The sequence below is a fragment of the Coturnix japonica genome, chromosome 11, assembly GCF_001577835.2.
Source record: "Coturnix japonica isolate 7356 chromosome 11, Coturnix japonica 2.1, whole genome shotgun sequence".
Taxonomy (NCBI): domain Eukaryota; kingdom Metazoa; phylum Chordata; class Aves; order Galliformes; family Phasianidae; genus Coturnix; species Coturnix japonica.
The window spans coordinates 8,034,418-8,154,417 of record NC_029526.1 but is presented as its reverse complement, the minus strand read 5'-3'; the positions used below and the strand labels follow the sequence as shown (position 1 = coordinate 8,154,417).

General features: G+C 37.0%; 3 long non-coding RNA genes across 3 annotated transcripts in view; all 3 read left to right on the top strand.

Annotated features, from left to right (window-relative positions):
* The first annotated feature begins 42,335 nt into the window (after nucleotides 1–42,335).
* Nucleotides 42,336–52,923, top strand: LOC107319267. Its single transcript, XR_001557713.2, has 6 exons — nucleotides 42,336–43,615; nucleotides 44,744–44,855; nucleotides 46,025–46,146; nucleotides 47,325–47,447; nucleotides 47,557–47,741; nucleotides 52,819–52,923. It is a non-coding gene; the product is annotated as an uncharacterized LOC107319267 (long non-coding RNA).
* An 11,893-nt stretch (nucleotides 52,924–64,816) lies between these two features.
* On the top strand, nucleotides 64,817–113,391 carry LOC107319269. The gene is made up of 5 exons (XR_001557715.2): nucleotides 64,817–64,956; nucleotides 66,674–66,779; nucleotides 100,038–100,212; nucleotides 106,657–106,731; nucleotides 113,216–113,391. It is a non-coding gene; the product is annotated as an uncharacterized LOC107319269 (long non-coding RNA).
* Nucleotides 113,392–115,439: 2,048 nt separating this feature from the next.
* LOC107319271 overlaps nucleotides 115,440–120,000 on the top strand; it is a 7,284-nt gene continuing 2,723 nt past the window's right edge. The window contains exons 1-2 of the long non-coding RNA XR_004308623.1: nucleotides 115,440–115,507; nucleotides 116,552–116,691. This is a non-coding gene — a long non-coding RNA (uncharacterized LOC107319271). The remainder of the gene's footprint in view (nucleotides 115,508–116,551; nucleotides 116,692–120,000) is intronic.

The following is a 120,000-nucleotide window of genomic DNA, read 5'->3' as shown; positions in this document are numbered from 1 at the left end:
GGTACTAGAGATCTGTGCAAAAATAACCTTTAATTAGATTTAAATATGACATGTATTCACTTTGCTGACTTTGGCTTTTATTGATTCTTTATAATGTGTTAAAAGTATAGGGCGATATCTCACATCACCTTAGGTAGGACTTTATGACTGCCTCAGGTCTCATTGTTAATACCCTTACAGCTATTTACCTCTGTCAGTAATGAACAGGCTAATGGGTCAGCAGACCTGACTGTGCACTGATCTCTCTGGATGATTTTCATTCAGTCTTCATCTGCAGCTGGCTTTTCTGCGTGGCCTAAGTGATCTGAATGTCCTTGCACGTAGAATAGTTATCAGATATATATAACGAGGTAATCAGAAAATTGAAGTCGTGTGTGGAACAAAAACCATCCAGTTTTTACATGAGTACACGTACTATGTGCAATACAGCATCCCTCGTAGAATAACTTTGTAAAGGAAAAAAAAGGTAGCAATAAAATCTTGGTGGTTATTGGACAGATTTTCAGCATGGTCCATCATCCACAGCTGGAACTCCGTTCTAACATGGCACAATTTCTACCTGTGCTTAGATACTGTCTGTCAAAACACATCCAGGTTCCCTGAGGATTTCAGCACTTTGGGTGCTAAGCGTGTGTAGAGATACAGTCGTCAGTGTCACAGTAAGAGATGGACATTAAGCATTCCAGAAAATTCTGATTTTACTGTGGTGAACAGAACTCTCTGTTGTTTTTTAACCTAATTATATGTACTAAATACCTGAATATTTGACCTGAATATTTGAGAGCTCTTGAAAATCCTGCTTTAAAATATTTCCAGTTCAGCAGTGATCAGCCAAAACAGATTTCAATTTAATTTTTAATTAAGATTTATTTGTTATGTACGGTATTAACTTGCAACACTTTTTTTAATTAAAAAATAAAAATAAAAATGGTATCTTTATAGAATTGACTTATTTGGAAACTTAACATAAGCTTCCAAGCCCACAGAAAATATGTTGATGCGTTTCTGTTTAAAATATATTTTAAAAAGTAATTCCCTGTAAAATGTCTTAGCAGCACTACATTAGAAATAATTTTGGTTTTTTTAGATAAGAACTCTTTTAATCCTTGACCCTGAAATCTGGCTATAGAAATGCTGTTGGGAATACTGCTTTAGTGCTGCTCAGTATTTCAGCCTTACAGTTCCCACCATTGCCTGGTTTCTGCTCTGAAAACATCTGGATGGAATTGTGGCCAGACAAACATCTTGGTGCTGTGTATGAGGTAGCTTTGGTTCTGTGCATCAGAGTGCCCACTGACTACAACCAATGTTCTGGATGTGGTGAGGACTTCGAACATAAGAATTTTATCTGTGAGTGAGCTTTGGGGTCGTTTTGCTCATCATAATCCATCAAAAATTTAGTTTTTAAGTATCATCTTTCAGGACAATCTTTATTGAGATAATACTGGGTTTCTTTCAGTGCAGAACTGTACGTTGTGCTTTACATAGATTGCTCTCCTTTAATCCACAGAAGGACTGCGCTTTGATGAGCTGATCTTACACAGAGTGGTATTAAAAGTTGTTTATCAGGTACTGGGAGGTGGTGTGACCAGAAGTCCTGTGGTTCTACAGGAATAGGATGTGAACATGTTGTTTTTTTTCCCAGCAGTTTTGGATTAAATACACATAATCTGTGTGTTTCACGTACCTCAGGTGCTGGGTGAGATTTCCAGACATTCAGCTGAAGATTTTCAAGCAGGAAAGAAAATTAAGAAAGAAAGAAACAAAGAAGAATAAAACAACAGCAACGACCCAAATCGCGTTGTATTGGAGGTTTCAGGCAAGTAGTGTGAAAACTTTAGAGGGTCTCTTCCAGTGAATGTCTGCACTCAAACCCTCTGCTGTTCTGACAGCTGGTAGTGCAGCACATGGAGCTGTGGGGTACTGTTGTCTGATGTTTACTGCCAGAGGGGTGGTCGGCTGTGCCTGTTGTTGATCAACTAGTTTGCAGCAGCAAAAATGAAAAGCAGAAGTGAAAGAGAATGGAGGAGAGAGAACTGTGTGTGCAGAGCTGGAGTGAAATCAAGGGTAAAAAGAGGAAGGTGGGAAGGAAACTGGAGAGGGAAATGTTTGGAGAAGAGAAAAACATGAGAATGTGAACATTAAGCTTATAGGAGGCAATAGATGAATGGCATGTATTCCTCCAAAAGGAGAAATTAGCATCAGTTGTGTACCCAGTGTGACCCTAGTTCAGCAAAAGGTGTGTGGAAATAAGCACCGAAGAAATCTGTGCAGATCCACAAGACTAGAAGTGCGAGGGCAAAAATGCAAAGAAAGGATTTTGTCTGCAGTTCCATAATTATTGAGTGAGATAAGTTCCCAAAGGAAAAAAGAGCTTCCTTTTCACCTAAAGAGGAAAAGGAAATATTCTCCTTTAGTTAAAATGATTACACCTGAGTGTTGAAGAAAAACACCAAACGTTTTGAGACGCAATAAAATCATACAAATCAGCAACACCAGGAGGAGTGTCTGAAAGATTATTTCAATTTCAAGGATGTAAATGTACTTCATTGCTGTGGTTTAGTCACCCTTGGTCATTCAGGATGCAAGTAGGAACTGATCTCATTTAGGAAATCATTGAGAGGAGATGAGTCTGAGGACCCGATTCTATCTTATCTCGACAAACCATGGTTAATAAAGGAATGCAATTATTATGTTTTCTGGAATGTGCCCTCGTCTGAGGCATTGTTAAAAATCATTAAAGGGCTAGTTCTTCCAAGATGTTTAAGCACCTTTCTCCCATTGATTTCAATAAAGTGAGGCATCTTAAGTGCTTACAGAAATGTGACCTTAAGTGTCATCAGGAAAAAGTGAAGCAAAAGATAAGCAGGTTCTAAAAGAATAACGGTACTTGCAAGCACATGATTCTGGTGTGTGCCTGGTTATTACATTTTATATGTGTGGGATTTCTGCGCATTAAAAGCCAAATAAAGCTATGAACAAATTATCCTCACCTAGGCTGCATAAAGCATCAAATCGCTGTCCCCTCCCCGCAATGTGTCTCAGAGACAAAATGTACTGCATGGAGTGAGATGGGAAAAAAACAACAAGAAAACAACAAACCCAACTCTATCCTCTTTGCTCTCCTCAGCCTTCTGCCACGGCCCCTTCCCCAGTGCCAGACTTGCCTCTCCATTCCCCAGTGTGCTCGGTGAGCTGGAGTAGCTTTTTCACCTGACTCTGCTTGACACACAAGCAGTTGGTCACAGTCCTAATTACAGATGCTTTTGTTACTCACACGCATTCCTTCTGTTAGAGGAAGATGCCGTGCTCTCAAGATTAGCCTTATCAAGAAGGTGCAGTATGCATGACACAGTCCCAGTGTGATAAATAGATAGATAGATGGACAGTAGCATACAGATGTTAATGTTTTTTTTCCTTTCTCAGAAAAATCCTGTACTAGAAAATATCATGTTGGTTTGTCACTATCTTGTCAGGTTTGTTGCATTTTAATACAAAACCGAAAGGGAGAGAAACTCGCCTCGCTGTTTATGTTTCTTTCATGGTTAAGCCAACCACATGGCTTACATATTTCTTGATAAATAGCACTCAGCTACTTCTCTCTGGTATAAAGCAAGTGAAAACAACCCCCTCACAGATAACAGTAATTCCCAAAGAAGAGATTTTGAAATTTAAAGGCTGAACTAAAATTTAAAACGATTTTCCTAGATTTCCGACCTAGATTCCCTGTCTTGCTCTCAGTGCATTTGTCCTTTTAAAGGAACCAATATGTTTGTATAACTGATGCGAAACAAGCTTGACTCCAAAAAGATTTAACTTAATATCTGGCTAAGCATTCAGAGGGTAGTCCATCTGTAGAATGTACATTAAGGACCCTGGCTGGAGCGCAGCTAGTCATGTATGATATCAGGCACACAAATGTGACGTGATGCCCATATACTCTTGAGCATAATTCAAAGTGCCATGAAGCTCTATGGGTAGAGAAGCTATAAACACAGTTGTCACAAACGAGAAAGAGTGCAGAGTTACATTCAGAGTAAAAAGTGAAGAAGCATTAGAACCAGCCATCGTGTCTTAATGAAATTGTTAATTAGGATATTATGGAATGCATAGCTAAAAGATACTATCTGTTCAGTAACCTTGCAGCATGCTTTTGCTTAACTGTTTCTTCACCAGAATCTATGGTAGACTCAAGCAAGATGAAGAAAGCCCTTTGTAAATATACAAAGATAATCAAAATGACATTACTTTTTTTCCACAGTGGATTTTAAAATTTTTTTTTCCCCTTTCTAAACAGACCGGCACAGAACATGTGATTGTCTACTGCTTATAGGAATAAGAACACATTTAATCTACATAATCATCAGTCTTTCTTTATGTAAAAATGATTAGTAAATAGGGTTTTTAAGCAACTGTTTAGATTAGACATCGGCATCGTAGATTAACTTATTTCTAAAACACTTGATTTTATCACTCTGCCTAATGATTTGTCCCATGATTTATTGGCTAATATGATGAATCATGTTAGATTTATTGTTTATCCTATAAATAGTGCAACAAATCATTAAACAGTGATAAAAGCCAGCGGTTTCACAAGAAAGTCTACCTATGTTATCTTTGTGTACAGCGTGTGGTTTACACTAATTTGATTGTTCTGTTTTCACTTTTATCAGGTGAACAGGCATCTTTGTTTAAATGACTTTGTAAAATGAGGGTGAAGTCATGATCACTTACTCTGGCTGTGTTTATTTTATACAGAAAAATGAAGCCTAGTATTTGATGGATGGTAAATCTGTTAATTTATTCATGATAATAAATGTGACATTCTTTGTGAGAGATTTTAAACATTCTGGCTTTTTTTTTCTTTGTATTTTGGTATGTCAGTTATACTTCTTTTGCTATTGTTTCATGATGTAGTGGACAAAAATGTTGCTTTTATCCTTTGTAGAGGTCTGAGCCCTTTTCGTTTAGGAGCTTAGCTTAAAGCATACAGTGCAGGAGACTAGGGAACTGAATATATGACATTTGGGATTCAGATAATGGGAGTGGTCATTTTTGTTCTTGAGATGTAATGGCTTCTCCTGCTGCAGATATAGCTAGGACTGTCTCTATACATTAGGGATGAAAGGATGGAAAATAGAAATAATGTTCTTGAAAATGTCCTGAGGTCATTGGTGGGTTGGAATAGGCGCAGTAATGATGAGGAAAAATTATACGGTAGCAGATTTGCAGTGTTGTAAATTGAATTATTTGGACTGCAATGGTCAACTTTTTTTGCTAACTGGACCATTTACTTTCTTCAGGTCTCAGGGCAGAGCCACACCCCAGTGTAGAAAAGCTAGTTGTACATTCATGAGATCTGTCCTTACATGCACAGTACTCCATCAGTACTGGGTCATGTAGAGCATGCTCAGGGCAGCTGCTTAGCAAGTTCCGAATCCAGTATGTTCGGCAATGCCAATCTTTTGTTGTTTCTTAGAACTGGTGAAATACAGCTGTGCTGTACTCACAGGTTTGGTTATTGATATCTCATTACCTTTGTCACAGGTTCTGCATGTGCATCCCAGGCTCTCAGCCCTGCCTTTTTCTGCCAGCTGTTGTGTGGCTGCTCACTCCACTCCTTACAAGCCTGCATTCAGATCAGCAGAATCTGTGGAGCCAGACTCAGAATGAGCATCATCTCCAGTGATGCAGAAGGCTTCACAGCAAGCAGGAGAAGTCTTGCTCCTTGTCACTGTGATTAGAGGTATAGGAAGCAGGTATCCACATGTGGCATGGCTGAACACAGTGAATGTGCCCTCTTTGTTAACTAAATGAGCAGCTCTCTTCAGTGCCCAGCTAATAATTCCTCCTGTCTTATTTTCAGAGGGAAAGCACCAAAGCACTCAAGGTGCACTGTATGGAATGAGGCACGTTTAAAAAATATGTGGAAATACTATGAGTCCTTTCTGTATTAGACTGATCATCTGGCCTCTTTGTGATTTATGATAATTCACCTCATGGAAGAAGAACGGACAACAAATAGGAGATTTTGAAGGCTAGAAAAAAGCAAAGCTTAAGGGAAAACCTAGCAACATTTGTGGATCAGGCTGGAAAAAATGAAGTTAATTGAAACGTAGGCAGTAAATGAGATGGCTATTTAGGATTGTGGCTGTGATGTATCTGATTATTAAATCCAGGGAGACAGTCCTAATGACAGAAATCAGCAAAGAAAATGTGTTTCTGTGTGCATGCGTTACTGTGTGTGTTTGGGTATTTCAATCCTGTCCTGCGGTGCAGTGCTTTCCCTTGGACTAATGGACCTTAGTTTGTATGAGCAAAAGAAGCAAAGCTGTCAGTTATCTGTTAAGTCTCCAGTGTAATCCCAGGCAGCGCTACCACTGATTTCCCTCCAGACAAGTCTTTATAGTCCTCAATGTATTTCCAGAGAATTAGTTTTGTTTTCCACAGGGGGATCTCTTGGGAAAGTTTCATGGAAGTTTATCTGGATCTGTAGGTAGAACATGTGTGGGGAAGGAGAGAAACAGACAGAAAATGCAGGATTAAAGGAAGGTGGATATAAAGAAATACATGTTAACACTTAATGCAGAAAGAGGGTGTGGTTTATTACATTAGGCCAAACGGCTAGACAGACCCTGTTTTATAGATGCTGACATAGGCTTATCTCACACTATTTTAAAGGTTATAGCACTAATGACTTAAAATCTAGGAAACTGATATTCCTACAGTGAACATGTCAATCTTTCACACTGTTAATCTATGTAAACAAATCTCTTCAGAAAAATAAGATTTTATGGCTTTGAGTCATTTGCCAGAACCTCTTTTCATTGGATTTTGATTTACAGCTGTACACTTGCATTAGGACTTTTAGAAAAAGTCTTAAGTAATTATCCACTCCCTCTGGGTGACACAAAGTTTTTGAATTTGCAAGGATCTGTTTCTCTTCTACGAAATATAGCTGGCAAATATTTTTATATTGTAATTATATTCTGCCTTAATGTTTCATATCATTTGCTCATCTTTCATTCTGTACTTTCTGACTGCATTGTCACTGATTGATGCAATAAGTGCAGCTAATTTTACTTCTGAATTTTAGGAATGGATTTGTCAATCAATACTATTCACTGGAGTCTCTCAGTAACTGTTTCTAATTTCTTAGCTTTTCTTTCTGTTTTACTTAATAATTTAGAAGTGAAAGTTCTCTAACAGCTACCTGTCATTGTGAATTTTGGTGTTCATAAATGGAAGGATGAGTGCCTGTTTGCATCCCACGCTGAACACAGCCCTAGTTTGACAACAGTGATGCTTGGTAGGCTGCTACGATTAGGACCTTGCTCTTACCTCATTCACTAGGCAAAATGACGAAAAATAGAACAAGCTGCATCTTCAAGCACACAGGGAGCATGGATGACCAGAAATGCATGCTCCAAATTGGAGAGATCAGTTTCATTCTGTGAGAGGTTTGGATTGCATAAACACTTTGCAAATTGCAAATTCCCCATCAGCTTTTAACATCAATCAACAAATTCATTCTTTTTCAGATGAATAATGAACCCCTGATGACTGTCAGAGTAAGTACCTAGAACAGGTAAATTAAAGTGATAATACAATTAACCTATTTTTTCCATGTGTATAGCTCTACTGCTCCTGCCCTAGGGCAGGAGATCAAGCTGTCTGATATCTGGTTACTGTGTAAGGAGACCCTTCCAGACCCTGGTCTTCCTTATCTGTGTGTGTGACAGCTCTCTGTGTTATGCTTGTAATACAGAAAGATGATCCCTTTTTTCCATACAGCCAATATTATGGGCTTGACATCAAAACAAAGATAATAAGAACTGACTGTCCTAAATTGGACTTGGATTCTTAGTGCTTTTTTGGCAACATCATTCCTGTCCCACAGAAACAGACTGCATTCCACTTCTGGTTACTCAGTGTTGGTATTGGGAAGGATGTGTCCCAAGTGCAGTGGCCTCCTTGATGTCTACAGTGATGCAGTGATGAACACAACTGTCAGGACACTGTCTTTCCCCAGTAGTTCCTGTGCCCTGGTCCTCCAGTAGGTGGCTGGATTCATCCCTGTTTTTTCCAGGAGATGGAAGCTTTAGTGTGTTCATAAACCCAGCTCCCTCTGCAGCTTGGCAGTGGCATTCCATGAAAGTAAAACAAGCCTGTTTTCCTCCATCAGGCTGGAAAGGGCCATTACAACATGGCTGCCATGGAGGTTCTTCAGCATCTTTATCCAGTAGCTTTGCTAGAAGTCCTTGTTTGAATTACAGGAACTTCTGTTGGCTGCTGGTATGTCAGCCATACTTAGACTTCTCCAAAGATTCCCAGTCTCAGATTTTTCCCTGCCTCAGGCTCTATCAGAGTTTATTTGGTTGTTTGTTAATGTAAGCCTCTAAGATTGCTCTCTGAACCTTTGTTTAGGGCCATAAAACAACATAAAACAACAACTCTCTGGTTGATCACCAGAGGACAAGAAGCCAGCATGCAACCTGCCCACTCCCTCTGCTCTTTCATGTGGTATGCAGGTTGGTAGTTTTATTCTGTTCACATGTAGTTTGAGCTTTTTTACTTTTCCCCTTTGTGAAAGTAGGGATAGTTTTTTTAATAAATATCTGAGCATGTTCTAGCTTTGAGGATGATATGCATTTAATGCGGCTTATGCTATATTATTCTTGCTTAACTTGGAGCTTTTGATTTAGCATTCTAGTTCAGCTGTGGTATTCCACAGGGGATATTGTTGGTTTCCAAATCTTTTGTCAGAGTAATTGAGCATAACATCTTTGCAGGTTTGTGTTTCAAAAGATGCATTATCTTTTCTTGTCCATTTGTTCTATCTGAGCTATTCAAAACTTCTGGCTTTACAGATCCTATGAAAGAATTTGAGTTTTAAGGCTGATAATTTATGTTTCTGCTGATTTTGCAACTCTGCGTGTGATGATTAATACACCTTTCCATAAATAAGTAAGAAAAGATGGTATCAGTAAATTGGTAACAAAACAGAAGAATTTCATTAAATTCAGTATTTTGCAAAAGGCTTCCATCCTTTTAGTTCTTTATAAATTAAACTTCATCCATGTCTGGCTGGCTGAAAAATGAATGTCACATATAAGATATCTCCTTTAAATATCTTCTTGAAAGTAATCTATATGATTTACAACATATTGCAATTAACACTGACCTTTTGTCTGCTTCAAAAGAATGTGAGAAACAGTTCCTCTGACATCAAAGAGATTTTCTAAATTTCCAAAAATATTCCTGATGAAAGTTGTTCTGGCTAGGAAAAATATGTCACCTTTATTTGAAAGACACAGTGCACTTGATGGATTGTCTGCCTCTTCCCTAACCTTAGCTCCTGCACAAAACTGGATTTAGAAAGAGATCTGTAACTATATAATCTCTTAGAAGATGGTGATCTTCATAGGTAAAATTAAGAATCCTACATTTGTGTTTTAAGATCACACAGCTATTTATTCAAATCTGGGTGCTGCTATTCGCTCCTTTCTTCCAGCTTCTTCAGTACCAACCTACAGCTGCAGTTGAGTTTTCAGCAAATCCAATTCAAAATGAAAGAAAAAAAAAAAAAGAAGGTTTAGTTTTCACAAATCTCTATATTTGAAATTGTGTATAAATTGCTTACATTGATGTACTTTAGACCAATTGTCAGTTTTCCAAATATTTGCTACAAATATAGATTCCGGTATTCATAATTCACTCTGACTGACTGGCCAGCAGAATTACATTTTATCACCTCTGTTGGCTCCCTGGATGACTCTGTCAGGTTTTCAAGATGACTGCATAAAATCTTACCCCAAAAGTTTTATTTTTAAAATTCCTTTTTCTCTATTTGTGCTTTTCCTAACAGTTACCTTTGTGGAAAGCAGATAAAAGGACTGTGAAAAAAATCAAATCATTTGACGTAGCTGAAAGTAGAATCCAGCTTCTCTTTATTTGCTTTCTCCTTGCGCTTCACTACTTTGGTCCCTTTCCAAGGGCTGGAATTCCTTTCCTGGCCAGTGTCCTGCTGGTATGAGCCAAGCTGACATGGTGTTGCTCTGGGCACTTGGTTGGCGCAAGCTCTCCTTGTGGCAGCCCTGGCTCAGCGGTGTGGTGTTAACTGTGAGGTTGGGAGAGGGAAGGAGGGATCAGAGCACAAGTTAGGCCAGCTGCCAGCCACACTAAAATTACTTCTGTAACCACTCCAATATGTGTACCAGAATTTAGGGACTCCGATATATTCAGACAGAACAGTTTTACACAAAGGGTAGTTGAAATACAGTCTGGAACAAACTGCCGAAGTCAGCATTAGAAGCAAATAGTGTAAATCAGTTCAAGGAGGAGTTTTGGAAGAAGGCAGCGGGAAGAGTACAGAGCTACTAGCTTGAAGTTCAAGTTTCAGATGATGAAATACAGATTGATTTGAATTTCCTGAGGTTATGAGGGCAGGTCTTTGTGGACCGTATCATCCTCTTTGGGCTGTTAAATATTTGTATGCACATTTGTGCTGTGTTTCATTCTCTTTCAGTTAAATGATACTTCCCCCACCCCCCACCTCCCTTTCTCCTATGGACTTGCTAGATTTGCTGAATGTAATGCATACCATAGAAACTCTGATTTCCAGCATCTGGGCGAACTTCACTGAAGACAGTGCAGTCATTTACTTACAGTGATGTAAGGAAGCATGCATTTCAGCTTAAGGGTTGCAAATTCATATGCATTGTGCTGTGTTATCTCTTAAGACAGACGTCCAGACCATGATGTAATGTTTAAATCTGCATTGTTTTGGTAAAGAAATCTGAACAACGAAATCAAGTGTGGAAGTGCTGTAGGATTTTCAGGGTACCACTGATCCCAGCATTGCCATGTTGCTGTGATGACAGCTGTGCATTACGGGGGGGAAAACTGAAAGCTGAGGTGGAGAACGCAAAATTCATATGACAGTTTCCATGGATTTTGTTGCTGTGGCCAGTTCCATGTGATATTCCTGAGCTACCTCCCCCAGCCCTATAGGACTCCTTGTAAAAGACTTGTGAGAGCAGCAGTGGGCCTGATTTGCAATATGCTGTGCTCCATAAACTTTATGACACGTCAGCTAAGCTGAATTCGTTCCATGTCTGGCTGGATCAGGCCTTATAATGCGTTTTTATCTTTTTCCTGAAAACTAGACAAACACCAAATTTGTTTAGTAATAACACAGATCACCATTAGTACTATTATACAAAAAAGTGGGTTTTATTTTATTACAATTTTTAGTTTCTAAGTGATCAGTTGTGTTAAGTAACTTGTTTATATTTTGAGTAGAAACGTTACAAACCTGCAAGTTCCTTCTTCTTTCTTACTTGCCTTTTGCTGCAACTCTGATAAGCAAAACAGAACTGTCTTTTGTTTGTTTTGATGGAAGAATCCCATGTACAGTTTCCTATTCAGGTTTTCTGTGGATTGGGTTTCTTGCTTAAAGTAAAATTATTTTTCACTGAAATTTCTGTATTTCTAATAACTTCTGCCTCAGCATAATGTAAAAATCCTCTCTATGTGCTCAGAACAGTATGTATTTGTGTAGTAAAAGAGCTTAAAATACCTCTTTATGCTTCCTACTTTCCCTAAACTCACAGTCCTGTTGGAAATTAGAAGTGAAGTTCCATAGCAAAGAAACAGGATAAGAAAATTAATGGAATGTTTGCAAATGGCCAGAAAGGCTTGGTTTTTGCTTTGCAAAAATTCATAACCTGGTCCAGCACAATCTCTGTTCCCTGCTTTTCAGCTGTAGATGTGCATGTATCGTGTTTAAAGCCCAACAGAGCAGTAGCAACAAGACGGAGCTGGCCTTACAGTGCTGTAGCAGCCGGATGATTGGATCCCATTTCCCACAGGTTTTGAAGTCTGCAACTGAAAATGTCTTGTAACTCTATTAGGAAAGACCTACAGTGATCAATAGAACCAACAAGGCCACACGAGTATGTCTCAGAGCACAATGAAAATTGCACATCCCATGCTGCTCAGGGGACTTAATATTTTTCAATGATTTTCTCACCCCATCTCTTGGTTGTGGTGCAGCTTTGCTATGAAATATAGGACCTGGTTCATTGTTGAAGTTACCCCAAAAAATCAACTCAGTATGTTTCTCAAGGTTTCTAGTAATTCAGATCAAAAAAAAGAAAAAAAAGAAAAAAGAAAAAGAAAGAATATATATATGTATATATATTTAAAATGATAAAAATAATGTATCTTCAGTTATTTGAAGATTGGTTTATAATTTGAAATGGCATTCTGCAGTTTTAAAGACCAGGATGTCTGCAGTGGTGAGAAAAGAGGGCTGTAGTCATTACCCATACCCTTACCCATTCCTCTTGTTTGAGGGGAGGGGTAGGGTTGGTTTTGCTGGAGATGGCTGTTGCTTGATCTATAGATTCAATGTCACTGTGGGGTCCATGTGCTGCCATATCGCTCCCCATGTGCTCTGAGTTGGGTAAACCTGAAACAACAATGGTATTGAGATTGGGATTTAGCTGCAAATATCTGACTGGAACAGCATTTCTATAATTTCATATATTGGCAATTAATATATTAACATGGTCGCTGACAGCAGAGAGAGAAATTGATCTTTTTTTTTTTTTTTTTAATTTATTTTTTTTTAATGTATATAGTTCTAGACCGTCTGTGTATATTCTGCAATGGACCTGATCCTGCAGATTTAAGCTGTGAAGTACTCTTGTAGAAATTAGCTTTGCCTGGATGGACTGTTTTGAAAACTTTAAGAACTGAATCCAGTTTTAGTGACAACTTAGAGACTGCTTGTTCTATTTCATAATTATTTTTAGTTTGCTTTTATATACTCCCTATAATGGTATATTTTTTCCTTCTTTTCTTTTATTTTTAATGTGAGAAAAACAATACTTGTTTTGAGGTGCACTGGGACTCTTTTATAGACAGTGTATTTAGCTCAGAGCACATGAAAAAAATGACTATTTGACTAGGTTAGCTTTGGGTACCCTCGGGCTCTTTGAGATTAGTTTTAGATTCATATGCTGTGGTCACTCATTGACCAAGCTGTTTTAACACTTATACATATCCAGCAAAGGATCATTTCCCTCAGGCGTGGTTTTCTTTCAATCATATTTAGTAAAACCATTAAACACACTTGGGGCTTGCACTGAAGAGAGAAACAACTTTACATACACATGATTCAAAATCAGTTTCTTCTTCAGGAAAAAGAAACAACTCTGTTAAGTGTTGAAGTCTCAGTCTGTCAAAACTTAAGGTTGATACATCCTTAAATGGTTCTGAATAATTTCCCTGCAATTAAATGACTTTCTAGCCTTTTTTTTTTTTTTTTCCCCCCAATATTTTTTAAATGGATACAAATTCACTTTGTTCCAAAATAAGCAGAAAAAGAAAAGAGGTCTCATTTTTGTGTGCAAGAGTGATTAATAGATGATACAGTAGAAGAATGGGAAGCAAATGTTACATTAATAGCCTTTCCCTAAGTAACCAAATTTTATCTCAAAAAAAATTATCCTCAAACCTTAAGTTTTTCAGCTTTGATATTATTTTAAAGAGAGCTTCTAAACCACCTTCCCCATGTTTTAGGGTAGATGAGCATCCAGAGTGGTGGATGAAGAGTTTACGCAGAAAGGGGGCAATATGGAGTGGCTTTGGCCGCCTCTCACTATGGCTTTTAGCTGTGACATGTTTCTGAGCTCACGTGTGGCTTCCTTCATATGCAAAGTCATATTGGCTCCAGTTCATAGAAATTCAACACAGGAAGAGTAAGTGTTCACAGAAAGACTATTTGTAGGACTTGTTACCACTGGACCCTAAATTTGGAATTGGGAAGTGTTCCCAGATGGCCTATAAAGTGAGTATTTTTGGTTCTTTGCTGAGGAAGAGTCATATTAAATTCAAAAAGTTCTCTTTATTAAACATGTTGTGGTCCTTCTTAAGCATATCTTGGCTCATAGTTTATAGAACACTTGAACAGTGTACCTTTGAATAGAACAGAAAAGTGTGTGAGAAGGTGTTATTCTTCCTTTTGTTATGTGCTGTCTGTGGTTGTATTTCCCTGTGGACAGAGTTGCTATTTGTGGGAGAAAGTGACTGGATTCCTTCTCCTTGAATGGCTTTCTGTTTTGGGTAGGCATCTGAGTAAGGACTACCTCACAAATTATCTGGGAAGTAAGTGATGCTCTTTCTTCTGATCTATCTTAATTCAAATACCATGTCTGACAGGTTTCACTTAGGAGTTCAGAGTCACTGCTGCACTTTGACTACTCAAACCAGAAATCTCCAGTGACACTCCCTCTGCTTACTCTGGCTGGCTTTCACTTGAACTCTCTTGGATCTTTGTACATATGGAGGCATGCATATGAGTTCATCAGTCCCTCCCTTCTTCCTGTGTATGGAGATCACCTGAACTGCTTAAATCTTCTGATGTAATTTTCACTTCTTTTCTGATAGGATACATGTGAAATTCCTAAGATTTCTATTAAAGATAATGGAATGTCTATCAGCTCCTTTTCAGTTAGATTTAGAATTTTTACAGATGTCTTTTTTCAGATAGTATCAGTGACGTTCCTGTACTATTGTTATTCTGTAACTGAGCATTTGCAGTTAGTGCAGGTATTTACAGTTGTGCTTGTTGAACTGTAGCTGTGAGGTTAAGAAAGACTTATTTTAGGTGGGACCAAAATTGATTGATTTGCAGTGACTTTGTTCTGTTTTTTGGTGTTTTTTTTCTTCTATCTCAGTTACTGTCTTGATCATTGTAACTGCTGAAATTCAGAATAGATGGTAAATTGAAGACCTGATTTTTGCTTGGTATTTAAAATAGTCTTAACCTGTGGTACTCAACAAACTAGGAGTTTTAATTTGGTCTTTTCGGACATCCTGACAATGCTGAATGGAGGAGTCTTGTATGAGGAGGTCAATTCTAGGGATAATGCTAGTTTCTAAATCTCCTGTTTGTGATGATAGTTCTTCTCTAATCAAAGTACCATTCTTTTGTTGTTTTCTTTTCAACATCTTTTCTTGTTGCATTCTGTTCTAGAGACTGAAGCAAATTTTGGGAAGTGCTCATTAACTTTTGGATGTTTCACTTCCTCACCCTATCAGAGTAACCAAGCTCTTCCTCTGTCAATGCTTGTTTTGAGCAATTGTCTAAGATCACACTCTATCTGTTAATATAACTCACTACAATGCAGTTTTAAGGCCTCTAATTTTAGTCTTCTATTATGCAGCTTTTCAACTGTACATCTGTCATCTTTGGCTATTAGAAATTCTAAATTTCAGCATTCAAAGTGCTAATCTCTGCTAGTAGTATTTCATTAATGCTTTGTGGTGTAATATTTCATTGTACGCAAAAGTCAAGAGACATTGCAGAATGAAAAGTGCTGTATAAGTTTTATTGTGTTGTCTGCTTCTTGCCTGCTATGTAGCAGCAGTGCTTGCTTCCTGTTGATTTTCCAGCAGTGAAAATTAGAGATATTTTTCTTACAGGTAAAATAATTAGTGGTTTAGGTGAAAATGAATACGATTTATCTGTGTTCAGTGATGCAGAGTATCAGCCTGTTTTTTTTTAACCATATTGTCAGTTTCTGGTGGTTACAAAAACAGATTATTCAGAATTTCATCCTTTTCACAATAAATTAGCACATTAGGATTTATGATCTGGAATCTCCATTGCACACATGGTAGGCTAGAGTAAGCATATTATCTCAGAAAGCCCTGACATCTTCTGAAAATATTAAATGTTTCAGAGACTGTAAGAAGCGAATTCAAACTGAAGGTAAGCACTTAAATCAGCAGTATTTTATGTGTGGGTTTCATATCGTCAGTGATGCCCTCTCAATATGTTCACCTGAAATAAGTAACATAACAAGTCTTTACATCTGAATTTCTTTAAATTCTTCCCTGCGTACCATATTACATCTCCCGAAGGCAGAATCCCAATGTTCTTTTCTTTTTCAGTTTCTTATTATTTAAATGAGGGGCTTTAATTCTCTTACAAAAGCATCCTGATGGCTCTTGTGCTTTCAGTTTTTAACTGGAGAAATTTTTACTCTAACTCTACAAAGCATTATATATGTATTTTAATGTTGGTATAAAAAAGAAGTTCCCCACCTCCACCAGCAACACCTGCATTCTATAGAGAACGGAGCTCCTGCAGTGAGCACCTAAATACACATGGTTCTGCATTCTTAATCTAGAATAAGGTCCCTTTCTCTGATTATTCTAGTCTAGAAAAAAAAAACAACTAAATGTGGTAACTAATCATAGAATTGCTCAGGTTGGAAAGGACCTTCAAGATCATTAAGTCCAACTGCAGTACCAAACTCTACAAGTGCTCAGTTCGTATTTGACTTCAAAAACTGTTGAGTGAACTTCCCTAGGAAAAAAACAAACAAACTGAGCTAAATGTTCTTTAAGACTTAGCATGGAAATATTGTAGCAAATCTGAATAAAATACAGTTCAGGCCCAATTTTTGCATAGTATGTTTGTGTGAAACAGAGTTCAGACACATCTACATCCCATCAAATCGGGCTTCTAGAAATCAACGCAAGGAATAATCCCATGTCACAGAATGCATTTTAATTTTCCCTGCAATTAAAGCAGTTCTGCTTTATATCAGAGCAAAAACTAAGCTTTGGCAATGTGGTGAAACATTAGAGAACACTCCTCAAATTAGTTACAGAAACTGAATGCCAGGGCAAATTAGAAAGAGGCAGGAGGGGGGTGAAATATTTTATTTTAAAAATACTCTATAGAGACAGGCAGTAAATTAGCAAGTGAGCTTTCACAGTTATTCATGGAAACACGTTTGAAAAATACGTGGGGTTGGTTTGCTTATAATTTGGCAGAATTTTCCAGTGTTTTGTCAGTTTTCTACAGGCCTCTGTGCAGTGGACTCATTGGGAGGATCACCAGAAATCTTTGAGGAAGACTCCAGAAAGTATGAACCAAATATGGAGGAATGCAGCTGAAATGGCAGTGGAAGGCAACAGACTCAAAGCCAGGCATTTCTTCTGAAAATCCTTCCATTTTAAAAGCATGTATTTGAGTAGTAGGTATGTGAAGTGGGTCTAAGTAAAGGGATCCAATGATCTACCTGCATCTAGTCCTGGATATTTCAAAAGCTGCAGCTAAAAGTGCAACCCAAACTTCCCATGCGTTTACAGCAGGTGGTATTAATTTGTGTCATTTAGATTAATAGCAGTTGTTGTTTAACAATAGCTGTTGATAAACTAGCTTTGCTATAACAATATGCAAATACTGCATTGAAACTGAGGGGGGATGGGATAGGACATGACAGCCAAATGCCTCCACCCTGTATTTATATATATATATATATATATATATATTATTCCTCTGTCCACGCACAGAAATGATAACTTCAGTATGTTTATTAGGAGTAGTGAAAAACAGCCACTTGCAAATTAAGGGAAACAACAACAGATTGGAGCTGTATATATATATTTTTTTTACTTCCAACCACAGTGCAACTGTTAGAAAGGAGAGGGAAGCTTTATTGGAAAATATATTGGTTTTTATTTCAGTAAATGCTTCTGGCTCAAAGGTGCCCATAGATTAACCTGGTAATTGGTGAGAAGTAGAAGGGCATGTGCTGGCAGAAGAGAAAGAGAGCTGTGAAAGGCTCTGTCCTTAGGACCTGTCTATCTTTCTGTTTGTAATAAAAGTAAGAGAAAAAAGAAGCGGTGTTATCAGTACACTTCTGCAAGTGAATTAGCTAGCACAGATTTGATAAAGCTTATAAACCCTCTAGAGCAATCGTGACAGTTTGCTGGCTTGGGCTTTGTCTGCTGCCAGTTACTCCTTGCTAGTGGCACTCTTTATTTATGCTTCAGTACCACGTTATCCTCTGGGCTTCAAACAGAAGGGACCTGTCTGTAAGTGTTTTGGTTGTGGTGTTAAAAAATAAGAGTGCAGCAAAACACATGCAACAGTGCCCAAGATCCGTTTCAGCCAGTTTCCCTTCTCGTGGTATTGTTTCCCTGCGACTGTTGGGTACTCATTGATTGTGGCTGAGGTGGTGTATGTCTGGCTTCCACTAGAGAGTGTCACAGAGTTATGTGAAAGAGTGAAAAAATCCAAATGGATGCATCATCTGCTCTGTTGTAGGCAAAATGCAAACTGGCGTGACCTCAAAACAGTAGACAGGTATGTCTCTGCGTATGTTTTCCATTTCCTATCACTGCCCATTTGTCCTTCACTGTACAGCTAAAAAATGAACATAATTCAGGAGGCAGATGCATTTTTATACATGCTAGTTTTTATCCACTTGACAGTGTGTGCGCATTAACGTTATGATAACATGTCATCTGATATTTTTTCTTCTCTTGTGTTCTCAAAGTAAATATATACTTCAAAATGTTAGCATAATTTTTTATTATCAAATGCATTGTGTTCTTAGCACAAAGTGTTGGTAAACAGTAGTCTAGATTTTGAACCAGCATATGTAAAATTCTGCATGTGGGAATCCTGGAAGGAAGAGGTTTCAGTTGCAGTCCATTAGCAAACTCTCATCTCTGGACTGAAGATGTATATGCATAAGTAGGGAAATTGAAAAGTGTTGTTAGGTAGTCAGAAAGCTTCCAAAGGGATCTCTGGACAAGGAGCTACAGTAATACCATTAGATGGGTATGAAAAGAAAAAGAATGATTTAAAAGTGAGGACAATAGGAACACCCAGAATGCATCAAGTAATTTTTTTATTCCCTCTGATTTCACATTGTAGTGCAAACACTGTAAGTCCGATTTTTCAGACATGGCATGTTCCTGGATAACTCCCATTACTTTGTTCAACTGAAGGATTACTCATGAAGGTAATTTATTTAAAAAAATGTTAAATGTGAGTGCTGCACTGACCACTGTGGTGCCAAAAGCCAAGATTTAGTTCTTAAAGTTGGTGAGCTCCCTGAATTTCCAGGTTTGTGGTCCATGGGCAATGTCCGATATACATCATTGTCCTTCTGCTTTAATTAATATATTATGTCTGTGGACAGCAGTGAGGTTGAGAGAACCTGTCAGTTGTTCCCATCTTGTCCTCACATCCAAGCTTCTTCAGAAAGCCCTAGATTACTGGGGATGAGTTGTAAAAGCTCTGGAAAACTCAAGGACAGAAGAAGCAGGTCCGGTTGGGCTGAAAATCTTTACTTCTTTATCTTTTCCTTGAGAATTCAAAGAGATAAAGAGCTGCATAAAGGGGACTAAGTATTTATCAGTGGTACCAGCAGTTGTTAATAGACCACAGACAAAAGGTGTCTCAAGGACCTGAGGGATAAAAAGACATTTTTCATGAAGTTCGGACAAAGTAGGTAGCTCAGCGAGAGCAATTATGTCAGATCCTCCTATGGTGAGGTGAGCAGTAAGGTAGGCTTGTAATGTCATTAAGAAACCATTAGGAACTGAAAGTTAAAGATCCTGTGATACATCTTTATAAGGTTATGTGTACTTTTCTGTGACAGCCTCAGAGTCAGTTCTTAAAAACTTTTGGTTTGTTTTATCTATTTAATCTCTGTAGTCAGCTCTCCTCTATATTTCCACTCTTCCTACTGGAAAGGAAAAGAAGAAAAAGTGATGCCATCAAATCTATCTGTTTTAGTTAAAATCACTCATATTGGAAGGTGCTGCAGATCCTTCGAGTGTGCAAAAATGTGTTTGGGACGTCTTGAAATTTTTGCTGTTAATTCTGTTTGCAACATGCGTATGTTGGAGCAAGAGAGGTTTTTTGTTGTTGTCCGGCGCTCCTTGTCACATTAAGGGAGATGTATGCCTTGTGGTCAAGTTAAAAGCTATCTGAAATAAATTTAAGACCTTTAAAAATTTCTGTTGAGTGGGTCTCAAACAGTGGTATTTATTAATTTCTTCATTCAGTGAGAAGTGTGAAATTACCTCTCCCCAGTGTCAGGAAAAATCACAACTGGAAAAACTGGAGGACCAAGTAAAGGACTTGTTTTCTCTTCCCAGCCTCTCTGCTTCTCTTAATGATTATTTTGTAAGTGCATTAGTATGGATAATAGTAAAAAATGCAAATAATCTCTTGGTTCAGACTTCCAATGGCAGTTGGAGATGCTACTCTCCAGTCCAGCTCTTGCTTCTCAATCTGTCCATCTTCTATGGTAACTGAGAAGATGAAGGAAATCCCAAATGTTTTTTTTTGTTGTTGTTGTTGTTGGTTTTTTTCTTTTCCTAAAAATGAATGGGGAAAGTAAACAGATGAGCTTTTCAAAGATGAATGCTATTCTTTTACTTTATGAAACACTTTTGTTTCTACTATTTTCCAGAATATATTATGTCATTTGCACTATCATTGTTACAGGAGGATGGAGGAGGTTTCTGCAGTCTGTCAATCTCTCACTGCTAAGGTGTGACCTCTTTATCTCAGTTTACCCTTTATAGTTGGAATTGAAATGCATCTTGTATGAACTTCTATGAGAATGTTTAATTAATGTTTGAGAGCCATGAGACCCCTTAATGAGTGGGTCTTTGTGAAAGTGAAGGTATATTTGTTAATAACTGGGTGGCTGTTCTGCATCTGTGGCATCTTCTCATAAATAGTACCCTAAAGAAAAAAAGAAAAATATGAGTAGAAATATTGTAAGGAGCTTTTGGATAAGAATTGCTACCTCATTACTGAACAGAAGTAACTTTGAAAGATGGCTTATGCAGCCATACTATGTGCTCTTTTATAGGATGAGGGATTTCTAACAGTGAACAGAATTCCTTCCTGACGACCTGGAGAGAGTGTGATCTAACTCTTTCAAGTTAATCATGAACCACAGAGCAAGCACTGAGTAAACTGATAGCATAAATTGAAAGGTCACAGCCTGCATTGAGAGAAAGGCTGCGGTACTTCCCACTTGAAAGAGACATGACAAATCATTTTGCTCTCTGTCATAGAAGTATAGGTGACCGAGGGCAAGAGCATGCTCAATTAGAGCTGAGCAGAAAGGACAGGGTGCCTCAACATGCAGCTCTCACATCCTCATCAGTCCTCTGCCTTTGGCAGGTAGTGAGTGCAGTCTCAGCTCGTATCAAGGCTGTTCTCACTCCCTCCCTTTGGCTGTGCTGCTTGAAGATGTCGAGGATGCAGCAGCTGTGGTACACTGTGGGATCTGTGGTGGTATGACTTGCCTGTGCACCAGTGTGTACTGGAAGAACCTCTGTGAGGAATAGGTTTCAGAAATGTCTTTATTCTCCCGGAGAGTTCTCATTGGATCTAAGGATTCCCAAGGCCTTGCATTCAGTGTAGCATGGATAGACACGTGTGTCTGCTTGGCACATGCTGGGACCACAGAAAATGGAGATCAGACATATTAAAATCCAAAGTACATTAGAATTTAGTCACGCTAGCAGAATTTGTAAGTTAAAGAGAGTGTGCCTGTATAGGGATGAGAAATAATGGAATTCATGATTCAGTGCAAGAAAGCAGCAAAGGCTTAAAGCCAGGAAGCATGTTTGTCTGTTCCCTTTTCATTATTTTGCCTGAAAGATCTCTTTGTGCCAGGTATTGTTTGTCCTCCAGTCATTAGAGCTACTCGTTTGAACAGGAATAGATATGTAGAAGCATATTCATGCTGTACATTTTAGGGCAGGTGAACACTAAATTTACCTCAAAGTACTTTAAATGTCAGATAAGATTAACCATCCACTAATCTATCTAACAGTTCACCAGAAGTTCTGCTCCCTGGCAAGGCTTTTGCACAACAGACAAGGCAACTCCTGGGCTGCCTGGTACTTGGTTAGCGGAGGGCACTGTTGGGGGATGGAACCACTTACACACAGTGGGCTGTTCCACACAACATTTTTCATGATGAACAGCAAACTCTGCCCAACAAGGGTTAACATGACTGGAGGAGAATGAATTGGATTTTGGAGACGAAAAGTGACTCCCTGTTTAGAACAAGCCTTAACACCTTGACAGAGAAGTCAAATCAATTAGATTTTCATGAGACACAGCAAAGCATATGTTTACTCAGAGTTGTCTCCAAATCCCAGGAGAAATCTGAATTGGAACCCATATTAAAAAAGCCATCTGGGAGTATCTCGCACCAGACACCTTTGTGTGAGGAAATCTTTGTGTTGGCCTAAGAAAGATCTCTCATCACAATTGACCTTGGGAGCTAATTAATATCCTGGAAAAAAAAAGTTATATCTGCCTGTTAAAGTATAAGCAGGTGCTGGTATTATTTTCTTAGCAGAGACTTTTGTTTAGATATATTTGGATATATTAGCTATAGATATATTTTAGATATATTTTGGAGAAGCATAAAAGCTTGAATTTGGGAAGAAAATATTATCAGATATCAAAAAGAGCTGTGGGCTACTTTAAAAATTGCAGTAAGGTGAATCCCACTGCAAAATGCAGTGGCACAAAAATTCACAGATATGGAAGTTTGTGCTGCTCCAGATCAGTGAGGGAAACAAGCCCTAAACTGTATTGGTTTGCCAGAGATCGTTGGGTTCAGTGCAGCGTGGGCAGGGAAGGGAGTCAGCCTGCAGCCTTTGTCTGCTGCTGCTTGGGGAGGACCTGGGGTCCTGTCATCTGCTGTCCAAGGGCTGTGCTATCCAGCCACGTCCTCCAGCTCCAGCACAGATTTCCCACCCTGCATCCAAATAAAACGAAGTCAGCTTTGACTCTGCAAAATGTCGATGAATTCTTCAGAGTAAATCAGCCCTGTCAGCCTGATGTGGAACTGTCACCTACTTGTGACATAATATAATATGAAATGATATTGAACAACATGCGTTTGGCACTAAATTGTTAGCGGGTTTTAGCTTTGACAGCAGCAAGTTTATTGCTTTAATCCCAAGGTCTTTTAACCCTCTTTGACATAAATTGAGGTTGGCTTTTGTGAGAAAACTCCACTTCACTCTCTCTTCCTTTACCTAAAACTGCTTTTAACAATTTATGCTCATACATCAGACACTCATTTTGAGTGACAAAAAGAAAAAAGATCTATTAGAACAGAAGGAAAAAAGGGTCAATTTAGGTTAAGCAGTGTATGTCTCTTTTGGTAGGCATGTCACAGCTTTCTTCAGGTGAATATGAATTTTAAGTTGTAATGCAGTGTATTGCGGTAGGAAAAAAAAACAAATCTTTAACAAGAAGGGTGAGCAAGGGCTGCAGGTGAAAGGCTGATAGTCTGCAACAAGACTATTCATCCCATTCTTGATGGACTTTAATATATTCCTCAGTCCATCTGAAACTTTTCTTAGAAGATCAAAGGATTTTCTCCTTTTCCCAGACACTGCAGAGTCTGGTTTGCTGAGGGTTGTATGTGGAAATACAGATTTATAGAAATGATAGTATATATGCACACAGTTTTGCTGAAGCGTAGCTGGCTGATAGCACAAAATTTAATATTTCACTTCTTTTTGAGACATCTTGTTTAGTTTTATAAGTACAGATTGTCATCTGTGCTCTGATAATCTAGTCACAGAAATGCATCATATATGAACTCTATCAGCAATAACATGGGACACTTATCACCCATGTTTTTCTATCCTCAATTACTATACAGTGCTTGTAGTGCTGTTTGAAATCAGTTTTTAATTACATTTAAAGCTCAGTTGAATCTGCCCTTGAACTGTTAATAATGGAGAGCGAGCATGCTCTGCATCTTTGCAAAAAAAATTTAAAAATCTTTTCTTTGTTCTTGCATAGGAAACAGTGCATTATTGATCTGCTTTCATTTTAACGAGAAGAGTATGGAAATATAAGGGTAAGAAAACTTGTGCTTCTTTCCAAATGTGAGTATTTTTGAAGCTTTTATAAATTGCTTTTTTTTCTCTGCCAGGGATCAGATGCTTAATGATTTTTCTGTTTCTCTTATTTTGTGTAATCTTTGTTATTCATGTTATTGTACTGTTATTATCTATCGCTTGCTTATAGCAATTTTACTACCAGCCAGTGTTTAATATGTAAACCAATTGTTCCACGAGCAACAAAACTGATGCAATCTGTGATTTATGGATTTTATTCTTGTTCTCCTTATACCTCCACCTATCACAGTAACATTTCCTCTGTGGTTTTCTGTGTCCCTTTTACTCCAACACTTTCAAATTCCTCTTCAACCCTTGCTCCCCTCTTCCAGCTTTTCTACCATAATAACATCAGCTGACTACCAAATTTCCATTGTCCCTCTCAGTCTTCCCTCATCATCTTCTGTTCCCTCTCTGCTCTACTCCTGCAGGAGCTTGGCTGGGGTGTCTCTCACCATCTATGAGGTCACTGGATGAGGGCTGATGAAGATTGTGCTCTTTCTTCTTTGTCCTTCCTCTTAGATGTCCTTTGGTTTTCACGCAGGAAATACACAGCTTCTAAAATGCAAATGCTTGTTTCTCTATAACAAAAGGCAGTAATTTCCTAGTCAGGCTTTGGTGCTTCAGAGTGATTACACCAGAGAATAGCACCGTGCCTCTGGCAGAAGTTCTCCAAAAGATTCTGTACCACCACAGTGCTCCTCTGCAGAGAGCACAGGAGCTGGGTTCCACCTGCATTCCTCTGACTCTTCAAGCATTTGGTACTGGCAGCCCTTGTAGTTTCCCTCCTTTGGTTACAGTTCTAAGTATAAATTTCATGTCATCTCCAAATCCTGACAGAATGAAACTTGGGGAATTGGGAAAATGGGGTCAGCGTATGAATTGTGCTCTTGTCCATGGCAATAAAAAGCACTATCACTGGGCATTCAGCAGCTGAACTACCCTCATGTTGTTTGTATTTTTATGGATGCTGTTATAACTATAGTCAAGTATGATTTAACTTTAAAAGGGATGCTGTAACATTGTTCAAGTCCAGAACTGCCATAATCTTTTGTGGTAAATCTTTCGGATTTTATCCAGCTTTTACTTAATAAAAAAAGAAAAGAAAGGTAATGTGATGAAATAGTAATAGAATCTAGAGAAGCTGCATTTTCAAATACTTGCCTATCTGTCTTTTTTATTTAGATTTGCAGATGTGCAAACATTTTTGAGTGTGCTGGTATGATATCTTGTTGCATCAAATGAGCACCTCATATAAAATGCAGAGATCATTTGGTAATTTAATTCCTTCAAATGCTACTCTTATGCATTTTGAGGTTTTTGTTGCTTACGCATTTCGGTAGCATGATTACCTTCTAACTATCACGAATGTGCAAGTTGCATTTGCTTTTAAAATCTGATTCACAATAATTAAAGCTATGTTTGTTTTAACCATTAAATATATTCAAAATCAATATCTTATTTTGATTCTAGATGCTCTTGTGGTCCAGAGCAGAAGATGAAGGCTGGTTTGTGCTTTGTCACTAATGTGGTATGAGGCCTTAGCTGACTTGTGTAGTTTTTCTCAATCTTTTTACTTATCTGTAATTTCCTGTCTCTTGTTTGTTTTATTTCATTTGTAGAAAAGCTTTAGATACTTGTGTGGAAATTGCTGTGTAAGCATTATTTGCTATTTGGTCTCAAAGTGGACATTTGCTGTCGCTGTCATAGGAGTAACTCTTTTAATGTGTTTTATAAATAAATAACCCACATTGCTGGATAACTGGGGATGGCTATGCAATTAAATAATTTGGCTCAGCATGGATATGATCTTTTAGATAAAATGTTTAATCAGGATCTCAAAAGTTTTATAATGCAGTACAGGAGAGTGTAATCATGACTATAAACATACCCTGGCTCCTCATTTCTCAGCGTTTCTGTCTTGGAAAAAAACTGCAAGCAAGAGTAAAAGATCCTTCATTCCTTCAAGGCATTCCCTGAGGGCTTGCCTGCCCTAAATAATTATACAGCTTTAAAACAGTTGTCAGCCACTGCTGGCAGGACTGCTACCTCTCACGACAGCATCCGGAATGTTGTGATAGCGGCTGCTCATCTCTGAGCTGTGGCTTTGGGGGGTGACCCTGTGAGAGGGTCTGAGATGTCTTCTTGCATGAATGGGAGTTTCAGGCTCCTTGTGTTTGATAACAACATCTTGAAAATGTAAACTGTAAAGAATCCAACTTCCAGGAGGGTACATCCTCCCTCTCCACGCAGACACAATATTTATTACTTCTAGAAATCCCTAGCATTTTTAAAGACAAACCTCTCAATTTAGCTGTGGATAATTATGGCTTGTTTGAGTCACTGTTGACTGTTTGGGACCAGATTTTTGCTGCACCTGGCCACAGTGCTAGAGGAAAGTGTCATAAGAGCCCTTTTTTATCTTTCTTCTACTTGCTCTGTTGGTGTTGGTATGGCAGCAAGAATGGCTGCTGCCCATTGCTACTCACTGTCCTGTGCTGTTGTCTGCAGCCACCACAAACAAACTGACACTGGAGGGGGTTGAGGTGATGTGACTTTGCCCTGCTCCTGTAGGGGCTCTTATTCTTTTCTTCAGTGATGTCTGTATTATTAAAAGTGTGACTTTAAGTAGGATCTGTTTTAAATCTGTAGCAGCCGATCTGGGAAACCACACCTCCATTTACTTATATATCCTACATACAGGTAGGGCTGGTTAATGTGGACGTAAAACTGATAAGAACTGTCAAGACTTGATGCTGAATTATCCAAATTAAAGTATATTTGTGAATGGTTTAGTTAAACGGAGTTTGGAAGAATTTTAAAAGGGGGGGGGGGGGAACAACACAAAAGAATGCAAACCATTTGGCCTTGTCTTTTGGTACCGTCCAGGCCATCTCTGATTCCTTCTATTCCAGCTGCTCCAACATTAATGCTTAACTCAGGAGGAGAAAAACAAAAGGGCCCATGAAACCAAAATGGCAAACTGTACTTGTTTTATCTTACTGGGAAGCCTTTTGGTAGTGCATCTTTTACTTTGAGGTTGTGTAGGGAGAATATATGCTTGAAATTTAAGTTCAGCCTCTCATTTGTATTTCCTATCTCTTCCTTATCTACTTAGCTGATCAGGAATATTTTCCTGCTGCTACTGATAGCAGGGTTATGGAGAGCTACTTCAATATTTGGTTCAAGGAAATAATCTTACCTCATTTTTGTCCTGGGCTTTTATTCCATATAATATTTAGCCTGGAAACTAAGGCATGTTTTTAGGTAAGTTCAAGTAGGTAGATTACTTTGTGTAAATAAATTAGGTTTCAGAGCATCTCTGGTGGGAGGCGGCTGTGGAGAGTGATTGTTGCTTTTATTCCTAGTTCAGGAATTTGTCTTCACAGAATATTTCAGGATGAAAAATTAATTGACTCATTTAATTCCAAGCTAAAGATGAACATTTTCTTTTATGTCATCTCTCTCCCTTTCTTTGATGGCCCTGTCATCAATAATCCCACCTCTGACTGGACCACAGGACCTTCGGTAGGCTAGAGATATTTAAGTTGAAGAGGCTTCAGGATGTAGTCCTTAATGGGAAGAAGGATATATTGCATCTTCCCATACTCTGCTGAACCAGAGCTTCTGGCACTGCTGGGATTGATTATGTTTGCACAGCGTTACTGTGGTGCGGTGTGGATATACGACACTGTGTGTAGGACCAGAATGGCCATGCTCCTAAAGAGCCTGTTAAATAACTACATAATTAATCATTCCTTGGATTAGAAACGAGACAGAACAAAGAGAGTTTTTTCTCTTTAGCTTTTTACATTGGCTCATGGCTTATCTGGTCAGAACCTGGGCGCAGCCAAATAGGTGGAATCTGATCCTAAGTCTAAGTGTCTCTGTTCTGAAAATGGGAGCAAATGACTTCTTATACAACCTTGCTTTCACTGGGAAGTGCCAGGGAGTAGCTAGTGTCATATCCCTGGTCAGCTTATCAGAGAAGTTGTTCTGCATACAGTGCAAATGTACTGTAAGGTTTTTCAAAATTCTTAAGGCTTTGTTATTTCCTAACTATTATTTTTAATTTTTATATCATTTTTATATAACTAAATTATTTTATATACTAATTTAAATCTATATATTAAAAGCACATTTATGAATGCTCTATTTTTTTAATGTAAGAGAACAGAATTGTTAGTACTGTAACACAATCAAAAAAATAGTACCAGGGCTGATAAACAACAAAGAATGTAGGATGAAAAAACGTGACAAGAAAGGAGGAGATAGAAGTATTAAAAAGTATTGTAGATAGAGAACTGTTGACTGCTACTCTTGTAAATATTTCAAAATATAGATCCAATGTTTTATGGGTCACTAAAACTACTGTAAATACACCAGCTGAATCCCAAATACATCATTCTCAATTCCCGACAAAGACAATACAGTGCAGCTGTAATACACCCTTCGTCATCCCTTTCAGACTTGGGTTTAGCCTCAGAGCAAGATGACTGCAGATAGAGTATTTAACCATGGGAAATAAAAAGGAAGAAAGCATAAGAAACCCATGCCTGTTCACAAGCTTTCTACATAGTATATAGTATAGTAAAGCATTAGATCCCTGCGATCTTGAACTTTTTCTTGCACATTGTAAAAACTTCTCCTAGTAGTTTGAAAGCTAATTTTCTGCCTTAAGCTTTGTGCAAATTCAGAAGAAATTATTCCTAGTGTTCATAGTGTATGGACTTATTATTGAGTCCGTATAGTACTTTGAGGTACTTACAGATCTTTTCATATTCATTCTTGGAGGGAAAGTGTGCAAACACCAATGGATCCCACCTCTTAGTGGGTTCATTGCATGAGGTTTGCTGTAGTGCAGTGACAAAATACAAGTCATTAATCTGTTCTGTTTATTTTTGTTGAGCCAAAAATATGCTGGTGTTAGAGATTAATTTCCCAGACTGCAGTTATGATACAGATTCTTATAGTGCATGGGTTTTTTAGATTGAGTCTAAAGAAGTTTTTCCTATATTCAAAGTAACTCTCCAATGTCTTTTCTCAGCTCCTACAGAGAACAATGATGTTGGTTCACAAAAGGCAATTTGATCAAGCAGAACAAATAATGTTTGAAAAAGTACAACTGCTCATTTCCTCAGTCTCTCCTGACTCCCCACATCTCCACTCCACAAATCCTAGTCTATGACCAGTGTTAGCAGAGGAACTGTAAGAACTTTTGTCTCAATGTGACACTCATTAGTATGCCCACTTAGACTAGCTCTGCCCATTCCCAAAAGTGATTGGCTCCAACTCTCTGATATTTATACATTTTTGTCTTAAATCTCAGCAAGGAAAAAGTTTACTTACTTACCTGTGCAGGTTTTCCATGTTTCCTGACTAAGCACGGGCTTTTCTATGGTTTCAGCCTTCATGTTCAACAAACCGGCTCTGCCATCAGTCAGTTCCTGTAGGGGAATAGAGGGGGAGGAGGCAAGCAGGGGCTTGGGAGAGTAAGCAGAGAGGCTGTTGTCTTCTGTTTTCCTGCAGGGTTTGTCTAACAGCTAACAGGATTAATGAAACACCTGGCATAGATGGCAATTAAGTATTTTGCTGCTGAGGCTGAAAACTACATAATGAAAAAGTTAAACACAAAAACAAAGAGCCACAACTTCTGTGGCACAGTTTTGTCAACAAAGAATCCTATTGTCTAATTATGGTCATGATATTTTATAACAAGTAATGTTCAAGATTTTTTCATCTATATCAGAATATTCAATTATGCTATTTACAGAACTGTTTTTAATTTTCTGGTACAAGAATATATATAATTTATAATTATAAAGGATTTTCACTGTGGCAGATGGGCACTTTTAATGTGTAGAGAGATTCAGAGAGATAATGTGAGGGGCTGGTGATTAACATCACTTGTGCCATGCTATTCTGTGACTTGATCATGACCATCTTCCCCTAGTTGTAAAAACATGGAGTGGGTTACTGACTGTACTATTGCTTTGAAGGCCACTACCAAGATAACAACAGTACTGAAAGGGATATTTGAGTGCATTTGAGTTTTATTTTTTTCCACAAAAACTTTTTTATTTATTAAGGGTAAACTCAGATTCAAACAATTAATCTGTGCTAAAAGCTTGGAAACAAACTACTGTTGCACAATTGTTAGCAATCAGAGACAGGAAAGCAGTGGAAAGCTATGAATGATAGATTAACTTCAGGATAGAAATGGGAAATACTGTTCTAAAAGCAACATTTCATCAGAGGTTAACAAACATCCTTTCTGTTTTGTGGGTGTGTTTCTGTAAATGGACATAATTATGTGTTTTGTTTTTTTTTTTTAGCAAATTACTATCAAAATGACTGTAGAATGGCAGCATATTGAAAGTGATGCAGTCTATAGGAAAAAGGTGTTTGTATCTGCATAGGGTCTATTTCCATAGAGTCAGATCAAGGTAAATGGAACAATACCTTAGTTGAAAGGTTTTTGTTTTTTTTTTATAAACTGCATTGAACCAGAATAGAGGGGCATATCAGCCCTATATGCAGCTGATAACTAAAGGTTGCAAGAGCGAAACATGTACCCCAGTGCTTCTGGGTTTGGTCCTCAGAGATTTATTCTTTGCGGGGAAGTTACTTTAGAGGCTTCCTGAGGTGCTTCATAGCCCCTTGTGTGTCCCACCTGTCAGTGGGACAGATATACAGATCTACCCCAGCACTAAAAGGGAGGAAAGCCTCCTGGACTTTAATTGTGCTGTCCCACAGCATAGACACAACTGTCTTTGCTCCCAAGGGCCCAACACGTCTGTGTAAATGGGGCACAGGGTCTGTCATTTGATAATCAATAAAGCTGAGCGGAACAGAATTCATGTGACAATTTTAAAAACATGCTTAATTGATAATTCTATTCTGTAGTATTTTTAGTCTGGCTCAACACAGAATATTTTGTCTTTTCAAAAGTGCAAAGTGAAGAATTGTTATTAAATCTAAGTATTACTTATAGATTTAATAATAATTCTATGACAACTATCATTCTGTGAGAATTCTCTGTGTTAACTTGCAGTTAATATTATGGTTTTTCTGGCAAAATGTAAAACAAAGGCTATTCTTGTGTTTAAAAATGCAATATATTTGGACAACATGCTGTCCTGGCACTGTGCACTGTTATTGTATGTCATCATGTCTACTGGGAAACCTGACATTAAAACATATCCTTGGTTCTCACTTAAGCCAATTTTATAGGGCAGGAAAAGAAAAGACAACATTTTGCAATGAAAGCACCTTCTCCCATCTGGCAAAATGGCTTTCTGGACTCTATTGTGGCTCATTGTCTAAAAATAGGATGAAGACAAATTGTTATCATTTGCGAAAGCCCATGACAATAATGATAAATGAACAAATTTTTTTGCCCTCTGAAGTCATTGCTTAAGGCTTTCTCTGGGATCAACAATGTTAAACTGGTAAACTTGCCTCATCTGCATCAGCAGAAGGTTTACAAATGGCTTTGTAAACAATTTTAGCCAGAGCGTTAATCTCTTCTACAGAAGTAGGGCTTGCATGATCTATGATTGATTTGCAATTTAAAATGACACTGAAACCCCTGAAACAGATATGAAAGAAACTTTCAGTGAATAATGCTTTAGTTGACAAGAAAAGATAAGGCACATCTTTCATCTGATAGTGGGCTGTTTTTGATAAATATTGTTCATAATGGAGAATTTTGGAATCACTAATGTGTGGATAGAACGTTACTACTTTTTGACTGGAACCTCAGAAACAGTTTCCTTCAGCAGCAGTCTTGTTACGGGAGAAAACTTAGTGTGATAGCGTGTCTTGTTTAAAAATTATCCAATAGATTTCCCTATGGTTTAGGTCACAAGTTCAAGTTTTAAAAAGTGAAGACCCAACAAAAAATAGCATTTGATCGGCATTTTTGAGTCTGTGTGAAATAGGTACATGAAGATATACTTCTTTTTCTTCTGTTTCATTATGGAAAAAAAAAAAAAAAAAAAAAAAGTCAACATGTATTGTATATTTAAAATGATTAATTAAACAAAAACAGAGTTATCAGTCAGAAATTTAAAATAGCTGTCAATTCCTCCAGGAGACCTCTTAGCTTCAAAAAGTAAATATCCCCAGGATGTTGTGCATGTGTATGCTCCAAAAGAGATAGCAATTAGCTTGTATTATAAGGTGATGTTCTCTGCAGTTGTGAGCTCTGCTTCCTAAACGCCATATAAGTGATGACCATACATCACCACATAGGCTGATTGTATCCATCTCAGGTTGTCCGATGGATTTCATGGCTGCTCTTTGGCTCGCAGGGGAATTGGGCAGGTTGTCTGTGTAAAGCATTTCTGTGGTTGAAATTCTGCACAGAAAGAGTGAAATAATAAAAATCCAGTGTGTGTTCATGGAATGGGTACTTATTCTTTAGGAAGTAAGATGACATTATGAAGTTGTTTCACAAGAGTCACCAAACATCATATGACTGCCTTCAGCAATGTGAAGTGTATGTGTGGATTGAATTTTTATTTGATGCTGCCCAGTGTGCACTTTTGTTGTTGTTTTTAAAGATAATTATTTGGTGGCCTCATTTCATTTAAAAAAAAAAAAAAAGAGCAATGTTCATTATGGAAAAATACAAACAACCACCACCTGAACTATCACAGTTCCTACTGATTGATGGTCACTTGAGAATCAGAGAAAAAGAAAGCAAAGGCTCTTTGGGAAGAGAGGAAGAATTTCTTGATCAGGAGATAGTGCCAATAAGCAAGAGTCAAAGCAGGCTGCAGGACTGCTTCTGGGGAGCTGCTCTTGCTTGGGCTAAATGTGTGCTTTGCATACAAAGATCTCCAGAACTTTGGGTCTGCTTGCCTCGGTCAGCTTGTTCTCTCCTTAATGCCTATGTGCCACTGTGAGTGGATAAGCAGCTGCTGCTTTGAGGTGAAAGGTGCAAGACAGAACACAACAAAACTCCTTTCATAGGAAATCTCTTTTCAGCCTCTTGTGGACCAGACTTGCACAAGGAGGATGTAAGGCTTCTGTGGCTTGATTGATTTAAGGTAGAAGAGGTCAGTCAGATGCAGGAGGTGCAGCACTGGATCTTTTCAGATAAACAGAGCCTGTAATTACAAGCCAGTTTCCTAAGTTTTAGATTTCTCACAGATCTAAAACTGACAAGAATTTAGCTTTATTTTAAAAAAGCTAAAACATTTGAGTATCTTCTCTCAGCTATGTAAACACCACTAAAGATGATTGGGAAGGACAGAGTACAAAGGTGGCTTTCTAAGTACCCTTTCCATTACTGGGAGAAAAAAAACCCTCAAAAAAACTCTCAGAACTTTTGTACAGACAAGTCTGCTTTAATAGGCATAATGTATAAATTGCTTTGATAATCATATTCCTTCACCACCTTTATATTTTGAAGTATTCAATCTAGCTTTAATTTTATTAATGTATTTCTTTTATCTTTCATCTGAATAGTGTTCTGTATGTAAAGTGACCAAATGTGATTAATGATGAATAGATTAAGATGGGACAGGGTGTTTGAAAAATGACTTAAGTAGTGCATGTAAGTCACTGGCTATAGTCCCAAAATGCAAATTCTGGTTAAGTTAATGACTGGAAAATCATGATGGCATTACTGTATGAGTTCTACATTATTTAAAATTGCTTTATAAACAATAAATAATTAGCATTTTACATTGAGACTAGTTAATATTATCACACTTAATTATTTCTATAGGCATTATTATTTTAGAGTTGGAAGTATAAATATAATGGATTTGTAGAATTCTGATGATCATTTTTTTGCTGTACAGAGTTTGTAAAGGTTGAGCCTTGCATGTGGTAAGTCCGTGTCCCGTTAAAGGTTGGTACTTTATTGAAATATGTGGAAGAAGCCTGTTTGCAATGGGCATTCACTGTCTTTATACAAAGATCTGAGAACATCCTTTAGGATGAAATTTCAGGAAGAGGAAATTTGTTAATATGTTCATTCCTTCCTGACAAATGAGCGTTATCATCAATGTGGGTGCACACTTCCACTTATCCTTTCTGTAGCTGAAGAGCTTTATGAAAAAGAAATTAATAATGCACACTAAATTATGTCTGCAAGAGACATTTATGTGTATATTGCTAACTTCAAGACTGAATAGATGTACATTTCTTTAAAAATGTTTTGGGTTTTATTTTGTTGTTTTTTGTTGGTTTTTTTTCCTCACACATCCATAATGCCTTTATAGAACGCATGATAGAAAAATGTAGTCTTGATTTCAACTGAATACCTGGAAGGAGTGTTCCCCCCCCCATTAATATGTAGACGTGTTCACCTAGTATTTGTGTTATTTTTCCTGAAAAGAGCCAACTCTCTTGAATGACCCTAGCACAAACGTGTGCCTTAGGATGTGAAATTCAGCAAAGTAGGTGTCCTATTACCATAATTTGAAAGAGGTCCACTTAATAATAGCCTGTATTAAACGAGAATCTGCCAAAGTCTGCAAAGTCTGTTTTTCAGCAGAGAGCATAAACCATATGTTTTTAAATGCAGCTAAAAATGGTCACGACTCTCTGTTTCCTTCTACCTCAGCCTGCAGTGTGTTACTTAGATTTGCAAGGCATAGCCACCACTAGTACTTAACACTGCTGAAAGTGCCACCCTTCAAGGTTTTTTTAACCACAAAGAAAAGAGAAATATAGTAGCATCGATTGTTAAATCCTGGTGCTTGTTACTCACTGCCCGCACATGGAACATCATGCCTTTGTAGCAGTGAGGAGAGTTGGTATTTATCAGGGTTCAGAGCTAGTTCAGCCACACACTTGACAAATTATTTGTGGAATTGTTGTATTCACAGTCACTTAAATAAGAATCTGTCAACACAAGGCTGTGCTTTGTTGCAGCAGGTCTCACAGTTTTTCCTGCGCACTCAAAGAATGATGGATTGGAGGTAATGCAAATTCACTACCATTTTATATGCTGGTGCCTTCTTCATAGACAGGAAACATAGCTCAGTATCATCTTGTAAAATGCCTTAACTGTAAAGGCCTAGTTCAGTGCTGAAAGTGCTTTTTAAAAATGGTATGTTGGAACAGGGAAATGTAATTCAAATATTTTCCTCACGTCTCATTTTAAAGACTGTTTCTTGGAGCAGGTGTGCATTCAGATTTTCCCAGGCTGAGGAGGACATATGCTTATCTGTGCTTGGTAATTAACACAAATTGATAAATACAATTATTAGATTTTATTGCAACTTAAAAGTTAATACTGCTTAACAAGATATTAAATTTGAAGAGCTCACGGAGCAGAAAAAAACGTGTCTGTTAAGTAAGTTAGTTGGTGTTGTTTATTGGATTTTTTTTTTGTAAATGCATTTGTCCAGCAAGCAACATCTGTCTTCAAGCTCTATAACCAATACCAACAATGATAATCAAAGGTAAAAAGAGGTGACCCTTTGGCAGAATGAAGCTTTCAGTTATAAATATGAAGCACATCTCTGCTAGTTGATGCTTTTAGGGAACTGAATAAAACTGGAGTATTTTGCCCAGAAACAAAGCCTTCAACTTCTGGGCTCCTTTCCCCACCTCACTGCCAGTCTCTGCCAGGCTAGGGGCAGTACGAGCAGCCCTGGGGGATGAGAGCAGTCAGACCTTGGGTTGTCGGAATGAAGGAGGAGAAGTAATAACATACGCTGAAGATGGCTCTTCTGGAAAGTTCTCAATGCGGTTGAATAAATGGAGTTAGAGCCTATTTAAGCTATACCTCTGTCATTATCTTTTTTTTTTTTTTTTTCCCAGTAAAATTGATCTTTCTGCACTAGGAAGAAACTTGTCTGTGCGGGAGAGGGCTTCATTAGAGGGTGGTTTCAAGGGTAAGGAAGGAAACTGCCATGCAGAAGGGACAATCACTAATCTGACCTTGTACTTCCCAAAGTTCAGGAGGTGTTTTTTTCGGTCTAGGATAATAATGGGAGGATTTCATGATGAGCATACAAAAACTTTTTTGAGAGAACAAATGTATGACAAATATTTTCCTTAGATTACTGACCCAATAGGAGTTCCTGATCAATGCAGTATTGAAACCTTTGTGAATTATAATAGATACTGGTGAAGTCGTTGAGTGTGTCTTCAGTTGGGCTGGATTTTAACCCCAGATACTCTGGACCTTAAGCTTTCAATTTGATCTGTACATGCAATAGGAAATACCCCCAGAAGTGTAACCACATGGTGTAAGTGTGCAGCTGGTGTGTGTGCTGCTGCTGATACTGCTGTTGAGCACTGATGCTCTATCTGCACTAAGAGCACTACTGAATGATAGTCTACTTTTTTTGTTGGCCAAATGAAACAAGATAGTTTGACATTGAATAAGAGCATTATCTTTTGTGAATATATACTGTCTGGCCCCTCTTTGTTCTCTTTAGGAGTAGCATGCAATGGCCTGTTATGGAGAGCCCTTAAACAACAATAATTTGCATGCTATGTGTGTGCTGGATGTGGATGGGCACTCTGTGGCCAGTAGCCCCTCACTCAGTACCATGACCAGCCTGGCAGCCATGCATTGCTACAAACAGCTATCTGCAAACATTTCATTGCCTTTATTTTATCAAAGAATGGCTGTAATACAACACTGCATATAAACTAACCTGCTCTTCCTCAGTTCACACAATCCTCACTTCAGTTGTGACTTGGCATTGCAGCAGCTTGTGCTGGCACTGTAACAAAAACTGCAGGGACTAATGCCTGCACAGAAGTGGTTATCTGGGGTAATATGACTGCAGATACCACTGTCCTCTGCTGGAGAGCTCAATCATGATGCCTTTGCTATGTTGGCTCTCTCCAGTCTTGTAGGGATGCATCTGTCTGGCCAAGCTCCTGCATGGCCTGTGCTCTTCCTGGGCACTGAGACTTTTATAGTATTTTCCCTTGCAATGTTTCAAAGCGTTTGGAAGCTCAACATGATTTCAAAGATTGCAGATTGACTTACAGTATGGGATATAGTATTTTCACTTGCATCTAAAAGGGCTGTTTTGCAGCCAAAAATTATATCGCCAAGAAATCACACATGGTTCACAACACAGCTCTTTGATAACATTGAAAGTATATGTAATATTTTGAAATCACTAGCCAATTATTTCTAATAGTTTCATGATAATTTATGTAGGGAATCTATCTGTTGGATTTGTTCCTGCTTTGGTCTAATGTATTTTTGAACACTCTGTCAAACATCCCCATTTGGCACCTATTTTATTTCAATGAATTTCCTTAGTATGTCCAGATCTCTTGCCAGTGTGTTTGTGGAACATATTTTGACAGCTTTGTCACCAAATTTGTTACTTCTTGCATTTGGAATGGGTACTAAGTCACAGATATTAACGTGTGTTTCCTTTTGGTATAGACTCAATTGGACAATGCGTTTATCCTCTTTGATGGTGGAAATAATAAACTGAATATAATAAGGTGAGTGAAGTTTTGTTCTTTTTCATTTCAAATGTTATTAATGTCTGTTATGGATGTTTTGGTTATTATATTTACAGCTGATAATGCTGGTTAGCAGAATGTCATTGTATTTTAGTTGTGCTCTACACGCTTTGCTTACCCAAGCCTTATGATAACAAGAGTAGCTCATATGTGATGCTTGTAGGTCCCCCCTCACTACATGCTTGCTCCCTCTCACACAGATACATATAATTTTATTTCAATATGCTTGGGTTAACTAGACTATTGAATTTCAATTTGTTGTGCTCATTTATAAAATAGTCTTCCTATTGAGTTTGTTAGAGCTGAATGAAAATAGTGTATTTAAGGCTGCTCATGGTCTTTTCCATCATGTTTTCCTTAATGTGGAATTCTGAGATTAAAAGAAATGACAAAGTAATGCTTCTGGAAATATAGAAGTCAGTTTTGTGGCTATGTGGCAGTGGTCACAGTGGGGGCTGCAGGGCTGGCCTGCCTTGGTAACATCCTCAGAGCTCATGCTGGTCTGTAATGTCTCCACCCAAAAGCCCCTGCTATTCCTTGTTTTCAGTGCATTGCACAGCCCTGCACCACCTTGTTTTCTATGCCAGGCACAGCATGGGGTGAGCGCACTGCCCTCACAGCACTGATTTCTCTGGGGACCTGCACTGCCTATAACCTTGACTTTGGGGCCTGGAGCTGATTGTCTGCTGCCCAGCTGTTGGCAGCTGGCTTTTCAGCCATTAAACTCTCTAGGTATGGTTAGACCTAAGGTAGACATTCTGCATCTGAAGGAGTGAGTAGAACTTGCAAGCCATTTTTAAAATATTGTCCAGCAAATAGTCTGGGAAGTTTTAACAAATGACCTACCTCTGACAGCAGAGGCTAAATGCAGCGCAGAGAATATGTATTTTAGATTTCAGTTTCAATAAGGCTTGGTGGTTGCCATAGCTCCTGGTTACTTTTGCCCTGTTGCAGATAGCATAATAGTTGGATATAGTTTTGGTGACCCATAATGGTAAGCTATTCTTTGGAGTGCTGTGCAGTGCCTGGTTATAGCTCTTTATCTGAAACAGCACAACCCACCAGGAGTACCAGCAAAACTGTTCTTACCTCTCCTTTTGTGGAGAAGTAAAGGACTCCTTTTGTGGCCACTTTCAAGAATCCTTTAAGAGATGACATTCAGTTGGCACGAAGCTTTTTGATTCTTACTGCTGGCAGATAAGTTGTTTACTGTGCTGAACAATATGTACCAAGTAGGAAATGAATCTTGAAACAGCTGGTTTTGTTGGTTAAGTTCTCCTCTTATTTTCTGTAATGTAAGGATTATTTTAAAAATGTCAGCAGCCTTCCTGAATTGATATGCATTGCCTTGTGAAATGAATTAATACGTATATCAGGCATGTTGCATAAAAATTGAATTCTCAATATAAAATATCTGAACAATAAATAAAATTGTTTTCTGAATGGGTTTGCTGTGCTACAAATTTTAAATAATCTCAATTTTAGTTCCTTGTGCAGGACTGTGTATTTACTTTTTTACCTTTTAGAAGTCAACTGCCCCAAATGGTTCTGTACTTTGAAGCAAAAGGTAGTTTTTTGAAGATTTTAGTTCCTATGGAATAATACCCGATTCTTTGAGCAATTTTTTTCAGCTTATCTGGATAATTTGAGGAACAGGCTGCAATCAGGGTACCGCTATCAAGGTATCAGAATGTTTTTCTCAAAAGACATTATATTAAGATGACAAAAGTAGGACGGATATTTTGGACAAAGTGTAGCATATACACTATGCTTTCATGGAATTTTTTGTTTCTCAAGCCTGAAGCCCAGCTTAAGTGATGGCAGCAATTTTGTGCCAGCTGGCAGCATTCTTCAGAGAAATAGGAGCAACAGGCCATAGCAATGGTCAGGTCACAGCATACTTTTCATCCCATTAGAGAAGAAAGTAATGAAATAGCAGCTCTGCTTGTTTTATAACATCAAGGAATTTCCTACAAAATATTGGAGGCTGGGGCAAGATGAGGAGTGAGTTTCAATTACAAAGATAGACTGTCCTGCCATTGATTTGGTTTTCCTTCTGGTTGGAAATTTTGCATTATAGAATATCTATTTTGTACTTGTCAAATTTCTTGTTCCACTGACTTTCTTTGTAATATCAAATTACCAAATTTCTGCAATTTCCTTGTTTTTCTTTTCTTTCTTTCTCTCTCTCTCTCTTTTTTTTTTTTTTTTTTTTTTCTGCCTGGAAAAGGGATTACACCATATAAATCAAACAAGGTAATCCTGACAAAGAAGCAAATCGGTCAGCAGACATCATCTGTTGTTGGACATCATTTGAGTGTTGGTAGAAGACAGCTCTTCCACACAACTTCTAACAGATTGCTAAATACACAACTGATTTACTCAGTGGAGGTGATGCTTATCAAAAAACTGAGCGGAATTTGCACTTTGAAATACATTCGTGGTCATGTGAAAAAGGAAGTGACTGAGTGGAGATGGACCTTGGGTTTCTAAGGAGAACAGATAAATCCAAGGAAGGTTCCGTGACATTATTCTGTATATATAAGAAGTAATAATGTCATCTGCTTTTTTTTTTTTTTTTTTTTTTTTTTTTTCTGTTTCCTGTTGATTGACTTTTATAGCTTGCAAACATTATGCTGGATTGTAAATTGCAATAAATTTAATCAAGAATTATTTTATTCAGCCTACTAATGAGGAATAATAGCGTATGTATCAATTAGACATGTCAATTTGTGTGAAGAAATAGATTTACAAAGGGATAGTAGGTAAAAAAAATATCATTGGTATCAATTCACTTCATTATTTTTAATTTGCTGTGAATATTGAGTGCTTCCAACATAAAATCATTCCTCAATTAAAATAAAACAGCTGTACTCCTACCAGCTTTTCCTTGCTTGTTGTTGCTTACAGATAGCAGTTGTCATTGGCTTCAGTCTCATGTCACTTCACTAATTTGCAACAATCAATGGGTAAAAAATAAAATAATACTAAAAATCTTTGGCTTATCAATACATTAGGTAATGTACATTTGTGATTTTTACAGATTGCACTGAAGAAGCAGAAATAATATAGCGGCAACCTTTGGGGATATCAGAACTGTGACAAAACCCTGGCCTCTTCTGTTTCCAGCATCAGCAAAGCAGCAGTAGTTGTGAGTACTTTATTCATTTTGGCACTTTCTTATTACTCTAGATTCCCTTTCTTTTCCCCTAGGCAATTTCTAGTAAACTAGGTCCCACAAATGTGTTATAATGTGAATGAGAAGGATGAATTCTGAATTGGTTTGTAGTGTGCTTCCACCATAGAATCCAAGGAGTCCCTCTTCTTCCTTTATTAGTGTGTGTGTGTCTGTGCCCTTATTTAGTTTTTTATAATGTTATGGGGCATGTTTCTGTTTTTTGAGTGACATATGTAGCTCCATGGTTGTCCTCATTCATCTTCAAATAGGTCCAAATACTGACAATGAGAGCACATTTGTAGGGGAAACATGTAAGTTACTAAAGCTGTTTCTACAAATCCAGATGTTAAAATATGGTGCATAATTCCTTCTGTTAATTCTGTTTCTCTAGCAATAAGTTCTTCATAGCCTTGCAAGATTTTATGTTGGTCTACCTCACCTTCTTATGATCTGGCTGTTAATTTCATGGAATATTTTCATAAAATATTCTCAAAACAAAGAAAGAAAAACAGAAAAATTATTTCAAAGTTGTAATGTTTAGGATGTTAGAAGAGTGCCAGAAAACTCAATAATTACATCTGCTACTATCTATGAATAGAAAGAAATCGTCTCTCTCAGATGAAGAGTGAGTTTCTTTCTCTTCTTTGAGAAAAGAAACATCAAGAAATACTTCTCAGTATTTATTTTGCAGCCAGTGTTGCAGGTTTTAGTACTTTTTACATCCAACTTGTTGAATGCATTTTGCAATGGTGTATTTTTGTTTTTTGTTACCAGTGACAGCTGTTTGATAGAAATCCCTAGAAGAGAAATTTGGTATCTATCTGTAGGAAGGCTGAATGCATGGAATCTGAACCCTAGGTAGGAGTGGATTGTTAGTAATGAGAAGTAAAAGCTTATGAATGTTGTCTTCAGTGTTGGAAGTAGAAGCTAAGTCTTGCTTGTATCGGAGAATTTTAACTAAAGGTGATTTCAGTACTCATCTGCAAATTTGCTTCTCTGTAAATGGAATCAGCATGCTAAATATGTATGAGGTTCTAGAATTCGAATGAAAATTTCAAATAGCTGAAGTTCTCTGAGTTTCACTAGTGTTGTGATAATGAAAAAATATTTATATATTTTTATATAATATTACTATATTCAATATTTTAAAAATATTAGTTTTAAATTTAAAAAATTTAAAAAATATTGAATATAGTAGTGAATAACAATAATAATAATAAATTAATGCAGTATTTTAAATGATGAAAATAATGATTACGTGAACAATGTTTCTAAGAAAAAATCATTGCATAAGCTGAATATACCTTTAATTTTTTTTCAGGATTGTTACTTAATATTGATAATTTGTTATAAAAATGGCTATGTGAGTTTAATGCCAGACTGTCTGATAGGTATGCAGGTTTTTCAAAACTGAATAAGACATGTTGCTGAAAACCACAGACATGCTGAACATCCTAACATCCAGATATCCAATCTATAACATATAATACCATCTACACTGGGAGTCGAGCTGACTAATTTATCCCAGGTACTATATCTCTGCAGACTTACACACTACATTTGGTGCCAAACTTCTTGGGTGATTTTTGGAGGAAGAATTCTTTCCTTTCTACATGACTGATAGTAGAAAGCTTTCAAATATCTGGGAGAGGATGACAAACAGGAAATGCGTGTCACAAGACTGATAGCTGAGTTTACTAAATTGTAATTAATTTTGAGTTGGGACACTGTTACTTAGAAATAAACAATGTTTTTTATCAGTGAGTATCAGCAATGCCCATCAGTTTGTATTTCCTGTTCATATCTTCCAGTATTTTTCTATGTTGCAAGCTGAAGCTTGTCCACAGCATCCTGTTAGTGTCATAATGTTCTAACAAACCCATCACCCTGTTTTTCTGTGCAGTCGGCAGTATTCCTCCAATCAGAAGCAGTTCGTTTCAATCGTGAGATTGAAGTTAACTTTACCAACTGTGTGCCTTCGAAAGAATCTACCCAGCCTCGGCTCTGTTTGTTTACTTGAGACTGTAACTTCGCATTTACGAGTTCAGCAAGACCTGAAGTGACTTGCTCCACACAGCTGTTCAGTGTTGCCCTACACACCAATAACCCTTTAGTATAATAAAATAGATGTCTTTGCTTCTTTACTAGAAGTTACAGAGAAGCCTTCTGATCACCCAGCTATGAAAAGCACCGTGACTGGTTCTGCCCAGAAGCTGCATGAATACATGTGGAGCAGAAAAGTTGCTCTTTATAGCCAGCTGTAAAATCTTTCAAGCCCTGTGAACGTTCAGCATGAGAAGGCTTTTCTCACTGGCATTTTCTAAGATATAGATTAACTTCAGCATACCACCCTTCAGCAGTATGCGTGAGTCAAGATTACCCTCCAAGCTTATGCTATATCGATGAAACTCAAAGTCAGCCGATCCGTTTCAAGAACAAAAGCAGTGTTTGGTTCCAGTCAGCTGCCAGAGAACATGCTCCAGATTTGACAAACGTTGCAGTTAGTTGCTTTTGTGAGTTCAGTGCACAGTGCAAATGCTGTAAAATGTTTTTCACATGATGCAATATTGCCAGCAGATAATCATTGGAGCATTAAACCAAGAGAATTTCTGTATATCCTACAAGCTGCAGGAGGATAAGAAAAAGTAAACAGAAACTACGAGCTGAATTTTTCAGATGATGCCATTCCTCCTCTTGCACTTAACTGATTTGTTTTTAAATGTTACTTTTTGGCTGTTTCTCTAGGATCTGATTAAAAAATCCTAAATCAGTGTGGAAATGCTTTTTTGTTTCTGTCCTAGTTTTGACTGTGTGAATTTTTCAGAACATTTTCAGTTTAATTATGCAGCACTAAAAATTGCAATTAAACTGAATTTGCAATGGAAACTGCTCATTTTAGTTAACTGTCAAATTTGCTGTTGCATTGTGAAATCGAGGCCTTTATTATTGTGAGGTGTTTTGGAAAAAATTACTTTTTAAACAGGGGGAAAATGTCAAATCTCTCAGTTCTATCACAATGAGCTACTGATTTGAAGAGAAACCCAAACAATGAAGCTAGTAACTCTCTAAACACAATGGAATCTTTTCCAGGTGGTGTCTTGAATTAGTTGGATACCGCAAGCATGGAGAGTATTGAGTGAAATCCTTTTCTGCATCTTTAATCTGTTTTATGAAGTGCATCTTCAAAAGGTAGGTGAGAGGTAATGTTGCTTTAAAGCGATGCCCTTAAACCTTGTGTTGCCCTCCTTGTTTTAGGGATATCTGACGTGGCCTGTTTTTGCAGGATGCTATGACACGATTTGATGGATATTGTGTATTATATGAGACTGTACAAATCTTAATATCCTCTGCTTTAGCTTGTGATGTACAGCTCTGTGTATGTAGAGCATCTCAGACTAGTGTCTGAGAGACTACCCTTTTCCTCTAAGCCCTAGGCATTTTTATCACTGTGCCAATAAAAGGAAAGGGATTTATGGGGTACTGCTTTTTAATTCATTCAATTCTCTGTTCATTGTGAGGTTAATGTTGTTGATCTATTTTTCTCTTGAAACAAATAAAAACAATATGTGCTGACACTGACTTTGACTTTTGACATGGGAGATAGAGGTCAACATTTAATTCTATATTTATGGACTACATGAACAATATTATCTGTATTAAAAACTGTTCACTCAGTCCTTGTCATTTTACAACTTAGTTCAGTAGCTTATATCATGCTGAGTGTTTTCTCCAACTATGATCAAGATGCCATCATTCACAGCACTACACTTAAGGGATTGTCAGCCATTCAATTAAAAACATCTCTTTTGCAGGGGGTCCTAACATGTGACTAGCAAATAATAATAATGATGATGATGATATGCCAAGAATGAACTGGAGTCTTACTTTAAAAACAAATGTACATTAAAAATACCTCCAAAATCACAATCCCCCCAAAACCCCAAAGAACCCAAATAAAGACAGGAACTGATCAGTTTGGCACATGTTCAGTGGATGTTTTTACTTATGTTAATGTATCAAGCAGATATAACACTACCTAAATATTCATCCATTTCTTTGTTTTCTATATATTCTTGGCTGATTTTATTTATGAGAGGTGGTTCTCCACTACTAGATGTCTCATGCCCAGACATTTCAGACAATGCATACTGGTGACATCACTTAGTAATGTGGTTATTATTACTGTGGATGGTTCAGCTGTACCCATAGAAGTCCCAGCAGAAGTGAGTTTATGCTGTTGTAGGCCACTTCCTTTCTCAAATGGTAATAAGCTCTTAGAATGAATTTTTACTTATTGCTACTTCTACTTTTTACTAGGGAAGTACAAAGGAAGACAACTCTGTTTTATACGTATTGGATACAGAGGCACTATGGTTTCTTGTGAGCATTTCTCATGGTGTAGAGCAGATCTTTCAGATCCTTGGGACAGGTAAATCTGAGGTTATTTCACTATGAAAAATCTTTAGATGTGTTATTCTCACTTCCCTGGGTATAACGGCCTTTGCTAATTTTCATGAGCTAAACTGTGGCTCTTTTGTGTGTTATTTATTTAAACAAACTGCTTTGTGAGAACTATTAAAAAAAAGTTTTTTCTTCCCAAATTGTATCAGTTGAAAAATGCTATGGGCTATTCTGTTATTTTCAGAATATCATAAACTTGAGATAACCCCATCCTTGGCTCCTATAAATCACAAAGTTCAGGTGAATGAGCTGTTAATAACTTGAAATGTGTTAAAGACAATCCTATCACCATGTTGTAAATTGGACTCAGTGGCATTGCTAGCATAAGTGAGAATACTTAGTTTTATTCATGTTTACAGGTTCAAGCTCTTTGATGTACCTTAAATTCTGTGAACAAATTGAATTATCGATGCCATTAATATTGAAACTGAATTTATTTTCAGAGATATCCAACTTCCTTTAGTCAACAGCAAGAAATTTGAGGTTAAAATTTCCCCAGTGAAAAGAGGCAGTAACGTTTTCTATAAGTTTATAGATTCTTTGTCCATGTCAGTGAGTATTTCTATGTATATACTGTATTTATATTTAAAAAAAAAAAAAAGAAAAAAATCCAGAATAGCTGCTGCAGTCACTAAGGACATGAAATCTGTGAGCTTTTACACCAAAATACAAATACAGTGGCCAATGCATGGTTGTGGTCTGATGTTTGTTTTTTTTTTGTTTTGTTTTTTGTTTGTTTGTTGTTTGTTTGTTTTTTGTTTTTAAATAAATGTTACAGAAATTAATATGCACTGTCTACCAGCGTTCAGTAATTCCTGTGTAGATCTTGGGAGGCAAAGAATCTACCACAAGTCTTACGTGTCTATTCTAATAAGGACTGCAAAACTGCAACATGGATGGATCATGTTACGTATCATGAACCTCTGAAAAGATTTTCATTAAAAGAACTCTTACAGACTCTTAGCACTGCTTCTCAGCAGATGGCAAGAGGTGTTTATTTGCCTTATGGAATTCTTTTCTGTTTATATACAGAGAAGTTGAGAGGACAACTCTGAAGGATCTGGTTAATATGGATATCATTAGCATTAGCATTAAAAGTGTACAGGCATTTCAGCAATACATTCTTTTTCTAACCAGCTTTGCCCTTGCATTGAAATGATTCCAAATATTGGGCTGTCTTGGAGAGAAGGAAAAAAAAGAAAAAGAAAAAAAAAAAAAGAAATATGGCTTCCTGATGTGGAATCCTGAAGTGGAATCATGTAAGGGCTTCTTTTCATAATGAAACCTTTAATTTTCCATTATGTATCTTTCTTCCCCTCTTTCTCTGTCTGGTTCTCTGTTAAATATCTCCTGCACTATTTCTAGCACTTTTGAGCTCTATTTTTCGTTCCTTGTCTTTTCTTTTTTCCTTGTCCTTTCCTTTTTCCTTTCATCTGCTAGCTGATTTCATTGTCTCTTAGCTGCCATTCTCCCTTATTATGTCCTTCAATCTGCAAATCCTCTCCCATATGTGCTCTTGTCCTTTCCTAGGCCTCCTGCCTTTTGATTTTTTCCAGATCTCATTTCCTCTTCACCTGATCTGGCTTTATTCAACTCTCCTTGTGTCTATCTTTCAGCCTGTCTCAAGCCTCCCTTTTTCCCTCTGTCCAGTTGTGGATCCATAAACTAAACAAGACTTTGGCAGAAGATGTCAACAAATGTGATATTCAGACCAGAACTTGACAGCTGCAAAAGTAAAAAGGGGATGTAAAAGCCAAACTTTTGATTTGGATGGTGTGAATACTTTTTATTGAACAAAAAACTCTGTGAATATATCCTCTTTTCTGCTTGTAAATTTTCCTGCAACAGCTTGAGTCATTTTGTATTTTACTTAGTTAATATTAATTATGATTTTATTTAAGCTTGAATTGGATTTATTCCTGGTATGTTTGCAACAGTTTATGTAAAGAATCACACTTTGTACTGTTATAGTGATTTGCAAAGATAAAAAATATTATTATGTATGTTCCTTGGCTGGGAGAATTATGAAAATAAGGATTGTGATTTGGAAATTCATAGTTATATATATATATTTAGTTAAAGGATTATTCAAATTGAAATTTAATTTAAGAAATCATTTGATACTAAGGTTTTGTTTTCATTAAGCAAGATTTAAAAACAAAAAACAAAAAAAAAAAACAAACACAAAAGAAGTCTAACCATAATTGTTTGTACAACAACAGTGTTTTAGTTACAGTTCACAATTTAAAAAAAGAAAGTAATTTCCTACTCTGAAAGCATTGGATTAAAATTATATTCCCTGTTAAAGAGAAGAAGGGACCTACTGTCTGGTGACCTTTATTTTGGCTGAAGCCTAATGGCCATTGAGCTCTGCAGAAAGAAATGTCTCCCAGAAATTGCCTACTAACATCACTTTATTTACATTATTGCTTTCTAGTTCAAATAAGAGGGGCATCGGTGCATGTGGCTTTCCTGCTCTGTTTAGTAGCTGAAGAGCTGAGTTGTTGGTAAAAGAAAAGAAGGTGCTGATCAAGGAATAGATCTGTCCTGTAATGACTAGGTAGGTAAAGAGACCTTGCTTGAGAACAGAGGCCCTTGTCTAGTTCTTCCTCTAGTCTGAAGCAAAACCCAGGTTCCTTTTTGCCACGATGCATTTTTTTCTCTTGAAGGCCATCTCTGGGAAGAGACCATTGCGAGCCTTCTATTCTGCACGTTCAGCTAAAGATTTGCACATAGCTTGTGAGAAGCAGCATCACTGCCCTCCTGGGTGATTAATGCAGGGACATGGAGCTTGCCTTAAGACACACCAGCAATTTTCCGTAACCAATTCACCTTCAGGAGTAGAAGAACTCTGGTAATGAAAGATATTTTGTTTAGATAATGTATTACTGCTTATTGCTTTCTGCCTGAGAGCAGCTCTCATACATGGAATTTAACCCTAAATATGCTTTTATTTATTTACTTATTTTTCCCTTCACATCTGTTTTCTGATGGACATCAGATGTTTTGCTAGGGTTTAAAAGAGTCTAAAAGAAATCAGATTCTTTGGTCTTCAACAGTGTTAACAGGTGTTTGTATCAGCGAGGTAATGAAATATTGCCCCAGGTAGGGAAATAGTGCTGCAAAGCACCTGTAAATAGAACACTCTTCTTATTCTGCGCTGACTAAACTTGCTTTCAGTAGTTCAGCATATCTTTGTTTATAAATCTAAGTGCTATTGTGTTGTATTGTACTTTGCAGAGTAATAAATTGTACCATTCAACATTAACTGGTCAGGCTTCAGTGATAACAAAAGTTCAGCAGGCTGGTGGCACTCTGATCAATATTGCCTTCTATTTATAGTATTGCTACAAATTGAAGTTTTATTTAAATTAGATAATGCTGAGAAGCCTACAGTCGATCAATGAACTAAAATACAGTAGCGGATTTTAATTCGTGTCTGATATGCTGCTACTCTTTTGTCACATGCATCCTTAATGTCCCCAAAACAAGATCACATTTACGTATACTGTAACAGACTGTTGTCTTGCAAAACTGCAAAACTGTTTTAAAGCAGCAGGACTGTCACTGTGAAATGAGCAGCAAAGGTGATGGATAGGAGAGAAAAACGGAAAATGGTTTTTGTTTGGTTGGGGATTTGTTGTTCGCATGTTTTGCTATTTTTTATTCAGTATATCAGTCTGTTTTCTTATTCAGTACATCAATTTAACCCACAGCATTTATGTAGAGTGTGTCATATAGTCAGTGCTACTCGTCTGATTCTGCTCGTCTTTACACCAACTTATCTCCAATGACAGCAGTGCATTTTTTCTGTGACTTTGTATTGTGAGATTGGACTTCAGTTAAAAATGGCTATTTTTTTTAGAGGTAAACTCAGCCACCAGATTTTGTAGTTTGATTGGTGATTGGATCTTTAAGACCCAACAAATTCTGAATGACATATTTAGTATTTTTGCTTGATTAAAATATGAAGCTGCCTTGCAACTACTAAATTTGACTCTTTCTGTTCTATCTAGTCATTAGGTGATTGTGCATATGTGAGCCAGCAATATCTGAGCAAACAGACCAGGGTGGACCCATTAGCTGAAAACAAAGGAGCTGACATATTCCTTCTCACTGACTTGACACATGAGGAATTGTTAGGAATCTTAGTTATTATATTAATCATCGCGGTCAGTTGGCACAACCAGCAAGGTCTCTCTAACACCATCCAAAATAAACTTAAAATGATGGTGCCTGAGAACTCAGTGCAGAGTTAAAAAGGCCTCTGATTTCTCTTGTAAAGTGTTTTGAGATTGATGAGGACTTGCCATTGGACACTGTTAATTTTCAAACAAGGTCTAAAACATCTCACGAAAATTCCTTTTTGTTCCAAAAGTAATGCCTCCTATTTTTTATGTTAGCCTATGATGTAAGAGATTGTTCATAGTATGGCAGCAGAGGCTGAATCTTCTTGTCAGTCTTCTATTAAATTTTGTTGCAGTGCCACAGATCCAGCAGGGGGGGCAGTCTGTCACAATGGCACCTGATACTAGAGTGTGGATGAAGGAAAGGTGCCTAGAATTCCTCTATGTGGAAAAAAATGGAACTCACTGTCATTCACTTAAGCTTGTTGAATGCTTAAGGAGACCAAACAGTTCAGTGTCAGTGTAGTGAAGTGGTGGGTATTGTGGTTCAGCAGTGGTGACAGCAACAGTGTGTCACCTCCACCAGTGCAGACTTTTATGAGCATGGCATGCTAATGAAAATGCAGAGCTAATGGTGGTGACTATGTTGAAAAACTGTTTTTAGTAGTTGAGAATTTGCTTTATCAAATAGTGTTATTGTGCTCTTTGGATCAGTTGTGGTTCCCACGGAAATAAATATGAGGTGTTACTTTTGGAGCAACCCACTTAATTTCCAATTTCCCCTGATCTGCTTATTCCTTTGTCTTCTGCATTACGCTATTTTCTGGGTCAGAATTTTTTTGCCTGCTGGTTGATTCTCCTGAAGCAAAGTTTTCTTTTCCTTCTGATCTTATGTTTGCCTACAAATTTCCCTCACTTAAAAAAAGCAGAAACAATAATGAGTACTTGTTTTAATATTTGTCTTTCTTTTTCTCCCCTCTTTGCTGCCACCAGGCTGTTCCTCGTGCTGACTGCTGCAGCTGCCCACCTCACTATGTGAACTAACATTCACATCAGATAGAGGAGGAGGTGGATCAGGCTTTTAGCTCCAGCAGTGGACACAGCCTGGGGGAGAGCTGCTTTCTAGCAGCAGGAAACATCGGCATCTTCTGAAAGAATTTCTGGGGCTGGTTTTCCCAGATCAAAATGTATAAGGGACTCCATCATCTCATCTAGAGATTATATATGTGTGTACACTGATGTGCATATACACACACAAGAATAATGTATTTTCTTTAATCTTGACCTTCTCTCAGGAGATAATCTTACTCCTCCACCCAGCAGCGATGAGAATCTCCTTGAGAGACCTAAACCTATACAGAGTGTAAAAATGGGAGAGAGATTATCTTGTGCCTTTTCTGTTTTTTGTCATCATTCTCCTTTTTGGTTGGATGACAGCACCATGATCTAGAGAGAGAGTGAGACAAGCAAACTGGCTGTACTGTGCCCCATTTGGCAGAGAATGCTGAGATCCTCTGAAATTAAAGTTCATAGTCTTAATAGCATTTTTGAGACTTCATCTTGCATATTACAACTTAGCCAGGTATTAGGTAATTTAGATAATAAATTCTCTTCAAAGTGACCCATCATCTTAGTATTTATTTTTTTTTCTAGAGGATGTAAGGCATAAAAGCAAGCTTTGTAGTTTTATATCTGTCAGCATGTCACATAAATATCTCAGTAACTACTGATCTTATCACCATAAAACTTCCATTTATACAGTTAGACATGTCATGTTGGTCAGTTGCACAAAAAGTTAAGCACATGCAATATTAAACTCCAACCCATGCCAGCTCCATTAGCCCACATCTTGAAGTTCTCTCTGAACACTATTAGAGGAGAAGTGGGGGAGGAGGAGGAGGAGCAGACAGCGGACTCGAATGAGAACGTACTCATGTTGAAAATTACTGAAATGATGAAAGGGATTGCAGAGGGATGTTTGGAGTCTCAGTATTTCCCTGAAAATCAAAAGATCTGTTTTCTGTTTGATGAATGACTTTAATAGTCTTAATGACCTCACATAATGTATTTGATTGTATTGTTCGTTTCGTTTAGAAGATCAGTCTAATAGCATTTCAAGCAATATCACCTTTGCATGTCAGAATTGGACTCCGATATCAGCATGCCATCTTAACACTTACATTATTTTGTAGCATTTTAAAAAATATCCAAATTCAGCAAATTCTAAAGTTACTTATTTTTAGGTCTGAGTCTAACTCAGACTTGGCAGGAATGTGTCTTTAAAGAGCAGTGTAAGCAATTATTTATCTGGAATAAAGTTTGTTGGGAGTACTAGTTTATAAATTGTGCAATCTATTAATTTGATTTATGTTTTTAAAATTCCCATGAATATTACAATTAATACTGATTACTACTCTTAAGGTCTTCTGCAGTTAAAGTTTTGGGCCCAGTATGCTGAAGCAGCCTGTTTCTAGATATATCTTGCATAGTAAGTTATCCATAAAGCCAGGCTACTCAGATTAAGTGAAGTTAAGGAATAGTTTTATAAAAAAACACACATGCTTAATTGTGTGCCTAACTTGGTGAAGTAATTAATTCATGTTATGGATAGAGACTATAGAAAAAATGTCTGAAAATATGTAACAAGTCCACTGCAAATCCTGGACTCTAAATTGGCTACTTGCATGCATATACATGCTTCCATAAATACTTGCAGCAAATTGCAGGTAAATTAAACATTAAGTGTCAGGCACGTACTTGTGCTTGAGCAAAATGATCCTACCTTGGAAAATATTAGAAGATTCACTAACTTTTCATCTTTGTTCTTGTTTTTACATTTTTGTGGACTTGGCAACGTAGCACATTATTTTCTTGAAGAAATACAGAGTGTATCTCATACTATTCTTTGTAGAAATACATGAGGCTGCATTTTTTCTGGCAGTGCTGATAGCAGAAAATCTCTCTTTTCTGTTGTTAATGATACAAAATTGACTTTGCTCCTGTATTCCCTACAGAAAATGATGCATTAAAAATAATAGTGTCTAAATTTGGAAGTGTTTAGGAATGTCACAATAAGAAGGGTTAGTCCAGTATTCAGGTGAAGTAAGATATTTGCAATGCTATAAACACACTTACTTACAGTCTCCAATTTTTTACTTATAGAGCTCTGTTTAATTTAAGACTAGATTGAACATGCTTGTCACCAAGTCCACCATTGGGAAGACTGGTCATTATATAAATATTACAGCCAACTTTGATTTGCCAAAATCCCAAATGAAGAAGAATCAAGGAGAATTTGAGTAGTGGCCTTTTTTCCTTCTTCTGAAGGAGACATTATCAACTCATTAGCTACAAGCCTGCATGGGAGGCCCCAACTGTGACTCTTAAAGCAAGAAACACATTCCTTGTTGTTAAGATTGACTTTCAGCATGCCAGCTGTCCCTCTTTTGGAAGGGTTGGCCTTATTTTTCAAGTAGAACATGTGCCATCTTGATTACCCAAACTCTTAATTCAATGCTGTTTAATGCTTTGTCTCCTCAAAACATCCCTTATATCCAGCTTTGATTGGTGGCTAGATGTACCAGTACTGATCAGCTTAATTACCAGTGTGAGGTAGCGCAAGGCAGCCATGAGGTAGCAGCACACCTTTCCCAGCATTCTGAGGTAATTAACCAAAAAATATTTCCCTGCCACCTGTCTAGCCTTGGAGAAAATCCAGTTTTCTTTCCAAGCTATGAGAACAGGGGATCATAGCAGAATTTGGGAAGCAGGATAGCTTACCTATGTATTCTCTGTTCTTCCTAGAATCATCTATAGTGGTTATTCCAGAAGCTCAGACTGCTGCTTTCTTTCTTTCCCTTCTCCCAGCATGGTTTCTGCAGCAAAAAAAAAAACCAAAAAAAAACCAAAACAACAACTGTGAAGCATTAAGGTAAGTCATAAAGGAAATCATGAGCTTTGATCTTCTTTGGTTTGTGAGGATAGGGATGCTGAATATACCTTTGGAAGGATCAAGTATGAACACCAACAAGGTTTTGATTTACTATGGCCTGGCTAAAATTCCTAATTTTTTCTCAGTTGTTCAAAGGTTACGCTCAGTCTACTAGCATATAAAAAATTTGCTGTGTGTTCAACGGTTAGAAGAAAAGTGATGTAATTCTTACCATGCCTGGGTGAAAACATATATACTCTATTTACATTCATTATCTACACCTAATTAATATAAAATTTCTCACTCCTCAGTGCTTGCATTGATAAAGTGTTCAAAACAACAGTGACAACAACAACAGCACAAAAAACCACTATGTAACATCAAAAAAATATAACAGATAAAATAATGTTGTTTTACACTTAATTTAGTTTGAATAATTTTAGTTTTTACATCTGCACTTATACTGAAAAGGCACACTATGATGTAAAAAGTGATGACTAATTCTGGAACAATTTCTGAGTTCTGATAGCTTTCCATTAAATAGAGTGTAATCTGTGTGAGCTAATGGGTGTATTAGTCCATCCACAAAGACAACATCAATGCTTAAAGCATCCCAGCCACCCTGAAAATTTTCTTCCACTTCCCCGACATACTGTACAGTTGCAAATGGTCCTGATTCAGTAAAAATTGTACAAACCAGGTAACTTTGCCATTATGCTGAAGTTTATTCCAATGTAATGTTTCCAAAAAATAACTCAGTTTTGGGGCATATTCAATCACCTGTGGTTAGGTACTTTTTTTAATGCTGGAATTGTTATTCTGCCACAGTTCAGGAATAGCTAATGGAATTTCATTCAAGCCTCATTTGGAAAACAAACCCTGCACTTTTTGGCAGGATAAAAGTGGGAAGAGATTTAGGCCACAAGATATATTTTATCCTGGCATATAGGAGAACAGTTGATGGAAAATGGTTTCTTCTGTAGCCCCTTAGAAACTTAACTATCTGTCAGTGATTGCTATGAATGTGGTGCTTGACATGTCATGAAAATTCATGTAAATAAAATGGGAAAAGCATCCTGTTCAGGACTGCCTTTGTGGAAGGGTTGAGAAGGGCTTTACATTCAGAATTCTTACCTGTCAGTCTCTGGGGCCCTGGCTGGATTAGTGAGACCTACCAGTAGTTGTCTTGGGGTTTCATTTATTGCTTTGTCTACCCTGAGCTGAGGGTAATGAGGAAAGTTAAAAGGGAAATGTATTGTCAGTGCTCATTTAGCTATTGGGTCATTGTTCTGATTTGACCCAATTGGAACCAGTTCACTGCAATACAAACAGTGCCTGTAAATAGTGAAATTTAAAATTGGTGAAAAAGTTTCAAAAGTCTGCTTGTACTACAGAAATTTTTGAGTGGAATTAGTGGGTCTATGAACTACCACATTGTTGACAGATAAAGTGAGGTTTCAGCTATTGGATACCTGGTTGTACATGAACTAGTGATTCTTGTCCCTCTTCCTATAACATGTTCTAGTCAGTTGAAATTTCTTGTGCAAGGAATCTGTTAAAAAGGCCTTGCCTCCTCTCATGGCATTGAAGTGCTGCCTGATAAATTTGTTCTGCAGTGACCTCTGGTTGTAACTAAGGTCAGCAGGGGTGCCAGAATTAATAAAATGCACATTGAGACTCCAGACCCTGCCCATTTAACTACAGAGCTCTAAGGTTTGTAAGCAAACCTTACTTGCTCTGTTTTAGCTCAAATCCACATAGTGAAACTGATGAAGTAATTTTTGCAGCAGTGGAGCATTTTGCAGGGGGTTTATTTAGTCATTTCTGGATGGAAGATTTAGAGGTTCATCTCGTCATAGGAGGATCCCAAAACTTTGAATGTAGGGCTGTGATTAGGTCAAAGCTCTCCTACAGAATGTATCTGTTGGATGTCATGTGCAGAAGGTGAGGGTGTATGCTGTGAGAAGCATGGAGAGGGTGGTGAATTTGAGGATTTGTTATCATTATGGCTGCTTTAAAGATGTAGAGGAAAAAAAGAGCAAGCAGTGATGAGCTTCTCGACTTGTGTGAGAGAAAAATATTTCTGAAGCACCTGCATTTTTGGAAAGGATCTGTCAGGGAGAGGTGGGAAGGGGAGCAAGATCCAATGGTGTCCTTGTCAAGGACAGGAGGCTTGAGGGCAGTGCTGGAAATGGCAGGACACAGCCAGAGCAGGAACCCTGCAGTGTGGTGTGGGCTGAGAGGATTCTAGGGGTCCTTCTGGACCCAAGGGCAAGGGCAGCTTGCCTTGCATGGCAGCTTCTTATAGCAAAACTGCCTCTTATGTTTCTTAATGTGGCAACTCACTCTTCCTGTCATTCCCTGGAGTACGATGCCTGCAAATATCTGGTAGATTATATTGTTTTCTTGTGTGTTTGTTTTCTTATTTAATTAATCAGATTTTCCTTTAAATCTTTTGAAGATCCGTTTTAAAATTAGTATCTTCTTTGTATTTCTCTGAAAACTGAGGCATTCAGACCACTGGACAAGTCTGAAGATCTGGGTGTAGGGAATAGTGGATGGTTAACACAGTTGTTTTGTTTGTCATGTTTAAGTGGTTCTTTGTAGGCTGGTGACAATGTTCAGGTTATGGACAGGCATTTATGAGACCTTCTGGAGCTGAGTGTTCCCATCCTGTCCCACCTCTGTGAGTTGACAGGGATCATCACTGTCCCTTGTCTCCAAAACAAGATGCCTTGTGGAGCAGCGTAAGTCTGGATGGCCTTCCACCCCTGGCAGATTAATATGAGCCCTTCATGAGAGACTCCTGATGTTTGCTTTAGTGCTTCCACACCCAGTCATTCCCACTAATTCTCCACTCACACTGACCCTGCCCTTTCTACTACAGTCTTACATATGTATTTGCATATGTACTGCTTTTAGAAGGAATCATCCAATGCTTAGAGTCATAAAGGTTGGAAAAGACCTCTGCAGTAATCTAGTACAACTGTTCCCTTACCACGTTAGCTGTATGTGCCTTCGTTACAGTGGCAGGAGCTATAGGCTGCCTGTCTGCTTCTGAAAGTGCAACTGAAGTTGTAGAATGATTTTCCTGGCTGACTTACCTCTGGTCTGAAGCATAAAAGGAAGCCAGCTGAATCTACTTTAATTGAAGCAAGCCATTGACTTCTGTGCTTAGTGCCAGAAAAGTTGTTGAGCAATAACTTTGAAAAATCCTCAAAAATATGAATGTACTTTGTAATGATCTCAGTTCTTCGGTGATATGTATTTAAATAGGTTACTTGATTTACTATCCAGTTTTAGTTAAAATGACCACTGAGATCATTAATCATGATAGCTGCATTAATTGCATAAATATCTGATTTGCTGATTTTTCATGTTCATGACTCTATAAGCATGCGGATTAGATGATGAAATAAAAAATGTGCATTTTTATTCCACTGATGTCTAATTCCTTTCTGTTCTTCTGTTTATTCTATTTCTTTATCTAACCCTTGTCCTATGACAATCTCTGAGGTGTGTGTAGTACTATGATAGTGAAAAAATAAGCTCAGCAATTTGTAGTTAGCTTTTTGTCATGCTTCAGAATGTCTCTTCTGGGTTTTCTGACCTAGATTCAAGCTACAAGCAGGAACTTCTGGGTTGAAGAAGGAGTACTTTGTCTGAGTTGTTATTTATCATATGATTTTTTTAAATTATTTTTTTGTGTGTGTCTTTCATAACTGCTGGAGAATTTATGCTCTGGAATTCAGTATTTTTGTTTTAGTGGCTGTAATAAAGAAAACTATTTATTGAAAATTTCTGATGCAAATACATTGAAGGGAAGTGGTTTTGTTTCCTCCTGTGGGGATTTATACTTTAATTCTTAGACTCATTTTTTTTTCAGAATCAGAGCGACTTTAGTGTTATATAATCAAGTAGTTCATGATACAATTAATACGATGTAGGAAAACAGTAACACGATATGCTGAATTTAAATAACTGGAACTGATCAAGAGGGACATCAGAATTAAATGCTAGATAGGATTGACATAACAAATCTACAAGATGGCCACTACTTTTAAGCTGAAATACTCTGTCACACACTGATATGTTCCAGGCAAATTTGTTAGGAGACTAAACATTTTGATAGTCTTTCCATTATTTCTTTGAGCCATCAGCTTTTAATTTTCTCTTTCTAGTTAATATACTTGTGTATAATTTAAACAGAAAACTGTTCTGTTTCATCATAAAAGATTTGTCTGTTACTTTTGGTGTGTAAATCAAGTGGACAGCAAAACATTCTTGAACTTGTTTTTTGAGGCATTTGTTGACAACAACAGGAAAAGAGATCACAGAGACCGCCAATAAGTGTGGACATCAATTATTTTTTAATTGTATAGGAGTACAGTACACTAATTAAAACTAGTATATCTTGCAATGCCAAAGGCAAAATTAATTATTAATTTTTATTAATATTCAGAAGTAGCACAAGGAATACATTAAAAAAGATTTTGTGGCTGTGACTGAGATCTTGTTTTGCTTTATATTTTAGCAAAAATAGTATGTTAGCTAAATTTGAATAGTTAAATATGCACTGAAGAAATTATATGTATTGAAGAAGAATGTTCTATTTAGACTAGTTATACTGTGACAGGGTATATGAGGTAGGAAAAATTCTTTTTTAAAAAAACAGAGCTCTGCTCTGTTTTACCTGAGAAATATAAATACTTGTTTTTCTGCCATTGTTACCATGGCTACTTTATCAGATTGAGTGTTTTAGCTGTGGTACTTTGTATTCGATAGGATAATTTACTTTCAACTTCTTCTAGGGTCCAGCTCATCAAATAAGGTATGTCCTGAACTGATTTGCCAAACCTGGTGTGCATCTGATCAAAGTTATTTCTCTATCTGTAGGAATAGACTTCACTGTGCTGTAGGTAACTCATCTGGAAGCTGCCATTCTGGATCAGAAGCCTATCAGAAAGAGAAGCTTTTGTGTGGTAACATATATTTCACCAATGCTCTTTGTGTTCGGCAAAGTTATAGAGTGCAAAGTTTTAATTTTTTGAATAATCAAAATTTGTTTTAAAATCTCCTAAAGTCATTTCTATGAGAGCAAAGTTTTTGAAGGGCAGCTTGTGTCTGGTGTTATTTCGAATGCTGCCTCATTTTGTGATGGGAAGTGGCTATTACAAACCTTATCAGGATATTTCATACTGCTGTGAATTTTTTTTCTGGGCCAGTGATTTTCAATTTACCTGATCACTTAAGATTGGGCAGGCAAAACTTTAGATTTAATTTTTCTTAAAACTGAGCTACAGAACCTGGAGAGAGATGGCTGTCTCTAATCTTACAAAGAAACGCTATGAGTTTCACCTCTCGCCTCTTAGTGATCTTACTTGTAATTGCTGTAGTCATTCAGGCACTGCCTAGAAATACGGACATTGCTTACTTTACTTCAGCTACAATCTAAGATACATATATATCACAGATCCATACTTAATTTAGCAGTACTTCAAAGTTCATTTTGTGCTTCATCCTAATATGTCAATCTACTATTATAGTAATATATAAAATATAATTTTATCTCTAAACAAACTGTTAAACATATTGGATTACTACAGTTACCCAGAACTTGCTTTTCATTTGGTTACAGCAAAGCAAGCAAGAAAAATGTTTTCCTGTGTTTTAACTGAGCTCTGTGTAAGTATGGATGTAATTTTTGTCCTCTTCAAAAAGAAGTCCGTTGCTTTAGAAAAGACATATTGTGCCTATTCCTTTAATTTTAATTTTATATGCAAAAGAAAGAGTAGTGATAATATTCACCTTTAGTTTATCATCAAGCCTGTTTTGCAGTGATTCTGACCTCTTCAGTGCACTGTCCATGGATTGGAAAATTGCACAAGTAATGTTTCTAGTTCCCACGCCTCTCTGTGCTTGTGAACAGGCATGCCAGTCACTGAGCAGCAAAGAGCAGGAACCACTACTTTGCTTTGCTGTTTCCCAGAGAAATCAGCATATGTGGGAAGAATAGGCTGCTGCAGACAAGCATTACTCCTTACTCTACTTTGCAGACCTTCGTTTTCAAACTCAACTTCAAAATTTGACAAAATACAACTTACTTCCTTAACAAACAAACAAACAAAAATGAACCCAGACTTTCCAAGAAGTTTCCTATCACAATTCTGTAAAAGCAATTCTAAGAAGTTCTTTTCTGAATCCTTCTTGTTCTCTGTCCTGAAAGTACTGCTCTCTAAAGAGTGCTGTCCAGGAAAACCAGAGTGCACCTTATGGAATAACATCAAAGGGAAGCACTTGACGCTTTTTTTTTAGATGCTCAGTTCTGGAAATGTATTGACTGAAGATGAAAGCTCTTTAGGATAGAGACTTTGTCTTCTATTTATATAGAATATTGCATAATTTAGTAAATGCTGGGGACACTATTAATCTCATCCAACTTTAGATGTCTACAGTGTAGCTGTCAATCTTAAGAGAAGATCAATTGCGCTCCAAAAGTACCTGTTTCTCTCCACTGACTATAAAAGGAGCTTGCACAAGTAGCTTAGGTACAGACAGCTTCATCTATATTTGGGCAGATGAATGCTGCTCTAAAATGCTGTCTAACATGGCAAAATAATTGTAATTGGCATTAAAAAAAAAGCAAAAAAAAAAAAAAACACAAAAAAACCTTGGGAATATATCTCATTCTTCAGTCAGCTAAGATAAATAATGGCAACTGCTGTTTTTAGTATTACATTCCAAAGTGAAGTGTCAGGGGTTGTTAGCATAACCACAACATCAATCCATTTGTAGGCTCCTGAAATGTTAAGTCAGAATAGAAGTCTGAAGCCATGTGCTTTTCTCAGAGCAAAAGAGTAAAGCTGAACACCTGGGTATTCAATGCTATAGCACCAGTTCAATAGGAAATTCTATCTCCAGTTGAAAAGACAAAACAATAAAATCAAATTCCATATGGGTATGACAACAGAAATATCCAATACTGCCACTGCTGGATATTCTGGATTAGCTGATATTCTTTTTGGACATCTCAAAATCTGTTTACTGGTATTTTTTTCCAGTGGAAATGTTGTTTTGAAATACAACAGAACATCATGTTCTTCTAAAGCTGTGCCAGTGTCTTATTAGTGGCAAGGCACTATGCTTGAAATGTTGGCCATGAAGAGTCTATACTCACAGTGCCATCTGTTCAGACATTGACTAAGAGCATTTTAGCTGATATATAAGGACTGATATTACTGTGGGCATGGAATTCATGGGTGCAACTGACCTGATTGTATGTAGGCCATTTAAGATAAATATGTGATAATCTACTTCCAATGCTGCTTTAATTGCTGTATGGTAAAGCAATATAAGAACAGCCAGTATAGTAGATATACAAGGGTATGCTCAACTGAATGATTATAATCTAAAGCTATATCGAGTTATATTCCAGGCAGCTGGTTCCTTCTTGCTTACCTCCTAAATGTTAGGAGGAGAGATGTAAAATATGTAAGAAGCAGGGAAAAAATACTGAGCTCAAAGGCAAAGGAGGTTTTGTATCATTTGGCGTGGAATATATTGATGGTAAAATAACCAAGTCTAGATTCGAGGTCATGTAGATGGAAAATATCAAGCTCACTTGAAGCTGTATGGTGATAGGACTTTAGCGAGAGTGAAGGACTGAACACTTTAACATTAAGTTTAAAATATGTTTATTTGAGAAAAAAGTAACTATCTGCATTATATACTATACCTTGCATAGATTTCAGACTAGTATATTAAATTATTTTTCCCATGAATACCTTCCTGGTGGAACAATTATTCTCTATTCCTACAGAGCATCTTTTAAGAGGGCACGAATAGGATGTTGAAGTAGACTGACTATTCAATTTGTCTCAAGATCCTGGGCACTTAGAACAGCTCTAAAAGGAAATCTGTTTGTTCCAAAAAATTAAAATCAGCATGCTTAGGTTTTGAGAAATTCTAATACTGCATGTCTTGAACAGTTGAGTTAAGACTCACTTTGCTTGTGTTGGAAAGCACATCAGAAATGTACAAGCTGTCCTTTCCAGCTCCTGCTGGAATTTCTTCATTCTAAAATGCATTTGTCATGCCATCTAAGTGGGATGATCTCTTGACAACTGATTCATGTAATGATAAGCAATTGTCCTGGTTAGGTTTTTTTGTTCTCCCTCTTTTTTAAATTTTAGAAATGCTATTTGATAAGGGAAAATCTTGAAATTGAAGAATAAAGATGTTCTAGAGGATTTTAGATTAAATCTGCCTTGTAGAGCTGTGGTCATGTCAAGCTATCATTCATACTCTCTGCTTTTAAGTTGCTTTCAGATTCCTTATGCCAAAGGTACTGTCAGTCACTTCTGCCTGCAGTATAATGGACAGTCTCTCACTCACGAATGACCTTCTTACAGATTACATGATTCTTTCTGACTTTAAAGTGAAACATAACTTTTTACAACCTGTGAAAAAAAAAAACACTAATTAGCAGACCTTCCGTCTAGATGTTTATGTTCATGAATAACTGCTTGTTTCATCAAGAAAATTATTTTTCACTAATTCACATTCCTGCCTACGTTCAGATACAAAACAACTAAGGCAGGGCAAGATGGATTATATCCATTCTTTGCCTCTTCTCCAGAAGGATGTAAAAGCAGTTAGAGCAACCCAAGCATTAGCTGAGGGTATAGCAATAAAAAGATGAGGAAAAGAACCAGCTTGAGTGTTAGGTTGTGCTGTGTGACTGGATGCACAGTTATTTATGTAAAATGAACGCTATTGGGAGTCATAGAAAAACTGAGTCAAATGTCATTTTACAGAATATCCTCAGAGCAGAAACACCACTTTATTTGAAAGCAACCAGACAAGGAAATGCTGTATTTTCAAGAGACATCATGGAGTGCAAAGGTTGTAAACAAAGCAGTAACAGCTACAATGAGCCACCAGAAGTAGTAGGGAAAACTGTCTTCTATAGCATATGCACAGTTCAGGCCTTTTCTTCACACCTCAGAATGCAATAAGAATATCCATCAAGCTCAAGCTGTTGCTCTACCAGTGGAGATGTATTTCAAATGAGAGAGCATTACCTGTGAAGATCATCTATTAAACTGCTGAGATCTACTGGTAGTTCTGATTTGAACTTCTTATTTTCTCTTTAACTGTTCACCAACCAGCTAGATCCTCAAGCAGTGTGCCCTTGTGTTGTAATACTGATTACTGATGAGCCCTTCCTTTGGAAATGTCAGTGAATTTGGATAACTGTCTTCCACACTTATAATGCCTTACTAATTGACATTGTTAAAAACTGAGCTGTCCAGAAAAGCTAGTTGATATCAGAATTTGCATATTTTTTTCTCTTCTTTTTCTCTTTCACATCTGAACCATAGTGAATGGCTTTTACCTCTGTATATGAATGCCAGAAAGCTTTGCTCAGCAAGTGATCCATCTGCAATGCATATTCCATACTGTTCATTTTACTTATAGTAAGTCAGAACACAGTATGTCTAAGCATGAGAGATAGACAGCATGTCATAGTTAAGTCTGGGTTTGTTGCCCTCCTGCAGAGTTGTCTTTCTTTTTTTATTGACTGTGTTACTAAATATTGAGAGACAGTGCTTGAAAATTTCTTAACTTGATTTCAGATCCTACTTGACCTACGTTTATCTGTGTGTGGATAAAATGTTGTTTTAGTAAGAAAACAAAGGTATTTGTTAAACAGTGTGTTAACTATATTCCAATGTAAATGTGATTATTTATAGTAGAGATCTTGATCTTTTTTTTCTTTCTATATTTTGCAAACTCTATGCACATTGTCAGTAGAAACAGCAATTGCTGTATTTTGAGCAGCAAAAATGCATCCTCCTGTATTTTCATGTTTTTGTATAATTAATTATACTCTTTTTTGTAATGGTAAGATTGCCTCTCTATGATTGCTGAGATTTTATGTATCATTTTTAAATACTGTTGAGACTGTTTATATCATGGGACAGAAGTTGATAATGTTGAAGAATTTGATGTGTTTTGTTGTTGTGTTTTTTCCCCAGGTTGTGTTAAGTAGCTGATCAAATAGTTAATTTTTTAGAAAAATGTAATTTTATCTTGAATTGTAAAATGGTTACATTGAGCCTTTATGGCAACTAGTAAATTTTTCCCCATCAAACTTTGGATACATGTAAATCATTGACATTATATTGTCTGACTCTCATTTATTTATATCAATAGTAAATTCTCTTGAATAATCTCTGGTTTACAAAAGTAAGCTAAAAACCATACTGTCCGAATGATTAGAATTCTAGCAGACAAACAAAAGAGCTTTACCTCATTATTATTTGCATCTGAAGTAGATCTCTCAAATCATAACATTCTTTAAAGAATTCAGATTTAAACAGAACATCAAGATATATTCATGGATAAATGAAGTGTGGCTTCCCAGGAAAGCATCCTTTATGTTCTTCGATAACCACACCATGACTAGGAAGGAGATAGCGATGCTGTGACCAGACAGGAGTAATACATGTGCTGCCTCCCAACTGTCTTCTCCTAAATGCAAGGTAGCATTATATCTGCCTTTACATACAGCAGAGATTCTATATTGGTCTTTCCCCATACTGCTAATTTTTATGAAACTTGCAGGGATATAATTACTTCTAATTATGCTGTGTCAGATAGGGCAATGAATCCAAAAGTGATTAGGGAGAAAGAAAAGGATTTGGATAGTTTAAGGCACAATGCATTTGGGAAGTCAAGCTGAAAACATATTGAAATGTGGACCTGGAAAGAATCTCTGCTCTTTCTAATATAGGCTCTAAGTCAGGATGTACTATCATCTGCTTGTCATCTTCAGAGATAGTAATTTCTTGCTTTTCATTTTATCTCTTTCTCTTACAACACTGCCAAATTTCCACCCATGTTTATCTTTTTTTTTTTTTTTCTGAGTGGCCTCTGTTTCCATGTGCAATCTCATTTTTGTTTTCAGCAGAGTTCCTTTGTCTTATGTTCTCACCCCTAATTGGTATTCCCGATTCTCCAACTCTATAATCATAAAACACCTCTGTTTTTTTAACCATCCATAAAATACTATTTTTTTCTCTTTCAGCCTTTATAGCCCTCTGACCTTTGTTTTTCATACAACTTTCTCCCCTTCTTTGCTGCCATTTTTTTCTCCCTGTGAACTTTTTCCCACGAGAATACCCTAAAGGCACTGCCCTGGTCATGCAGGCCAGACTATGCCAGTGCTGATAAATGTGCTCCCACTGCAAGAAGCAGTCCTGCAACATAAATTTATATTCTACCTTGTCCATCCTGACCTGATCTTCCTTTTAGTCCAGGAAGGGTGACCATGAAGCATTGAATAAAGCAAGCTGTTTCTGTCAGATGTCAGGACTTGACCAGAGGAAGATTTACTCAGTCTTTCAATTCTTCCTTCATCATGTGACTTCTCTAATTTAGCAGTTCATCTCATTGGTTCCCCCTCTTCACTTCCAGTGGGTAAGAGGACCACATCCAAAAAATGTTATCTCTTCTGCGGAAAGATATTAACTTGTATCAAGGTGCACTTGTGTCCCTCTTGCCGGGAGCAAGGAATGCCTGGTTTGCCTTGCTCGCCAGATTTTAAGGAAAAAGGGAAAATGGAGCTATACAAACTATTGTAGTCATGTTCTGTTTCAAAGTACCTGAGAACTGGAAAATATTTGGATAGAGTCAAATTCCATAGGCAGAGTAAAGGTAAACAGAAATGGGTCCCTTGTTCCCTTCTGCCCCTCATGTGGATGAGGACTTATACCTCTGCGTTCTTTGTTCAAATGGTTCTTCAAAAGAATGCAGTGGTGATATGTACAAAGGAACATGAACTGTATCTTTTCATACAACAGGCAGATTCAAGGGAAAATGCAAGGTTTGGGCCCTCAGCTGATATTTGCAGCACCCTTTCCATGAAGGATCTCTGACCAGCCACTGATGCTCATAGTCATCGGCCTTGACTCTGCAGTACTGGGAATGCTGACATGAACAAGCAGGTCAGTAGGTAAAGATGAATGACCTCTGTGTTTAGATTTTTGTTTGGCAGATTGCATCAAGTGTGTTCAAGCAGGGAAGGGCAGCCATAAGATGGAGCAGGGACCTCCTAGCAACCTGACAGAGAGCTTGTTGTGTTCTCAACTTCCAGAAATGTGTGCTCCCACAGGTCTTTCTCTCTTTATTTTCCAGCACTGGTACCTGAGCAAGGTCAGATACTCTTCTTTGGGACAGGATGTGTCCCTAGCAAACTGCCTGTCCATGTATGACTGAAACGATCCTGGCTTTTCTTTGGGTATAGGGATGTCTCATCAGAAAGTGTGTGAACCAGACCTTGTTGTGTTCCAAGCACTGGATGAACTTGGACTTGCAGTTCCCCTGGCAGCCTTTCAGAGAGTGTGTAAGGGTTCCTGAATGGTCACGTGGCTCCCTAACGATGCTTCCAGCATTCCTGATGCATCAGATGTCTGTGGATAAACAGTATGAACTACAGAAGTATACTGTCCTTTATTATGCCAGGGCAATATAGATACAGCGTGTTTTACAGCTTCCATTGAGAACAGGCAGGAAGCAGCTGATGAAGCTGAGGAAAAGCTGAGAGCAAACCACTTTAACTGATGGTGAGGAACCATTTGTCTTCTCCTAGCTGTGCGAGCAGGAAAAATAGGATCTCCAGTTTCAAGATTAGTGACAAATTTGTGTGAGTTGGCAATTCCTTGAAAATGAAATTTATTAAACTTGAAATAAAGCGTTCACCCCTGAATGAACATCTCCTTTTGTAAGCTTGCAGGATTTTGCTCATGGGCTTTTTACTGCTATTCTCTTGTTTGAATGAATGTACCCTTAAGGCCAAAATCCATATTGCTGAGTTATTATGAAATACAGACTTTGTCTCCACGTGCTCCTACACTTAACATTGCTCAACAAATGATACCTGTGTGGTAATTTTCAAATGAATGACTGAAAAAAGACAGAGAGGAGAAAGTCATTGCTGGTGGGCCGTTTATCATCACCTGGAGCAACGACAGGGAAAATACTGTTTTGTATATTCTAACATTGATGTGTGTGCCACCAGGTATTTTTTGTTCATGCCATTATCAGTGTTGGTATGGATAACAACAACAGCTTACTTGCAGTGTTAGGGATTGTATGTACTTGAACACATTGTCGACAGATTTTAAGTGTGTATTTAAAATCTGTTGAGGAGAAATGTGATTAGCAAAAAGCAAATTTTCTCACATGGTGAATTTTTTAATCCTAAAGGTCAAGTTCAAGCCTTCTCAGCATATTGGCATGAGGAATTACCCATTAATTAAATAACATGAGTCATATTATGCCATTGATTTTTTATATATTTCTTGCTGTTTGATTTTAATTAATGGGGGTTCTGTACATAGAGGATTCAAGAAAAGGTCCAATGTTTAGAATCATAACGATAGAGTAAAACATGAATATGATAGTGTGGTTTGCTAATTGCAGTAGCGATTGCCATCAGAGCCTCCTACACTGTCTGTGCTCAGTGAGATTGCCGTATGTCGCAGGAAGTCTTCTCTGAGAGAAGACAATCAACCCCAGAGTTGATTCACTGTTACTAAAGTGGAGCACAGTATGCTTCTAATATCTTTAGGGAGCATTAAACACCTTGAAGGTAAGTTGAAGTAGGGTGTGTTAACTCAAAAATTCAGCCTATTTTTTAATCAATAAGCTTTGCATTTTCAGGAAGAAGTGCAGCTACAAACATTTGAAATGTTTAAAAGAAGGCTGTGATTCAGCATGCTCCTGCTCATGGACTTGATTCACGTTTTGTTGGATGCTGACTACTGAGGTAGGTGGGTTGTGTTTAAACTAAGATCTGGAGCCCTTGATCAAAAGCAGGGCTGCATGTGTAATTTTCAGTGTAACATAAGACAGTGCCCTCTCCAAAGACCGTACTGTCTAAAACAGTGTTAGTGCTGGGAATTTGTCTGTGCGGAGGCTTCTGCATAACACAGAGCTGTGCAGTATGTTTCTTTTCACAACATGGTGAAACTTAGCAGCTCAGAGAAACCTCTTGCAGCACCGAGGAGTCAGGAAACTAAAACTACATTGGCAGGGATAAGAGCAGACATAACTAATAAAGTGCTTAAAATGATACATTTGAAGTTCAGAGCTGCCTTTTATTATTTATTTATATTTTTAATTTAAATTATGCTTCTGCCCCATTCTGCAGTCTTTTATCCAGGTATACAGAACAGTTGACCTTAACAGAAAACAAGAACAACTTGCATGGGGTCTAGAGGTCACTGGGACCAAATCCAGGGATGCCCTCTTCCGCAAGGCTGTGATGCTCCCAGACTGACTCCTTAGCTAGTTCCTGGTGCATACAAGGAACACCTCTAGTCAGGTAGTGAGTAGGGGCCAGTCATTTCACCTATTTCACCATGGGTCTATAAGTGTCAGGTTTGCTGGGCTATAACTGACACAGTGCCTGCTTTATTCTTGACTTAACCGTATTGTAGGATTGAGTCCTAGCTGAATAATTATCCTTCCCAGAATGAAATAGGTAAATTGGCCTTAAACAAATAATGTTAAAATTTGCCACAGTACCAAGTTCTTAATGAAATGAGGAACATCAAAAGTGCGATATTCTTCTAAATGTTGGTTTCCATTTTCTATGATTTTCAAAGGAAATTGAACATTCTGCTGAAAGTCAGGAGCTTTCACATGGAAAGCTTGTTTCATTCTTTCTGCGTATCACAAACATATATGTTACAAGCTGTGCATACAGTCACTTCCAGCCACTGTCAACGCATACTATCCCTTCTGTTTCTATGGAGTCTTTCAGTATATTTGGGAGTAGCTTCTTCATAAATGTATCCCATGTTATCAGGGAAACATACATGTATGATTTCCTCTGGTATAGCATCATGCAATATAGTCACCATATAAGGCAGAAACAACAATTAAAATTGATGTTACCTATTTAAATATAAATTATTATATTAGAGTTTACTTTGAAAATGTAATATGACTGACAACTAGTCATTATTTTAAATAACTCCTGAAGCTAACAGCAGTAGACAGTGTATATGCATGTGTGTGCAAGGGTCTTTTGTAATGCTTGGAGGTTGCTTAACTGACACCCCAAATAAGGGAGCATTATTTTTCAAACTAATTTTTATTGTCATCCAGTTTATTCTTTCCCTCATGCTGTGTCCTCCTCATATCAATTTTAGACTAAAATACTACAAAAACAAAAAAGGCAATGGCACTTTCCACAGTATTTCAAAAGGTTTTTAAGTGGAAAAAGGTATTTAGTATTTTTAATAAGCATCTTCAATACTATTGAGTTGGTTTCTTTGTTCATATCACAAGATTAATTATGCTGTCAAGCACTTTCAAGGCCTGCTTAACAAAGATTCAGTGATATAATGGTTTGCTTCGCATTGCCTTTTTTCTGCATAGCAATCACAATCAGCATTAGACAATTTAAAACCCTTTCACAAGCCGGAAGTTCTGAAGAGCCTTTTAATCAACAAAAGTAATTTTGCAAACAACTAGATACAGCGTTTTTCATATTAACTAACTTGTGTTAAACTCTACTATATGTGTGGATCTCTGGTTCTGGTGATAAATTGCTCAGATTTGTAGGATACTGAAAGTGGGGAACACAGAAAGCACAACGTATATTTGCACCCCATGAAAATTGTAATTTCATATCTTTCTTTAGCTTAATGTAAGCACTTTGTTTCACATTCACATGCTTTAATTCTCCCTTGCAATACTGTTCCTCTATAATCACTTAAAATATTTTCAGGAAAAAAAAAAAAAAAATACCGGGAAATGTAATTCTTTGTGCATTTAAGGCAGATCACAATTTCTATTGGACAGGTTAGAAATAACAGCATAGATTGAGACTCTGAAATTCAAGTTAAAGAAGGAAAATCTGTTCTGAAATTTGCCTCGTAAAAATAATCTGGCTGAAGAATGCTTTATAAGGCGATTTTATTGCCATGTAGCATGATAAGCAATCCCACGTGATTTAGAAGCACTTACTCGATGGAGAGATTGCAAAAGCAAAAATACACTACGTTATGGTTTTCTTGTGTGTTTTTGTGGTTTTTTTTCCAAGCACATTTATAAATGAAACTAACCTGTTAATGACACCTTTAAAACACTCTTTTTTTTTTTCCTTTTTGTTTTCTTTTTTTTTTTTTTTTTCTTTTTTTCCTAAACTGCTAGAAGCATTAATTTGTACCATTGCTGCATGTGGTAATTAGCAACTTCAGCAGTGATTTTCTCTGCCCTAAACCTTTTGTGTTTGACACTATTCCAACCCGGGAGAGGAGTGACCCTGGGATACAGTGCTACAGGACAAGTGGAGCAAATCCTGTCACAAGAAATAACAGGGTCAGAAGACATTGCTAATGAAGTCATAGCAACTGGTTTAAAGAGCCAATCAGAGAAGGCAACAATCTGTAAATGAGGATATAATTAGCAGAAAAAATAACATGCTTTAGTTGGATTCTAGGGGAGCCAGTAATGAAGGCAATGACTAGATATTGAGAGAAATTCCAAAAGATTAGAGCAAACATTGTGCAACAAAGAATACCTAATTAGCAAAAAAAAAAAGAAAAAAGAAAAAAAAAAGTGAATATGCCTTAATTAGAAGGAAAATACATGATTGAAAGATATGGAGAAGACTTTTAATATGAATACAATAATGAATGTTAGCCCAGATATGTGTTGAAGAAAATACCTTTACCATTTCAATAAATGGTAGTGAAGAAAGTGGTCTGTAAATTCCCATCTTTTACATGCAGTTAATATTATGAAAACAATTTTGAGACAGTACTTTAATGGAGTTATGCTCAATTTACACATTTGCTGTCCCCTAACACAGCACTGCAGTCAAAGCAACTCTGCATCTTTTAGCTGGACTTAACATTCTTATGATGTGAAGAACTGGTTATTAAAAGATTTTCAGGTAGGTGTCCTGTGACACAGGAAACAATTCTTGGTTCAGGTATCTTTCTAATAGGATAAAAGCCCTGGTCTTTTTTCATACAAAGAAAGAGTCCATGAAGCTGAGGCCCTGCATATGTGTGTGTAACGCCTACACTGGTGCAACTCTAAATGCATTTATATGTTGCTATCTTTTGAAAGTAAGGAGCAAAGAAAAAGCTTCCATTGACTTCAGTAGAACTTCTGGATGAGACTCTGAGTGAGCAGAAAACGTGGAAATTTTATCAGTAAAAATTAAACATGTTATTATCCTGAGTATAATAGACTCAAATAGAAGAATCCCATAACGGATTGTGCCAGTACAGTATATGTACAGTATTTATGACTAGCAGTGATGAGAAGTATAATATTCTACTGCTTATCGTTTTATTACAATAGAAAAATCAGAACTCTAACTTGCAAATAATTTTTCACTTTTATAGACATCTAAATGATATTATATTTCCTCCCCCCCTTTTTTTTTTACAAAATAGTTCTAGAATATTGATTGTCATTTATTTTTCTTCATGATATTTAATTGTCATAATTAGCAATCTATGTCTCATTCCCTATCTTAAAAATATCCTGTCAATTTTATAGCATATTTATAGATTAATTTAAATGTATAATTTAATTTATTACTGCATACCTTTGGTTTGTCTATAACATTAAAATACTTATGGTACAGAATATTTTAATTAAAACTATTTATCAAATGAAGTCCAGGTAGCATCCTTATCCTTGTTTGCAGTAGGGGGTTCTGGCAGTGAAAGCAAGCAAAATAATGGGTCAATTAAAAAAGAAATCTAAATATAGCTTTTTCAAAGATCTGATTGTTTAATTCAAGGTAAAAAATAAATTATGATATTTTTCCCTTGCAGATGTAAAATTTGCCAAAGTCAGAGCCAGAGCACAAATAAACTAGACAAGAAATGGGCTTGAATTTTCATGTGCAACATATCTCAATTTGACAGTGTCTTCAGAAAATTAGGATACTTTTTTCAGTGGGTTCTTCTTGAGAAATGAGCTGTACCATTAATTTTTATTTTTTTCTAGAACTGGTAAATTCCCTTTCCATTTATAAGAATCAACATATTTACCCTCTTAGGTCAAACGTTTTCATATATTTAAAAAGAGAAAAAAACTTTTAATGATATTTCTAATGAACCAGGAGTTATTAGTTTACTGTGCTAGGGAAAACTACAGCATATCAGCATGATCAAAATGCTACCTCTAGCGTAACTGCTTCAAGGTTTTGTTGCAGTTCTCAGTTGACAGTAAGCCTACTATTCTTTTACCATTTATGTTATTAATTCACTCCCAAGAACTGTCAGGTACCCAGAGAGTAAGAGAGATACACTAAAAATATCAATATGTTTTTCTTCTTAGTTTAGGTAGTGAATCTCCACTGATGCTATTTTAAATTAAACAACACAATACTGTTGAAAGTTCTGACTGGCTCTGATAACAAAATGGATTAAAAAAATTAGCAAGTTGGAAAAAAAAAAGGGGGACAGAAATAGAATCAGCTGACAGCTTAATTGTTTGGCTTGTATGCAAATATTCTGACAATAATTTGCCAATGCTTTTGAATATAAGTTTAGGAACACATAATTATAACATTAATTGTTTCTTGTGCTTTAATTCTAGGTTTCTGTCACTAAACAGAAGAACTGTAATTCATGAGGAAATATAAAAAGTATATTAATTTTGTGTTCAATTAGCTCTAAGCATATTCCGTTGCAATGCAGTGCAGTATTACAATAATTATTTATGTTAATCTACAGAGTGTGAATACAGTAAGGCCAGCATAATGAATTGTCTTTATGCTGCATAGCAATGTCTTTTGAATCACCTTCTGTATTCACAAACAAGAGCACTTACCTGAATGTGCTAGTGGTTATGCTGCAGGGTAAAGACTTAGTAAAAAAGGAAATATACAACACTACCAAATCCACCATTTACTTAACTATTTGTTTTTAAAATTATCTCATAATAAAATTGAATAGCTGAGCCTAAGTCTGAAGTGCAAAGAAATGATGCCAAAAGGTCGGGTTGGAATTTGGCCTGAATCTCCTTATTCCAACTTTGAATGCTAAATTAATCACTCAGATTTATGTGCACCTGAAAGCTATGCAACATCTTCATCAAAGAAAAATAGGGACACCCTTCAATAAAGTGTGTGGTAGCACTTTATTGACAAATGAATATACAGCTCCTCCCAGTTGCTATATTTTACTATTGAGGATTGTAGCAGCATTGCAATTATATTACCAGACAGGTATTTGCTAAACATGCTTTGGTCTCTCCTGCTGCTCTGAAAACATAATTTACAAAAAGGCGGGGAGTGAGAGAAGGGAAGGCCAAGGAAAGGCAGGTTGTGCTCCATCCCTGAGCCTTGTGGGGAAATAAGCCATGCACGGCTAATAACAGTGCAAACAAGTTGATGCTGCTATTTTTAAACAAGCTGTTATTATTGACTAACAGAGGTTGCTGGAGGTGGGATGTTGTTAATGACAAAAGCTCTGGAACAGTAAAATTGCTACTAATCCATGAGCTAGAGAGCCTGATAATGAGAAACACCGAAGTGCAGAATTAACCAGTCCTCTAAAATCATTTCCGCTACATGTTACGTAATATGGAGACATAAGTTTCGAAGCTCATCATTTTCTTTTTCAGAGGTCTGTATTACTCTTCCATTCACAAATTAGAAAGATGAGGGAGTCCTGAGGGGGGTTATTAGTGCAGCTTTCTAAAATGAAGATACCCAATTACTTTGAAACAGGCAAAAAACCATTTGGGACAAGCTATTTTAGGGACCATACAGAGAAAAAAATAATTATGCCACGATTCTTAAGCAAGTGTGTGAATATGTAAAGCCTTGGAGCATTGTGTGGAACTTGTTTTGGCTTTATATGAATGAAAAGTCCTCACTGAACAGTCCAAACAACGTTTAGGCATTGATTGTTTCATACTTACCTGAGCCCACTAACATTTTTTCTAGTGGTTTCCTCCACAGAGACATAGTGTGAGGAGAACAGACCTGAACTAATTCCCTGGGTTATAGAGTGATGTGGAAACTCTGTGGGGGGAACTACACCTGTTGTTCAGTGTAGACAGTTGTGAGCCTGACGACTGCTTCTTTCCCCACCTTTACATTAGAGGTGAAGGAGTTGTGATGTTCTTTCTTATTAATATCTCTGCAAATTCAGATTATAGGTATCTAAGTTTTGGAACTTCTAGTGCTGCAGTTCTTGCTTTCTACATATATTGGGTACAACTGATAACTACATACAAATTGTTCAGGAAATTCTGCCAAAATATGCAAAATGTGTTAGTTTCGTTTTATTAAATTTCCTTTAAAAGAGCTTAGAATACTTTGACTTCAGTTAGGAAGGTTAATCATTTCTGAGAACAATTAACTTAGGTTTTCTTTTAAACCATAAGCCTCAAAAATTGGACTTTCCCATAATTTGAAATGAAGTCTATAAATCAGCCTGCATCAACTCAACCCTGACTTTCTGAAAAGATTTGTGAACTTTAGCAGCTCTTTCAGCAGGCCTGCTCTGCATTTTGAGTTTGTAATGCAATGCAATCCAAGTGAGATTTATATGACTCCACGTTTTGTTGCAAACATTCACAGCTCAAAGCTATTACCTGACGGTCTTGCATATCAGGCCATTTATGTATCTAAGAAAACACTGGCATCTGTTTAATATTTTATTGCTTTAAAAATATCTTTGTTGTTCAGATATAATCTTACTCTAGCATTTCCATGAAGAGAGTCTTTCATTTATGCTTTCACTAGAGCTAAGGATATGTACCTTCATAAAAGTAAAATTAATTCTGAGTTGACCCATAGTCTTCATTGCAAGACAATAATGCAGTGGGAACTTTTTTCATTAGATTAGGCTATGTTTTTCTTTTATTTTTTACTTAATTTTTTCTAGTGTTTCTGAGTGTTTTCATTGATTGTGAACAGAAAATATGCAATGTCTTGTAACAACTCTTATTGAACTTCCAAAAGAATACATTAAATACATGCATAATTACTAACAGCATCAGGCCCAGCTAATCTGTGTTATCACTCAACATTCATTGTTAAGAAGTTTGAAATATTTACAGCTCGATTCTCATTATTAAAAATGCATTATCAGGTATTTGTGGCTAAACTTAGTGTGAAGATTGGAGGAAAGTATCCTTAATTCTTTGGCTGTTAGTGAGAAGGACAAGGCAGGACACTGGCTTTTAGAAGTGTTGTGTGTCTGTGTTTATTGTGTTAAACACAACAGCCTTTGAGACAGATTAGGGGGCACCTTAAGGGTCTTGATGTCTAATCAGGGTTTTCTTCAGCTGTAACTGGCCTCAGATAAAATTTAGTAGTAGTAGCTGCAAGACCTACTTGTTCTACAAAGAAATAAAGGAGTATAGGGCTATATGTGCTCCTCTGTACTCCTGCAATGCTTTATGCTCTCCTCAACTGGTAAAGAGGTAGAGAAGAATAAACATAAGTAGGAAAACATTCATTCTTCTACTTAGCTGAGAAAAAGGCAAGATAAGAGATGTGTATTCCAGATCTTCTTTAAAGCAATGAGATCTTACTTAGTAGGTGGACTCAATTCTGTGTGCTGCACCTGTTAAAATAATTCTTTCCAGAGTGTTTGAAAGGACCCATGCTTTCACCATTCACACATTTATTTTACAGATAAAATTTGTCCAAGATTCTCATAGTAGTTAAAAGAAAATTCTTGTTACAGTAGTTTTACTCCACATCTGGTTTTCTTCTATCATGTGAAGTAGTCCAGAAGCAAGTCCAAACAATCTTGAATGCAGAATTCTGATTTCAAATCCAGCTCTTAACTTTCTTTGCTTAGGTATAAAATAAGAGTGGTGTCTTCCCAAGTCTCTAAAAGCATGAAAATCTTTATGTGTGGTTGGTTCATTTAGATTAAACCATAAATTCCAGAGGGACTCACCACTGTTTTTCATTCCTTAGCCTCTCATTACTATATTTAATATACTAGATGTCTTCTGTCTGAATAGGCTCCAAATGCTGGCTAGTTTGGATTATAAGGAGCATGTTCTAGAGTCTTGTGGTCTTCATCAAGGAAGCCTTGGACAATGCCTCCTGTTTTGTGTAATGAGGAAAATAGCATAGTTGCTTCTACTAACTGCAGCTATGACAGCATGGCAGAGAGAAAGAAGTGAGCGTAGGCTTTTTTCAGCCTTCTTAGTTGTCATCTTGGACATGTGTCATATCTCATGTCAGATAAATGTGTAGTGGGTCAAGCTGGGATTGAGGTGATTGTGCAGAGATAAGACAGCTCTTAGCAAGGTTTTGAAGTTCTATGAACAGGAGTCTGATTGAACATGATGGCAGTGACAAAGTGTCATCTGGAAGAAGTGGCTCAAATATGCTCACTCTAGAGTAAAACGCATTTTACGGTGTTCTGTGGTGCATAATGTTGAGTCCCTGTGAACTTGCATGTTGTCCATGAGAACCAGTGGGTTCTTGCCACTTCTGAACTCTGTTGTTTTTATAAATTCTCTATTTTCTGTGGTTAGTCCTATAAAGAACAGTGACAGTGAAGATTCCCAGGCTAGATCCCAGTGTGTATAACTGGTGACTTAATGAAGTTGACATTATAACAATAAGGCTAATGCTTGCATGAGAAGCAAGACAGATTGGCTATCTGGGGACAGAGGTAAATGCTAATATAGCTAGGAGATTGCTTTATTCCATACATCTGTGTCTGTGTGGGTCTTTAACATACTATTTATTTCGGTGAAAATGGAATAATGCCCTGATCTTTGAATATATGTGTCTCAGAATGTAGTGTGCCTTGGTGTCAAACATGGCTGTACCCTAAGAGCAAAATATTAACCTATAGTAACAGTACTTTGCACTTACCTAGGAGCTCTCAAATAATCATCTCTGTGCACTTTAATTAATTAACCTTTACAACAACATGTCTTTGAGGGTTAGGTAAGGATCAGAACTGAGCGAACTGAGGAAAAAATCTTGTATTATTCATTTCTACATAGGCTGTTTTTTATTTAGGTGTATTTGTGTTCTTTTACAGATTTGCTTTCAGATAACACTTCTTAAAATTGTTTTAATCATAAATGCTCTAATATTCATCAAATAAAAATAGGTGTTCATGTATTTACTACTGTACTTTAAATGTTAGGTTCTTGCTTCTCACTTTCACTTATTTTTCACTGTTCCTTCTTATAATAATGCTGATTCTTAAGTCTGTCTGCTCCATTGTGAACTTCAAAACATTAAGAAAGGCAAAATCACTCAAAACTTGCTTTGAACTTATTGCCAGATTGGTCCAACTAGAGAAGAAAACCACACCAGGCCTCTTAACTAGCCACACTGCACTGCTCAAAGTTTCACTAACAGCTTCTTAGGAAGATAATTGTAAGCAAAACACAAGTCAATGACATTTGTGAGTATTTTGTATAATCAATGTATTTCATTTCCCTAATTTAACTTGTTTAGAAATTGGTAATAAATAAGTAGTATGCATGTTCAGAATCCAGGAGTCTTAGGTATCCTCTGAGAAAAAGCAGAAGGACCTGAGACTGTTTATCCTAGGGGAGACTGAGAGTTGTTCATATGATTATCTGGTCCAGGCTCTTTTCAGCAGCACAGTGACAGTACATGGGGCAATGGGCAAAAATTGGAAAACTGGAAATGTCAGACTAGGTTGGTTGTGTTGGATCTAAACCACTAATGGTAACTGAAGAAAATCTGGAAGAGGATTTTGATTCCCCACTTCCTTTTTCCTATGAACTAGAATTGATGTTGTTTCTTTGTGTTACTAGTGTATTGCAAGGGGGGGGGGGGGGGGNGCTATTGGTATTAAGTTTGTACAGAAACTTTCTTTAATTTGAAGTATTTTCTTCCTGGGAATTATTTGATGCATCTTGAACCAGATTAGTTTATTCAGGTAGTTGTGTTCCAACATTCACAGGTGCCATCTGGCTGTAGCATCACTTGGATCGTGTTTAGCCTCTAACTGCTAAAAAGATCTCTGGTCATTTATCTTAGTGAATCAGACAGCATCTGAATATGGATAGAACTCCAATCTAGACTTTAGCACTGTTTATATGACACTGAAGGTCTTTTTATAAGAGGCTAACTCTTCAAATTTGGCTTTTTAGTTTGTGTTTTGTTGTGTTTTTTTTTTCTTAACAATTTCACTTTTCAGTTTACACTTTCAATTGCTATATCACATGTTGTTTGTTTGCTTTTACTGGGTTTTCATAGAATGACCTTGTGCTAGGATTTCTCTCTTAAGAGTAAGTATTCTTTGTTGTTCTATTGTTTCATTTAAGAAAACAATCATTGGTAACATGTAAATGCGTAAAGTTTTATAAAAATAACTTGGAATAAATTTTTAATAAGACGTATTATTATCCTTTGACTCATAGCAAGTCATTCATAAACACCATTAAATCCTGATAATTATAGCCGTAGCTGCAGGGTTACTACCTTTACAGTCCTTGCACAGACTTCATTTAGAGGTCCAGTGGGGACATGCACACAACTGCTACAAAATGTTACTATTAACAGTTTCCTTTGGAACAGTATTGTGCTAGATTAAGCATTCACTCATGAAACAAAATGTTTGTAGGTCATTTAATAACTATATATTCTGTGACTTAAAGTAAGTTCCTTAGCTTTGGCTTCCAGATTTTAGGATTAGCACAATTTTCTCTCTCTCTCTCTTTTTTTTTCCCTTCTTTTCTTTTTTCATTTTTTCCATATACAATATGAGATTCTGTAATGTGGAAAAGAACTCAGCAATTTTCTCTGAATAATGCAGCAATCACCATTTTCCCTGAAGTAGATCATACTGTTTTGGTTTATAAAGCTGCTTAATAACTTGCACAGTACCTCCTTTTCTTTCTTTCCTGTTGCTACTTGCTTTCAGAACCAACTTCTTGGATAGAATGAATATTGGCGCTTTCTGGTTATTGCTTTCAGATTTATGTCTTATGAGACAAATGCTAATATATTTTCAGAAAATTTCTGACATAGAGGTAAACAAATGGAACTCCTGTTCTTCTAGAAAGTAACGTAGTCATCAGTTTTGTATCTGTATAGGTTCTTCCAGGTATCTTCTTATAAATAATCCTTCCAGGAGCACCTAATGGAAAGGAATTTTTAGGGATATTTCAAAGATCTCTGTCCTAAACCAAACATCTCACAAGATTTCTTTAAACTTCAGTGTGCAGTGATGCTCTTTTCCTTCTTCCTGTGTAGCTTGCCTTTCCCTGGACTCTTAATTTTTACTAATCAGATGAGCTAAGTGTGAAGCACGGTGCTGGTTCTGAGGACTCTAATTCCATAGCTCTGACATTCTTTCATTGACCTGCTTTATGCTCCATGCTTGCAGTCCCAGTCAGGGTCTGTGTATACCAAGCTCTACAGGCTTGGTTTACATTACCATCTCCACCCCCCAACCCCCAAGACTGTTTTACTTACTTCAATGGACTTTATCCTTATTTTCTAGTTGTTTTTTTTTTTTGTTTTTTTTTTTTTTCCTCACAGTAGAAATTCTACTTTATACCTTAAAAAGACCTGTGATGGAAAGAAATAAATGTTTGCCAGTGCTTTAATTGAAGACTATGCCCATCTTTTACATTCTGACAGGTGTTAATACAGTTATCCAACACTGCAAATATTCTTCCACAATTGGAGAATCCCAGATAGACAATATGATATCTACAATTTAATGGCATTGTAATTAAAGATATTTCAGCACAACATAAGAGAAAGAGATATTTTTATTAAACAGAAAAGGTGTTTTGAAATGCTATGGTGAACTGATAAACAGAACAAGTTCTTCTGGTACTAATTACTAGTAGTCACTGGAAAATGTTAAACTGATTTTAAGTCATTGATATTAGGCGATGGGTAGTTATCTTTATAGGTGCAGTTCTTATGGCCATTGAAGAACTTACTGAAGGATATTAACCAGGGAAATAAGTCCTTTTATTATCTCTTACTGATGACCCTCTTTTTCAATGAGGTGAGACACTGTTAGGATTTCAAGTGTTAGAATGGCAAAGCCTGGAAAGATGTTGTTTCAATAATCCCAGTTATGCCACTTTGAAAGATTCTTCCTTTTCAGCCTAATAAGATTCCTGAAATCATTGCCAAGTTCTTCTCTTATCTTTTCTAAAAATTACCTGTATGCCAACATCTAAGTATTGTTTTGTAAAAATCAATGAAAATATTTATTGTGTCAGTTTTAGAAAATGTGAGTGAGAAACAAGAGAAAATGAGGGCTAGAGATGGTAAAGCTCATTTTGTTATTTCTTGAGGCCTTGATTTTGGCATCTAGGGAGCTGGAGTGCAAGTTTACGTGGCTGAGTAAATCAGTGTAATTCAGAACACTGAATTCCTCTCAGTGTTTTGGTGCAACTCTCAGAATTTTAATGTATTAATAAGAAAGAATTAATGGCTATTCTCTGCCTACATCCCTTAAGAAAAGCTTTTTTCTGAATGCTTCTGAATGTACGTTTTGCTGATTTTTATTATTATTATTTTTAGTATTTTTACTCTTTCAGCTTATAAGAACTTTTTAAGGAATGCCTCTCTATATTCATTATCCCTGAAATAGTGGCAGCTGGAGTTTTCTCAGTGAAGTTTTCTATTGTTGCCAATTGACCTTAAGAGCATCTCATTCCATTATTTAAATATACATGATGGTTCACTGTATATTTATAGTCGCTGCCAAATCCAGTGTTTTTAATTTTGAAACCACTAATAATGGGCTCCTGAAATCTTCCTGGGAGCAGGAAGTCCGTTTAATAATGAATACAAAGTCTACTATACTTGCTTTAATTCCTCCTGCTCATTATTTATTAACCACCACCACAGTGGTCAGCCCTGTAAGAAGTGCAAACAAACATTGTCACTCCAACTCTAAGCCACTTAAGGAAGTATCAGCATCACAAGTGACCTGATGGAAAGCTTAGGGTCTTTCCCTCAAAAACAGACCACCCAACACTAGAAAGACACAGGCAACATAGCAGATAGGTGTTGCTATAACTTTCCAGCTCTTTCTGACCAGTCACAACTGGTATTTGCTCTGCCCTGAATTCTGATTAGTGACAGCAGATTTTGAAGATGGTACATCCAGAAATGCTGATGAAGTGCAAATAAATCTACTCATGCTGTGCATCTACAGTGACCTTGTATTTGTTGTATGTTGCACAATTATTTTTCTAATGGCATGTTGTTTTAAAACCTGTAGGTAATTCAGTCTTTACCAGTGTTTCTATGTGATTCTGATTACATGGTTTTTTTCCTAGTTGATTTCTCTATCTTTTCTATTTCAGTTTGTTGCTGAAAATGATCTTTTAAGTCTGAATTTTGAAACATATTGGTAAGCCATATATTTTTTTCAGTACTGCTTTTGACATGCAGAATCTGGTGAGGCTAAAAAAAAATAGTAATTTATAGATTCAGTAAACAGTGCTCACTTGTGACCTTTCTGCACAAAGGCTGTCTGCTACAGAAGCCCTATTAAAGACTTCTAGATGCCTAATACAGTCCCTCTGTGCGCTGGTACTATGGCAGGTCAAGGAACTCCTTTTAGTCAGTATTGAGATTCGCTTCATAGCGGCATTTCAAAAGGGCTGGAAGAGTTGCCCTATACTACATACACTTTATAATCCCTAATTTCAGGTCATTCTAAGGGAATTAATTCCTTAGTGTAAATAGAAAATTAAGGTTGTGTTTTGAAAACAAGGCATATTCAAAAAATGAAACATATGTATTAAAGCTGAATAGGAGCTTTATTTCAGAATGGAAATATCAAGGCTTTATTTTAAAGTCCTAAAAGTAGTTAAGACTACAGTTTTTTAAATGTGTATTGTAGCAGAAAATACACGTGATATTAAAAAAAGAATTCTTAGATTTTTGAAATAGATATTTTCATGAAAAGACCCTTTTAATATTTGTAGGAACATTTAACATATTTACATCAAATTCCTGTAGGTGAAATTCTTATGAAGAGACCTTGAAATGTTAAAATTATAATTGTCAAGCAGTCTTACTGAAAACTGTAATAGTGCCCACAGAGTTGGAATACTAGCTCATTGTGTGATGTTTGTGAATGTGAAATAAATCTTACTCATAAGCATATGCATACAGCACTGTAAGGCACGGAGCACTTTGTCTCTGAGACACTTAAATACATGCTTACCTTAAATGCAAAGCAGGTGTGTAAGTGCTGTACTGGATCAGGGCCAGCACCTTACAAGCCTGACCTCTGGGAGCTGGGATCCCCTGTCCTGTCTCCTGGTGTGACGATGACCTTGCTTACATCAGAGCCGCATGGAGTAGTTCCTCAGAAACATGCAGCATTCAGGTGCTGTCTGCAGCACAGAATATTTTTGTCATGTCTTCTTGGAGGGAGGAGGTGGAGCGTTTGAATCTTAAAGCAGGCTGTACAGAAAGTGTTATGTAGCTTTTTAGTGTGGATGTTAGGATCCCATGTTTTACACCGGCCTTGCTTTTAAATAGCTTATTTATTCAGGTTAGATCAAATTAACTTTTCTCTAAATGCTTACACAAAAATTACAGAGAGTGTGTACTTTAATCGTGATTTGGTACAAATTAGGAAATGTATATCATATCCCTGATATACATTTGGGATGCAAGATACTGAATACATAATGGATATGTACCTAAGATAATATAGGGGTCTATTTTTCCAGTTCGTATTTCCAAAGTGCTTCCAATCTGATGAAATCATGAACCAATATCGAACCTCTTAAATTCATATCTGAACATCAGTTCTCAGCAGAACTCACAGATACATGTTCCAGCTCTTGCAGTGTTGCATAATGTTCTCACAACAATCATTACACACATCACATATTAAATAGGGCTTATTCTATATAAATACAGTACAGATGACTCACGGCAACCTCATTGTATGTTGTCTGATTGTTATTTATTGCTCTGGTGTCAACAGCAGGTATTAAGAAGTGGCTTCACAAAAATACCTTTTAATTTCTGCAAGTCGTACTTTCAGCTGTACTCTGTGAAGACTGCAAGGCTTAAGATGATACCAGAGGACATGACAGTATATTATGCTGGGGAGTGACAATATAAAAAAAAAAAAAAAAAAAAAAAAAGAGTTCCAAGTGTAAGTTTAAAAATGTAACTAAAAGCCTTCATCAAAGTTTAAAGAGCTTCTTGCGCTTTTAGCATTTGCTTATTCTGATTTATTGACAATGACACACCTAGCAACAGTCATTCTTGCTGAAGCAGTGAAGTAATGGACTTCAGGAGAAAAGGGGAAAAATAAGTAGGTGCTGCACACAGGAGAGAGGCCGCTGATTACAGACCACTAATTTGTTATGCACTCTGGCAAATCAGCAGTGATTCATATGACAAATAAGGAGAAAAAATTAACAGCTGTCATGTTGTGATGTGTTAATTTCCTGACAGTCTCTGCACTGAAGCCAATTACTGATTTAAGGGCAGGGAGAGAGAGCCCTGTTCAAGCTTCTAATTAGGCTTCTTCAAGACTAAAAGGATAAAAGCAAAAATAAGAGCAAGAGAATGAAGCAGGTAGCCACAGCTTCATAAAGCATACATGCTTTTAAATCCTCAGTTAAATAGCTTTAAGCTCAAGTGTGTTTAAGATAAGAATTTAGAAACATTTATTCACTTTTATCCATGACCCCGTCTTTTAGTCTTTTGTGTAGTAATTGGGAGATACAGCAAGTCCAAGGGTCTGCGTTGCCCTCTTTCTGCAGCCATCCAGGTTCTTGGGAGTAATCTACTGGTAATACCTTTGTTTAACAATGTCAACACCTATTTAGCAGATTGCTTTAGATGCGACCAGTAAAGGGACATCGAGTTTACCAGCTCTTGTGCCCCTGAGATGGCTTCTTGCAACCTGGGGGAGGCAGAATTGCTATTTCAGCTTTTGGCTCTGCCTTCTAGTACACAGTTCTTATTCTCATGAGAGGTCCAAGTGAGGCCGTATGAACAAGAACTTCTTGCCCACGTACTTAGGGAGCTGAGCTAATTCTGTAGGATATTGAGTGCCTTCACTTTGAAGCTAATTGGAAATGAGAGCAATCAGTATCTAGCATGATGGAGTCCAGCACAAGGGAAGAAATACTGGAGATTTGTGCTATGGTTACCACATGTTTCTTCAAGGAGCTTGACACAGTCATATAGCACAAAGTATATTCCCCAGCTGTACCTAAAACAAGCAAATTAGCTGGGGGTGGGATCAAGCATTCAAGTAAAATGCCTGATTTTATAAGAAATATTTTTTTTATAATGCAGCTCAAAAAAATAAATTAATGAAAACTAAGTTTCCTATCAAGCCACAATTTAAACCTTCTGTATAAATCTATCAACTGACTAAAGAGCTTTTGCCCCGTGTTTAGCATTTACTCACAAGTGATGTGTGATATAAAAATTGGGAATTAGTCACTAAAAAGGAAGCATGGATTTTCTTCAAAATGAAGGAGTGGTTTCATCCACGTGGTATTATTTTTGTTTCATTGTCAGGTGGTCGGATAGGGGCCCTGTTATGCATTGCAGGTGAGCTTTTACAGAAGTTTCTTGTGCTTCCTAAAACACAATTAGAGTATAAATTTTGAAAAACTCACTTGAATTTTCAAATGGGTGGCCATCTTTTGCATCACAGCTTGTTTTGTTTGGATTTAAAATACTGTTCCTACTTGCTTTAGGAAGGAGTAGAAAATAGATGGTGATCCTGAAGCAAAGGTAGAACAAAGTGATAGTGGAGAAAATTAACTTAAAACGTGGGTATGCCGTGTGCTCTAAATGTAATGATGACAAATGTAAAGAAACACATACAAAGTCAATGTAGTACGTAAGTTATAGAGAAACAGTGTACAAGAAACTGTCTTTACTGGGGATTCAGCTTACAGTAATTTTAAATCTACTGAATGCAATTTTTTGCCACCGTTATTAGGCAAGTCTAATTACTATTGTTTTTTGGTCTCTGAACAATTACATGGAGTGGATTTTCTGCTCTTTGTGTCTTTTAGGAATTTAGATATACAAATGAAGGTCATTAGTTTTTAACTTGCTGAAGGTTTCTGCCATGGCAGAATAGATGTTTATTTCTTAATAGTTAGTTTTAATTTTAGTATATTTCATCACAACTGATAGTAGCTGTGCTATCATAAGAGCCAGTAATACCTTTCTGACATTGATTTTGCTTGCAACTTCATCCTTATACTTGATGGGATGGATAAAATAATTCAGTCTCCAGGCTTGCTCAGTCCTGATCTACTATCAATTCAATTGAAATATGTCTACATAGAGTGTATTATCTTTTTTTTTTGGAAGGATAACTAAGGGAATTAAGCACATGCAATACTTATCTTATCACTGTCCAGGCAAACTTATACTTTATTGATTTATAGTGCCCTTCATAAGCGTAAAGGTGTTCTGCACTATTTTATGCACATGGACTGCTTCAAGCACCTCTGAAACGCAGCCACTTCAGTCATTAATTTGCTTTCATACTTGATTGTGCCCATAGTCAACTGCTAGCTCAAAGCAGATTCTTTTAAAATCTTTTTCAAGATTCCTTCCTGCACTCTGTGCTATTTATAAGAGATCAAATCCTAGAGTTCTCACTAATGTACTGCTTGACTTTGGGAGCACTGCAAACCTATGCATAAACATGTTGAGTGTTGGTATTCCTGTGCTTGACTGTCAGTAGCCCTGCTCCATGCCTCCTTCCTGGGTAACATAGAATCATAGAATCACCAAGGTTGGAAAAGACCTCCAAGATCATTCAGTTCAAATGTAACATATTGACTTTTTCCTCGCTAGGTAATGTTGGACTGCAATGGGGGGCAGTGGAGGGAAGGGGATGTGTATGAGAGCTGTCAGATGAGCTGCACCCTGTAGGATCTCCAAGGATGCAGTATGGGGTGGGGTTTCTGCATGTTCTTCCTGATTTCTTCTCCTGTAAGTTTAATGGAAAAATCTGGCTCTTGAGACGTATTTAGTCTTCATCCCAGGAAATCTGTCACTGAAGACTCTGGGTTTTGCCTGAGTAAGTACTGAGTAAAGACTGAAGGCTTTGGCCTAACATTTATATCAAATATGGCCTTCCCAAATTCATTTATTCCTGTTTTAAAATTATATTCTCCATATCTCTTTTTACTGTCCCTGACCCCTTTTGCATACTCTCCCTATTAGCACTCCCAGTCACAGATATCTGGAAATGTATTCTATCATCGATAATACATTCCACCTGGCTCATATTCATAACCCACTCCGAGGTACCGGGATGGCGAGCATGGCCATGGGTTACTAAACACTGGATTTATAAAATGTGAAGAAAGAAATATGCTGCACTTAAAAGTATCAGAGCACATTTTGCAGTGTGCTTGATCTCTCGCACGTCGTCTTGTGCCACAGTCTGCATTAAAAGCAATTAATAATATCCACTCCTGTGTGAGGAGCACTGGTGGATTTTACCTATTCTATATATTTTACTTCTCATGTGATGATGAATAAATTAATCCTATTAATATTTAATTAACTTTAAGTTGAAAGGTGACATCTAACTTAACCAATTTACTGTTCTGTAGCTGGCTTAACTTTGGATCATGTGATTTTAATTCTTTCCGTATGACCAGGTGACTTAAAAAGAAAAAAAAGGAAATGCACAGATTAATTTCATTCTTTAACCTTCCTAATGCATCTGCTTGCTTGCATCGAGTCGCAGACAGCAGATCATCACATGATTTATAGTAGTGACCGCTGCCTGCATCTCTCAGGCTAATGACACATACACTAAAGTCATTGATTTGTATGAATAGCCTCCGCTCTTCATTTATCACAATTTAATGTAAGAGTTTGCAATGCAGAAAAAAATTTCACATGGGAAGCATGGCCCCACAGGCCTGACCGCTAAGCAGTTATGAATCATTTGCTGCCTTTTAATATATAGACTTTTCTATTCCTGAAAATGCCCTGTAAGGTCGTATTTCTTTACAGAACATCACTACAATTAAACCCCAAAAGCAGGTGTTTTAACACAAAGTATATATGAAGCATGACCAAGCTAAACCTTTGTTAGCATTTTCTCTTTCTCCTTTTTAATGCATCATAAAAAGCAAAGTTTATCATTGATGTAAGCAGGGTGCATTTCATTTAACTTCAGCACAGCTGTATCTGTTTTTGTTACTCCAAATCTGACCCATAAAGTTTATTGATTTGCCTTAGTAATACGCAGAACTTGAGCAAGAACAGTGACCTAAGATCAGAGAAGTGCTGTGATCAAGTAGGATTTGGCAAATTGTTTTTCCTCAGATACATATATTTTTTAATCTCAAATGTGACTTATAAGAGAATGAATACTTTCTGAAATAGATTGCTTAGTACTTTTTAGGTGAGCTGTATCTTATTTTATTTTATTTTTTTAAATAGAAGTTCGTGCATGGCTTTCAGTGGAAAATGAATATTCCCACACTGTTTCATATAGTAATTTTAAAGGGATGTGGCAGGTCAAATGTGAATTTTTAAAAAAGTATTCCTATCTAATACTTCAAGGAATGCAATTCATAATGTTAATACAAATATTCTTGAACGCATTTGTTCTAAACGATAAGCAAGAACAAAGAAATACTTATTCTTTATTAGTGCAACAGTGAGGGCAAAATGTTAATTTCTGATGTATTTATCATGAAGTGATATATAACTAACAGACTGCAAGTCTGTTTTCAGAATCTTAGGTAAGATGAGTGTTACTAGCAATAATCAAGTGTGCTGTGTGAAACTTAGGAAATAAAGTGTGCAGTCTTATCATATTGTATTAGCTCTGAGGCTGCAAATCAGTGTTAGATGAAAAAGGTGTAAAAATGTTATGTCTTTCTGAGGACAACAGTTTGAACAGAAATTGCAGGTTTAACTTTGGGTTGTTGAAGTGTTGGGTTTTTGTGTGTGATTTTGTTTCTTTTTCAATACAAGATAAAAAATCTCATGTCAGTATTTGGGAGTTCTCTATGCACTGTTGCTGGTCACATAATCACTGCTTTAATTAGTGAAGTGGTTTTTGTTGCAGAAATAGGTACTGAAAAAGAAAAGGATACCTATTCTGCTTGTAGCAGGGGGCACAGAAGCATTATATTTCAGAAATCAGACAGAGTTCAGATGATGTATATTCTTTTTTCTCAGGTGAGAAATAATTAAATGAAGGGAAAATGTGCAATATGGCCACACAAGGGAGCCAGGTATCCCAGTCATTTTAAACTTTAGCCTTTGTTTCATAAACATCAAATATTATTAAATACAAAAGTGGCAATATTTTTAGATGTGAAGAAAAAGTGTGACAAAGTTTCTACTGTAAGAGCCACTGACATTGTCGAATTATTTCCCCTTAAAGATACACTTTGTTTGCAAATGTACTTCAAAGACTGAAAACTATGCATTTTCTGAGCTTTTCTTGCATTGCTTGGCTGAGACCATGTGTTAGAATAGCAATACTTAAAATGAAAATGTGGATTTGTAAGATTGCTCTGAAGTTTCACATTTTATCTGTAGATATTTTTGTATGCTTAATCACTTCTTGTTTGGCCAATTGATAGCATTGCATATGGTGAAATTCAGCAAGAAATCAAGTAAAAATGAATATAAAAGAACTTGAACTACTAATAAGGCAGGTAAGCATAGTGACACTGACTCATGTCTCCCAGAGTTGGGACATTCTTAGCAGAGATCAATACTTGTCAGAATAAAAAGTCATAATGGTGAACAGCTTATAGGTGGGTTGAATGATAATCTGTGATCAGTGGAATTTAAGAACGTTAGTCAGTCTTTGTATGTTGTCAAAATAGTTGTTTTTGTACATTATGTGATTTAAGACATTATTTTATTTATTTTATATAGGAAAAGTTGAGTATTCCTGATACAGCCTTGGTGCTCAGAGAGAAAGTGCTCTGGCTTTTCCATGAGCACCAAAAAGCCATTTTATATTTGTAAGAATGGCAGATATTACCAGGATTTCAATACAAATTTATACAGTGTTTTCTTAAGAAAAGCAAAATGTTTCTGTTCACTCATTTCTAATACAGAGATGAAATTTATCTATGTCACGTGGGTATTGGGAAGTTTAATGTTCTGACACATTAAGCTTTCATGCTAAAAGTACTTCTATAGACTGTTGCTATTTATGTGGTAATTTATTGTCTCTGCATTTAAAATACTTTTTAGTTTTAGAGTTTGTATTCAATATTTTTCAGACACAAAACTAAGATTTTTTTTCAGGGAGTTTCAGCACTTTGCACAGACTTTTAAGCTACCGTACATGTATTAAATTGTTCATATGCATGTTCACGGCAGACTGAAAAATATGTTAGAAAATTTTAGAAGAAAGGATTGAGTTTTCTTGTAGTGTTAGGAAAGTTCTAACAGATGTACCGACATTTATGCATATTTTATATACCTGTTTACTCTGCCATTCACCAGGAGAATATAGTTACAGTACATTAGCAACTGCCACATCACATGGCGTAGCTATAACCTCCCGGCAAACATTTCAAGAAAAGTCCCTGAAAAATACAGATGAATTATCACAACCTGCAACATCTTATTTGTGTCTATAAATACACAAGCAAAAATCTTGTTCTCCTACTGCAAGAAAATGTACTTAGAAACGGAACTGTCTAAAGGTCTGCATCAAACTATAAATGTAAAAACGAGGATAGGGCTTGATATTTTGTTTGACAAATCCTATGAGTTTGATTTTAGACACCTGCTCAGTTCCTGAAAAGAAACTGTCCTAAGAGACAGTGTGGAAGCAGAATCAGCCTTCTGTATTTTTTCAAGATCATTTCCTTTTATCTTGAATGGGAGATTCTTAACACATTCCTCAGCCTTTTGACAAATAACACTAACAAAACAATGTAGAATTTCAGGACTTGGGAGATCCAAGCAGGAATCCCAGCTCTATAGCTAAAAAAAAATTAAAAAAAAAAGCAGGGACAAAATTCCCTACTGACTTGTATGGGAGCTGTATCTGCATTTTGTTTCATCAAAAATTGTGATTTTGTTCTGATTTTCAGAAAGTAAATGAGTAGATTTAATTGTATTTATTTATTTTAAGATATGTATCATCCACATAGTCTTTGTAGTTACGAGCAGAACCTGAAGTGGCCTCTGGCAGTGCAGGGCCACTCTGCTTTAAAATGCCTTCTCCAGGGCAGTCTGCATACAGGCAGACGGAACCAAGGCTGTGTGGTTCTGCCAGCTCTCCTGAAGCATGGCTGTCTGGGATTTCGGTGAGCAAGTTGCAAAGCAATGAGATGTGAATTTGTATAGGGGAGCATGTGGTTAAATAAGTTGTAAAAGTGTTTTTAAGTTACGCTGAAGATCCAAAATCCAGATCAAAGCCTGCATCTGACCTGTGTTTGCCATAGCTTGAGGGAGAGGAGCTGCAAAAGGAGATGTGGGTTCAGGCTAAACCTGAAGGACCAAGTAAAGCACTAGGCAGTGTCCCAGGCAAGGCTCCTTTCAGCCATCATCTGTCCTGGAGATTGAGGATAGAAGTGATGGAAGCCTTTTCAGAAGGAAAATATACCCCAATTGGATCCAAGCTATAGCTGCCTTTCATCTATAGTCTGCTTTAGCACAGCTGCATCAGAGGTAAGAATGCAGGTTTCGGTGTGTTTATTGTATGTGTAGTGAAGCAAGTACATAAGAGAAGTCTGCAGAAGAAGGTTAGTTGTTGTTAATGTAGAGACTTCAAACTACTGGATAGAAAACATGATAATATTTTAGCATTTCCCTGTACTTTCCATAAAGTAAAACAGGTCCCCATTTCTAATCTTTAGCCCACCTTTAATTTTGTCAACTTTGGAGGTATCTTGAGTTCATAGGAGTTCTGTGACCCAAGAACTTGCAGGCTATAATACTGCAAAAGGTGAGTTCAATTCTTGTTAGAAAACTAAAACAAGGAGGAAAAGGTTAAGAGGTTAAAAAATCAAAAATCCTTCTTTGATTTATTTATTTATTTATTTATTTATTTATATTTTTAGGGGGGAAAAAAGCGTAGCAGTGTATAATCTTTCATCTTCATGATGTAGCCCATGTGAATGTTCCCTTTGAGTTCAGGTTTATCATGCTACTTCTGAAAGTATTTCCACCTCTGCTGTGTAGGTAAATGTTTCTATTAATAGTGAAGAGGATAATAGATACGTTAAGCATAGACTATCCACATTATCTTTGAATTTTCTAGCTTTGGATATATTTATAAAATTCTTATCACGATGCTATCTGAGCATCATGTAACAATTATAAATTTATTTTCATTTCTTGTTAAAAACATTGAATAAAAATCTACACAAAGCACATTGTTTAGCCAGGAGATCAGAATATTTTCCTTTTCATCAGTTGTATTCTCTTGGGTCCCCTAGTCTCAAATGTCTCTCGAGAGAGCAAACACCAGAGGGTTTAGATTTGTGTTAATTATTTGAGACTTTCACAAAAACCTCTCTTATTTACTTGGTAAATGTGTATTTTCCTAAGAGTTTTATTATTATTATTATTATTGCAATATTTTAATTATTCCTACAATTATTCCTATCATAGGTTTTCTCATTACTGTGTGTTTGGGTGCTATTGGTTTCCTAGAGCAAATGTTTGTTCTTTTTTTTAATTTCTTTTTTAAATAAAAGAGCCAACATTTTATTCCTGTTTCAGACATTTGGCTCTTTTGAAGCACAGGAGAGTAGTCAGCCAGTTGGATTACCCACATGGCCATGGGCAAGTCTGCCATGCTCTTTCTGTCTCTGCTTCAGTCTTGTTCTAGTGTGGTTATGCAGCTTCCAAATTGCTGTTGGCATGTGTCCAGTTGTGTGGCTCCACAGACAAGCACAGCTGGGCTGCAGCTGTCTGCACCAGACTACCTGCACTTGTCCTAAGCCACATCTGTAGCTATACAGCATCCATTGGTGCCTTAACTGTTAAGATTTGATATTGGCCCATCTGCAATATTTGACATAATGTCAGAAATAGATTTTGTCATGCTTTGACTGCCATTTAGGTTTGTTTGAGTGACAGTCATGGCTGTACATAGGCAATACATTTGACAGAAAGAGGGAAGACTTCAAAGAAAAACTGGAAGTAAACTTCGTCGTGATTTCACACTGGGTGCTTTGTGGCCATATGCAGCACAAACCAGGTAGTAAATACAAGTGCTCCTTTCTCATGTCCAGAGCAAACATTTAGATGTGATTATAACGGAAACCCTTGTTCACTCTATTTCTTTTCTAATTTTTAGCTCTTAAATTTCACAGGATTCTCTCTTGCTGTATGATTTGGGATACACTGACACAATTTATGTGTATGCTTCAGTATGCACATGTATCTCCTGCAGATTCCCTCTTTATTTTGGTTTTTGAATATGGTTGCAATCTCTTCTGGCAGCATGCAAGAAAAAGGTTCTGTTAATTGTACGAGTCTTGCTGGATATTCTTGAGCATCATTTTTTGGTGTCTAATCTAAGTAGAGTACTTACAGTTCAGTTCTTTTATTGACTTTGTCTAACAGCTGTTTCAAGCATTTTCCATCTTGCTAGCAAACAGGTGCTTGTGAATTGTAGAAATATACTTCAACAACTTCTAAACAAAGATACCATTAAATAGAAGCTCATTCTGTAAACAGATCCATCACCAAAGTAAATGAAAACTAACAGTAGCTATGTAACTGGCCCCTAACAAAATTCTTTGGGAACTTCTCTGTTAAGGACCTCTGAGACAGCATAAGCATGCCCATTCTAGTCGTTTGCTTGCACTTTTGTAAGCCCCAGGTTATTTTTTTGCTACATTACAGAAATATCCAGTTTCCTCTCTAAACAAGCTGGCCAGTATCTAAAAACATATTGGCCTTTTAGGCTCCTGGACAGTGCTAACTAGTTTATCCTGATGTAACCAGTATCATCCTTGCTGGTGAGGCAGTGTGGATGTATGCTTGATACATGAATGGAAAAACTTCTGTTCATCATCTTTGTTCTGTTATGTTAATGTTGAATCCTGCAGCTGGGGAGTGTTTGAAAGTTTCTGAGTTTACTAAGACATCCATTCCCTATGGTTTCTACTGGCTTAATTAATTTAGTGCCTAATTCCTTTTACTCTAACCCACAACCACACAAAAAACATGTTTCTAAGAGTACTTGGGAGAGTCCCAAGCTAGTTAAAGGACTAGCTTTTTCATATGTTGTCTCTAAGACACTTTAGAACTTTGTCTTAACAAATAGTATCAAACCTTTCTTCAGCTTTTTGGCGCTGTAATAAATATTATAGTCTACTCTTGATGATTGAAGTTACTGAAATTGTTAATTTTATCCTCTTCGCTCTTTCAAATATAACCACAAAAGTGATAGCCACAGCAGAACTTTCTCCCTAATACTTATCTGTCTCAGAAACCAATTTCTATAAAAAATGGTGTCTGTACATTAATGCTATTATTAATTTACAAATTATAGAGAAAGACAAGACTATAAAAATATGTATATTTTCAGCTACTTTTATAAACAATATCCAAGTTCAATTAACAATTATGATTGTTATCATGAGGTTTATTCATCCTTGTCTGTTTAAAAACATTTGCAAATGTCTGTACTTTTTCAGATTTTAGTGTGGAGTACTGTTTTTCCAAAAACAGCACATCAGTGTGAATTTCTGTTATCTAGTTGCCATTCTCAACTCTTAAAAAGTGTGGCCAATCAGAAAGCAAATAAATAAATAAATCCAAACTCTAGGGATATTTCTTGTTAGCTAAATCCAGGGAAAACTCATCTTGTTCAGTTCTGTTTGTGACCCTTTGCTTCTTCATGGTATTTACCAGGATTGGTTCTTGGGGAGTTGTGTGGTAGGCTAAATCAGAAAATCTACCCTGCTGAAATGCCCTCCTTTTTCCTTCCCCCAGCTTCTCTTTATCAATAAACCCTTCACTTTTTTCCTTCCTACTGCAATTCTTGCCTTTGCTACCCATAAATTCCCATAATCCCCAGTCTCCTCTTTTATATTTCACTGTCTTTCCAGACAGATCAGCTCCCTGATCTTGTTTGCTGCATGGCTGTGCCAGTATAACATTGGCTTGGAGGGAGAATGAGCAGCTGGAATGGAAAACATCAAGCCATTGAGGCATGCTGCTGCCTAGTATGAAGCCACAGCCATAGGTGACTCTACGTAAATACAAAATTCCCCACAATTAACAATTTTGAACCAACAGTATGCCAAGACTTTTTTTTCCCATACAAAATCAGAAGTGCTAAGAAACTGTGAATATGTGGCAGACTTCAGGATCTGTTCGTAAGCTACCTGTGAAGGGGGAAAAAATGAGAGAAATTAACAAGAGTTATTCACAATGAATTATTTGATCCTCTGTAGGCATGGCTATTTATACATTACAATCACTAAAGGAAATGAAAAACATTTTGTGTTCCTTTTCCAAGTGCATGGGCTGTGTATCCTGCTTGCTAAAACGTAAAACTAAAAATCCCAATCTGTTGCCGATTAAAAGGATTTACTGGTTTAGTAGTTGGGCAAGTGCTACAGGAATGACAAAAATTGTGACATACCACCGATTGTTTTTGTAACAGCTGCTCAAGATATTGCCTAAAGGTTTGGAGTTCTAGTGAGCCTGGAAGTGCTTAATGGAGAGTAAAAGGAGACAGGAAAACAAAAAAGGAAAAAGATGTTTGGAAATTTGTTGAGTATTGCAAGGTGTGATATTGACACCTGGTCTGCTGGGCTCCTAGAAAGGGTGGAGAAGATGGATATAGCAAAGGCATTTATATAAAAAACGGTAATGCTTTTCTTTCATAAAATTTGAATGCTGCCTAAGATTCATAATCTGTCGAACATGGCATATGTCCCTAGATAGTTGGGGAGTGCCACCAGGGATACAGCTTGTTTTGCTTTAGGAGATTGTATGACTCATCAAAACATGGATTTGGAAATGTAACTATTTCTTAGAATTTTGTGTTTTTAGAATTTTACTAGTTTCTTCTCTGTAGTTTGATATCTGATATTATCTGTCTCCCTTGTTTCTTCCAATAATCTATTCTTCCAGTAATCTCTGCTGACTAAAATTTTTCTCTCCATATCCATAAATTTCTTTAATCTCTTCTCCTATACTTGGCTGCTTCTTCAGGTATTCTTAAACAAGGAAACCATGTTCATGGAGACTGGCATCATTTCTTCCAAGAGCAATAATGGGGCAGAGATGTGTTTTCGTTGTTCAGGAGCATTAGGAAGTGGTGGGCATCCTGGATGAGAGTGCTGTGTAATGAGCTTTTGAACATATTGAATCACTGTAGTCACGCTCTCTGAGATAGAAGAAATCTCATCTTTCTCATCTTTCTCTTGTTATTAACAACAGCGTGAGGAAAAAGTGTCCTAACCCCCAGAATACCTCTGCTTGTATGTTTTAACCTTATTTCACAGAAATATGGAAGAAAGATAAAAGTCTTCTGTGTGACTGAACTGCTTCATAGATGCTAGAGTCCTGAAGAATTGTCTTAAACCTATATTCAATGGCTCTATCACATCTTAAATTGTATTACAGGAAATTCCTCTTCGGTTTCATTACTCCCAAGTTGGTATACATCTGTTACATAGGTAAGTTAGGTGTGAGTGCACATAATTGACTAGCAGGACATTGCTCATTTTCATGTCTCATATAAACGCTCCCCATTTTCTCCTTGCTTCAGATGCAGAAACCCTTGAAGAAATAAAAATCAGTTCTCACCCACCCTCCAGGTCTTGTGACACTAGCCAATACTTTGTCTCAGTCAGTCAGGGTGGTGCTGTAATGGAAGAATTGTTTAGACTGGAAACTCCCTCTGCTATCTGAAAGAGACTGCAAACCTGACACCACGCTTCCTGCATTTGTTGGTGCGCAGAGAAGGTCCATAGTGGTCTCTGTTATGTAGGAGGAGGAAGAGTTGTGGTGATGAAATTACACTGAGTGATGGGACAGCAGTGAGATACAACCAGCTATTTCATTCTGGCTGGCAGACTGGAGGGGCAGTCTTTCTGAGTACATATATGATGAAACAGGCTGTTTCTCACTGTGGGGGAGAATGGGTTGAAGTACAGGTGGAAGTATGGTAAGAGGGAATTATGTGGCGTAAGATCTACTGTATGCAGAAGATACAGAGTGAGTCAGTGTTTGGCTATTATATGGATATTTATGGGATAGGAGCAACATAAGCTCTGTAACTTTATAGAAGTTTGAGTAAAGCAGTTTAGTTGAGTAAGAACCTTTAAGGCATCAAGGAATTACTAAACTAGGATGTGAAGTGAGAACAGCCAGAGACTATGCAAATATAGTGTGGTTTCATGGGAAGACAGGAAGCATCCTGAAAAGCGTGAAGTATGAAGGCGAGAAAGAGCATAGCCATCAGCTGCATTGTTTATGGAGGGAGAACAAGGATGGCCTTAGAGCAAAAGGGCTAACTGAGGAACAGTGGGCTGAGTTATATCACAATCAACGTCCATGGCATGTGGTGTTGGACCAGGGAACCAGGTGTGCCCTGTGGTTGAACAGCACTAGCAAAGTGTTTTTATACCTGGTGATTTCTATTTCTTTTATCAGCCTTCTTCGGTAGTGGCAGGAAGCAGAATCTCCAAAATCTGCCAAAGCTATCACTCTTCTAGTTCAAATGTTGACAGGTCTTGGTAAAGCACGCTTTGAACATGTCTGCTCTCTGTCACTGCCATGAGTGTAACGCATGAATCCAAAATCACAATGATTTTAGAAGCAGACAATATAAACTGCAAAAGCCTCATCCTGTTAGCACTTGCTTGGATAAGTATTTTAAAAGGGATATTTTTGTGCTAGTGGTTTTGAGGGTATTTCATGTTTCTGATCCAGAATCTCTTGTTTCTTTTGGATGTCTTGATTCTTATCTTGACTTTTCAAATATTCTTCATTTTTCTTGTGGATTACTCACTCTATTGCTCAAGTTTTCAAGCCTTTTGCTAAAGATGCTGCCACAGCATGTCTAGATATCCAATAATGTGATCAATCGCTGCTCACCTTCCACTGAGCTGAATGCCAAAGTCACAACAGATGTTGTCTGAAGGAAAGCAATGCCATTTATTATCACACTGGACGTTAAAGATAGAACCATATTTATTGTAAGAAGAATCTGATGAAGCTCTTGAATGCTAATGCTGTCCTGTAAAAAAAAAAAACAAAACAAAACAACTGTGCTACAAGCCGTTGACAACCATAGTAAGTAATTACTGAGTTGACTGTATAGTAAAGAGCTTGAAGTGAAAGATAAGCCAAAAATAATGTCAATTTTGCATTCTTCTGGCATTCTGTACTCTGCTCCTTATAGGCATATTATAAATGTCTATACTGTTTTTTGACTCATGCTTCTGAGTATTCACAATTTACTGTCTCTTACCATATTTTCTTATGGTGAGAAGAAATTGATAGCTCATGAATGACCAGAGGAAGTGAGTTCTCATTTGGTTGGCAAAGCAAGATTCTGTCATTCATCATCCAACAGGGTGGGTTTTTCAAACTAGGCCCAGTGATCTATCATAGTAGGTTAGTAAATATAAATACTTACATTTAACAGAGCCAATACTAGAATTTAATGAACAAGAGTAATATCTAACCATTACAAAGCCACATTTTTTGAGTTTCCAGAATTCTGTGTAAACTGCTTCCGTTATTGCTGAGCTCTTGTTCCCCATAGCCGGATTTCTTCAGTGTGAACATGCTAATGATCAGATTTAGTTTGCTCAGTTTTTGGAAAGAGGGCAAATTTAATTTAACTTTGAACTTTCAGAGCACACTGCTTCAGGTACTGGGATAATTTTACTCTGTGGGCAGCGTACTCCTAAGGACAATTTTGTTGAAAGGAGCTGAGATTTGCCTAGAAGTTTAAAGGATCTTTTTAACTACTGTCCATTCCATTCTGAAGCTCTAAAGCATTTTCATTGTGGCTGTCTGTCTAGGCACCAAGTTAAAATTCATCTTGGCCACAGCAAGAAGCAGGCTAATGTCCATATTAAATTATTTAATGTTGTGGATTTATTGGTAATAGCATTGCCATTGTTACTAAAATATTACTGTTGAATCCAAGTATCTATTGCATTACAGGTTCTGCGTAGAGAATATTTCTCTCTTCATGTATAATGCTGACTTTTCACAAACAAGTTGAAGGAAGTATAGTGGCATTTCTTTGCCATTTTCTCTAAATCGCCTTAAAATTTAAATTAGATTGAATGTAAGCATGAAAAGAGTATCAATAGCACGTATGCTTCTAGTGGCTAAGCAAATCTGGATATTCTGTTAAGTTCAGGTGCTTACCTCTTACAAGATGATGGCATAAATCAATTTTCTGTTCCTTTGATAGAATAATGTTTCTCTAATGGAACTATGGAACAACATTAGACAGATTTCTCAACACCTCCCAGAAGGCTGTATAAAACGTAGTTTCCAATGATAGTCTCCTCCAGTTTTTAATACTGTCTCTTTTTCTGTAGTAATCATAATCTATATACACTGTTTTCTCCTCTTTACAGACTGATAATGAGTGAATGTTCATGTGGTCTGTTACACAACACTAAGCTCTTATTTCACTGTCTGCAGTTATGTTCAGTAAGTACAATATGAACATCATCTCAATTAACAGAGTACCTTTAGGGCTTTTCTTAGCCAACTATTCTAGCACGCTTGTCCATACTGTCATCAGCACCTAATCAACTAATGATGGCTGAAAATGAGGAAGGCCAATCCCAATAAATCCGAAGGATAGTAATTTTTCTCTTTTAATGCCCTTCTCCCTCCTTCTTCCTTCTTCCTACGGCACATTGCAGTAAATTAATGTCATAGTGGTTATTACAGTAGCGCTGCTATGGCAAGTATTCAAGCAACGATTCTCAAATATTTTACCTCAGCATTTATTTGTCCATAAAATAAAATAAGATTTATTACAGTACTCTCTGGTTTGAGGACTGCATGGACAGCAGCTGTGACAACTCCTTATCTCCACTACAGGTAAAGATATAGGGATGTTTCTCTGAAGCTGAAGAGAAACAAAAAAAATATAGAAGTCGGTCAACAAGGCAGTGTTACACAAATTGGCAAAACAAATAAATAAAAGCATGAAAAAAACCTTTTTATCTAATATGAGACCTAAGAAAAATCGTTAAGTAATTTTGTCCTTGAAAGTTCTCAGTAAATTAAAGAGGTATTCATTGCTTTGGAGATTGCTGTGTTCAAATCAGATACAGGATTTTGAGATTGAAAGATGGAAAGATAAATGTGAAGAATTATTGTTGCAAACCCTATTCAGAGGGGACATAGGAGAAGGAATTACAAAGAGAAAAAAAAGATCTTGGTCAATAAAATTTAAAAGAGGTTTATGGTGAGTGTTGTTCCCGTAAAAAAACAAATGTTTTTGACTGTTTGAAAGGCTTCACCTTAGAGAAAATGCTCCCAGACAACAACACATTAGTTCTGAAGCCAACCCTGTGGCGATATGACCGCTGGCATAGAGATATTCATATTTTCAGCTGTATGTAAATTTCTGTGTGTCATTAACATCTCTGAGTTCTGTAATTAGGTCTCTCCTGATCTGGTTATAGTTTCTGTACATTATGAGCTTGTAACCCTCTCTAGGGAAGAAGACCAGCCTTACAGGGTTTTCCCTTTCTTTTCCACAGTTTTGCTCTTATCTTTAGCAAGTACATCCTAGCAACTGCTTCTTCAAGGTTACAGTGAGATTCTCAGTGGCAAGTGTGAAAGGCTATAAAGCATTATCACTATTTGGCAGCACAAGTCTCTACCAGTATACCATAGCTGGAGCAGCTCCTTCCTGTATAGACACAGTAGTTTTCTCTACTTGGCACTACACATTTTCAATAAATTCTCTCAGTATTTGCATTCCTCAAATTGCTCTCCAATTTCCAATTGTAGTTATAATTTTATTTTTGCATCTGTTTTTTAGTAGAAGTAACAGATATTCTTACAATGCAAAACATGTATGTAAAAACATGTTCCTTTCTGAATAAATATTATTTAATTGAATGAAACATAAGAGATAAATGAAAATGTTTTTCCTTCTGTTCTTCTCTTCAGTGGCAAGCATCAGAGAGTGCAACTACAAAGAGAAAAGTGGGTTATTAAAGGATGTTTGCATTTGGGTTAGTTTGTTCAGAAAGCCTTTTCTTGCAGCATTACATCCATGAAATGCTGCCCCCAGTATAAGCAGGTTCTTGTTCTATGGCCTGGCTATTTTCTGATTTTTACTGAATGTGGTTTCTGCTTGGGTATAACGGAATATTGGATAATGAAGATAGAAAACCAATAAAGAGAAAAAAAAGTGTACGGAATCGCTTAGAAAGAATTCTGTGTGTAATTACTTGCATTTTTGCTAACTACTGTATAAACAACACTTTTAACAAGGCAAATTGGAAACTTGAAGACAAATCTGCTTAGGGATATAGCTTCAATTTATTACACAATGATAACTGAAAACTTTGTTTCTGCTGCGTTGCAGTCAATTTCCACTGAGCTCACATTCTGAATGTGTGATTAATCATATGAGCACTCGGGTTGCCAATAAATACCAAAACCTTAAAACTATAACAACTTGCTCATTTTGTGCGGTCATTCCAAATAGCTAAACAACCAGAAATTGTCAATGTACACCAAGATCAATGCTCCAGGGTCTCTACATAAGATTGATTTCACTCTCTGAGGATTTCATTTCTCTCATCAACAAAAACATTTTGTCCTCCCTAAATAATCCAATCGAATGCCATCCTCCTGTGGAACAGTGAAAGGTTTAAATTGTTTGGATTAATCTCTGCTTTGAGGTGGCCTGGAAAGTCTCTGCAACTTTGTCAAATATAGCCTGGAGGGAAAACTGCTGGGCTTTGATATGTGCTAAAAATAAACAAATAAGAAGAGAGAATAAATAATCACGTTGTGCTTTAAATATGGTATACATGGGAGAAAATGCATTTAAAGCTCCTGCTTCAAATGCAGGAAATAATAATTGCTGGTATATTTCTTATTTCTAAGGCTTTCAACCTCCTCTCTGTTGGAGATAGGAAAAGCGGACAGAAGCCATATGGACAGATTCCGAGGAGAGGGTAAAGGGACCAGGATAAGCCCACACAGATCTTTCCCAAAGGACAAGTGATATGAAACTGAAGGAATTAACACCCATTCCCTTCTGTGGACAGTGAATGCACAGGTAAGGTGTAATGGAAATTGCAGATTAGCTCAGATTCTCTGCCTGTATCTCCTTCAGAGGATAATTTCTCACATTTGCATTTGGGAAAGACCAAGCAAAACTGTTGGTTCAACATAAGCTTTGCAAGTTACAGACAGACAATATGACAAAGACCACAGATAACTGCGTTCCATAATTTTTGTCCATTACGCAAAGCAGCCCTTCCCAATCTGCTTAAATCATTGTAAATTGGATGGCTAGTTATTTTATGATCTTTATCCAATATTTTCTGGAGGGAAGGAACCAGGATCTAAATCAATTTACTATTTGCTATAACTGGGGTGCAGTAAGTAGATCAAATTCTATCCCAGGTACATTTGAAATTGCTTAATTTCTTGTTCAAACTTTTGGTTCATCTGGAGGTGTTGGCTAAGAGCTCTGATGACTTGCACCCACGTTCCCACAGCAAGGGATGTGGGTCAAACTCCATGTCAACTGTGAGCAGTGAAAACGTTTGGAGGCATCAGTCTCCAGGCACGTGAGCAGGCAGGCTCAACTGGTAAATTGCAGTTCCTGGGATTTTGTGCTTAATTTCCAAAACAAATAGATTAGTGTCAATCTTAGTAGACTTTCAGGACTGGGATGAACAATTGATGTTTAAATAACCAATTACTAAACGAAGGCTACACAAGCCAAGCATGATTTGCTTCTAACTTCTAACACCAAAACAGTAAATTAATTGGCTTTGAAAGAACTGAATATTTAGAAACAGATAAATAACAGATTGCTCTGTAAAATTTAAATATCCTTACAGTATCTATGGTCTTAGCTTTGCTTTGCAGAAAACGTAAACTCTTCTGCTGCAAATATTTATCTTTTGTAGATCTTTACAACAAATCTAACCATGTCATTGTACATAGCATAACGGTATACATTCACTTTGAACACAGAAAATATTTTCAGTAAGTTGAAGCATTAAATATTCCTTTGTAAGCATTGAAAAGATGGGAGTTGCTTGGAAGAGAAATGACTGAAGGAAGAAAATATCACTATTCTACAGTAACCTAAAAATAGATTCAAAGGGGCATGCCTACCACTCTCAGGAGTACGTATGGATTTCTTGCTGACATTAGATTCTCCAAATTGAATGTCAGACTTGCCAAGAAAGTGGGGGTAGGGAGGAGGAAAGCTAAACTGTTGTTATTACTAGAAGGGCACAACGAAGCATCATGATTACCATTAGGAAAACCTGTAAAACATTTGTACGTTATCCTGGAGCAGGTACAAGTGTCACCCATGAACAAAAGTTACGCAAAGTACTGTGATATACTCTTATGTCCCAAGGGCTCAATCTACTTAACAAGAAGATTTTGTAGAGTGTGCACACAACAGAGATTTATAATTTCTTTTGAGGGAAATAGGTATTTTCAACATTCTCACATACTGAAGAACAAAACAAAGCTTTGTCTGTATGTGTCACTAAATGACAATGCCTGTAAGTCCACTTGTTGATTTATGGAGGAAAACGATAATGATTTAGTAAGTAGATACATAACATGGAAAGATTCCATAATTTTCAGATGGCAAACTCAGGACTGCTAATTTTTGAGAGTTTCTTTATGTACTCCAGTATGTTAAAAGATGAATATTCAGTGGTTTCATATGTTTACAATCAATGCCATCCAATGAGAAATAAATATTGTGGAAAGGAAGAGGAGCACATTGGTTTTGTGCCACTTGGCCATGTAGCCAAAAATAAGGTATACTGAGGGAAGGCTCAGGGAGGCAAGGATTGGCATTCCTGCAGCTGTGGCTGTTGGAAATGAATTTGTGCTTGCATATTCTCAGTGGGCATCTGGAAAAGTAGGAAGGAGTAGCACAGTGTTTGCATTTAGTCTTACTTGAGCTCAGCAACCACTGTGTATGTGGCAAAAGGATGGCGTGGTCATGCTGGTTGCTGTTCAGATCAGCACAGATGGCAGAATCCCACTAAACAAAGCTGATCTGTGTGTACCAAGCTCTGACAGCAGCCTCCTCAGAGACTGGTAGTGCTTTACCCTTCTCCAGAGGTGAGCATGCATGAACTAAATGAAGGAGGCTGTCCCGTACATGAGCAGTAGCAGTACAGCATGTTTCACCAGGGGTTGCCTTCTAGTCTTCTCCCTTTCTTCTCCCAAAGAAACCTTGGGTTTCTTTGGCTTTATCAAATATCCATGAGGCTGCTTTTCCTCATGCTGAAACAAAGGCCCGCTGCAGTCTGTCCATAAATAAATGACACACAGGGGATCATGGGCAGGAATGAAAATCCTAATGTGCGGAGCCAATAATCTGGAAGCACTTTCCTTAAGTCTCCTTGGTTATGTAAGTAGTTCAATTAATTTGAGAATGAGCCGAGAATATTTGACTTAGACTTACACATTTCTTGTGTAAGTATATCCATAGACCCCCCCACTTGCTATGTTCTTGCAGTTCTTAGTATACCATTCTTAAGCAATGAGTTTGGCTTTCTCTTGCTGAGGTTACATGCCTTTTTGGAAAATCACTTAAGACTTCATGTGCATTGTGGTTAAGCTGAGAAGCAGATAAATGCATAAGCTAATGTCCCAATCAGCAGCTGCTTTATGACTGTACGCCATTTATCACATTTGTCCATAATGTTTTTCTGTTCATTTTCCGGTATGGAAAGTAGCAAAGAGAGGCCCTCATCCTACATTTGTCCATATGGGCTCCATAGCCTGCGCTGGGATTTTATTATTTCACTAACGTTGCCAAGTGCTATAAACAGCCAAAACATTTTGTGTGTGACATTTTTTCAGAACTTCAGACTTTAGGTGCCTGCTTTTTTGTGTGATTTTTTTCTTATTCACGGCAATTTCTTATATAGTTAATGGTTCAAACCTTGAAATTACAGACCCTACATCTGAGGAATGCGGTGAATTTTTTTCATCTCAAGGAGATAGTAGAGTTTTGCATCTGAGATAGGAATTTTTCTCTTCTGTTACCTTTCTGTATGCCAATGCTTGCTCTGTATCTGTGGCGCGTATGTTAAAGTTAGGAAAACACAGTAACACTTTAAATTAAGGTGATCTTTATGAATATTTTATTATTTGTTCAGCATTCAATAACATGCTTGTAAAAAAACTTGAAAGTATGCATTGAAATAACAGACAAACTATTTGAACAATGCATACATCTTAAAATACTGTTGTAACAGCTTATCACCTTGCTGTGGCAGCATTTTAAGCATTTATTGATGATGCATTTTATAACATGCCTCACAATAAGTTATTAAAGGATGTAGTGGCACCAACTAATCATTTTATAAACATGAATAAACCATTCATATGGGGCACCTAAATTTAAAGTGCTCGTAGCAACTTGCATAAAATGTTTGGAACAGCTGACATGCAGTATTGGTGCTTCTCATAGTGCCAAAGCGGTGTCACATCTTGGTGCATGTTGACTCCTCTGTGGAGCTGGAGTGTTATTGCTGCCAGAGATAGAGCTGGGGGCTGCAGAAATTCCAAATACAAAATGCTGTAAATCTCTTCCAGAAGAGAATGAGGGAATGTATGTGCAACATCCTGGAGATTTTGGTGGACACTATTTTTCCATACCTGTTTTTAAAACTACAACACAGCCTGTGTGTAGGAAAATGCTGTTCAGATGCAAGGTACGTGTTTAGCACCTTGTCAAGCAATTAAAGATCATGCACGATAATAAAAATTCAGTCTCCAAATACTTGGTCTTTATATGCTAAAGTATTTATACCATTAAAATATAACTTGGAGACACATGGGTAAATATTAAGAAATAAATTAGTATGCAATTACTAAAATCAGTCTAAAAATTAGAAAAATGTCAGGTAATTAAAAATCATGTGAAAAACTGCTGCAATTCTTACTGTGTTAGCTACGATTTACTGGGAGCATTTAAAGAAACGCTAAAAAAGAAAAAAGGGGGAAAAAAAAGTGATATTTTATTCCCTCCCCCTACAGATATAGATTTTATTTGACCTATTGCTTTTAAAACAGAATGGCTTAAAAAAAGCACTCCTTACATGATGAAACTCAAAGACAAAAGAGAGAATGCAAATCATTTCTATATTACATATATGTTGCTCCATTTGGCAAAATCAAATTAGATCTTTTCATCTCCTTACTGTAGAACAAAAACAGAGCAATATTATGAAATTTTGCAGGGCTTTATTTCTATGTGTCTTTTGTGTCCAGTCTTTTAAACTCAGGTTTTTCTGCCTTTTTTACTGACAAGCCCACAATTTTCAGAAAAGAAAGCTAGCATTAATTAAGACAGTGCCAGCTGTAATTTTCTTGGGAAGTAAATTTCTGCACAACTAAAGGTTACAGAGACCTTTTCACTGTCAAAATTTACTACAGCCTGTGAATGTTAATGTTTCTAATGAAGACATGTTCTCTGTCCCTGAACTTAAAAGTACCCTGAGAAGAAGGCAAAGAGAAAAAAAACTCTATTTGACGAATGTATCTGGAGTCTGTGCATTAATGCAGGGTTATGCCTGCTGGTGCATATTGTAATTATAGTGTTTGGATAGCCTTGTTTTCTAAACAAGGAATATTGCTATAAATTGGCAATTTTGCATGAAGAGTAGGCTTGTAGTAGGTGCCTTATGTTACAAATAAGACAGTGGTATAATAAGCATTTAACCCATTAGACTTAGGGATATTCTCTGCTAAGTCTGGAGAGGAGCTGTAACATAGAATGTGGAATGAAGAGGTACCTTTCAGACTTTATATGCATGCAGCAGCAGAGCACATTCATTATTTGTACTCCTAATGATTATTTCTTTCTTCATTTTAACTGAAATCAGCTGCTTCTAAAGACAAGTAACTGGCTTTGTTTTTCTACTTGTGTGTGGTCATACAGTCATCAGCTACAGATAGCAGTACAGATTTTTTTGTTGTTCTGTGCAATATTTTCCCCCATTTTTCCTCTCAATATTTACTGCCACGCAAGGTGGCAAATAAAAATAAAACTTCAACATTACTGAAAAAGTGTTTTTCTTTAATTCTTGCTGCCACATATTTTATAGTGTATTTTATTTTTCTGCTCTTTGTAGTTTTTATTCTAAAGCAGAATGATAAAAAGAAAGCAGCTTGTTTTGTGTATGCCATTCTCAAAACAAAACCTGCTGCTGTGTGAAATTACCCCTGATTGTCCATGCAGCCTCCTGGTCAATATGAGTAGAAAAACATTAACCTGATTGTGTTGGTTAAAAACAGTGAAAGCAAAGGCAGGATTTTGCAGCATCTTAGTAATAGATCCTAATGATATGCAGGTCGTAACCATTTCTACTGTGGAGTTGTTTTTAAAAGCAGTATGTTAGATTGCAAACTGAGTATTTTCTTGGCATCAGGTAGATTTCCTCTCTTTCATCTCCTCTCCACAAATTCCAAAACCTCCCCTCAGGACTTAAAGAGCCTGGGTTTTTGACACAAAGCTTTATGGCTAGAAATGAGCTGGCCTCTATTTCTTAGGAGAAGGCTGTAAGTATCACAAGATTGCAAGTGGCTATAGCAATTCTATCCGAAGAGCAATGGAACGTCAGATGTGTTTGTGTCAGGCTCTGTGGCAGTGGCAGAGCCTCCAAGTTGGTTGTGGAATGTTTTTGCCATGCTGTTGATTTATGTATCAGCTGTGTTGATGAGGGTTGGCTTTTCATTCTGCCCATCAGCATTAGGGAATAGGATGGAGCACTGGGACAAAAACGTGGAAAATCAATGTCTTTGTAAATATCTATATGGACACTAGGATAATCTATTAAAAGCCATGACTATCCTATACCAATAGAGATATCAGATCTCATTACCCATCCAATCCCTTTTTGCAACATGTAAATTGGACTTCATTTTGACTCTCAGTCCAACACATGCACATTACTGCTGAACACCCCTTCAAGATATCTCAAAAGCATAAATTTCATGTCTTCATCAGTTTAATCTGCTACATGGTCAGTAGTTCAGAATAATTATTTAGGATCTGTTGGCTATTAAGTCAATATGCTAGCTACTGTAAGTCTAAATGGCAACTTGGTATGGCATAGTTAATAACCTGACACTTCACTGCAGAATGGGGCAAAAACATCACAATACAAGTAGGCTGCTAACTGTAGGCAACAGTTGCTGTGAAGAATTACTATGAAAATAATCTTTTTATGAGAAAAAGGTGTGGATTTGCAGCATAAAATGTTGCGCTTGTGTATAATTTGTGTTTGCAAGGATTCTCTCAGGATATTTGAATTTTTATTTAGGGATTGCACATAGATTTGCACAAATTTTAGTTACACTAAGGCAAATTACTGAAGGTCTCATTATTTCTTTTTAAAGACAACCTGTTTCAACTTGATTTAAGCCTGTTTCTAATTGACTTGATCTAAGCCCAAGTAGTCCCTCTCAGGTAAGTTCTATTTCCTTTTTGATTTCTTTTCAGATCTGACCTTCAGTTAAAGCAGCATGACCTGTTATGAAGTTATGACCATAAAGTTCTTATTGTGAATAAACATAGGTAAGCAAAATACAGAAGTGAGTGTTGTCATATGAAAACCGTGTCTGGAAACGTGAGCTGAAGGAAGCACCATCCAACCATATTGCTAAGTTTATGGATCCCTTACATGCTCTGAGTCCCATGTCCTTTAAACAACTGGGTCTTGACAGATTTTGAAGGAATATATGTTAGAACTCAGAAAGAAATGTCACTAGAACTTAGTAAGAAATAAGAGAACATTGAATTATTTTAAAATATTTTAGTTTTTCTGTGTTTTACTGTAATATACAACAATATTTAGGCCTTGTTATTCATTCTCAAGTAGAAAAGACTTACAGTGTCATCATCTTCTATTCAATTATTCATACTAATATGTTATTTGAAAAAAAAATAACTTAATCTGCTAATTAAGGCAGTATACCCCAAATCTTTCTCTGCTGAGATCTTTTGGTGAGCAAAGAGAAATGTTTTACTGTGATATGGGTAGAGACAGACAAGGATCTGAATGTGTATGTGTGTGTGTGTGTGAATTCTGCCTTTTTCTCTCTCTTTCTCTGGTATTTGTTAGATATCTTGCAGAGGAACAAAATATTTTACTTGAATTAATTTCAGTTTCTTAAGGAAGTTATCACCTTAATAACAGAAAATTTGTTCTAAGAAAATCTCCTGCTGTCTGTTCTCTCAGATGTCCTCAAAAATACAAAGGAGAAATCAAGAGAAGTGAAAAAAAAAGAAAGAAAGAAAGAAAGAAAGAAATAGGAGCCATCAGTATTGGTTTATATTCTAGGCTTTGTCTCATCACCTGAGTTGCCAAATGGCACAAATGACTGTTTAAATAATAATAATAATAATTTTGGTTTCTTTGAAGCTTCAGAACCAGCAGTAAGTGGATACAAGACAGACAGGAAAGCTGTTAAGGTCAAGACCAACTGAATAAGCACAAAATTTCTGAAATATGAACAAAGGGTATAGAATGACAGTGGAAAAGAGAATTCCTTTGGGCACATGGAAAGGGCACCATGGAGAAGTGAAAGGAGAAAACAATCAAAACATTTTGAAGTAAACTGAAATTTAGTCATCCACTTTTGAGTAGTAATTCTGTTTGGTTCCTTCGTAGTTCACCCTTCAGCTACTGAGTCCTCTCATTCCTTTCTTCATTGTTGCATATTTACTACAGGGTGAGAAGCAGAAATTTCTTTCTTTCATATAGTTCTTTAGCAAACAGTGCAGATAACCTCACTGCAGTACTAGCCTCGAAAGAATGCAATGTCAGAAAAAATATAAAAGCATAATTCTCTTGGTGATCTTCATTAATTTGTACTTAGAGAGGGAGGCACATCACAGAAGCACTGTATGAAGCTAGATGAAAAAGGGATGCACAGATATAAGTGTGCACTCCTTTGTGACTCAGGTTGAGTATTTTACATGTGATTCATAAGAAAAAATATGCGTATTAATATTCACCTAATTTAAAATGGAAATCTAACAATTGAATCAGGATAGTGCTTAGTTCCAATACAGACACTAATAAAACAAATTTGCTTCATTCAATAACATGACACAGTTAGTCTCCACAAATGACATTTGAGTATTGATCAGTGTTCTGCACAGGAGCTTGATATGCTTTTTGCAAGATTCCTGGCATATGTAGCTTATTAGAAAAGATTTTCTGAGTAGCATGAATAAATTCCAAATAGGTTTGTGAATCATGTCCTTGGATTACTGGAACCAAGAAACAAGCCACTAGATTGGTTGTTCACTAGCAGTAAGAGCCTCTCTTGCCTCAGATTGCCAGAGTTCAAGTTAGTCCAGGTTGAAAAGCTGGCATCCTGCCTCATGAGCCAGCATGGCTCTTAAGAAATGTAGTTTATACAATGGGTTAAGCTGTCTGTTTATAAGAAAGTACCTCTTATTAAAGTTTTCTGAGTCCTCGTATTAGTTAGGGGAGTCATTTTCAGAATAACAAATATGATGGAATTTCCCATTAAATTTTTTATGAACTTATTAGAGGACCATTCAGTAAAGATTAAGTAAATTTTCATTAAAACTTTGCTGGAATCTTTCGTCTAACAGAACAGACAGGCAGAAATGTAACATCCCTTGAGTGACCGTAGTTTCCTAAAGCAATCTGAGGTTCCTCTTGGTAAGGTGGACATCTGCTTCTCAAATAATGTATTAAAATTCTTAGAGAAATCATACCTCCTGCCCCTTGAGAATTAAATCTGAATTGGCAGTTGATAGTGAGCTGTGACATAGAACTCATTCCCCATGAAGAGCAGTTACAAAGAGAAGAACCTGTCACTGAGCACACACAGAGGGAGAAAGAAGGCATCTACAAATGCAAGTGGAGATATGCACTTTACAGAGGTTATCAGGTCCTTCTTTAGTGTGACAGAAAGCATGTATCATACCTTTGTACATGCAGGTCCAGATTTTGAAAGCACTGTTACCTGTGCTTCACATAGATTTTTCTTTTACTACTGAAGTCTGTTTTCTTGCAAGTGGATGTCATAAAGAACAGTTGTTTTTTTCTTCTTTTTCCAAATTCTCTGCCTTTTCCAAACAGTTTCAATATGGTTACATGTAGAAGCATTTTTGAGTACGGTATCTTGGTCATGGTTATTAGAATTTTCGTTTTGTTCTGCACTAGGTTTTTAAATATGCACTATAGCTCTATTTTTTATTTCATCTTGTGAAGCATCCATTGTCATTTGACACTTGTACTTATTTGGTTAATTGCAGCACTCAGTATTTTCCCTAATTAGCTCAGTGTTCAGTTAAAAATACTGAAAATTCAGTGACAAGAGCACAGAGTTTATATCCTTTCTTAACACTTTCTTTTATACTAACTCCATTTTGAATGTGGTAGTCTTGGGGAATCCCAGGGTTTTAGTAATAATAGCCTTTGCCTGGTAGGATTCCCAATTCGGAAACTCAAATGACACAATGAGAGTTAAATACAATGAAAGCAGAGAAAAAAAATATTGAGAAAAATTTTGATTGTCTGGGACATAATAAATGGAGCTGATGGCACGATACCACAGTACAGTTACTTACAAACTGAGCTCTAGTTCCAGTAACTATGAATTGAGTAACGGAAGGAGAGCTTTTGAAAGACTTGAGGTTAATTTTAGGGAAAGTGGATTATAAGTGAACTCAGAATTACTTCCTGCAACAACGAACTAATCTAGAAATGACATTAGTGGTCAGTGCTGCAAGTTAAAACCCTGTACATGATGTGATAGGTGTGCTGAAGAATTTTTTTCTGGGTGGGTGTCGGGTGCTGGAACAAATTTGCTGTTTGCAAAATTCTTGTACATTTAATCAGAGAGGACTGAAGTCTGCTCACAGAGGAAATAATCAATCTCCAGTTCTGTGCAATTCTGCCCTCTAATTGGGATAGTTTTTGTCATTTGAGTCTGTCTGCAGCATAAAAATATTGAATACTATGTGAATTTCCATTACTCAAATCTCAAGAATAATTGAAGGGATGGAAAGTGATACTTGAGAGGGATTAAGCTCCATCTTTTTTGTAGTGGATGCTGAAGGCATCAAACAAAGCAAGTGAAAAAGAAGTGAGGAGCTAAACAGTGTAGTAGCCTTAGTCTGCAGTTGACCTGTGGAGCTTTTTGTTAGAGGTTCGTGTGAGAGCTGGAAGTTTGTGGGGGCTCAAGGCGAAGCTAGAGGAACATGTGGAAGAGAAATCCGTTGAGAGTTACAAAGAAGCATAACCACATCTGGCTTACAGTGTCCTCTAAGCTGAAAATGACAGAGTTTGGAAGAGTAGTACAGGAAAATACCATATATGTTGTCCAGTTCTTAAACTTTAGGCATCTGCCTATTATGGCTTTTGGATACTAAATCAGAGCTAGATTAACCTTAGATCTGGCTCAGTCAGGGAGTTCTCGGGAATGCAGTACTGATGGTGATCCCTTCAATTACAATCAGTGGTTTAATACTTCCCAGTTCAAAGGAATGGGCCAAAGCTTGGGAAACAGGCTTGCAGAATGCTATCGCTATCTTCTTCAGGCTGCCCTGCCTAATCTGCATCTTTAACAAAATGTTTTATTTTGTCCTGTTGTGAAATGTAATTGGTTGTTCTAGCCCAGAAGTCACAGATTAAACTTTAGAGGAAAAAAGAGACTTGCCTGTCCTCACTGGACTCGTCCCAAGGCTTTTTTGTGTTATCACTGGGAAAGGCATTTTAGAAATGCCAACATTGAGTGAGAGAGAGGGAGCTGCACTCATTTCTGGATATTGTTTATTAGAGGTTTTTTTAGTTTGTTTGTTTTTTGTTGTTTTTTTTTTTTTCTTAACTGACCTATGAGAAATGTTTGTTTAAACTATTTACTGTAAATTATATTGTTAGTGTTCTAGAACAAATGGTCAGTTAATAGTCATTTTGCTGGCAATAATAAAAAGGCCCCACACCTGTTTAGCTGTAGCCAACAAACAAAACAATCTTTCAAGTAGAACGAAAACAAACCAAATGCCCTTGAATTTTCAAAGAAAATATAACTTCTCTATGTAGCCGTAGGACAACATAGTCTGTTTGCTGGGAAGCATACTTAGTAGCTAGCTACAAATCTCTTTGCTATGAGTCTGAACGATTGTCATACATTTTCTTCTCTTTGTCTCACTTGATAGTATCTATAGTACCATTCAGAGATAGAAAATTTGTGTCTGTCACTGTACCTGTCAGAAAGAAGCAATACCCTCCGGCAGAACAGACTGCTTTATGGAGTTTTATTAGGATAATGAATGAAAGCCCAGTAGCGTGCCCTGTAACACTTCTAAACTTTGGATTTTAAAAGGAATCATTATTAACAATGAAAAACAACTAGCAGCTTGGTTTATGTACACTTTGTTAAAAGCTCCACATATTTCTAAGAAGAGATTAATCTACAACAATTTGTCACCAGAGTGAATGTAATATAATCCATACAAATGCGGAATGTTCTGCAGGAAATTTGTAAACATAATGCAATCATGTGTTTGCATTTGTAACTCCTGAGTAGCAAGCAGCAGCTGTATAAACTTTTACTCTTTCACAGAAGAAATGCACTGTGTGACTACAGCTGTGTATTGTTAATTGCATGTGATGCTTTCCTTGGCCACCATATATACTAATAACAGAAACGTGCACCAGTTGCTGTCCCTCTGTCTCTCTGTCTCTTTTTTCTTCCTCTTCACTTTACTCCCTAAAGGTCCATAACATTTTCTAAAAGGCCCTGGTTACCTTGCAGCATATCCTTTTTACGCACTAAGCACAAACACGTTCAATAAACTGCGCAGGAAATGTTTCTCATTTACTGCTTCCAGTAAAAGAAAAACTAAATAGCAAAGAGCACTGTATGTGTTTTCAAGGTCTTGAGATAATTTGTTTAATAAAAATTCACTTTTCTAATGTTTTACGGGCCCTGCATGTCCATGCCAACAACAGACATGATCCAAGTCTGTTGCAATCAGGGGGAAACTCCTGCTGCCTTCACTGATTCCGGCCCAGTGGCTCTTCTGGGTCTTTCTATTTATGCAATGCTAATTTCTTAGCTCTCTGCCAAAGAAGACACAGCACATTATCTTCCAAACAGTGCTGGAATATTGTTGGAAAGAATACATTCGGAAACTCAGATTGTTGTTTCTTTGGTTTGTTCCATCTTAAGTGTATGAGATTATTACTCTTTACTACAGAACCAGTAGCACACTTGATGTTTTACCTTCTCATTCAGCAGAAATAGGATGGCTTTCTTGGATGTGGAAGGGCACTCCAGGAAGCTGATGAATCAGTTGGTGGGTCACTTGGGTTCACAGGTGAAATGTCATGAGAATTTCAGAAACTGATCTGGAATTGATAGGGACTGATTCTCTGTGAGAACATGTGATAGTCATGATGATACTGACTCCAAAAAATTAATTTGCAATTGATTTTAACACCACGTATGTCTACTTGTCTGTTTGCAGATTTGCAATATATAAGTGCAACTTATTTTGTCTCAGCATATTATCTCACTTATTTGGTTATTTATGTCTTAGCAAAGAGTATTCATTTACAGCAATTCTATGTTTATGGTTTACCCTGGAACTGTTCAGGTTTTCTGTTCTCCACAGAGCTGAACTAGTTTCCCATTATCCTGCAGCATGTGAACAATCAGCACAGACTACATATTTAAGTAGCTCTAATTAAAATTATTTGTTGGTACAAGTTGCCACATTTTAATCAAACACCAAAAGATCTCTTTTTTCTTAGAAATTTGCTAAGTATTGTTGGTGAGTAAATAAACTTCCCAAACCTTTCTAACCATCTTTGCTGTTATTATTTATTTTTTTCTACTGAGAGGCCAGGATTCTGCATGGTATCTTCCACGTATCTCTGCATATATCACAAAAGCATCACCCTGCTCCAGACAAATATCTAAGAGTAAATATCTAAGGAATTTTGTGTGTTTGCCTCCTTTACAACTCACTTCTAAGTTTTACTTCCACCTTCTTTCCCTTGTCGTCTTAGACCACTTGGCCCTGTAGAAGAAAAATGCTAATACTTTAATGACGCTGATTCAAAAGCTATTTGTCAGGAAGAAATCAGTTTACAGTGGCAAAAAGGAGGAAGTTTACAGATTGCCGGACTACTGTTCTGCCAGAGTCTTACTCATATTGTATGTGATGACTAATTCCAGGCCCTAAGTACTGGTGAGTATCTATATCCTATCTCAGAACAGAATTTCTCTCTTCTGGGAGATCACTTTCTGAAATTTCTAACCCCTACATTTATGAAAACTAGAGTCTTGCTTATATTTTGAAGGCAATGTAACCTTGTTGAGCTGACCCAGAAATCTTGTACAAATGCTGCTCTGAAAGTAATGCTTCTTACTTTATTATGTTGGCCCTTGATGCCAGAGGTGGATGTTGGTGGTATGGCTGTAGAGGCTGAACTATCCCACCATTATTCTGTTATGTGTTTTTACCATGAGACAGATGGCAGAAAAAGGCAGTTGGACATGGGAGCGTGGATGAAGCAAAAGTGTCTAACTGAATTCCTTTATGCAGAAAAAATGGCACCCATTGACATTCACTGATGCTTGCTGAACTTTTATGGAGCCCGAGCAGTGGATGTAAGCACAGTAAGGCAGTAGATGGTGTGTTTCAACAGTAGCTACAGCCACAGTTCATCACCTCCACTGGTACAAATTGTTACAAGTGCAGTATGCAGGCTCCTGTTCATTGCTGGCAACGATGAATAGCTAAAGACTATGTTGAAAAATAGTAATTTGTAGCTGAGAACTTGCTCTATCAAACAATGTTATTGTGCTCTTTGTATCTGTCATAGTTCTCATGGAAATAAATGGGAAAACATTACTTCTGGAGAGGCCTATGTATAGTAGTAACTTTATTGGATGGCTGCAGAATGTGTAAGGGTAGCAGATGCAGTATTCTCACTGAATACAGTCTCTGTATACTGCCCAAAGAAATGAGAGAGTGGAGTGTCTTGTTATTCCTGCTGATAATTGATCTGTTTGAAAGAAATTACAGCTGAGCTTGGGATGGTTTGAGTGAAGTTTCTTGGAGGATGGCTGGAGAGAGGAAGGCCACTGAGTGCTCAGAGATTTTCCTGGTGCTCTCTGTATAGCTTTCAGGTATAATACAGTTGTAGCTTAAATTCACAAAACTAACACCAGTCCTTTTCAGAAGTTATAAATAGCGCAGAAGGAATGCACTAATAGCCAATGCACGTTGAGCAAAGAGTACACAATGCAAAGCCTAGTCCACAGAAGAAAATAAATAGAAGACAGATCTCCCAAGACATTTTCCGGTTAGTCCAGGCTTGCCAAGTCTACTCACAGTTAGGGCCAAATAATGCTTCTCCATCCTCCAAGTCTGTCTTCTCCATCTGAGAATTTTTATATACTTGAGCTTGTCTTCCTTTCTTTCTTTCTTTCTTTCTTTCTTTCTTTCTTTCTTTCTTTCTTTCTTTCTTTCTTTCTTTCTTTCTTTCTTTCTTTTTTGTGATTTTTTTTTATTAATCGAGCCTTGTTTCTGTGCTTCATATCAGCAGATTCTATTTTCCTTTCTGTTCTTGCCAGAATTCTCACCAATTCCTTCCATAAATGTTACCTGAGCTACTTTTATTGTTCTCTCTGAACTTTCATTTCTACTGCCCATATATGAAACCTATTTGAAAAATGCCTTTCTGCAGTTTGATCATTCTCTTCATATATGTTGGAATCTTCCTAATTTCTTACCTTGCTGGGCCCCAGATTTGAAACTCACATTGCACTGAGAGTTGCTCCAGCCTTCATCTCTGCTCAGCTGCACTCTTGCTCACACTCTTTGTTCCTCTGGTTCTCTTTATTGCACTGAACCTCCTTTTACATAGTCAAACTTTATTTTTAAAGCTTCCCTTGTGAACCTGGTGAAGGATTCTAGATTCATTGCACATGGCCTCTCAGCTCCCCCTTTCCAGATGCTGAGCTACCTCAACTTGTCTGCACATGGTCTAGTAAATTTCTGCTGAGTGGAAATCATGCCATCTTTTGTTTGTCTCTAAAGAGCAATGTCTTCTTTCAGTATGGCCTTCTCTCTTCTCTCCAACACCTGGTCAGTAGAAGCTATATCAACTAGCTTTCTAAGGAATTAGGCTTTTGCAAAAGTGGGAATTTCTGGGCAGTTTGAAACCAGTAATGTAACTTCAGGAATTTCAATTTCCTCTCAAGCAGCTGATGTAAATTTTTGCAGACCCTGAATGTGTTAAAAGTAATGTCAAGTGCAGAAATGATGCCTGTTTTGGACCAAACTCGATGAGGTATGTAAGTGTTTTAAACTTGCTCTTGCCTGTTTTCCTGATCCTTCATCAACTCCTTCACACTCCAAGCAGAGAGCTAATAGTATAATAGATGAACCAAGCCAGCAATCCCTTGGGAAGCCTGTTTCAAGAATTAGGTAAATTGGACATCCTCCACAAAGCTCTACTGAGCAGGTCTGGAAGGCACAAGTTGTAAGTCTGTCTCAAGTGTCCTTAAGTCTAGATTCATTGCCTGTGACTCCTCAGCACTCCCTTTCCAGATGCTAAGTCCCCTCAGCCCCTCTGTCTGCACGGTTCCTAGCAATGTCCTTGTAAAGCTATACTGAGTCCAACATGCCTTGACCTCTGGCTAAACTTGAGGCTGCAGTGAGTCAAAACAGACCAAAGTTATCTTTCTGAGCAGCATTGCAGCAAGTGTATACCTAGGCTGCATTAAGTATTATTTAATGACAAAAACTTCTGCATTAGATGTCAAATATTTTAAAATAATAGCGCCTTCTCTTTTTATATTCCAGAAACAACGAATGTAAAAGCACTGAAACTTCAGCTTCTAAATATCTAAGATGTCTTTACAAAGTCCGTTCATAAAACAGAATATTTGAAATGAAAAACCATATATTCCATTATGGATAAATAATGTATCCAAGTAGAGTTTTTTCTGACAGACGTTTTCAACAGACACTTTTTCATGCTAGCTTCATCTTTTAATTCATACTCTCTTATTCTTTCTGCTTGAAAGACGTACAGCTTGTGGGTCAGATCTTCAGGCAAACAGCTACTAAATATGTCAACAATTTCATGTCTAACCTGCAAGCAAAGTTATTTTGGATACATATTGTTTCTTGTTTTTATTCAAGTTCATTGAAATTACACAGATGTGGTACCTGTTCTACATGCACATCTGACATCATATCCTTGTGCTCACAGAAAATTTGGTTCTAGGTGAAAATCAAAACTGTTTCTTTTAAAGGTATTTTTTTCTGTGCTATTTTCCTTCCACAGAAAAGAAACTTTTATTCTGTGTTTTCTTTTTGTTGTCCACAGACTTAAGAAAAAAGAAGAAAAAGATGTGTTTTGCTTGAAGTGATGGTGCCTCCAAATGCCCCCATGAAGTCTGTTTTCCAGCTTATAGCATCAGATATGGAGAAACTGAAGCAGCTCCAGGAACAGTTGAATGGCAAAAGGTATGGTTGAGAGAATCCTCTGTGTCAGTGTGTGAGAGCTCATGCTAATGGTTTGCAAGACAAATGCTGGATCTGAAGGGAATCGCTACCTACAGCCAAACAGGAGAAAAGAGAAAGCTATATCTGCCCCAGTTTACATGTATGAGAACTGACTATGTAAGCACCTGCTTGAGATACCCCTCAAATGCAATGGAAAAGTTTTTATGTTTGCGTACATTTTTCTTTAGAATACAATATGTCTGCGTACATCTTAACAACCATTTAGGCCAGCACAGATCATTAATGTTTCATACCTCTTCTCTGTCACAACGGTGAAATTGAATTTGATTGCAGTGAAGAGTAGCTCAACTATTCAGATGCACAGCTATGCTTTTTACTCTCCATCCCTTGAATCTCCATGGAAGTTCTTTTGGTAATGCTACAGTAACTTGTTTTCCTGCATGTTCTGATAAATCTGGTTTCGGACTTTCTGGGCCACCATCTCTAAATTAGTCAATTGTATCAGAAGATAGTCAATATCCTGGGGTTCTCTGCCTGGAAAGAGCTGGGGGATGCATGACAGGGAGTCCATCACCACCTTACCAGTGACTACAGGCTGCTGCATCCTCTAGGCTTAAACTTTGGTTCTTACAAGCAAGGCAGAGTGGAGCTATTGCCCTGTCTTACTCGGCTCCTTAGAGAACAGTTTTTTAGGAAGCTATCAGAGTTCTGGAGGAGGTGAGAAGTGGGAAATAACCACTTTTAAGTTGTATGTTGAATAGGAAGCTCTTCCCTTTCCTTACTGCACTGAAGTTATTGACAAAACACCCTTCCCCTTCGTTGTCTCTTCTCCATACTCCTGTCAATCGATAAGGCTCTTTAACAGGAAGCCGCCTACTCGCAGTCACACAGCATGCTTCTAGATGGGTTTGATGTCAGGTAATCATTGCTGTACATAGTAATAAATGATGTGTTTACATAACAGGATTCCCTTGGCCTTTGATATACCCAGACATGTCATCAAAATGGTGCTGTGACATCTTGTACAACAGAAACAATAGGAAAGTGCAGAACTATGCAAACTGAACAAAAGCAAGCAGAAGCCACATGTACACTGCAGTGCAATTATGTTATTTGCCCTCAGGGCAGGAATCACAGTTGAAGTGAGTTAATATCAGTACCCTTATGAAGTCCCTTGGGACTAATTCTGTGATGGACATGGCACTTATTTGAGAAATCACTGAAAATCACTCTCATTGTACCTGTTATTAAGGATAAGGAGGCTGAATGGTAGTTCCATTTAAATTTTGGGAACAAATTGCATTAAGTTGCTTAATATGGTTTGCCTTCTGTAGGGCTGCCTCAAGCTGCTGATTTAATTTGCCCTTTCCTTTTCCACGTGGGTTTACTCCTCTGTCATATGATTTACCAGTGTCCCTTAGACTTTTTTTCCTCCCTTAATTGTTACTGTGGCCTTCCACTAGATGAGGAGGGGAGGTGTACAGGCTGCCCTATCCACCTATGCTGATGGAGAGAGGTGAATTTTCATTTCTCACCTTTTCTGAGGCATCAAAGATGTTACAGTTTTTTTTATTAATCCTGTTAGGACATCTACACTGGGAACTGTGTGCTAACATAACCAGTGTGCATTCAAGGTTAATGTTCTGTAGACACAACACTCATTTACACCAAAAATAATACTTTTACAATATAGAGATACCGCATCCCTCACCTACTGCTCTGCTGAGTCCCATTTCCCAGCTGAGGGCCTTTGACTTTTCCTCTGCTCAGAGGGCTCTGTTTCAGAGGTTGCCTTACTCAGATCTTGTTCTGATTGCAAGAGCCCATTGCGGTTGTCAGACAGTTGTTAGAGACCTTGTTTGACTCCTTCACCTGAAGCTTAATGGACTTAATTATGCTTTCTGTGCATTTCATAGCAGTCTTTGGGACCCTGCTTTCCTCAAGGCAATCAGCTGATGTACCAGTGTACCTTCTGATTATGTTTTACAGAATTCAAATCAATCAGATGTTCTTCTCATCATAGATGGCAATAAGATTCGCTCCCACAACGGAGCTGTTATCCTGCTTTGGCAAAACAATAGTAGATGCGAGCTCGTGAAATACTGAGTTTGTGTATGCCAGGAGCAGCAGATGCAAGTGCTGAGTATTTTATAACAGTTTTATTCCTTTTTAGAGCATATGGCCAATGATGTGGAAATCAGGATGTTAAAAGCCTGATTCCTGAGCTCCGACTAAAAATTTTGGGAAAGGTAGATTAATCATATCAACCACAGTGACCCACTGAATTGTCTGTATGATCTTCACTCTAAAATCTCTCAATCCATAACAACTTCCAAGGTTTCCCTTCTGTGCACAGACAACAATCAAATTTTTTTTTTAATTATTAACCATGCGTTGTATGAACTATCTCTTTAGCACTGTATCTCTAACCCATGGTGAAAGGTTGTTTTGTGTCCAGAACCTCTTTTTTGTCTAACAAGACTACACACTGAGCCTGCTGTCTGTCTCGTGCTTTCTTTTTTATTCACCCTGTGCTCCTACAAACCTTGGGTTTTGAAAGTACTTTTTGGCATACTGTGTAGCATGCTGCTGTGATGAAAATCAAAACCATAAAAAAAGAAAAAGAAAAAAGAAACCAGCATCTTTAAAGCCATGCACTTCATAGAACAGAGAATTTTTTCAGAGCAATTGGCTCCATGTGAATAAGCCCACAAGTTTTAATTCTTCATGTTGTCTAAGGTAATACCACTTAAAGTCAAGAAAAATATCTTAAACAACACACACAAAAAACATTGTGGATCAATCTCTTCTTCCTCCTTTTTAAGAAAAAAATATATTTGGAGTATTTTTCATATGCTTCAAAATACCTGAATGAAGTTTAGCACTAGATTTCCTTTTGGAAGATATAGCAGAAATGCATTTGAGTTTTGTTCTAAAACATTTTCAGATGTCAGAACAATAATAGTTGGATTCCAAGTATTTATGTTATCCTCAACTGAGTAAAGAACAGACAGAAATTAAGAGTAACTGGCTGTTTTGAAGGAAAGGATTATATGAATGTATATTTGGTTGTTTTGTTAGTATTTGCAGTACACCTGCAGCCACATCCGTTTGCTGTGCTGCTCTCACCATTAAGTGAAAAGACATAGAAGAGCCATCTCAATGTTGCTTCTAAAAATCTCTTAGAGAACCTCTAGTTATTGGGCTATATTTAATCTAAATTTACTCTCAATGTAAAATGTCGATTTTTGTTCTGTTTCCTATTGTATTCTATGGATACAAACTTTGAAAAACAATAAGAAAGTAAAA